The sequence below is a fragment of the Caenorhabditis elegans genome, chromosome V, assembly GCF_000002985.6.
Source record: "Caenorhabditis elegans chromosome V".
Taxonomy (NCBI): Eukaryota; Metazoa; Nematoda; class Chromadorea; order Rhabditida; family Rhabditidae; genus Caenorhabditis; species Caenorhabditis elegans.
The window spans coordinates 13,542,570-13,644,395 of NC_003283.11; the positions used below are offsets into that span (position 1 = coordinate 13,542,570).

A 101,826-nucleotide genomic window follows, 5' to 3' on the forward strand; every position below is an offset into this window, starting at 1 on the left:
ACTTGGAATTGAAGTTTTAGATGAGTCAGGCAGAAAACGTTGGCGAGTTGATCAAAGAGTATTTTGAGGTTTAGGGTTTTGATCTTTTTCTCCAAATGAACAAATCAATACGAAGGCAACATTAATTCTTTTAGGTGAACTGAAAAAAGGTAAACTCAAGTACAATTGTCTCAAAACTTGGTTATTAAAAAATAGAGGTTTATATAGGGGTGACAACTGGTCGAAGTGTGTTGCCAATTAAATTTGAATTTCAGATTTGACTTTGGAAGATTTTCGTTAAATTCATTAAATGAAGATTTTAATTAATTCTGACTGAGAATGTTCTCAGAATAAGGTTATTTACTTACATTTTATTATGATTATTCGGAACTTTTTTCATCTTCTTGCCGTTAATTTGCACTGTAACATAACTTTAAATTGACTACCGAAAATGGGAAACATGAAAAATTTATAACATAGATGGAAAATATTTTGAAACAACAGATGGGGGAAGTTGAGGTCAGAAGATTTTTTGTTAATGCGAAATCTAATACAGAATTCAATTAAAAAATACTTTTTTTCCAGCAACAAAAGTATGAGCATGGAAGAGTTTTTTTGAAATCCATCTGAGTATTTTTTTAAAAGTTTAGATATTGTTCTCATAGTTAGTTTCAAATTTAAAAGTTACTTCTAGAACTTCTAATTGGAAAAATTGGAAAAAAGAACAAAACAAAAATAAGTTGTGTCCATTTCTGGTTTGGTTCCAGTGGTCCGCACAAGGACATCACTAATTTATTTCATGATAATTAACAATTCACAAACTGCAAAAAAAATTATGAAGATGATGCTAGAAAAAAAATAATCCTAGTTTTCACAAATCAATCATCATCAAGTGAATATGTTGCACGTTTTACTGACATATTCGGATGGAAAGTTCATAAGTTCTAGGGCTAATTTCGGGGAGGAACATTTGAATACTTAAAGTAAACAAAAATAACCAGTAGCTAGAAATTTGTATCCTGTTCTCTCTTGAGCTCTAGCAAAAATACGAGATGCGTGGATCTTCGATCTATCCCTAATCTTACTATTTTCATTCAGTTGGCACCTCCTTTTTCGTGAATAATAGCTTTAGGCGAAATATAAAATAAGAAAGAGTATAGTGAAAGGGTGAACCTAAGTTCGAGTATAAACTTCTGAAAACCTTTGGGAAGTTTTTTGATATTCTGAATATTGAACTTTTGTTTGATAGTTTTGCAAACAAGGTTTAAAATAGTATTTATGAGAAGGATAGTTCCTCTAAATTCAGTGTTTTCAATAAGAAGCTGGGAGACGCCACGTCTTAAAAGTGGCTGAACATAGAATTAATCAAGAGCGGAAATAATAAATACAAGATTGGAGATTTTGATATGATGACTCAGGTTGACCTCGTAATACGAGAAAAGAAGCTTGTGATGATTTCAAGTGGAAGTTATATGAAGCAGAAGAATCGGGTGATTAATTGTTCAATTTTGCGTACTGAAAGGATTTTATGAGGAATAAAAAATGAAACATAAATTTTTCTAGAAAATTAATTATTTGATAGATAGTTAACGAACCGGTTTCAAACTTGCTTTTTAATAGTATTTTTAGTTATGAAGTTTTATAATGAAAACGCGGCAAGTTTTTCAAAACGAATAAATACTGATCAAGTGTTTTTAGTTGACCATGGGAGCCTTTGAAAGAGCTTCTTGGAATTTATTCTTTGCAAAAGTTTTTTTGGAGTTTATTTATACATGTCGTTAATAAACTTTGTCATCTTCATTTTTTCAATGCTTTTTTTAAAAGAATGTTCAAAAATTAGCGTTTAGAGATAATTTTTAAAAATTGGAAAGTACAGAAATACATACAACAAACTTGAAAATTGAACGAAAAACAAGAAAGAGGAATTTTCTTGAATTTTGACACCACTGGCTAATCTCATTGAACAAAAATAAGCATTCTTGACTGAAAGCACAACAAAACTGATTCATTGAATTATTCAACTGCCGGATCTTGTTTAAGACTGGTTTCCAATCAATTCGAAATTCCAGCCATAAAACGAGTAAATCTTGAAATTTTCACGTCACAAGCCAAGATGGAAAATATCTATAAAAGTAACAAGATTATCTGATCAACTAGTATATTCATTCCAGAAACCAATAATAATAAAAGACATTTGATATCCAATTTCCTGCCTATTCATGTTTGTAACCTTAAACTTTAAAAAAACTATGATATTGAGATCGGATTTCTTGGAGGATTTCTGGTTTTCCTTTCGTTCTTGTGAATTACCATTCTTAAGTAAATGTCGTATCTTATTTGGAAAACGTGATTCGGGTTGGAATGAGGAAAATGTATGGAACAAATAAGGTGGTTAGAAGGTGTGTTGAGCTGAATAGAAAAAGATTGAAGCAATAGATTGGCGGAAAATAAAGAAAATTTTTGAAAGAGAGCAAGTGAGGTCAAACATCTGGCGAAACTATAAACTGGATACATGACATGTTCAAAATAGTTTTAGGTTTTATATAAAAGATTTTTTGATGAAGAAAAACATTTTTAGACTGGATATTTTGGAGTGCGCGACTCAAGGAGGGCCTGTAAGAAGGCAAGATGAGCCCCCCTGACGCCTCGGAAAAAGTTTTAAAAATCATTTTGGCAGTTTTATTGAAAGAAAATTGAGGATGTTTTATTCAAATATCAACTTTTTTTTGAAAAAAAGGAAATTGAAACAAAAATATTTAAAATAGCTTTCACTGTAAAACTTCAGAAACTCATAATTTCAAAAAAAACTATTGAAGATGCTATAAAACTTTATAAAGCATCTAAGAGTTTGAAAGTTGCAAAAGTAAAATGGGCGATACATTTGTTACCAATTGTTTGGCTAGGAAATCTTGAAAATGTTCTTTGCCATATGGTCTGAACTTTGTGGTTGCTTTTTATTATATTTGAATTCTCGATTATGATTCATAAAAGTAAAAGTTCGTGGGTCTTTGCATTTTGAAGATTTCTTCAAAATGTTCAGAATTATTTCAACATTTGAAAACATATTTTCACATTTTCACATTTCATCGAAGACTTTTTATTTCCTGAGTTTAGTCAATTATCTTTTGCTATTGAATAGATCCGACAATTTTGTTTTTGAGCATCTAGACGTAAGCTTTTCTTTCTTTAAGTGTTTTCTAAAAAAACTGGAACATTTTACGATAAGCTGGAAATTGGTATTTTCTAAGAAAAGAAGTACGATTTAGTTTTCTTTCTTAATATCCTGTCAACAAAAATTTATTCGGTTGAGATTGTTAACTTCAGAGTAAAAATTTGAACTAGAATGAAGTTGATCTGAAAAAGTTTCAGGCAATTTCACCAAAATCGATATTTATACAGTTTCCCTAGAGATAATTTCTTCCGCATCTAATTTCGATGTTGTGATACCTTGTTGAATTTGAAGAGCTTTCAAGATTTATTTTGATCGAGTGAAAAAGATTCATATTGGTGTCAAAAAAGATTCCCAAAAAGTTTCTAGCTTATTTTTCTACCCTTCTCGGCATCACTGCCAACGTTGTGTTCAAGTTTGGTTCAAAAATATTAACTTGGTTCTGAAGTTGGCTAACCTTCAGTAACAGTTAAAAAGACTTGGTTTAGCCCAGGCCTATGTTTAGCCCAAGTTTGATCCAACTCATGCTTTGACTGTTTTCCTTGTGTCATTTTAATTTTGGGACAAATGATATTGGCAAGTGTTCGGCCAGACTTGGGTACTTGAGCGCGTTCTAAACCAAGTCAGAACAAGTTTTTGTCAAGTTTAAACTGCTCTAGAGCTCTCCTGCAGCTAATGAAAACAGAGAATAATTTGTTAACGAAAAAATTCAAAAACAACTATTTTCAAAAAACTTCAAAAAGTTAAATGAATACTGAAAACAAAGTTCTTTGAAAACAACGTTTGAATACAACGTCATGAACAATTCAAAATTCATGGTAATGCGGTCGGATCATAGTCAGGTTAAAGATTCACCAAGTGCAAAACTACAAAATCGTAAACAACTTATTCTTTGAAAGAACTCGAGAGCTAGCATAAAAGATTCTAAAAATAAAACGTAAATATGTATTACCCAAGATATTCTTACGTCTTCATTTTCCTAAACGAAAAACAAACATAAGTAAGTGGTGATGGAAGTTGGTGAAAGCCGAGGAAAAAGAGAGTTCAATTTATCTTATTTTCGATGCCTTCTTCTCATTTTGCCTTTTCTCTTTTTTCCACTTAATCTATCCACCAATTCAAATTGGTATTCATTTTAAGTTAGTTTTTGGGATAGCGTCCATGATCGCAGTCGAGCGGGTCTCTATGATTACGGTAAATAAAATAGAATGCGTCAGAAGTTAGGACAAAGCTCAGAATTAAATTTGAAGCCAAACTTGACGTCATCAAAGAGAATTGCAAAGCAACGGAAATTCTGGAAAAGATAAAAAACTGGAAAGTCTATCAAAAATAGTGGAGCAAAGTGATAATACACATTGAGTGTTCAACTTTTTCTTGCTGTGTAGTAGAGAGAGTGATATTAAAAATTACGCTTTACGAAGAGTGCACTTCATTTTTTAACTTTTTTTTGAAAAAAGCTCCAACTCATAATACGAAGTAATGAAGAAGTCGGCAAATTTGAAGAAACGAAAAATGTGGGGGAGGGTTGTGGATTAATTAGGCGAAGATTCTTTGAAAGAGATTCATTTGGAGATCGAAATGTTACATTTATGAAATAGTTGGAACTCAAGTTTTAAATATGGAAAAAATACAATATGAAAATGAAAGTAGTTCTTAACAAGAGTTTAGTAAGGCATAAACCAATAAATGTTGGAAATGTGAACTGATATGAAAAGTTGTGATTCATTTTCAGCTGATTTTAAGTTATGTATGTATAATCGAAAATTTTAGAATTTAAATTTAGAAATTAACTTTAACTCAAGTTATGGATAATTTCTAACCTGGTATTTTTTTAATCCAAGAATTTGTATTTTAAATTTCAGATTCTGGTAAAGCTTTGTTGAGTACACTCAAGACCTGAAAAAATACACAACCTCAAAATACGTTTTTTCAAATTTTGAACCAAATGAAATGCGGCGTTTGTTTCCCTAGTTCTAGATATCTGAATGTATTCTGCGGGTTCGCAATATTAAAATAATAATTTCATTTATCTAATATTCAATTTTATTTGATCTAACACCGTTTTTAAATAGCTGGAATAACAGAAGAAAGACCAGAGTCTGTCTGGATTCTTTTTTCCCATTTTTTGAGAAAAGTCATTTCACAACTTTTTATGTTAATCCATTTTGCCTTCTCTTAGAAACCAACACAAACCACTTTCGTAAATGTTCTATTTCAAATAAAAAGCTCATTTTTGAAACTATTATGAAACATAAAGAAAAGGCGGAATTGACAAACTATTTTTTGAAAGTAAATTTCTGAATTCCCCTTTTTAATCCTATCCTTTTTTCTGAAAATTTATGATGATCCGAACGAAAGGCTCTTTCATTTTTTACGCCTGACGTACCACAAAGATGACAGACATATTGCGACAATTTGCGATTAAAGTGAAAGAAAAAGGAATGAGGGGGTTTCTTGTGAATTGAAAAATATATGTGAAAAAAGGTACTTTCTAGTATTCACCAACATTTATTATTTCTCAGAAGGAAAAGGAAACGACGGCTAGATGGGACTTATTTATGTTTTGATTGACATGGTAACAACATCATACGTTCCATATTGCGTGAGCACTTATCAAGTAAATTGAGAAATGAAAGTTTATATTGAAGTCCTTGTAGATCAATTTATACGAAGATACTTGTGTTTTGGACTTCTAGAATTCTAAAAAAGGGGAAAATTCACAAAAGTGGGTCTCATTAGGAAAATTCAAATTTTTTGAATCACGCTGTAGCATGGAATTACCGCAGTAATTAAGTCACTAAAAATAATGCAACTTTTTCAATTTTTGAGATGTAGTGAGCATCTTGGAGCTCACAGAAACATGGCTCGTCAGGTACATCATATAAATCTATAAATCATATAAATTTCCATTATATACACTTGTCGTATAATTTTTTGAAAGGTTTACTTGTTACATGGAGCTCCGTCTGTAAAAGTGAACATATAGTTTCTAATTTAAGAATTTTTTTTTTAAAATTAGAAATACTTCCAAAATAAGTGAAAATGTGTGAAGAAATGAGCATATGAGTGAGTAAAACTTTAAACAACTGAAAATGATAGTGAAAAATGTTCAACTTACAGTATATTTTTCATAACTTTCTAAATGTTTACATTCGTTTCAATTTTCCTCTTGAAGATATCGCTAGTAGGAAAATTGTTTCAAATCGCTCCTATAGTGCTAATAATGCCCAAATATCATAGTAAAACTTTATCAAACTTTTTTGTAATTTTTTATGTGCATTCAAAATTTTCTGCAAATTTTATATTTCAGTTTCGTTGCAGTTGTTCGTATTTTAACATTCTAAAAATTCGAAGCAATACTCGAGATTACTCGAAAAAAATCGCATTTTTGAAAAACTTGGCAATTTATCAAAACTTTAGCTAACAATTTTTTAAATCTAACAGTCAGAGTCTATTACATATATTGCTCAGTCATGTAGGATTTGTGTTTATAATTATAATACCCCACTTTAATCATGGTTCAAGGTACATATAAAATACGGTAACTGAATTTTGAGCCAAATTAAGTTTCAAAACAAGAAAATAAAGTCAAAAAGTCTAGTGTACTAAGATAGTAGGAAAAATGAACAAGAAATTAACAGCGTCATCTCAATTTCATGGGAGAGAAACTAATCCGTCTCCTGATGATGTTAGTCGTGTATTTCTAAAAGAGAAAAAAAAGTGTGTACGGACTGGAACAAAGTGAAGTATGTATGAAGTAAGTGTCGAAGAAGAAAAGCAGAGCCATAACAGGAGAAAATGAAGGAGAGACCGAACACGCGATCATATGTTAATCGGTCCATTGGGAACCGACCGGCGTGGGGACTTCGAGTCGATAAGTGGGGCGAGAAGAAGCATGAAACATGGTTCAAGAGTAAGAGAATAGACCGCCCAACTTTTTTTGTGCGGGGAGAGCTGGAAGCAAAAAACACTTGAGCGAACGGAATGAGACTGGGGGAATGGAAAAAAGAAGAAGCCACGTCATTATGCGGGGACGAATGGGATGTGAAACGAATTGAGCAGTGGATCATCGATGAGGGGAACGGCAGAGCAGAGATCCGAACGCTATTATCCAGACGCGAAATTTTGTGATTTTTTTGTGACTCAAATACAGTACAAAATTTTTTGTTGAATGCGAAAAGATGTGCACCTTTAAAAATAAAGTACTTTCAAATTCTCGTTTCTGCGGAATTTTCATTCATTTTTCCCTCGATTTATTTTGAAAACTTAGTCTTTATTGAGTTTCTGAATAAATATATAATTGTTTATCGGAAAACAATGAGTAGTCGCACAGGCTGTCACATAACGGTTTGATCTACAAAAAATGCGGGAATTTTTTTTCCCAGATTTCGTCAGCACGCTCGAAACCATGCGAAATCAGTTGAGATGTCTGCGTCTCACCTCCCGCATTTTTTGAAGATCAAACCGACATGGGGCATTCTGACACCATGGTGTACACCACGTGTAAATAGTCGCGAATAGTCGATAAAAGTTCTGCAGCCACGAGTTTGTAATTACAGTACTCTTTCAAGGCGCATACCTTCTTGTATTTAACAAAAAAATTGTCGTGTCGAGACCGGGAACTGTGTTTTAGCGCAAACGTCGTAAAAGTAATAAAATGGTTTTTTTCTCAAAAATTGTTTGAATTGTAGTTTCAGAACATTCATTTTGCTAGATAATGTCGCGATTACGCTTGTCTAGTTCAGGCATAGTTTTGACGTAAATCATCACCGACCATGCATGGCTTGTCAAACACACGAATTGACTCAAGATTTATTAGCTAATAGAGTTTCTAATTTTTAGATCAATATTTAACAGAATTGTCAGATAGGGAAAAGTCGTACACGCATCAATGAAAACTGGTAATGGAGAATCATGGGGATTTTAAAAGGTAGGCAGGTTGGAAAATGGATGTTTTGATTTAAAATATACAGAAATGTGTAAATGGATATGATAATCAGAAATGTACAATTTCAAACGACTGAACATGCATGTGGCATATTGGACATAGTAGAGGTATCTGCTTCTGGAAGGTATCATTGCAAGGTTCACAAAAGCAGAGATGATTGCATGGGCGGAGCAGAACACGTTTCTCAGTCAATTTACACAGGAAACATTGAAGTCGAGCTTCGTTGATAGAATCTTCAACCGATCTGAAAGTGACATATTGAAGAGGTGGGTTGAATTTTTTTTGATAATGAACTTTTTGATATTACATGGTAATATAAAATGTTAAATTACAAAAAAAAACTGATAACATTTTTTGAATAAGAACACATTAATTTTCACAGGTACATTTTTTAAATAATTTTTACTATTCGAACAACTTGATCATGTTCAAAAATTCAAAAAAAAACCTACTTTACACCTGCTTTTGGTGGCTTTGGTCCGTGGATTGCTTCTACTGTGCGACGAATTGGAGCAGCTCTGGAAATATTAAAATTAATAAATTCAGTAGCAAACATTGTTTCGGAACTTACCGATTATCGACTTTTTCGATGAATCCCAGAATAAATTTGATTGGATGCAGGAGAACATCGATAATTCGTGTGACAATTCGGACCTGAAAATGTGTTTTCTTTAGTTAAAATTTTTAAATAAAAAAAAGAAAATATATATTATTAACTCACTTGAGGGAAAATGAAACCAACAACTGTGTAGACGATGGACACTCCGTACGGAACCACAGTGTATAGAATATAACTGATAAAGCTTTCACGTGGTGTTGATGACAATCGCCTATAGACGTACAAAGTGATCAATACAGTAGCAATAAACAGGAATAGTGATAGGGATGAAAATACAGGAAAATTTGTGAAGAACCAGTTAGTAATTCGAACAGGAATCGTCACAAAATAGTAAACTGGATAGAACAGCTTGAAAATGTAGTCAAATGCTGTTCTGGATGCTTGAAGAGCATCATCCGGTTCTTCTTGTTCTAATTCGGACATTTTTATGGATTTTTACAGATGATTCACAAGTGAATTGACTGAGTTTACTCGAAAATGTCACGAGAAAATTGCGAAATTAGCCAAAAAGTGCCTAGAAAAACACAAATGGCTGGGAAACCCAAAACTCGTGTACTCCTCTCGGACAACTTTTATTTTTGTCTTTTTTCGCGAACTTATTCTTGTGATTGAAGTTCCAACGTTTTATTTTAGATAATTTTTGAATAAATATTGTTTAAAATATTAAACCATTTTTAAAAAGTAGAATGGCATCAACTCGACCAGATAACGTCCTAGTTTGGATGGCCAGCCGTGGAAGTTACGTTGAAAGTATGCCAGGAACCATCCTCCGAATAAAAAATGCCTCTAAATTTGGCGAAAATCTTTATGGTAAGTTTTTTGTGTTTTTAGGAAAGTATTTTTTATAATATAATTTTATAGGATTCAAAGATCAGCCTGGAGAATTGGTAGAAGTGACATGGGATGCAATGTTCAAATTACGACCAACACTTGTTGAAGTAGACTTTGGTAGAAATCCTTGTGACGAATTGGTTAAAGTGATTGAAAAAAATTATAATAATGAACAGGTATCATTATTTTAAACTATGTAAATTTACCAAAACTGGTTTCAGATCAGCCATTTCTTCGAGAAAGTAAAAGCCCTATCGCTTCATATGACAGATATCACATCGGAAAGTTTACTGAAACTTATGGATAAATTCACTTTACTGGCTGCATTCTCTTTTTCTGAAACAAAATTTTCCACACCGGAGTGGGCAACAATTTTGAAACGATTGTCAGAACTTAATCTGCGCGGAATTGATCTTTCCGATAATATTTTGAGTGAAGTTCAACAACACATCGATGTATCATTAATGAAATTGTCTGGAAATCCTGGAGTTGATGTTAATGAGTTCAAAAAAGGAATCGAATTTGTGACAGTGAAAGTTCTAGCGGTTCAAGAGCTGAAATTCCTGGGAGAAACGGACGCTGAGCAACTTCTCGAAGTTCTGCCCCAATCGTAAGTCTACAAAGCTTTTAGAATTGTAATATTTTGTGATCTTCCAGATTTCCACGTCTTGAAACACTCATCTGGGATTGGAATGTCGTTGATCCAGAGTTGAACTTCGATGAACGGACCAAGAAAGTTCTTGATCAGCTTCTCTTTGTCAATAAGCAATTGAATCTAGGATCTCTTGCCGTCGTTGCATATACACCAAATCCAGAAACTAAAACCGCAATCGAATCAGTTGCGAGGACACTGAAAGGAAGTATTAAAGATGTTCAACTGCACCAGTTTGCTACAAAAGGATTATCTGATGGAATGGCCAATTTCTCACTTATTGTTGCTGGAAATAATGAAAAAGCGATGAAAGAACTCATGGATATGTATATGGTAGATCGATCTACTATGCCTCCAATGGGGTAATAAAGCTCTGGAGTTTAGAAATTCAATTTTAATTTTTCAGAAAATTGCTCCGACTTTGCGAGGAAGATATTGTTCCCATCTATCCAGCAATTACGATGGATTTTGGAGGATTCAATAAAAACCGTATTCGTCAGCTGTACACAGAAAGCCCCACTGACTGAACATATTTCCTCTTTTTTGAATTGTTCAACTTGTTTTTGTTACCGTTTCCCTGTTGTTTCTAATAAATTGAGTTGTTTTAAAAGAAAAATTCTTATTTACACACAGGCAAGAAAAATAGCGACATATCTACAAGGCAAGCACGGGGATAAAAATACTTTTGTTTAAAAAAGTTTTAAAATTATATTAGGCACGGGATACTTCACTTATAACGCAATTCTTAAACGGTTTCCAGCCCCAAGGTTTTTCAAGTCGTCCTCGAAGCCCTCGATGGAGTCGATCACTCATTACAGCCAAAAACTCTGGATAGGAAAGTGTTCCATCATTGTTCTCGTCAAAGATTCGAAATATCATTGAAACAACGACCGGATCCAATTCTTTTCCAATAGTACATCCAACAGCTCGAGCAAATTCCGGTTCCGAGACTGGTACATTACTGTTCACATACAAACGAACAGCACTTTGAAATTCAGCCAAATTATTCAGGAAACGACTGAAAGTTGCCCATTGACTAAGACTGATGCCTGGCTCATCGTCATCTGATTTCTCTTGCACTCGTTGAAGATATTTGTGATAGTCATCAAAATTTACGATACTGTAACGGAGAATGAGACGGGCGAAATCGACAGGTGAAATTGCGGTCTTGCCACGAGCGAATTCGTAGAACTCAATTTCCATTAGCTCTTCTTGTAGGTTTTCATAAAATCTGAAAAGAAAATCAAATTTCCTCTACGAAAGCTGGATTTTATGCTTTTAATTACCCTGACGCGAAATTTCGCGTTTAGAATATAGTACCCGGTCTCGACACGACAATTTTTGTTAAATTCTAACTGTGTGCTTTAAGGACTACTGTAATTTCAAACTTCCATTGCTGTGGAATTTTCATCGATTTTTCATAGTTTTTTCTCAGACTATAATCTTCCTTTCAGTTTTTTTTTATTTAAAAGTATGTTTTGATGGAAAACTATGAAAAATCAATGAAAACTTCACAGCAACGAAAGTTTGCAATTACAGTACTCCTTAAAGGCGCACACCAGTTTGTTTTTAACCAAAAATTGCCGTCTCGAGATCGGAAACCGTATTTTTGGCGCAAAATTTCGCTTCTGGGTAACATCAGAAAAGTGTACTCACTGCTGGAATTCGTCGAAGCTCAGCGTAGCATTTCCTCTCAAACCGAATAAATGTAAGAGCAACGTGGTATCTTGCTTTCGAACTTCTTCTTCACTTTTCTGAAAAGGTAATGGTTAGTAAAAGACACGTATCAAAGCTGGGGAGTTTGCATGAACATGAACGAGTCGGGTGCCTGAAAGTGTCGCAGCTTTTGAAGCAAACATTCGGGCAATCTGGAAAAATTGGAAAAGATTTGAGATATGGTGAAGAAGTTGGGATGATGTTTTAGTAGGAGAAGTGGGAGAGAAGAGAAGAAAAGAAGCGCGATATTCAACAACAAACAGGCGGGAAATTGGAGGATGGTAGGCACTGAAGTAATTTTTTTTAATTTTGAAGAAGAATCTTCAGTGCTTATCATACTTTCAAACTCTATGCATTTACACGACTCGGAACATGCAAACTTCCTGAATTAAATTCAATCTTACAGTGAACATAACAGCATACGAATCAGCTCCAGTGAAGAGACGATCAGCTCCAATGCGACTGACAGCGAAATGATAGTCGGCGGCGTCGAGTTGGCAAGACTAAACAACAGAGAAAAAAGAGAGATGAAGGAAAGTTAAAGCATCAAGTTTTTTGTAAGCATTTGTAGTGGAGATGAGTGTGTGTGTGTGTGAGTGTAAGTGTAAACGCTTACTTCTCGTCTATCCTCTTCATCTGAAGCTGTTGATGGTTGCACACGTGTCGTTGAACGCAGTGATGACGTTAGACTACGAATCTAAATTTATCAACATTCTAAATTCTAGGTTCTACATAAATATGATTTTTCTATTAAGATTTGAGTAGGGGATAGGGAAATTAGGAAAGAAAACTTTTCTGTTCTTCAAATGAGTACTAAAAAAATATTGAAAATCTAAAATTTAACATTTTTAACTGAAAAAAAGCAAAAAGAAAATGTTGAATACAAAATCCAAGAAACTAATATTACAACTATTCAGAAGCGGGTTGCATAAAAGGAGAGATACCATCGGCGCATGCTTTTTCTTCTTTTTTTTAATGTTTTTAACTGAAAAAATGTTTTCATCGCACTGAAACTCACTCTATTAGAAACTTCATCGTCAATCGGGTTTTAAATCAAATCATATTAATGGGGTTAATATAATAAAACTTATTTGGGATGCAACTCACGCATTCGATTAATTAAAGTATTTTTTCATACAACAGCAAGCAAATATCGCACTTCTCTTTGCTTTTTCTCTTCAAATTTTGCAAACTAAAATATTAATTCAAAAAAACTCACAAGCATAAATTCATCTCTATCGATGTTTCCATTGTCATCTTCATCGAACATCAAAAATGCTATTCTGAATGCAGCTTTTGACTCTGAAATTGAAATTTGATTGAAATTAGACTAAAATTAAAAACTAAAAACCGTACTTGTCAAAAGTGTAAGAAGGAATATGTATTCCGAGTATGAAATTATTCCGCTTTGATCCATTGTTCGGAAAAAATGTTTTCCACCACTTCGGAATGGGGGTGTCTTTTTGAGAATTCGTTGAATATCCTTTTCCTTCAAAACCCTTCTATAAACTCGTTCTCTTGGAGCGTCCAGTGTTAGAGAATCGATGAAATCCATTGGGCTCATGTAGATAACATCATCATATTCAACTGAAGCAAATTGAAGAAATCTGAGTTCACGTTTTGTGAGTTTATGGTCGGTTGTGACATTGTGGCGTGAAGCGTCGTCACTTCCATCTGTAACTTTATGAAAATGTTGAAGCAACGCTGTAATGAAGAAACAAACCGAGAATTCCCGCTCTCGCCGTGTCAATTAATTGATAAGCACCAATTGATGTTCCGATTCCTGCGGCAGTTAATACGGCGACATTTCTAGCAGATGTTCGTTCAACAATTCTTTGATTCAGAATATGCTGACGATGCTTCGTGGAAAATCCCCAAAATCGAGACAACACTCGCTTCATCGATTGTCTGAAATATTTTTGATTGCAATTTCCGTTCTCTCGAAACGCCAACTGTTTTCAAGTGTTTGGTGTAATAAAAACAATTTCCTCTCACTGTCTCCCCTGTTACACGAAATTTGTTCTTTCCGCTCTTTTAATGCTTAAAGTTTTACAACAAGAGTTTCGCTTAATGCTACGATTAAGTACTTTTCAATTTATCAATGAGACAGGTGTGATCAAAAAATGATAAGAAAATAGTAAAATGGTTGAGAGAATAAATATTGGTAATAAAGTTTCTAGTGGTTTGGTGAAAAATTCAAGCTAAAATCTTTTGAATATAGAATGCAAAACATTTAGTTTGAAAAATAATTCAAAAGCAAGCAAAGAAAATGAAAAAAACTGAAATTGGAAAGCGGAAATCAACATTATCGGAAAAAAATATATTGTCTCATTTGTCTCTCTTCTCCGAGAGGAGTTCACAGGCGGAGTTTTCTAGGCCACCACTCAAGAAAAACGCGGCTGTTCAAATTTATTTTCCTTCATTAATGAGACGCCCGGCGCCAGCAGTCTTGTTTACCGCCCAAACACTACTATGGCATTGTTTCCGCTCTCTCAGTGTGCAAATTTCAATGACGATGGTTGTTGGAATGCAAACGATAAGACGATGTGCGGTGTTATCTGAAACTGGGTAAGCAAGATTGGCACGTCCTAGGCCAAACACACACACACACACACACCCATTTTACTCATTTCTGTCACCTGCTAAACAGGCAAAACTTTATTTTTTAACTGAAAAATGACTCGTCAGAATACTTCCGAAAGTGACAACACACAACGACCACCAATACCTCAATATGATACTGTTGACGTGAGGAATAGGTCAAATTAGACTCTAAAAATCAGTTTTTGTTCTAGGATATTGATGAGCTAACCGATGCTATGGATAAGGAAGATCATCACCATCATCACCACCATCATGAGCATCATCATCAGCATCAAGGCATTGCTCAATATGATACTGTAGAGGTAGGAGTACTGTAGTTTGTTTTGTAAATTGGTTTTTAGGAAGTTGAAACTTTGGAAACTGTACATCATCGAACCTCGTTGAATCAAGAAGTACCAACTCCTCAGAGACGTAGCCATCCACAATATGATAATCTAGATGTGAGAATAAATTATTCATCCTCTTCATATAATAAAAGTATTTTTAGGATATTGATGATCAAGAGTATATTACTGAAGTTGAAGTGAAATCCAATAGAGGATCAACATTAACCACTCGTCCGCATGTTACTATCAAACAGGTCGAGAAATTGAGAAAAATTTCCAGAGTTTGTGATTTAAAAGTTATAGGATGAGATTGAGGATATTGGAGAAAGACAAGTTACTGTTATTGAAATCGCATCACAAAAAGGCTCAACAAAGAGGGTAGCACCAAGAAAAGTAAGTTTTTTTTCTATTTCACTCCTATCTATCTCTCTCACTGAAAAACTTCTATTATAATATTTTTGTCTTTCTTCCATTCTTCAAAATTTATCTTTTGCATTCCAGTCTAGAAATGAAAACGATAATTTTTCTCATGTTTAATTGTAAAAAAACGCCTAGAGTTGCCACATTTTCCAAAATTGGAAGTTTTGAAAAGTGTACAACATTTATGTAGGTTAACCCTGTAGGCAATCTACAAATACAAATAGTTAAAATGTAATTAAAATATTAAAGTCTTAGAGTTAAAAGAACGTCTTTTTGGTCAACTTCCAAAAATATGATAGGTGAAAACTGAGTAATTATCACTTTTGCTAATAAAAAGTTCAATTTTTTTGAGAATATTCACAAATTTGTTGTTATTTCAATTACATAAGAGTAGGAAAAATGTTTTTTAGAAAACTTTCACAGTGGTTTGGGAATAAAGTATTAATTTTCTGCAAACATGATTTATAATAATCTATTTTTAGCTCACAGTGAAACATTCTTTCCCTCGAAAACAAAGAAAAACACTTAGTGTTATCAAATTCTTCTTGGCTTTATCTTTCATAGCTTTTCTGGTTTTTCTCAACAAAAAAAGGATTTTTAATATTCCTACAAAATCTGAAATTCTTGTTTTTTCCAGGACTACGCACCGTCAATTCCACTCCCAGAACATCCTGCTCAACAATCTGCACCACCCACGCAACAATCTCGGTTTGATTTTCAGACTATTTTCTTCTTTTTCTTACTTTTGATGCCCGATATTTTTGTTATGCTCTAATATGTAGAAAAATTTAAATATAACATAGATGAAATACATTATTTTGCAACTGAAAAAAAAAACCAAATTTTGAGTTTTTGCAATAGTATTGAGATATGTACATTTTCTTAAATTAAGAATTCTTCCAGCCCACAAACTACCTCACATAAGCCACCAAATCCTGAAATGGAATTTGACATTGGAGTTAAAAATATTGCTCCTGTACTTATTCATAAGATGAACATGGATGATCGAGACCCAAAAGATTCTGCACAGTATTTGAATGTAAGTTTTAAAACTGCAAAAAATGTAGGCCAAGTGTCTACGTCTGAGTGGAGACTACACTTACTACACACAAAATATGCCTACTAGTGCCTACTACCAAAAAAAGTGTGCAATTTTTTTTTCCAATTTCCAGTTGAATTGTTGAAAAAAATTGTGTTAAGAATAGCATTTTTCGGTAAGACGTAGGCATGCAGGCAGGCAGGGTAAGCATGCAGAAAAGAAGACGTACCTATTTACATACTTGCCTTGGGTATAAGTTTGAATAAAAAACATGTAAGCCATAATGCGACCTAAGGCAGAGCTCTGCCTACCTCCACAAGTTGAAAAATCAGGCAAGAAGACGTACCTACCTACCATGGCAGATTTGAGTTTTTTGAAATTTTGGGAAAAATAACCAAAATCTCGTTAGAATTTAATTTTCAAAATTCTTTGTTAAGTTTTCAATATTCAGACATCGTTCTTCGAAGTTTTCAACGAGCCAAGTGAGCAGTATCATAGTATTGCATGTGTCTGGACATTGTCTTTCAAAGTAGGTCTACTTGAAAGTTAAACTCTAATTGTTAATTTTTAGATTTTTGAAATAGTTCGAATCTACAGTTACAAGATTCTTACTCTTATTTTCGGACTCATCATTGCATTTTTGGGCGGAATCTTATTCGCTTTATTTGCATTTTTGAACATTTGGATCTTCCGGGTAACCTTTTAAAAATCGATTTGATTTCATTATTAATTTCCTCAATTTTCAGCCAATCCTCATTCTGACCCGAATGGCTTTTGCACAGATTGTCTTGATTTGGCCAATGTTCTTAATTTACATAGTTCGTCCATTCTTCTACTCAGTTGGAGCAATCTTTTCGACTGCACGACTACATACATCTCGTGGAGAACAAGTTGTGGAAGTATGGGAAAAACACATTCATCATGTTTAATTTTATTTTTACCCCATGATCATTATTGGTTGTAACCGTTAACTGTATACATACAGTTTAACTCTGATACAAAACTGCGCCTTCCGTTTAATATTTTTAAATAAATTAATTCGATAGCATCAAACGCTGTACAGTCTTATATATATATAATAGAAAAACTATTAATTGGAACATTATCCCGGTGGGTCTCACCACGAGACAAAGTTTATGGTAGCCACCGGCTTTCACCTTTGCCTTCACTATTATATATATATATATTTTTTTAATTTGTTGAAATAAAATATTCTATGTCTATTCTTTTAAATACGAATTTAAATACCTAACTTTTTTGTTGAAAGCAGAGAAAGAAAATTTTCTTTTTAAAAAGTATTTTAAAAAGTATTGCCAGATTTGCTGGTTACGGTAAAAAAGTACGCAAACACCAAACGTGAAGTGCAGACATTGCGTTTTACCGTACTTCCGTGTTCTTTTTTTTTAATTAATTTATTTTTCTCTTTTTTACGTCACTTGTTGAATTTTTGCGATTTTTATTTATTTCTACATTTTCAATTGCAATCTCTTTGGATCAGATTGCGAAATTCTCTGCTACTAATGTAAATTTTATTTATTTTCTGCAAAATTATTATTGTTCGTTTCAGAAGCCGCTACGATTACCTATCCGATTGCCGAAACAACGTTCTATTTGAAAATTAATGGTATTTTTCGTTTCCATGGTTAACCTTTCGTCTATTGTTATATTTTTCAGTCAGCCAATTCTACATTGAGTCATGTCGGGATTGATTCTGATAATGAATCTGTTTACGATCTGATGTCTTCGTTGGAGCATCGGAAGAAAGTCGATGATGAATTTCAATTAGTATTTCAAAAAGCGCAGGAAGCTATTAATAAAGGAATTCAACCAAGTTTGATCCCCGAAGGCAGTTCTGGATCTTATTTTGTCTATGGATTGGAAGGAGAAATTGTTGGAGTTTTCAAACCAAAAGACGAAGAGCCATTCGCTTCTCTCAACCCAAAATGGCCAAAGTTTTTTCAAAGGTTAATATTTTTAAATTTTATAAACTTATAGCATTTTTTAAACCTTCAGAATGCTCTGCTTTTGCTGCTTCGGACGTGCATGCCTTATCCCTAACACCGGATACCTTTCTGAAGCCGCCGCTAGTATTGTGAGCGAGATGCTTCAGCTGGATGTTGTTCCAACAACTCGAATTGTGAAGCTCGCGTCTCCATCATTTTTCTATTCTCGTTTCTTTGGTCATTATGATGTTCGTCCGAAAGAGGGAAGTTTCCAACTTTATGTCAATGGCTATGAGAGTGGAAATACTGTTTTTGCTCGTTGGAATTATGACAAAAACTTGTTGAGTGATGAGGAAGGAGCTAAGTAAGCAAATTTGTGTTATTTATTTCTAAATCTTTTAAAAGTATTTCAGGTTCCAACTTCTCTTCCAGAAAATGTGCATCGTCGACTACGTCATCAGAAACACCGATCGCCACATGGATAATCTCCTAGTCAGACACGTTCCAGGAGAGGAGATCAATTTGGCTGCTATCGACAATGGATTGGCATTTCCAGTTAGACATCCGGAATGCACTTCAAGATTCCGCTCATTCCCGTTTCGTTGGTCCAATCTTCCATGGGCTCAAGGCGAGTTCGATCCGGTTCTCCGTCGTCACGTGCTTTCACTGCTCACTCCGCAGTTTGTTCATAGACTGTGCGTTGATTTGAAGGTAATCGAAAGTGATATTTCAAGAATAATTTTAAGGAAAAAATTAAATTTTTCAGAAACTTTTCCGTCACGGAATCGCTAGCTCCAACTACATGCTTGTGAACAGCCAACTTCGTGTCGTTCGTGGACAAATTTGGAATCTCCGTCAGGCTATTCTCGCAAACGAATCGCCTGGTGAGATGGCTTGTCGTGATCCGATTATTGTCAGCCGAAGGTAAGATTTTCACTTTTCTCTAGAAAACTGCAATGCTACATTCTCATTTTCAGTTCAGACATCGTAATGAGCAACCCACCACCGCCTCGTGGGATGATTGGTTTATTGTCAAGTCACCTAGCTACTCCAAACAACAACTCTTCTGATGTTACCATGAAAACCGCCATTGAACACGAAAAAGAAAATAGCACGGTTCCAGAAAATCTTATAACATTGTAGTGAAGATGTGTTCAATAAAAACATTATTTTTATTATTTACTAGTCTTGATTGGCACATAGTCGGAAAGTTTGTCGGTTTTTGGGGAAATGACAGATTGAAGCGGGGAAAATGATTGTAAACAATAAATTAACTATTTTTTGAGATTTTACAATGGACGCTTGTAAACAAAACATATGACACCATCCTTTTGAGCTTCGCAGTGCTCCGTCGTACTGACAAGATATGTGAAGCCTGTTGTTGAGCAGATGACGTCAACACTGCTATCTGGGAATTGTTGAAGAGCATTATCATGGATTGCTTTCTTCGAAGCCAAGGCATCATTTGCGGCAATATTCTGAAAGGATTTTTAATCTTACAAACTGTCATTCAAACACATACCGTAAGAACAAGCTTCTGTAGTATCTTGCTATTGCACTTTTCGTCGGTAACAGCAGTTTTTGCAGCTCGAGCCTTGAAATCTCCAGAACTGGCAGATTCATCGTCTCCATCATCTTCTGTTGCTGCTTGCTGTTGTGCTGCGATGTCTTCTCCTAGTTGAGCATCCAATGGATTGGCTGTAGCTTCGACAGGTGGTGGTGGATTCTCAACTTGTTCCAATTCTTCTTCTACCAATTCTGTTGCACCTCCTCCTGGTACTTTTCTGCTTCGGAGCATGATATATTTAACTTGTTGTGTACATGGTTCCTTTGGTGAGTGGAAAACCTGATCGACCGGTGGCTCGCCTGCTGATGTCTCGGATGCTTCGTCAACTTGTGCAGCTGTGGCACCGGCTGCAGCGGCTCCACCCGCATATCCTCCACCACCACTACTTCCACCACTGGAATATCCTCCTCCACTGCTACCTCCACTTGAGTATCCCCCACTTGGAGCATGTGAGAATGATGGAGCTGGTGGTGGTGGTCCACCGTATGATGGCGCCGGGAGAGATACTGGAGCTGATGCGAATCCTCCACTTCCTCCTGAAGCGTATCCACCGCCTCCTCCGCCGCCACCGCCTCCACATCCGCCACCTGAAACTCGAAGCTTATTGAATTTTCACCAAAGATCTGACGAAGCCTTACCTCCACCTCCTCCGCATCCACCGCCTCCTCCACCTCCACAACCTCCACCTCCTCCACATCCTCCGCCACCGCCTCCGCAGCCACCTCCTCCTGAAAATAGCAAATTTTTGGTTTAAGCTCTAGATACCTGACGTCAAAATTTACTTTGACGTCACATTTTTGGAGAGGAAGGTTGCCATGTTTTTCAGAGGTCAACTCGAGATCAGAACACTTTGAGTACCCGATACCAAAAATTATTGAGTTGCTAATTTCTCTAGGATTCGAAGTTGAAAAGCTTCTTACCACAACCACCTCCTCCGCTTTGAACGTAGACTGGTTGAACTTGTGGACAATATGCTGCTGGTGGAGCTGGACATGGTTGTGGTGGGGGACACACTGGACATGATGGTGCTTGTGGACACTGTAAATATATTTAATAACTGTGGGATGTCAAACTGCAATTTAGATTTAACTTTGGAAACTTGTTCGCCATTTCTCAAAAAATCCTAAACTTTGAGATCCTCAATTTCTATGTACATAGTTAAAATTACCAAAATATTAGAAAACGTCAAAATTTTAAGTTAAACAATTTGAGATTAAAACAATTTTTAACTTATAGATATCTCGAGTTGAACATACCGCAGTCTTCTTTATTCTAGGTAAAGACCACGGTAGGTCGCGACAAGAAGACTAATTCATGGTTAGACGCTATTTAAATGAACACTAAAAATTAATAAACTAATATATTCGAAAATTCTTACCGCTGGAGCACATCCACAACTTGCTGGCTGTGGAGTTCCACATCCACAGCAGCATCCGCCGCCGCCACCACCACCACCTCCACCCATTCCGAAGAATATCGCGTGACACAGTGTCAAAGTAGACACCGACAGTAATAAGAGTCGGAGCATCATCTTGATGAGGATGCCTTGTTGGTTACAAAATGGATAAATATCTCTCGCGCTACGCCTGCTTCTCGCATATTTATACAGGAGATCCCGAGAATGCCTCCTCAAGTGACCCAGATAGCGGTTCAGCCACTCGGATGTCTAGTTTCGATCAAACTGGTAATGTAATGGATGATGATGATCGCAACGGGATCAGATCTCTCTTGTGATGGAAATGTTCTTTCCTTGATGCTGCTTCCTCATTATTTACTCGCTTATCACTTTCGCTGCTTTGCGAAACAGAAGCATGCAAGGGAACAGCCAAGTGATTTATGGGATTAGTTGGAACAAATGGACAGATACTTTCTGAAATACATTACCAGTTATTGTAGTTTTTTGTTGTTCGGGTAATAAATGATGAGTTGATGAGAATAGCATCTGTCTAATATCTCTTTTGTTCAAAATACCGGGATTTAGTCTTTCTTTTTTCAGTTTTTTTTTCAGATTTCCGAATCAATTGGTTCCTGTTGTCTGTCTGATTGGCGTCATTCAATTTGTTGGTGGAAGGAACGCGACTAGAGACTGAAAAACAATAACATGTGTCAGTTTGTACTATGCTCGATTATTCGTTGTGTTCCACATTCTTCAGTCTCTAATTTTTTCAATTCTAGGGCAGTATAAATTTAAAGCAAAATATCTCATTTCTAGCCTGATTTTCGAAAATAAAACGATTTCGAATTTGATTTATCACTGAGATTTTATCGTTATCATGGTATGTTTTATGGTAGATTATGGTAGGATTGCAGACAGATATGAAGTACAAATATGGAAAGCGTTCTGTAAGTTTGTGAGTTATGGTGCATCGTGACCGTCAGCAAAATTGAATTTGAAATCTTTCATTCATTTACAACTAAATATTGATTGTTTTAATTACTGTAATCCCGCTCTTTTCTGAAAATCATAATTTAAGGCATGATTTTCAGTGTATGTTTTAAGTGTTAAGTGTATGTTTTAAGTGTTATTTCTTAAGTATTAAATAGAAAAAACAAAAGAAAACTGCTAAATACCATAAACTTTCCTCTCGCTGCGAGATCTATTCCAGTACATTTGTGAGCCTTTAAGTTTTTGTAGTGACATATTTTTATTTTTCTCGAAATTGAAGCTTTAAGATGTTATTCCTGTTTTATTTAAAGTCATTCCAATCTTTCTGCTAACTTTTTCGTGATTTAAGAAATGTTTTAACCGAGTATCATTTGACGTATTCATGCCTTTCTCTTACTCGCTGATTGTTTCAAGATGAAGCTTTTGCTCCTCGATCCCCCTTCATATTCACTTTTTTACAATGATCATTTCGACGTCACAAATCATGTGATTGAACCCTGTCTAGAGACAGAGAAAACTTTAAAAGATACAATGTCTCTGACCACTTTTGATAAAACCTTATCGTTCACCTTGTGTTCAGCCACGGGAAAATCAATCGTTCTTTTCTCACTCAAGTACACCCACTCTGAAACGAGAGAGACTGTGGGAAAGTGAGAAACGCAGAGAAAAAGAGTGATGCAACTGCGCTCCAAAGTACATTTCGTACTGCTGCCATTCATTGTTGGATTCGAGACAAAATCATATGATCTCGTTGCGTTCTCACTCTTTTTCCCGTTTTTTGAGATTTTTAATGTTTAAAAACCTTTCCTCGCTAGAAATTAGATTTTTGTTTAAAATGTCTGAAAACTCGATAAACTTTCAAATAAAATTGGAAATTGGAAATCACGTGACGCAATAATTTTGGGAAAAAACTCAAATTCTTAAATTTATTTTTGCTTTCTATTTATATTTTGTGCAAGGAAATATTAATAGTAAATATTCAAATCTAATTTACATTTAATTCTTCTATATTTTCGCGAATTCAGGGAAACACTTTTCCTTTTGATTAAATTTCTTCAAAAATTATACTTATCCACGTAAATGTATATTTTCAGAGATGAGATCATTAGCTAGAGGAGTCACCACGAATATTAGCAAACTAATCGAAGCTAGACCGAAGAATACCGGTCAAACTGTCTACTTGACGCACGTCAAATGGGTTACTGGAAAATCTCAATTAGAACACTATTTCAAGCGATACGGGTCAATTCAAAGTGTTAACATGTTCTACGTGAGTTTTTTATTTACGCCGAGAAAAAATCGCAATTCTTAATTTTACAGGATCCCGATACGGGCCTTCATCGTGGATTTGCATCGATAACCTTCGATTCAAAAGATGGTGCGAATAAGGCGATTGAACAACGACCGCACGTTATCGATGGAGATCGGGTATGGCTTCTAAACTTGCTATAACTTCAAATAAGCATCGAAAAAGTTGATTTTACTTTTTGTTAGTCGCTTTCTGTGTTTGCTAGCGGCAAGTGAAAGTAAATTAGTGACTCCTATCAACCGGTTACTTTCGCCGTTTTTTGAAACGAAAAACACATAAACGGTTTATTATGTTTGAGTTCCCGCGCAAAATTATGATTAAAGTTAAATTATCGATTTTTTTTGTCAATTTTGAAATTTTAGCGAATTTTTATCGGGTTATCAATACGGAAAAATGTCTAAAAATTTAACAAAAAAAATAAAAAAAATATATTTTACGAGTGAAATAAAATATTAATTTTAAAATCTGATTCATTTAACAAATGTTTCAAATTTTCAGGTAGACGTCGAGCCCTATATCCCGCTCATTTCAAAAAACAAGAAGAAGGATTTGATGCTATAAGCACCTAATCATCGTGATCTCTCCTCTACAGTCTCTCTCGAATTTAGTCAATTCATTTTGCATACTCTTTTTATTGATTGATTTTCCTATTTGTCACCTCTAATATCTTATTTCATTCTCTGTTATAGGTTTTCTGTCCTTAGCGTCGAACGCCTTCGGATTGTTCGAACAAACCTACCGGTTCGTCATTTTCGTCTCCTGTCTCCCCCTCGGTCCAATTTTTCTTTAGTTTCATCAGTTCTTTGATGAATTGTAAATACTAGCCTGTTGTTTTTCAAACAAGAAGAACGTTATATATATTTTCTTATTTTGAACAAAGGTCTAATATCGAAAAAAGAACAATCTATCAACACTTTAAAGAACGCAATACTAAAAACCGTGTGTGTTGAAAACCGGCAGCGTGTAAGTTTCATAGGCGAAGTCCTCCACATGTGTAGTATCATTATAAACTCCAATATAATCAATCTCGAGTCGGAAATCACCATCTATACGATCCATGAGTACAATTCCGATGGAGCTTGTATCTTCTAGATTCACTCTGTACTGTCTGTCTTGAATTCTTCCAGCGACAGTATGGAAAAACTTGGAAAATGGAATCTTCTCATATTGCCAATAAGGACCGCCGTGAGTGTGAAGAGGATGAGAAAATGAGTCGCCCCACGTGAAATCCATTGAAAGTGGTGAATGAAGCATGATTTTGTAACTTCGACCGTCTCCTCGAACCTGAAACAAAAATTATTAGGGGGTTTACAATTATTAAATTTTATTGACTCCAATCGATTTTTAATTTTTAGATTTTTAAAACTTTGCAAAAATTGAAGAAATAGGAAAAAAAATTGAATTTCAGCGCAAATAAATAATTTAGTTTCAACATTTTTGCATTTTCTGTCTATTTATATTAATTGTTTTCCGAATCATTTTCATAATTTTTTGCCGAAAAATGTCTGAAAAATTGAGACATTTTTCAAATGAAATATTGAAGAAAAAATTAAGAAAATCCAATTACTACAGCTAATATCAAACAAAACTAATAGGTTTTTCATTTGCGCGCGAATTAACAAAAATTGCCTTTTTTTTAAATTTTCATAAATCAGTTCGGAAGTTCAGCTTTAGCTTTTGAATAACAATTCTCTTAATTTTTGGGAAGTTCTCCTAAAATAAATAGTTTTATTACCAACCTTCAACAATAAATGAGAGAAATTTCTCCACTTTGACAAAAACTTTTTCCGATTAAACGCCTTCCGATCTTCTAATTTCATTGAAGCCCATCCAGCTCGTTCAACTCTTCCATCTTTAAGAACTTTTGTTGAAATATTTCCGCTGAAAACTGCAGTTCCTCGATCCGAATTTACAAGAGAACACGTCGAGAAGCCTTCTTTCCAATCACTATCGCAACCGATTTTCCAAAGATCTAATTTCTGAATTATTTTTAATTATTATTTTTCTTTGAATTGAAATCAAACCTCTTGAGTATCAAAACGATAATCAACACGAGCCTCGTTATGTCTCACAAATCCTATATCTTCCAGGAGTTCCGTTTTTTCGATCGAAACGCTGTTGAAAGCATTTTTTATCTCTTCAGAGAGCTTTGCTCCTTGTGTTTTACGCGTATTCGGAAGTTCAGCTACCAACTCTTTGATGGAAAAATCCGGATCGTAATCAACTACTCCCTGTGAAACAAAAAAATATTAAAACAAAAAATTAAAATTATTACCTTTGGATTTGGAAAGTTAGTATTGATCGGCACGGTACTTGTTCCAAAAATGCCGACTTTCTTCTTTTCCAGTAAATTTGATTTTCCAGCAAACTTCTGAACACAAATAGTTATTAAATAAGAAAAAAAAATGAAAGAAATGTAAAAACCTGAAGTTCTGATTCTTTCTTTTCTGCCACTGTCCCAGCTGCCGATGTTGATTCCTTTGAGAAAAATGCGCAAGATGTAATTGTTACCCGTGGTAAGAAATTTCTCACTGGAAAACTAGTGATCATTCTGAAAATGTGTCAATTTAAGTTCAAAATGAAGAGAAAAAATGAAAAAATGCATTGCGGAATTTTTGTTCGAGAGGACTTCACGAAGTGCAATGGAGCGCGATTGCTCAAACTTTTTTGCGGGACTTTTCAGTTTTCGAATGCGTTTGTTTACTGCAAATTAATTTGCGAAACTGATTTTTTTTAAATTTCTGCCATCAAAGTTTAAAATAATTATCTTTCAGAATGCCATATACATTCGAGAACTCAGAAGCTCTGCTCAAAAACTTGAAAGACGCGGCTCCGTACATATCAGCTGCCGAACGCTTTGCATCTTTCAAAGGATTCGTTTATGATAAGAGAATTAACATCGCCTGTACTTCCGAAAAGGTAACCGTATTGCGATTTCACGAATATAATTTGTTCTTGAGCTTGCACGTGCAGGATTCTATTCGACAGCCTCACCAGAATTCCCCGCTTCAGCCAAATGCCCGTTTTGTATGCTGGAAATCAATTTCGAACAGTGCGACGATCCATGGGAGAAACACAAATCAGGAAGCCCACACTGTGAATTTGTCATGATTGGAGAAATCGAAGAAAGTGAACTTTCTTTCCGAATCATATCCAATCTTGCGATACGACACGCAACAGTGAGACTTTACGAAGAGCTACTTGGAATCGTAGCGACATTGGAAAATGGAGACATTGCTAATGGTAAGTAGCATACATTTTTATATATTTTACTCTTAAAGAAAACTTTTCAGAAAACCCGATTACCCGCGCTGACGCCACCAGGAAATTGATTTCATTCCGATCTTCTAGCAAGCTTCTCACTTTTGATCATCGACTTGCCACATTCCAAAATTTCATTTTCGACAAAAAAAGGAATGTAAAATGCACTTCAAAGAAGGTGAAGATAATGGAAGATTCAATTTTTGTAACGATCAAATTTTCAGCTCGCCAAAGCTGGATGGTTTTCTATTGCCAACAAAAAAGATAAAACTTCTGCAAAATGTCCATTCTGCCTTGTTGAGCTGGACTTTGACGAATCAGATGATCCGTGGGAAGAGCATCAGAAGTTCAGTGCATCCTGCGATTTTATCAAACTAGGCAAGCTTGATGAGAAAAAATGGACTGAAAATGAAGCATTAATGCTGGGAGCAAGAATCACGATTATGCAAAAATACGAAAAAGGAAGTTGGTTGATTGACGAACTCGAGAAAGAAAATAGAATTGATGAAATAATCAAGATTCGAAAAATTATGATCAAACCAAATCATGTTCTCAAACGACGTCGATGCAGTATTTAATTTATATTTCGACTTTTTATCTGTAAACTTTTGCCTCCCTCCCCGACCTGTTTAACATCCGTAATTCATTCCAAAAATGTTCTAATTCGAATGAATATGTTTTCCTAAACATTGAAATCTGTGTTTTCTTCAAATTTTACAGGTTACCATTTGAGACAGAATTTTGGATGCCGAGCTGGTTCGAATCCTAGTCTATTAATTTGTTTTGAACTTATGATATTAGTTTAAATGTGAATGTGTTACTTTCCTTCTCGAAAAACGAAAAATAATAATAACAATCAAATTTTTCTTTGTTTTGGCATATATAAAAATGACATGAACCGCCCATTTTTAAGGGAATTTTATTGTTTCCATTAGGGAACAAGATAAATTCCTGAAAGAATGTGGTGGCAGTGAATTGTTGCGGACACTCTTAGTCGTGATTCTGTAAATGCTATAAAACATTAAAACTTTCTTTCCATAAAAACGTTCAAAAAGATAACAATCACAAGAATATTCCTGAAAACTACAAATTTTGTTACCTCATTTGTTGCACTCTCGACATTAGCCCGACAGCCTCGAAATACAAGTCCTCTCAAACTAGAAGTATAAGTGTCTAGAAAACTTGTAAAAATGAATACGACTTTTCGATAAAATCAGACTTTTCTTTTTGAAACTTACATAGTGTACGACTAACATTCGAGGCGTTCCAATTTTGAGAAAATATTTTACTTCCAATTAAAAAAAAAATTTAAAAACAACATCATTTGAAAATAGCTATTGTAAAATACGTATCTTATAGTTAAACCCTATAAATAAAAAAAAAATCTGTGAAAATTAGTAAATGTGATTTCGAAATAAATGAACTATTTCTAGTAAATGACTGGAAGTAAAAAAGTAAATACGATCTTGAACTGAGTGAATCATTTTTAGTAACCAAAAAAATCAATATAAGTAGTAAATTAGACGTCGAAGTACATGAAACATCCACTATAAATGAGTTATTTGGTAAATTAGACTATTGATGAATGAATTTTGTCAAATTTTAAATGTGTGTTTTTCTCAAATTTTACAGGCCAATTGTTTCATTCGACATTTTTTTGTGAGACATACGTACGTATCTTACAATTGGAAGCAAGTAAATTTCAAAGCAACAAAGGTTGGATTTCAGCAAGTCTCGCCGCGATCTTACTGTAGACTACCAGGATGTTTGAGACAGTTTGCCGAAATCAGCTTTTCCAGAAACAAATCTACGGAAAACAGGGTGGATTAAAATTTTTAATCACTTGCCACTGAAAGTTACTACAAATTTTAATTTCAAAAACTGTCTAATTCGAAATTCTTTCATTAATGATTTTCCCAAAAATGTTAAAGTTTGTCATTTTAGACAGCATTTAATTTTTAAAGTATAAAACTCAAGGTTTTAGATTTAAGATTTAGAGATACGCGGACATTTAGAAAATATTATGGAAATATCAATCAAGAACCTGATATCTCGCCACGATCCTACTGTAGGTTACAGTACCTCCAAGACAGATCTACTCTTGAACTCCACGAGGAGTAACTTGAACTTATATTTTTTAAAGATCTTACAATTTGTATTTAGCATTCAAAGTGGACAATCCATATTTAATTTGCAGTTTGTTATCTACATGAAACACTTTAAATAAAATGTGGATTGACCATTCTAAATATTGACTACAAAAATTCAAAAACTAACAGCAACTGTAAAAGCTCACCACTTCTTCTCGAGCTTGAGGAAAGAGCTCAGCATTATTAATCGCGCGACACCTTTTTTTTAAAAAATATATTGTAAATACGAAAATCGAGAAATTATTATGTAGTTTCGTTCTTTAAAGTTTGGTTTTAGTGTGTTAATCCATTTTCAACGCAATACTTGATGACTGTTTTTTGAAGCTAAACTAATCTGAAACCTTTTTTAAAATGTTGAGACAACAATAATCGTATGATCTCATTCTCAAACAACAAAAATCCCCGAACACTGACTAATCTGACCAATGCCATCTCAACCTTTTTACCCTTTTTCCTCAACCACACCTCATGAAAACATGCGTCATGCGCGGAGGCAGAAGAGAGCAAACAATGCGTCATGCAGCGGACTCCCTAGCGCCCGGTTATCGATTCTCGTAAGCAGTTTGTGTCTGTTTCCATCTCACCTTCCTCCATTTCACTATCAATTGCAATAGTTGATAGTACGAAGCTTTTTTCCATCTATTGTCATGTGGCAGAATCAACCACAACAATTCAATCAGTATGGTAATAATAACAACAATTACTATAATATAATCGCTGAAACAACTACATTCAATCCAAATCCAAACGCTTCAATTGATTTTGTCGTGACTCAAGTGGATCGATTGTCCAATCAGATTAACAGTTTAGTTGCTGATGTGAGTTTATTTTTTACGATTTTGACAATTTTATCTAAACAATTTTTTTGCATATATTAATTCAGATTTTTGTAACCAATACCATAGTTTCAATATTTTTATATATGTTAAAAATCTAAAGATCTGACTCATTTCATAAACTAACAAAAACAACTCGCGTGACTATGTTGTGAAAAGGTCATTACAGAAATTATAATCTGAAATAGAAAAAGTTGGGTTTCCCAATTGAACTTATTGCCTCATCAATTGTAAGCTTGCTTTTGTCCCTACAAGGTAGGCGTTACTTGCCTGCAACGAGACTTGGTTCGACTCTTAACGGATGCGACATTACTCTTAACGGATGCGTAGGTGTAGGTCGTCTCAGCTTTCGAGGCGAGAAGGCACGTCAGGCAATTTATTTGCCTGCATAAAAAACTTCTCGTAGTTAGTTGCGAGACATATCAGTTAAAAATTCATGTTTATTCAACAATTCGATTGTTGTTTTTATGAGTTTTGGCAAATCGATGATAATTTTGATAAATCTTATTAGATTTTTGAAATTAAAAAAAAAAGACTATAGATTTTTTTCGACCAAGTTAAACAACTTATATTATAATCAATCTCTGTCTTCCTGTCTTGATTCTAATTCCAAATATTTCAGGGAGAAACAGCAGGTCTACAAATTGCTGATCGTGGGGTCGAAACTTTTAATCGAATGTCAAATGCTTTCAATAATGGAACAATACAAAATATCAATCGAATCGGGGTACGTAGAAATATTTTAAAGATTCCTTTACTTAAATTACCAATTTTGCAGGACATTGCAAGTGAAAAGTTTCACAACTGGCCAGTAACAGAACTCATTATTATGGTAACTATTGGTGCAGTTTTGGTTGTGATAACTGTAAGTTTTAATATTCTAAAATTGATTGAAACCTCAGAATTTTCTAGTTAATATTCCTCTTTGTCTTATGTGGAGAACGCGTCACTTTGTATCGGAATCGAAAGAAGTTGACAACTGAAATGGATATTGAGACTATCTGAAGACTTCATTCAATTTCCATATTATTATTGCTCGATCTCATTTTCATTTGTGTACTAAAAACTCCATGATTGAATAAAATAAAAGAAAAAGTGTATTTTGATTTGCATAATTCATAATTTCGTATAGGTATGTCCACTTGAAAAGGTGGCGTCGGGTTACCACACACACTTTCGTAACGGTCAAAAATATATTGTAACTACCAACTTTCTTCTTCCATGACTTCATTGCTACTACCACTTATTACAAGCAGGTTGGTCTAATTTTTCTGATGTTTTGACTAGATTTCGAATTATCTAACTAGGGAATGGTCAGCTTAGGGGTGAGGTACCTAGAGACGCCACATATGCCAAACGGAAGCTGAGATCATTGGCTACAAGAATATGCTTTCAAATTCTGCAACGGACCTCTGGGAGTCTGAAAATTCTTGTCTGAAATTATGCTTTTGAATGCTCGAAAGTGGTAAGAATTTAGAATTTATTACAGAAAAACGTGAAGTTGAATACCTTGAAAAGATGAAAATGTGTTTTGATACAGTGCATACAGTACTTATTTCAAGTATAAAACTAATTTTATTAATTAAACGTTTTTCTGTAATAAATTCTAAATTCTTACCACTTTCGAGCATTCAAAAGCATAATTTCAGACAAAAATTTCCAGACTCCCAGAGGTCCGTTGCAGAATTTGAAAGCATATTCTTGTAGCCAATGATCTCAGCTTCCGTTTGGCATATGTGGCGTCTCTAGGTACCTCACCCCTAAGCTGACCATTCCCTAGTAAATAACCTTAACCTGTTAACTAAGTTTTTATCGAATCATGTCATCTTCTTGAGGTTGGAATGTATTGTTATATAAATCTATGCGTGAAGGTGTGAGAAGAGCGTCTATCGGTTACATTGATGACTCAAACGTTGTATTAAAATGTTTGCTCCTTTTGATAATGGTCTACAATATGGATGTTTATTGGTTCAAGCTTGGTACATTTATAGGTGATATTCACTATTTTTTATGTACTTTTAATTTCAATTTCCCTAACTTTTTTACCAAAGTTCAAAACAAATTCGTTATACACTTTCCGGTCATGTTTTACCGAATTTATCTTATTTCCTTTGAAAATCTAAATATCCAAATTTTGACCATCAGACTTTTCTGTTAGACTGGCACGTTTCCAGGCCTACGTGCCTGCTTTATGCACGTATACCACTATCTCGAAATTTTTGATTGACCCCTAGTGGTGCAAGACTGTTAGAGGCTGCAATACTAATTTTCGAAGGTCCAAAAGCTTTGTAAAATTTACCATTTCTCGTCAAAGACTTGATTTGAAACAGTCTAAATCATACAAAATACATACGTTCCCTTAAAAAAAAGTTTTTGAAGTTTCCACAAAATATTGCTGGTCTGTCAGAAAGAGGGGTGCAAGAATATTAGAGACTGCAATACTAATAGAGGCTGCAAGACTAATTTTCAATTAGTCCGTAGAGGTGCAAGACTAATAGAGGAAATACGGTATATTTCTGAAAATGAAGAGATATCTAAACTGATTTTTCAAAACGAAAATATTTCATTGAAAAAGTCCCAAATCAACGTGGGCTCTTCCGCGGGATTTGAAAAAAGCAATTCCAATTTCAAAACTAAACAAGTGTGTTTTTTTTTTCGAAAATCTCAACATGCTCAGCTTCTTCTACCAAAACTCAATGCTCCTCATGTCTAAGATCAATTGCCTCCTATTGTGCTTCTTGTTTCTTCACCTATTTTCTCTTATTCTCGTGCTCCCGCGCAGCTCCCGCTCCTTCGTCTCACCGCTCGGCAAATAGGAGAGCTCAAATCGCAGCTCCTCTCTCTCATGGTATTCTCTTTTTGTCCGCATCTCTCATTGATTGGTGTGTGTGTGTGTGTGTGTGTTTCGGAAGGTGGAAACAGAAACAGATCCAGACACACACTGATCAAAAAGTGGCTCTAACCTTGCCAATATTCCACTTACCTGCGCACCTATTTGTTTTTTGTCAATGATTCCAAGTGATTCTGGTTTGCCGTGGGAATTATTGATATGGAGATTATAGTTCTCAAGGCAGGCTCAGATTGCTCGGATCAAATGGGCACTTGCGTCTAGGACTTTCTTCTCTTATTTTTTTTTGAATTTCTTTCATTTGTATTTTAATTTTAGTTTAGATTTGCCATGTAAGTTTTTCCAAAAGCACTCTTTAACTAAGCCACTACAAAACATTTTGCTGCAGAAGAGCACTTTGAACTAGAAAAAGTTTGTCTTGCAAACTTTGGATGTTTTTGAAGGTTTTTAGAGATAAGCATTCTGGAAGATTTTGGAAAATGCCACATTTAAAAAATCTGAAAAGTTTCTTGATCGAGGATGAAGAAAGTTTCAGATGTTTTCTAAATAAAAAACAACTAGATTAGCCAAAAAGCTTTCAAGATGTCTACTCAATACCCTTAAAATCATCAACAGTGATCCCACACTAAATTTTTAATGAAAATATTGGAAATTCTTTCCCTTGACTGAGTTCCGATTTTCAATCATAGTGGAAATGATGTAAAAACCTAATTTCGTTTTATTCTGAACACCTTTGTTTCATAAATATGCATCTCCACTTTCATAATTGTATTTCTAAAATTCGAAACTAAATGACATCCGATCGGTTTTCATCTCGTCCCGAAAAGGTAAACAAACAAGTCTCTCTTTGCCTGTTTCTCGAATGTCCACGTGGATTTCCTCCGACTTCCAAGCATCGGCTACTATGAAGGAGAGAGAGTGACATACTGACTATGGTCGATCGCCACTTGAACAAATATTAACCCCCGGGCGGTACGCGGCGCCCTCCCACCCTGTCCGCAACTCACCGCGCGCGCGCAGAAGCTGCAGGAGATAGACGCAGACGCAGTGCGGAAAGCTCCTTTTCAATTCAACCTTTGCATGTTGTTCCACACATCTAGCTCACTTAATTTTGCACTTTTGTAACCTATTTTTATTGTTTTTGAGAGTAATGGGTTTGCGTTCAGACTTCCAAGGTCCAGTCCATAACTAAAAAACTAAAACATTGTTATCTTGAACCTATACTATCTATTTATTGAAATTGGAAAGTAAAAGTACAACTGAAATGGGAAACATTATCTCTAAAAATATTTAATCAGCTCTGTTTTTACACTTTTTTTCGGAAACAATTTGGTTCAAAATTATTCCGATGCTCTCAAATTCAGACAAAGCAGTCTGCCATTTTAGATTTGCCCAAAGTCATTCAGATGCTCAAATACCTAATTAGTTTTTGGGCTTTTAATAAGTATATGCATTTATGCCCATCTGCCATCACGGCTTATGCCTATCTGTATGCCTATCTGCCTTCACGGTCACCTACTTCATAGCATGATTTCATGAAAGACATGAAACATGCGGTAGGCAAGAAGGGAGGTACATAGGTAGGCATAATTTAGCTCTTAGGTGTTTAGAATTTTTCATAAATACTTCCAAAACTTTTCCATCATGAGTAACATCAAATCTCCAAATGTTTTTCAAGTTGAAATTACGAATTCCATACTTATCCAGTGGATAAGTATGGAATTCGTAATTTCAACTTGTATAATATCCACTTGCTGACCCACTATGCATCCCACTATGCATCTGCTTCCATTTTCTTCCAACATTCCATTTCCGTTATCACTATGTCTTGTTGACTCTTTCAAGCAAATTTCGTTTCAATTCAGACAACAATTGATAAGGTTCAATTGGTGTTGTTTGCTTACATGCGTGATTTTCAATTCATGTACAGTCATACCTCTCACTAGCTGCATAGTCTGTATATTCATTGAACAATAGCTAGCAAAAAAAGAGACGAGACATTATTTGCTTTACTGATGTTGCGGTCTTGGGGCTGAAATGGAGCTGAAATTCAGAAATTTCGGAAATAAATTTTTTAAATAGAAATTTGAGAATTGATAGTATGTAGTTGAACGAACATATCAGTTCGTTTATGCGTATTTTCAATTTGTTTTACAAAAAGTTCAGCTAGATGTTAAACCCCTCCAAAGGCGTTCCGATTTCTCAGTTTGTCAAACAATTTTGTACATATTCCTTATTTCCTCATGACTCAGATTTCTTTGGCTAACTTTAACTATGCTAACCCAATGATCCTTAAAAAGTTTGAAATCTTCAACCCCGCCTTCTCTCCAATCAATGACTCACAATTTTTCCCATAAACTTATCCAAACTTTTGACTCATCCCCCTTCCCTGCTCTAACTCTTCCCGCCATTCAGTTTTTTTTTCGTTTCCGTTTCATAATCACTGAAGTAAGCATACAATATCAAGAATGACGCGGCGAAAAACGAAGTTTAGACAGTATCAGTAGCTTGAGAATTGAAATATGAATCGCAAATATTAAAGAAAAAGTAAGAGGAAGAGAGAAAGAGATTGATGCGCGAGAAGAGCTGATGAGTATACAGTTTCTGCCAATCAAGTATACTTTCCATTTTGGACGTAGTACGGAATAGATACCCCGTCTGTTTTCATTTTCTTTCTGAAGCTTCTGGTTCTCTCAAATAATTTTTTTGTAAAAATTAAAAGAATTTCATCTTTAATATTTGCTATTTCCTTTTTTTGGTTGTGGCACCTCCATTTTGAGTCATCAAAAGGAAAGAGTCAATCGAAAAGAATTCAGTTCAATCAAGGCTTTATAAATGAAAATTTCCAAGAATTTGCCAAAAATAAGTTTTTTTTGTTTAAGCACTGTTTGGTTACTTTGTAACAATGCTTTTGATTTCCATTGAAAGAGTTTACACATTTTTACCTTGTTTAGGCTTGTGCCTAATTTTTTCTTAAATTTAAGCGTCAATTTTTCATATGATTTTGCAATTTATATATGTTATTCAATTTTTAAGTAAATGATTTTTTTTCTAAAAGTATAAACACGAATTTCTGATTTTATATATTTAAGTAAACAAATTTCAAAAGCAGGAGACAAATGCAGAAAATTGTCCATTCCGGTATGATAACCCCAATTTTGCAGATCTGTCGAACTCTCTTACCCCTAATATTCAAGATTCTGACCGACTTTAATGTTTGTGATTCCGTTCCTGAAACTCTTTTATTTCGTAAATCTACCCTAAATGACATCACTTTATCATAATTTTCTGAACAGTCTGAATTCTGTGCTTGTCTTGTCCACCTAGATAGAACCTCCGCCTCTTCGTTTTCCGGTGAATCTTCCGGCGTGTGCACAATGAGTCACACGGTGTCTTTACCTGTCTATGGGTTTCTCAGAACACTTCCCCCGTAGATCTCATTTCCATATTGTTTTTTTTTGAATATGATATTGCAAAGGCTTTCGATTGTTTCGTTTCTCTGTCAGAGCTATCATTATATTGACGATCGATGTGTCAATATTTTGAATACAAAACGCTTCTTCACTCCTCCCTTCTCTCCATTCTCTTGTATCGTACTCGTCTCCTTCTTCTCCTTTTTACTGCCTTATCGATAAAACATGCGGGAGAATGGAAATGGATGCTTTTCCATCTTCTACAACAACTCTTTTCAACGTGTTACCATTCTTTCCATACTATTTCCCACACACACACACTGCCCAGTCTCTTTTTATCAGCATACTCTCGAGTTCATATTATTTATTTATTTATTGTTTTTCAGTATGTCAGTGGATCAAACGATAACAGAGCTCAGTGGCACATTGTCTCAATTGAGCACATTAGTAGCACATATCAATGGACAGATTTCGGGTATCACGGGACGAGTCAATCAGACTTTGGACAATTTCGATCAGGCTGTTGCGAACTTAGCGAAAGACGCGGGTTCCCTGACATATCAAGTTGGAAATACGGTACAACAAGTGAGTTTTTTTTTAAATTAATGTTCAAGTTTTTTATTAAATTTTGTCGTTGAGGGCCTGTCTATTTGAGCAGAAAAGTTTTTTTTCGATAACAATTAATTTGTTTTTTAGTTTAAAAAATGTTTGCCTGAATTTTAAAAAATGTCTGAAGAAGCACTAATATAAAATTTTGTAAAGTTATTTTCAGGTACCCAATGCTTGGATATTCTACTTCATCTTCATTACACTGATAGTCGTTTTTATTTTATTATCAATTCTAATTCTTCTCAGCGTTGTTACAAAAGCCCAAGTGATCTATTCATTTATGAAAGGAGGTTCGGACGACAGTGAGTTCTATTTAAAATTTCCAAACATTTTTGACATGTAAATGTTGTGAAGTCCTTTTTGTCTCCCACTAAAGCCTTAAAGTTTTATTTTCTTTCAAAGCCTCATTTCTTTTTTTTGTGTGCCATGATTCAGTCTGCCTTCCATTTCAGGTTCCAAACGAATGCTCGTCGAAAAAACACGACGAAGTACTGCGGATTTTGGACCACAACGAATGAGAACGTCAATGAGGCATGTGCAGATTCCTATGGAGACTGAGCCAAGGAGACCCGGATTTCGAAGAGGTGTGAACTTCTAATAAAAGTTGTGATGTGATCGTTTTTGTAATAACCGATTATATTTGGTTTTAGTCAAAGTTTAAAAATGTCTTTAGATAATCTTGAGAACTACTAAAAATATTTGAGAGGACCGTAAAAATCTGACCGTTTTATATTATTAAAAGTGTTTAGATGGACTAACTGACTAATTCTTTGACTAATTTTCTGTTGTTGAACTGGTTCACAAAAATTTTCAAAACTTTTTGTCAATTTAACATCTAACCGTTAACTTCAATCAACCTTTACTTCTATGCATGATTTTTCAAAATTTTATAATTTTTTTTTTGCTTATTTTCCTACTTTATGGAAAACACTTTAGTTATTTTGTACTACTTCTAAAGCTTCAAAAATATTTTACCTATGATTATTTTCAGTTACAACTGTATTTTCTGAAACTCACGATATTTGGAAATATTGGCTTTAGAGCTTTGTAATATAACTCAAAAAGTTTTTCAAATGTTTTAGTTACCCGTTAAATACATGCTATAACACAAGTTAAACTTTTATTTTTAGAATTAAATTAATTTTTATTTAATTTTTATTTAGTTTCACACAAAAATAGCAATTTCAAAATTTTTCAGAGACCAACTCAACAGTCTCGGTAACCGGGGAAAACAACAACGTCCGACCGTACCAACGACGACCTGATGAATCTGGAAAATATGCAATGGAGCAGCAGACATCATCATCATCTTCAAGGCCCTACTCAACACGTTTAGAAGTCTAATTTACCAACAATTTATGCTTTTTTGTGCCTTTTCTTATACTACCCATTTGCCACTTTCGCTCATTTTTCGCTTACCGGTGCCTTCTTCAAAAAACCCCTTCTAGTTTTCAATGATAAGCTGTGATAAGCTTAATCTGCCAATTTCATGACCTAGTCCAGCCAATTTCAAAACTTCGTCTTGATGTTTGTATTCTTGATGTATTCATTGCGATCTCGCTCAATGTGCTCTTTCCCACAAAACAATAAAAATGTTGATAAATAATATCAAACGCATTTTATGAAATTGGTCTAAACAAGAGAATACGTGGGGGGGGTGAAAAGCAGGGAAAAGGAATAAATGAATCAGAGCGCAAACATTTGGAGAGAGTCATCTACCAAGATGGAATGGTATTCAATTCTGCGTCTCCACACTCTCTCAAATGAAGTGATAAGAAATCGAAATATTCAAGTCTTTCTACCCTCTAGATTCGTCAGTATATTTTTGAAATTTTACGAAAATCGAGAGAAATGGGTGCAGATGAGGAGATTCAGAATATCTACTACAGTATCTACAATATTAATTTGACTTTGGTTAATGTAAGTTGTTTGATGTTTTCACCAGAAAAATTTGGAACAGTATGTTTCAAATTTTTGGCGCTCAAATTGAAGGGCAAATATTTTAAAATTTCTTAATGAAAAAAAAACAGTAACTACAATAAATATATGGAAAACCATTTTCTGATCAACCATTTTCTGGAACCAGTGCTCTTCGGGTAGGCAGACTTTTCAAGCCTACCTGCCTACAACTTATTTTGGAATTTACCACGTTAGGGCTTTTGGCAAAATATAGGATGCTTAACTGAAACGAAAATTTTCTGAAATTAAATTTAAATGTCCATTTTAAAAAGTCAAGACAAAAGTGCAATAATCTTTGGTTTTTCAAAAACAAACTTATGAAAAAGCGCTGTCAAGTATCCGGCCGAGCTCAAAAGATGCTCTCGCCGATTTTTGACAGCTCTGATCATAAGTACACTAACTTTTTTTTTGCAATTTCTGTCTATCCACACATTTTCTCACACTGAATTGATTTCCTGTATTGGCGGGACTATTCTTTGGAAACTTAAGGAAAAAATAATCTTAGTCAACTTTTGAACCAGAATCTAGAAATTAATGAAAGATCGGGTGCTCTTTATGAAAATTTGCAGATGATATTCAAGAACGCCTTATTTTTTGTATATATTTTCCCACGTTCAGCCTTAAAAATCTTTTTTGACTATTTAAATATTTTTGTCAAGTGGGACAAGGTCGTTTTAGACTCCAGAACAATCTGTTTTCTCACTAATCCTTCCATCGAACCGAGTTAATTTTTCATGCAATCTATTCGTTTTTCCTGAGAGTGCGAATTCCGTCGAAATTCAGCGTCTAAATTAGATTTCTTGCCTCCCTTCAAGCTTCCACCCCACAAACCGCAGTAGTATCATTTGCATTTTCCATATGTCTCACTGGTAGACATTTAGGTTTTATTCAGGGTCCCTTAGACAGAAAGAGATTTGTTTTCCATAATAATAAAAGGTCGTCATGCCAAATTGCTGCTGCTCAATTCTCCCAACCGCTCTTCCATTTCCCATTTTTGCTCTCTTTTTCCATTCATTCCTTTTTTCTTTTACTTCTTCGTCATCACGTTTTCATTTTTGTTTTTTCTAGTCTACCAAACCGTGAGAACTCATTAGTGACACCGTGCATTTCAATACGAGACTTTTCTTTTATGACGCTTCATATTCATTTCGTTCCACATTTTCCAATTTGTCTCCTCGTAAATGTGGTCATAAATCGTACTGAATATTCAATAGTTTTTTGTCATATATTACATAGAAAAAGAGAACAATTCATAAATGTTCATGACATTCCTGATTGAAAATTGTTATATTTTCTTTTGTCTTGCTCATTTTCTATGTTCCTAAATGGTGGTTGTGTCCGTTAAATTTAATTATTCTAAAATAAAATTCGAACTGAGATTTGTATTGTATTGTATTTATTACGATTGAAATCGTGATCAAAAATAAATAGTGAATAGACATGAATAAGTTAAAGCCCAAACATCATAGCGAGATTGATAATAATCACAAAAATTGATAATAAACATACAGAAAATGAATTATCATCTGAAAAGTTGATTAGTTGGTACATGAATGTGCGGGTGTCAGGCTCTGGTGGACGCTTTTGAGTGCAAAATAAAAATTACATTCAAAAAGTCTGATTACTTTTCTATTTTCATAGCTTGTTGATATCTACTATATGTTTTTTCTACAAAAATTAAAATAAACATACTTTTTCAAAACTATATTTATCAGTAAATCAAAATAGACCCTGCCAAAATTAAATAGCATAAATTTATTTAATTTGAAAATTTTGAAAAATCTTGAAAACCAAATAAAGTTGTCTTTCAAGTCTTTCATATTTTTTTGAAAGTTCAATTCGAAAAAATGAAAAATATATTTCCCAAGTTTTCGAAGTTTTGGATTCAAGAACATTTTCCAATTTGCAATTGATGTGTCTAGACCGAACTTCAGTTTTCATAAACATCCAGAAAAGATAGAGAATATATTTGGAAGTAGAATGGCCTGTTTTTTGAAAGATCCATAAAATATCCTAATCTCCGCGTGCTAGAAAATTCAAAAAATAAAAGTTCTAGGCACATCCAGCCAAAAAATTTCTAAAACTCGGTCGTGAATCTATTTCCTATAGGAATAGCTTTAAGTGACACTTAATTGAATCAAATCTATTCTTATTCAGAATTTCCAAATGCTTTGCGTAATCTATGTCGCGAACTATTTTTTATTTCAGCTCGACCAAGGACTCGGTCAACTCGTTGACGGCATGAATTTTGGTCTCGGGGTTTTCGACCAACATGTATGTTTTTGTAGTTGACTTTTTGAACATACAAACAATAGCGGTTTACAGGTCAATATGGTTGTGAGGCAGGTGAATGATGTACAGAACAATGTCAACTCAAAACTTACATTGGTTTGTTACTTTTTACCAAGCTTCCTCTTTCTTTTTCAATGAATGGATTTTCAGTTTCCAAGTGAATGGCTTTACCTCCTCGTGCTCATGCTTATTGTTCTAATACTTCTTGGTCTTGTTGGTTATCTTCTTTATTATATTGTCAACTACATTCTTAATCGACATGATAGATATGAAGAATATCGAATGTGGTATTTAAAAAATGTAATGAAACAAGATGATGTCGATTGGGAAGAAGATGATGAGTTTGCTGAAGGATTTTATTCATTAAGTGATGACACTCCGCCACCGACTTATAGTGAATATGTACAGACTGCTGATTTATATGCAAATTATCATGGTGAGTTCTTGAGAGAGAAAGATATTGGAAATATTAAATCTTACTGAAAAGTAGAATTTTAATTTAAAAATTTCTCACTTTCAATCTACAAAGTTTTTAATGCTTTTTTTTCTGAACTTTGGGTAATTGGGTAACTTTTCAGACAATTTTAAACGAAAATTTGAACTTTTAGGTATAATTTAGAGATTCAGCGTATGTGGAGTTTTTCCAGTTGGTTTTTTAGCCTAAATGGCAGAAAACAGTCTCAATATACCGAAGTTATTTGTAAAAAATTAAAAAATTATTCGATTTTTTTCAATTTTGCAAAAAAAAGGCGGAATTACGTTTCCGGCTCTACTGATTTCTTTTTTAAATTTGGCTTACTATTAGTTTTATGATTTGAAACATCGCTTGTCAACTTTTCAGACAATTTTAAACGAAAATTTGTGCTTTTACGTCTAATTTAGAGATTCAGCGTATCTCTTTTGGGAGACCAAGTTCATTTCGGTATCGAAATTAGGGAGACAAGGGATCTCCGTCATAACAGCCTTAAACTACTCCAATAATATGTACGACGAATTTGAGTAATTTTAATTTTTTAAACATTTTTTTCAAATGTTTCCCTTTCCTTAAAAAAATAATTTATTTCAGATGAAGTAGAAGCTCAAAGGAAGTCAAATCAGTTTAGCTCGCGTGTTGGGCGACCTCGTGGAACGGGAGACGAGTATTCGACATTAATCTAACCAAAAATGTTGATTATTTTATTACGGGTTAAACAATTTTGAAGTTATTGAATAAATGAAACATGTGACATTTAACATTCTGGTTTAGATTTCAGTTTCTATTTTTATAGAGATTAGCAGCCTCTATACGGCAGAACAAATGTTAGGTTGGCATGCGGATTGCCTCTCACTCACTCATTTTTTGTGAGGTTTGATCCGGTCGTAGGTCGATTTGCATACTATTCTCGATTTCCCTTTTTTGCTGTCAGTTGACAGACATCAGTTAATTCATATTTGTTAACTGCAACCTACACTGAAAAATGCTACATTACCAGCACCTTCTCCTAATTTTGTCGACAATACTTTCATTGGCTTCTGGTCAATATGGAGTCTATCCAGGAATGTATGGTGGAGGGTATGGTGGATATGGTTACGGTGGTTATGGTGGATACGGTACCGGTCTCGGAATGTACAATGGTCTTGGGTATGGACTTGGTGGAGTTGGAGGTCTTGGAGGACTTGGTGGTGGCTATGGGATGTATAGTCCTTATACAAATTATTGGTGCAAGTAAGTTAACAATTATATAAATTTCACAAAATCTGTGTATTGTTTGCAATATTAAAAAAAAAAATTTTTTTGGCATTTTTAGGAATATTCTGCGTTTGACACATTCTTTCTTAACAATGTTCCGGGCAAATACAATTTTTTGTAAATATATTTATATAAACGTCAAAATTATATATTTTCAGCAACTACGGTCTCTATGGAAAGAAGAAAAAGCGGTGAACTTCAAATCCCTATTACAAAATAAATTGACATAGCTTTTCATTAATTCGAATCTCCACATCTATTTTTCTTTCATGTTCTTTTTCTAATGAACCTTGGTGCTTTTTTTGAAATCAGATTTCAGCAGTTTCTAATTAAATTTCTACATGTACGTATGTCCTCATAGATCACAATCAACAGATGTTTTATTTCCAGGGCAGTTCTGCGTGGGGGCTCTTACTATTTTCAGAATTCTAACATCATTTCCGACTTCTTCATTTTCAAAAAAAACTAAATTTGATCTTTCTGGGAAGGTGTGTACATTTGTGATGAGGTAACATGTTTCATAGCTCATCTTGTGAGTCACAAGATATTTTCGATAAACTTTCTTGTTTAATAAGCGGACGTTTTTGCGGTTTTTGAGTTTTAGACATTGAATTCTATACTTATAGATATTTTTGTGTTTTGCTGATATTTTGAAAATTACATATTTCGTGGAAAACTGTAATTAGTGCTCTCTGTAATTTACAGCTTCCGGTTGTTTATTTGGGTTTTCTAAATAAAAAAAAATCTGATGTAATTCTAAATGAGCAGTTTTCAGTAAAACTATTCATTTTGAAATTCTCATTTGCAGAAATTCTCCAACAAAAAAACAGTATTGCATGTGAAAATGCGTCATGAAATGAGTTTTCGCAAGAATTTTAAATTTGTTGTTTTTACATAATTTGCCCATGCTCGCAAAAATATTTGTTTCCAGTGATATTACGTTGCAAAAACTTTGACTGAAATTTCGAATATTTTCAAAATTTTTCGAAGTGTGAATTCTTATGAATTTCCTGATGGTGAGACAAACCCCCCGCAACTTCTTGTTTGAATACTTGAAGACTTTTAAAATTTACTTTTTAATTAATCATTCTAAGGAAACTAGACATAAACCACCCACAATAAGTTAACTATTCTATACAAATAAATGAACAATAAAGACATCATAGAAAGCGATTTGTTGAAAATTAGTATTCAAGATGTAACATTTTCCAGACTTCATGAGCTCCGAATTCAAATTTTATTTTTCCACCTGTCATGCCTGAAACTTTTCATACTAATAACATTCTTTTGATCATACAGCCTGGCGGTGTCTGACATCTCTTTTTCGTTCCTCATCCTAATGTTTTCTCTTAAAATTATAGTTTGAAACTTGATGGATGATCTCATTCTCTGAGCTCATTTTTGAGTCTGGCCGTTCGAAATGTAGTGAAAATATCCAGTATTATTTTTTTCCCACTCATCTTCATTTTCGGTCCTTTAATGGATTCCCTAATGAGTCGTTAAAACTGGTAAACAGGAGTCGTTTCGACATTGAAACAAACGGATTAGTCGTCCTTTTGAGCAATAGGAGATGATAGTCTTTTAGTCGGACATGCTTCCGAGTACCGTGTTTTTTCGGCACGTCTTTATTTACTTATAGTCAAAAACTGGTAATTACTATATTTTCACAAATCAAAGTTTTGAAAGTCGACCAAAAAATCAATTTTTTCTACGACTTTCATAGTATGACGGGTTTCATGATTTTCCACTAGAAGTCGCGTATCTTGGTTACATATTTTTTCACTTCTGACAGAATTATGGAACATAAACTAGAATTTTAAATTTGTTCCCGTATTTTTCAAAAAAAATCATTTCTAATTCGAGTCGCGTTTGACCTTTTACTCCCCTTCCTCAGATTTTGGAAATGTTCTGAATCTTTTTGGCAATAAAACTAGCTTGTTCAGAAAATAAACAGTTTACTTGCCTATTTCTTTGCAAAAACTAAATAATACCAAAATATCATGATGCTGCTGATACAAATCATTTTTTTCCTATTCAAAGTTTTAATTCCTTCGCATTCACCTATCATGATTTTCTTCAGATTTTCCATCATCTTGTGTTCCATCAAATAATAAGTAAGAAAGCTCATGCCATTTTATGTGCACTTGACTTCCCAAAAAATGTCTACGTGCAGTGGACTGACATCACAAAAGCCCACCTAGCCATTCATTTTATGACGATGATGTAGTTCCAATCTTTTGCTTTTAATAGTTAGTGCAGATTCTTTGTCATACTTATTCTGCAATCAACTGGGCATACATAATTTCATTTTTTGGAAGTTTTTGAGGAGAAAATGTCTGAAGCATTTAATAGTTGTCATTTTCACAACTTACCATTTAGTGGCAACTTTCTGGAAACATCTGGCTATTTATTAAATCTTATGTTATGTACACTACGTTATAGTCTTTGGAAAGTTTCCAGATATTTCGAGATATTTTCTGTTGGTTAATTTCCCAGTCTGCAACTGTTTGAAAAACAAAGATTTCTTAAAAAACATTGAACTTTTCTCTGATACCACAGTAGCAACTTTTTTTCAGACAGTGGCAACTTTTATTCTTTACTAATTGCAAGTACCAAAATGTTTTCAGGAAGTTTAGTTCATTCGATCTTTTTCTTCAAAAATAACTCGCCTTATTTATTTGAAACTTTTCCTAGAGTTGGTTGAGTTGGTAAACATCAAGCTGGTAATAAAGTTTCGAATTTTTCCTTCATTTCGAAACTCATTTTCAACATTTTCTCTTCTGTTTTCCGCTTATTAAAAAACTTTCTACGCGTTTCCTACAAGTAACCAAACATTATTTTTTCAATGGTAGTGGTTTTGTAGAAAAATAAAACTGTGGTAAAATCACAATAATTGAGATTTTAATTTTAATTTTAAAATATATCACAACAAAATTTCCACAATTCTAAACTTTGTAAAAACCATCAGACTTGCTTCTTTATTTACTCTTGCTATAAATATTTTTTCAACCTTCAATTTTACTCTAATTTAAGATGCGATTCTTCGGCTTCTTCGTTCTCCTCGTTGCCGTTTTTGCTCCAAGCCTGGCCATTTTTCGTTCTCCATCTCGGGTGAGTGTCATCACCAAAAAGCTAATTGCAAACGGATTACAAAACCGATTTCAGGGAATGACGTCAATTGACGAAAACAGCGGTGACGTCATCTGGGTTCCTATTCCACAGGATGGCCTGCTGGGGAACGGTGGACGACGTAAATGTCTGTTTTGTAGAGGAGTGAGGAAATGAGGAACATAATGAACAAACTTGTTGAATAAATTATTTGAACATGAGAAGAGTAATGTTTTTTTATGAAAAGAGGCTAGAAAATAAAAAGAATGAGAAAGCCTGAGTCACCGGTTCCAGAGAAAAAATTTAAAAAATATAAAAAGCAATTAAAGTTATTTTCGGAATCCTAACATTCCAACACTTCCCATGAAAACTCCTTCTGTGGCTCCGCGGAGAAACTTTTTCGCGTTGCTTTCACGAGGTGGCATCATCTGAAAATTACTGGGAAACTTGAAGAGAAAACTGTTAAAATGTAGATTTATATTTAATTGTGAAAAAAGAATCTTGCCTGCTTCATGCCCGCCTACCTATGTGCCTGACAGCCGCCTATATTCTGAATTTTCGCGTGAACTTCCTCTAATAGGACGGTGCAGGTATATCCATTTCTAGTTGTCTCGTAGGCAATAGCCAGGCATATGTTGCTTTGAAAGCAGTTTGAAAGTAGAAAGCAGTTGAAAACACACAAGTTTCAAATACGTAAAATTTTTCAAACTCGCTTTGGAAAATTTTCCATGTTGAAAAATCGTAATTTTTTTAGAAAAAAAGTTGTTCAAGTTTAATTTTTCGATATAACCCAGACGCCAACTGTTTCAAATTAGGTGCGAAAAATACGGTAACCGGTCCCGACACTACACATTTTTGTTAGATACAAAAAGAGTGTGTAATTTCATAGACTCGAAAACGCGAGCTAGAATATACATTTTACACTAATATGTTTAAGAAATGTACAAACTCTAACTTTTCATACTTTTCATTTCGAAAAAAATCTCAATTTCCAAATTCTTGAACTCACTCCCATTCCTGTTCCTCCACAACATGCTCCTCCAGCTCCGCCCATCATGGGGTATCCTGCAGCATATCCATAGCCCATTCCCATTCCATAAGATGGATAACTCTGTCCATAAGATTGCCCATAACTCGGATAACCACCATATGCTCCACCATAGCCACCTTGTGTGTAGACGGGAACCAACACAGTCTGTTGCCGGGGAACACCGGCATTCATATAGCTTTGGTATAGGGATGGGTTATAATATTGAGATATGGAAATAACGGGGAATAGGAGAATAAGGAGGTGACAAATCATGACCGGTAAAAAGAGGGAAGAATGATGAAAAATGAGAAGACAGTCGTAAAGAGGTGACCTTCTTTTTCCCTTTTTCAGGCGTCCACTTGTATATTTCAAGTGGTTCAAAAATGAAGTTGGTTTTTGAAATTTCAATGTTTTATAAGTGCTTTGTTCTGCTCTTTTCATATTTCTAAATTTATATATTTTCCCTAATTGTCAACCGGAAATGAATCACCTTTTGAGGCACCATGGATTCAAGATTTGGTGGGATTCCTGATCTACGTTTTCCGGATCTACCATTTCCGGATCTGACACCATGCCAACGCACAAAATGCAATCTTTCTCGAATTCGAATTCTTAAGAAAAAAGTGGCAACGATGCTCCAATTAGTAAACCGTATTTTCTAGAAGAAATTTTCAAAAAGAAAACAGCGTCTTTCTTCAAGGAAAATTTCTTTTTTTTTCTAATATCAAGTTCACGTTTATTGTTGGCATAAAAATCACAATTTTACCTGGTCGAATTGAACAACTCAAATTTTTAATCATTTCTGAATTTACAACTGAGTTCAAATCAATCTCGTCTTCGACATGAGCAGCGTCGAGAAACTTCTTAGGTATGCTATCGGATTGATTATTATTGCCATAGTAGATTTGAAGACAAGGACATGTAAATCAAGATGATTTGCTAACTGAGAGAGCAGACAATCTTCTCAATGAAAATATCAATCCGGAACATACAACAATTGGAGATACCAAAGGGAAGAAGGAAGAAAAGAAAACTCCAAATACAATTAGAGTTAGAAGAACAATGGTGATTACGGATCATGGGTAAGTTAGGAAAGTTTAATTAAAATTGAAGACTTATCATTAAATTCATATTGAATTGGAACGAAACCTTCAAGGTACATGATGTAATAAACACTACCGTAACCCTGAAAGGTACATACTCTTTTTCGCAGTTTACAAAGTGAAAATTTGCGACCGTTTCGAGACCGAGTTCCGAATTTTTTAATGAATAGTGCCACATTGAATATTTAATTTGGAAGTCGTATTTTGCAGATTAACTGTAAAATTTCAGAGCTGTTCTTCACGTGTTCTTCCCAATCATTGCATTCGGTGCTTCTCTTCTTCTGTTCATCCAAGTCCTCATTGCTATTGCAGCCGTCTACTATGGCTCTTAATGAACTTATGACATATTTAAATGTATCAATAAATCAATTTAGTTTTGTTCTTATCAGCAAATTGTGTTCTCTGCGAGTAGACATATCCATGTACTGTAGGGCTGTGCGGCTGATGACTCGGCTGATGGAGATAATCAAGTTTTTCAACGTGTTAGCACTGATCAATTAAAGAATATTTGTATTTGCAGTATTGGCTGAGTCATGAGCTTCTTATTCTAGAAAAAAGTTTTTTTAAAGTGCACACACCTTGACAAAACAGTCGGCTTTTTGAATCAGCCGAGTAACTCGGCTGTCGGCTGTCGGCTGATTGGAAAAACGAGTTTTTCTGGAAGGGGTGTTCACTTTTTTAAAAACTTTTTTCTAGAATTAGAAGCTCAAGACTCAGCCGATATGGCAAATACAAGTATTCCCTAATTGATCATTGCTAATACGTTGAAAAACGTTGATTTGCTCGTTCAGCCGAGTCATCAGCCGCACAGCCCTAATGTACTGTTCGAATATAATCCGATTGATCACACTTCACGTTTTGTTCCTTTAGTTTAACATGTTTTTGCAAATCTAGTTTTGATCGAAAAGTTGTGGCTTCATTAAAAATAGGTATTCAAAGTATTCCCAAAAAGTTATCCACTCTCTCATGCATTCAAGTATTTTTCACATTTTGTAAGGAACACTTCAAATATTGCTGATTATTGAGTCAGTGTTATAAAGTTGCAAAAATTGATACGAATCTTGATTGTTTCACTTTATATTTTTCTCCCTGATATTTTTTTGAGAAATGTGACATCCTCTCACAAGAATTGTATCACAATTAGACTCTCTGGATTTTTACTGATTTCCAGAAAATTGATGAAGTATCATGAAATTGTTTTACTGAATTCTCACATATGCTTCGTATTTCTAGACCTGCATTTTTTTCAAATAAAATGAAAGGGTGGTAAGCGCGCTCCGTTGCACAGCCTGTGTACTCCTCTCGGCCAAGTCAGATGCATTTATTTTTTATTAATTCTTGTCTAATTTCTTAGTTTCCTAAAGACTTCAATGATATTTTTACTGTTATTTTTATAGTAAAACCTTTCAGATTTCTCGATAAAAAATTCGATTGCAATAAGTAGTCTTCAGCTGCCGTTTCGCTAGCTCATCCAATTTAATTCCGAATTTCGCAATGAATTGACTGAATTTACATGCTCTCTTACAATTTGAAACCATTGGAAGCAGGTGTTGCCTATTTATCGTTTTAATTGCACCGCCCGTCTTTCTTGCTCTTCCGGAACACATTTACAATGCATGACCGCTCATTCTTCTTGAAGCTATTCTTAAGCTCTCTCAGAACATTCTCCTTGGAAACGACCCTTTTTTCACAAATTTTCTTCTTGCAGAACTGAAAAATGACAGAAGTTTACGACCTTGAAATCACTACAAATGCAACAGATTTTCCGATGGAAAAGAAATATCCGGCTGGCATGTCGTTGAATGATTTGAAAGTAAGTATATTGTAAAAATAATGTTTTCTTTAAAAATACTATTTAATCGAAAACTTTTCAGAAGAAACTCGAACTTGTAGTTGGAACTACGGTCGATTCAATGCGCATTCAATTGTTTGATGGAGATGATCAACTGAAAGGAGAGCTGACAGACGGGGCTAAAAGTTTGAAAGATTTGGGTGTTCGCGACGGTTACCGAATTCACGCCGTTGATGTGACTGGTGGAAACGAAGATTTCAAGGACGAAAGTATGGTTGAAAAATATGAAATGAGTGATGACACATATGGAAAGAGAACAGACAGCGTTCGTGCATGGAAGAAAAAGATGCAAGAAGAACAAGGTAGTGCTGCTCCAATGGAAAATGAAAGCGATAAATTGAATGAAGAAGCCGCGAAAAATATAATGGTAAGAGCGCTGTTCCAAAAAGGAAAAATGAATTTAATTTAAAGGTTGGAAACCGATGCGAAGTTACTGTTGGAGCACAAATGGCCCGGAGAGGAGAAGTCGCATACGTAGGAGCTACAAAGTTTAAGGAAGGTGTTTGGGTTGGAGTTAAATACGATGAGCCAGTTGGAAAGAATGATGGATCCGTTGCTGGTGTCAGGTAACTCAGCCATAATTTTGAATAATTTTTATCCGAACACTTTCATTTCAGATATTTCGATTGTGATCCCAAATACGGAGGATTTGTTCGACCAGTCGATGTGAAAGTTGGTGATTTCCCAGAGCTCTCAATTGATGAAATCTAAGTAACATTGCCAAATATTTATTGCTCCCTGCTTCTGCCTTCTCTCATTCATTATATAACTATGAATACATACTTTCATAACAATTTTTCATGATTATACCCGCTTTCACTTTGCATTTTCCCATTTTCTTCCGAGATATTGTTTCTATCGGCGATCTCTTTGCGCTTCTATCTATTTTGTATGTGATAAGTAAACGATATGTGACACCCGACTAGTAATCGACAACATGATTCGTTCGCATCCGCTCTTACTCTCTCTCTCAACAAGTCAGGGGAACACAGTCGAGTGATGTGACCAGAGGGGTGGAGGACATGAAGCTTAGAAGTTGTTGAGGGAACGAAGAAACTGGTATACAAAACGGGCGGTCCTCTTAGGGTCTCGAGAGGAAACAAGGATCACTTTCCGTTTTTGGGGGAAAGCGCACAATAAGCTAACAACAGAAATTATCATGCTGATTTTATTTTTTTTTATTTTTCTCAATGTGTTAGCCGCAGAAGGTAAGCTATCGTTTTTGAAATTTTGGAAGCTCAACCGGCGAGGGAATCTTTTTTGTAAATCTTTTTATTAAAAAATGCATTAAGAGTCAATTCGCACTGTAAAAATCACAATTGTTAAAACAAACAATTACGGGACCCGGTCTCGACACGACCCAAGCTTTTTAAATGAAAAACTACAGTAATCCGTGAAATACAGTACTCCTAGCTTTTCGCAAATTTCGTCGATTTTTTAAGGTTTTTTTTTCGGAAAACTGTCATTTATGTCATTTATGAAAAAAACTAATTAACGCATCTAAAAAAAAAGAAAATCATACAGAAAAATGGCGAAAATTGTTAACAGGTGTGGAGTGGGAACTACTGTACCTTTAAAGGCGCATACACATTTTCACAAGCTCTACTTGCGAGATTTTGGTCGCCGCGAGACCGGATACTATATTTTTGCTTATATGAATCCCAACATTTCTACCAAATTTAACGAAATTGTTCGCTGAATGTGAAAATAGTTTTTGATTAAATATGAAATTCTAAAGTGAACAAATTAGGGCGAATTTCAGCAAAATTATCATTTTCAGACCTTATCCCAACTTCACAATGCCCTGACAATCCAACATTCTGTATGTTGGATCTTCTTAAAACTTGGGAAGAACTGAGATTACCCGAGACAAATGCCACAAACATCTTGTTACCAGTATGTTTTGTTAATCTCTTTTCTCGACTTTATCACTCTTATCATTCTTATCAATTCTTGCGAATATCCAGAAAATACTGGTTTCCAAACAAGCTTTCGAGTGTTGCAAGGAAATAGTTTAACATAGGGATTCCATGGTAGGCAGGCGAGGTTTCAGGGCCCGACGCCTGCCTGAAACCTTCCTGCCTGAATTCTGCCGTTAATTCACAAAAGTTCTAACTTTCTAATTTCACTCATTTTGATTTAATTGCTATACAGAAAAAGTTCGCATGTTTTAGCTGAATGCACGAGAGGTCATTGACGTAAGGCAGGCAGGCGTTTTGGCGCCTACATGGAAGTCCTAGTTGGACATATATGTTGTTTTCACAATAATGTACAATTCCGAGTTAATTCAAATTTGAAAGTAAAAATAAAATCGATTCCAGGTTTTATACTATTCCAAAAGTTCATTAATCACACTGTGTGAGAGCTATTCAAATGTTGAAGAGAAATGTGGTCTCGGAAGATGCCACGTGGATAATCCAGTCGCCAATTTTGTCACCCGTCATTTCTCGTTTGTATGTCAAAAGGATGCAGCTACAAAGTACTTTGAAAATCAACAATGCATATCACTGACCCTTGTTGTATCCAAATGTACTACATCTATCAAAGAAGAACCCAAAATGGGAGGCGAACGTGAGACACTTTTTTTTTGGAAATTTGTTTTGATGGATAGGTGGTTTTTGAAAATACTACAGGAAGTAATGATAGTGTAATAGTAATAATTCAAAAAAACAAAAAAATACTATTTATTAATTTGGGCTTGATGATCACGATCACTGAATTTTCAAACTATCGTATAGTTTTTTCTTTTAAAACTTCACGTAATAGAATATGGAAAAGCATTATCTGAAAATAACTTTACTTTTAATTAAAACAATTAGAAAATCCATAAAAATTGTCTGAAAGTTGAAAATTGCCTCGAAAAAATCCGACGAATTATCGGAATTTTTCAGCAACTTTTTCAGAAACAACTTTCAGTCAATTTTTGACCACTTTCAAAATTGTTAAAGATATTTCCAGATAAAGCAAATATTTTCGCAGGACACCATAAAGCGTGTGTGACCGATTTCTCAGGAATCGGCCCACATTTTTTCGAGTCTGGCTCGAAATTTTCACAAGTGTACCTCGCACTTGTTTGAATTCCATCATTCTCATTTCACAAACATTTTCCGGGAATACAGCTGAAAAATATTGTTAACTTTGCTCCAGTCACGAGACCAAAAAATGCGTTATTTTTTTCTCGTAATATCTGCATATATATTCGACTGTTTTCAATTGAAAATTCACATTAAAAACCGTTACAAAAATATGTTAAATCCTTGTCGAACTGAGGAAAATTTCAACCAAAAATTTTCGATTACCCTCACATTTTATGGAGAAAAATTTTTCAGTTTTCTGTCCAAACGTTGATAAATTTGTGACATGCATCGAGGAACCTCTACGAACATCCTGTGGAAATGAAGCTTATGCATTGGTAATGAAGGCTATTGAGAGATATGGATGCCCTTCAAAAATTGGTAAGTTTCAGACATTTGCTGAAAGGTTTTCTAGTATTCCAAAGAAATGACTTTTTTGCAGAAGTAGCAAGAGTCAACGAGTTTCTTAGTGTTGGAGTTGACGCGTCAACTTTGTTGATTTCTGAAAATTTGGAAAACACGACTGCAAAAGTGACTACAGATGGGTCAAAACCAGAAGTTAATATGCTTGTCAAAACTTCACTTAATGTTGATGACAAAAATACAACATTAGGGGTGTCAAAAGAAGAAGAAGTTATTGCAACAACTGAATCAACTAAGGAAAAGAAATTAAAATCTGGAGAAGTGACGTCACATGTGCTTGAATCCACTACTACAGTTGAATTTTTGGAAAATAAAATCAGTGAAAAAAGTAATGAAATAGTGGAGGGTTCTGGAGAAAATTTGACTCCAGAGACCACAACTGTTACTCTGGAGACAGTTCAAACAAGAAGACCAAAGAGGAAACAATTCAATGCAGAAAACATGACAGACTGCTACACAAGTATAATTGGGTTAGTTTGAAAGATACAGGGAGCCTGTTGAGCCATACTGTGCTGTTCGTCTTTGAGAGATTGTACAGTGCATCGAATTCTAAAGGATCACTTTAATTTTGCAATTGGACACTTTTTAGATATCTTATTGAGAAACTGTTCATGCCATTCGATTTGAAGATTCAAAAAATCTTGGAAAAATGTATTTATTTTATTTTAATTCGAATTAGTAATCGTGTAAAAAAACCAACACAAAAAAGAATAGTCATAGAAATCAAATACAAATAAGAAATATACACATAACACATAATCAGTGGGTGCATATTAATAATAATAATAATGCTTTGTATACCTGAAATGAAATAATTTTTGACTGACAGGCAAAAAAAACTATAGCATTTCCGCAATCTTCACATCCTTCAGAGTAATAATAATAACATTTCCAGAGACTTTGGTCGCTTCCTTCATTCATCTCCATACTCTTCATTCGTTCGATTCCCGTTGTTTGGCATCAAACCAATGGAGCTGGAAGTGCTGTGTGCAAAGTTTGCAGTCGCAACAGAATGTGTGAATAGCTTCTGTGTTGGGAACTGTCGACTACCAGCCATCAAAAGTTTTGTTGATTCTCAGCTGAAGGAAGCATGCGCAATGAAGGATCTGCCAGATTTTGCATTGGAATTTACTTGTATGCAGAGTGTCTTCAAGGATAATACTGTGAGATGATTCACATTTTCTTCGAATCTTATTTGCTATTGTTTTCAGGAATGTATCAGTTTCCTAAACTCAACAAATCCAAATCGATGTGATGGTCATCCACAATTCAGAAATTGTATTATCGAACGACTATTAGGAGATTGTTCCGATGAAACAGTTAGACTGATGGATAGATTAGAAAATGGTTTCGGATGCAAGTTACTTGTAGAACAAGAGATTGATGAGGGCTCAGATGGGAGCGGGGAAAGTCTAGAAGGATCTGGAAGTGGTGATGTTCCAGAAGGTTCGAGGGACAAGAAGAAATGGGAAAACACACCTGGGAATTTGACCGATGAAACTGTAAGAGAAATTTAGTTTTTTTAATGGAATTTTAAAATCGAAGTGACTCTCGTCATATTCCCTAAACTTTGAATATCGGAAAAATAATCAATCATAAAGCAATCACCAATTTTAATAGCTCAATACGACATTCCAATAACCTCTGTTTTATTTTAAAAAAAAGAAAGTCCTTGTCCGTTATTAAAAAAAAACGATAATTGCAGTTACTCACCGAAGACCTTGAAGTTAAACCGAAAATTTGTGAAGGGATTGTCAAGACTACAGCTCTCTCGTGCCTTGCCCCGCTTCTTCGATTATGGACTGGAATTAAAGAAAACCGAAAAGACACTGAAGTGGTTAACATTTTAATCAATTCATCTCTATGAAATATATATTCAGGTTGTTTTCCCAATCTTCGAATTCTCAAAAATTGAACTCTTGGAACTATGTGATGCATTTGCAAATTATAGAAGTTGTATTAAGTACACAGTCACGACAGTTTGTAGAAGTGAACCTGTTGTGAGTTTTTGAGTTTCTTGGATTAATACATATTATTTCCACAAATCAGATAAATTTTGCCGAGGAACATTTTGGACAAGTTTGTACATCTCAGCAAATTGAAGCGTCAATGAGAACTCATGAGTGTATCAATGCAATCGATTCAAGGAGTATGGGAATATGTCAGAAGTTTAGCAGAGGAGAGACCTTGCCAGGAAAAGTGAGTGAACAACTATAGAATCGGGGAACTTTTTTAATAGGGTGATGTCACCTGATTTTTTTACATACCATTTTTTTAAAAATAAATTCTTTTTTTTTCGAAGAAGAAAAATTGGAATTCCAAACTTAAAAATGTTTTCAGCTTAGTACATAGCATCAAATTAAATCTGAACTTCATAAAAAATTTCAGCGAAAGTGTCCAAAAGTTCGTCGCTACACATCATGCCTTCGAAAGCTGGTTTCTTCGTCTTGTGGGCATTTGATGTTGGCACAATTTGATATGATTGTTAATCGTTTCGGATGTTAATTATTGATTAAAATTTAAAAATTATTTATTAATAACTTTTTTTGAAATTACGGCTAATAAAAATAATTTGTGAACACGTTTATTTGAAGTCAGTGCATGCCAACAATTGAAAGATTTTACGGTGAAATCAAAGGAAAAAGAAAAGAAAAAAAAGAGAAGGTGAGCAATTTATACAATCACGATAGTATTCAACAAGGATAAAGAATTAGAAATTGATGACGAAACCACGTGCACTCACCGTTTGATCTACAGGTATTGCGGTAATCTGAATTCATGCTCTGGATAATTATGACGTCACATTTGGAGCGTGACACGCAATTTCTGTAGATCAGACGAAGAGGAGACAGTGTGACTGAGTACCTACTTGTTCATCGATTTCCTGGGAATTTGGAATTCATTCAAAATGAAGATCGGATGGTACGATTGCCTCGAAATACGACTGGAGGTGCGGGCTCACTGAAAATTTTTTTTTTTAATCGTTTCTAAGAATTTTTCTTTGAAAAAAGTTTTTAAAAAATATTCAAAAAAAATTGCAAAGCTCTCAAAATATCCACCACCAAAAAGGAAACAGAAAACATTCTTTTTTTACAATTACAAAACTAATAAAAATTCAAACAACAATACCAGATTTTAGTGGCCTGTGCGAGTTGTCTAATAGTGAGTGGTAGTGGTGGTAACTGCATATGAATCCGACACTTCTCTGAAATGCCACGTTTTTTCTTTAATCGAACAATCAACTTTTAACAGCATTAGCAAAGCAAGCAAAACTGAAATATGTTAGAGAGAAATTGAATCTTACTTTTCACGAGATATGAAGATTAGAGACATGTCCACTACGTAGAGAAGTGCTCCAAGGAAGTAGAACGCCTGAAATAATTCAATTATTGAGATCCAAATTTTGGCAGAATACCGCCGCAACTGCCCATCCTTTGACAACAAATTGAATTTGACATCCAGGAATTCCAGCACAACCTGAGAAAACTCCATTTCCAACTGCCTGAAATTAACGAAAAATGTGAGAAACTATCAGTAGATTTTTGAATTGTGTAAATTTTTTATGGAACATTTTTTTAAAACCGTTTTAGACAAATTCAATAAATTTTTAAACTAGAATAGGCAAATTCTGCTTAAAATTTCTAAAATTAGGCAATTTTCAGACAATTTCCTTGTTTCCGAGTTTAAAAAAAAGTTACTTGAAATCTAGAACTATTTTTGTATCGAACTATTCTTTGGAATTTAAAAATTTTTTGATGAAAATAAAACTCCGCTTTTAGTATTTCATGTACGCGCGCGTATTATACCCTCGCCATTTTAGAAATTATTAAAACTTTCATTAACTTATACGTTTAAATTAACCGTGATACCCATTTTCCTGGGGTATAATACACAAGTACCCAGTTTTCTTAATAAAAAATCTTGCCTGAATGAAAAATTCCATATGATCATATCCAGTTGCATACCATGTCTCTACTCCTCCAGTTACAATGAATGCAACCATCGAGAGACCGGAAATCAGAATTTGCTGAATTTCAAAAAAACATAGATTTAGAAAAAAAAATTCTCCTCCTACCGGATAAGTGAGGATGCTTCCAGTGGCCAATGTGACACAGCTAACTCCAACTGTTATAAGTCCAAATGCAAGAGTTATACAGATTAGAGCAACTTGACCGTATACGCTGAAAGCTTATACTGAAATTGTTTTTTTGAGTTGTGTACTCACTTTTGACCCCTTCCTTGAAAATGGAGGGCATTACTCCATCGGTCAGCATTCATTGGGAAAATACTATTTTGTCCGGGACAAATCTGGAAAATTTGAAATATAATAATTTTAAGAATAATTTTATTAGAAAACCTCTCTACTAATAGACTGCCCATTGAGATATCTTGAAAAGCATGCTCCAGGCGCTGTGAGAACAAGAATCATGGAGACTATGGCAAGGATCTGGAATGGGATATGTTTTTGAATAGTCACTGAAACATTGTGTATCTCTTGTCAGCTAATTACCATTTCAACGAAAAAAAATTTATGAAATAATTCTGATTTTTACATATTTTCGAGGGTTTCTTATATATTTTTACTAAATACATACGACTGAATAGGGATTTTTTCAGAAAATTCACAATTTATAAGAATTTTGAATAAAGTCCAGAGTAGAAATGTAGCACATTTCATTTTGAAAATTGAATTTTTAGTACTGTTTTCTAACAAAAATTTTCATTCAGTGTTCTCAAATTCATGTTTTAAAAAAAATACATTCCGGAACCCATTTTCTTTCGGAATCATAAACGGTTTTTACTTTTTTCATTTTATCTGGTTTATGGTTCACATTTTTGTAGATTCCCTACAGATTTTTTAATGAAAATCATTTTTGGCATGAACAAAAAAATTTAATTTTTTTTGTGAAATGATCCACACAGTTTTAAATGAAAACGGAATAGTTTGTCCCAAAAAACTCACTAAAATAAAGATTCGAATACAAAAAACGATTCCATTAAATGCTCTTTGCGAGAACATTTTTCTCCTTCTTGTCGTATTTCTTTGATAAATCTGTTGTTGAGATTGATTAATCGTAGGTGGATGATGAGATGAAGAAGCAGAAGAATACTGATTTACAGGAAAATGATGTAATGGTGTTGGTGACTGTGGTGGTGAATTGACGACAATGTGCCGCCTTTGTTCAACGTACACGACTCGATTCGCTTGATCTGACATTGTATGACTGTCTGTGTTATTGTGGAAACACCAGAGGATATAACCGTCGAGATTTGGAAGAAGTAGAAGAAGGAAAGCGATTAAAAACCGGATGACACGGATGGCTCGATTGGGAGTGAAAGTCAGTCGGTTACGCAATTGGCAATGAGCAGGTGACAAATATAGAAATAGAAGGAGAACAGGTTGGATGTCAAGTGGAAACTGAACAGTACATAAATAGAAAATGATGGATGAAAATGGAATTTGTTGGTTACTCTTTTATGCAGTTTCAAGTGGTTTCAACTACAAATGTTGTAGCATTTAGAGGTGGCTTGAGTATGGCTATGAATTGATTTTGTGTTTGGTTGGAAGTTTATATTCAACTATTCTAAAGGAATCTATATTTTCTATTGCATGTAATCAGTCTTTGAGTTTGAATATTTTTCAAGAATTGAAATTCACCCTTTTTTGTGCTATTCCATCTATTCCACAAAACTCTTCCAAAGTTGAATGTCGTAAATAATTTTGTAAGAGTGCAAGTCTTATGGGGACGAAATTCTGACAAGACATGATAGACAGGCACCTACCTGAAGAATGCCTATAACCTACTTTTCTAAGAAAAAAATGGAGCAAAAACTAACACTCCGTAGCGTCCGTCGTTTTGTGGGCTCCGGGACTGACTATAATTTTTTGGAACACATTAGAATCCGTGGAGGCACGAAAAATGTAGGCCTTAGCCGACTGGAATTCGGCAAAATTTTTCGAAATTCTCAATTTCCATTTAACAAAATTATCAGTCGGCTGTCGGCAGACGCTTTCAGCCGACAACCCTGAAATTGAGGCTGACGGCAGGTTGTGCCTAGATGAATACCTAACTCACATCTAACAAATTCGACACATAGAAAATTGTTTTTTGAACTGCGAAACTCTATTAAAACACTAATGTAACAGTCAAGGTTAATCATAAACTCTGAAAAAAAACCTATAAATGGTCACAAAAAAGCATATCTAGCTGTATAATGTGCAACGGGGACGACTTTCGCTTTTTCCAGTTGACACTAAGAGGATCTATTGCACAAAAACTGGCCGTTGTCCGATGTCTGTGCCTCTCTATTTCTCTTTCAATTTTCCCTGATCTCACCACCTCTTTATATATTATTACCAAATTTAATACAACAAGTTTCGAGAGATTCCCCCTCTCTCACATGCGTACACAACAATCATCATCATCACCAACTTTTGTATGACGCGTTTATACACAAAAGGTGAGTATTATACTTGTGAACGGAGTGATGATGGTTGAGTATTCAACACATATTGTTGTTAAGTGGATTATGAGGAAGTTTGACGAAATAAGATGACAGTTTAGGCAAATACTCAATGAGGTATTGTATAAAGGATCACAAGTTATTATTTCAATGTGCAAACCAAAAAGTTACTGTGGAATGAGTCAGCCGAGGATAATCAAACACATTTTTAGGTTAGAAAGATTCCCACACCTAGAAAGAAATATTCAAGGCAAGAAATTAAGGTTATCTTTGAAGATATTCTGAATTCGAAAACCGTGAACAATACAGACCGCTTTTAAATATATATTCAATAAAGGGAAAACTCAACCTGGAAACTGAAAATAATGAAGTTCATTGAAAACTGTAAAACCATTTTCAGACAATTTAGAATGTTTTGGACACTTCTTGAGAGTAAACTATACTGCTCAATATTAGAGTTCTTGAATATTCTGAAAAATAAAAATTTTTAAACCAGCACTTGTACTCGAAAATTTAATTTCAATTTTTTGTTTCTACACAAAACTATGAAGGTTCGTTCTGATAGTGAAGTTTCACATCATTTGTAGACTTGTGGCAAATTTAAAATCGAAAAATAATTCCACCGGAAAAAAATGTAAATTAGTTCCAAAATTCTGGAATTACCAAAAAGTAGCAAAACATTTTTGGTAATCACTCTTATAGTTTTAAAATTTAATTTAAAAACTGAAAAATGTCCCAATCAGAAAATCATAACTTCAGTTCAAAAACAACTGAGTAAACCTAGATACAAGTGATCAAAAACATTTCAAAACTGGGTTTCTGTCGAGTAGATAAAACTATGAGTAATGTACAAAATCATGGCTCATAAAACTAAATTGAAAAGAAGAAAACCGGTTTGAGATGCAATTTTCTGAAAATAAAATGTCATGAGAAAGAAATTGAATTCTGCAAATGTTTAAGAAAAATTATTGTATAATTATGAGACTAAAAAGTCCAAATCTCATAAATCAACTTTTGAAACATATTTGGAACATTGAAACTTTAAACATCAGTTAAAAATTTTATTTTTTATAATCTTCAATTGCCCGCGTAAAAACCAGTTTCTGCCAATTTATTTTTGAATGACAATGAGAACATCAAACACTTTTGAAAACTGTTTTTTTACATATGAATGCAAAACTCATCTTTCAAAATAAACGTTTATCAAATCTAAATCGGCATCTACAAGAATTCAAAAAGTAATCACACACTCAATCACACATAAACAAATTAACAATATAAAAGCTCATTCCTGAAACACAAAAAACCAGGTTTTAAGTTTAATTGAAAGTGAAAACAATTAAATTGAATCTAGAAGATTGTGGTCATGTCATATTGTAGGTCAAACCACATTAGTGTTGCACCGTAAAGAGTAAAGAAAAGGAAGAATGAGAAGAAATAAACAGCTGGAGGAAGTGTTGATGTTGTGGAGCAGTATAGAAGAAGACCGGAGCAGAATAGAATTGAAATGTTTGTGGCAATCACTTTTTGAGTCGCATATCGGAAGTATTCGTCCTGAAATGAAATATTTCTTTTGGGGTTTGCAACAGAAAAATTCTGAAAATTGTAATTTCAGGGGTTTAAATTTGAAAAAATTTGAATTCAAACTCCTTCACACTTAAAAGTTCAAAACGATTTTTGAGCTCACTTTTGGACATTAAAAAACACATTTCCATAAAAAATTAGCGGCTTATTGAAAAAACTGAAATTTTGGTTTAGAAACATTTCTCTCTTCTTATTCTCAGAATATTTCGTAAACCTCAAAACAACATAAGACACTTCTCAAATTTTTTTTTCCAACAAAAAATTCTGTCATTTTTATATCGAGTTGGGCAAAAAATATTCAGATTTTTTTAAGATAAAAACAAAAGACTCAAAAACAAACTGCTCCAATAGATGCTCTTTCCAAAATTTAAAAATTATCAAAAGTCTATAGAACGCCAGTTTTGGAGCAGTTCTGCGGACCTAAAATAAGTGAACAAAAAAGTTTTTGTGGCAACCTAACAATCTTTTCAAATGAAATATGGTATAGGATAAGCTCGAACACGTTTCTTGTCAACATAATTCTACGTTTTAAATTTTTGAGCTTAATTTGAGACTAACCGTAGACCCTCTCTTCTTATGCTTCCTAATCCTGCATTGTCTGTTTTTCAGTGGCTTCTTGACTCTTTCAGAAACTGTCCAAATAGCTTGCTCTGCACCTTCCCATGCATGTGGTCCAACCAATCTATAGGCATATGGTACATTTGCCCCCATGAAAAGTTTCATCCAGAATCTAGGATAAAAGAACAGATAATGCTTCATTGGCGGTAAACATCCAATAATCTCCGCAATTTCGTCCATATAACTCATATAATCCACTTGAATCGTGTGCTTGATACTATCAAAATATCGTTTCTTCATTGCTGCCTTCTTTTTCTGAATATCATCGATTTGTTCTTGACTTGATGGAAGTTGGCATCTTCCTGCAAATACTCTGGCAGCCCATCTACTTTGGATTTCAGAAATTGGAGCAATTGATCCAATTGGTTGAATGAGCCCGATGACTGCAACACTGTCACTGTTTGGTGGAAATACATATTTGTACAGAGGAACTTGTTGGTTCTGAAAAATGAAAAAGTTAAAATAGTTTGTTTGATAATTTGATCCTAAACAAATACAGAAAAAATTAGCTTTTCTCAATATAACTTGTGGGAATTCAGCCCTATATTATTTTAAATTACCCCATGTTCTAGAAAGTGAAGAAAACGAAAAAAAATATCGGGTAAGCTCGAGCAAATTTGTGTCAAAATATTTTTTTTCCATTTTCAAAAAGTAAATTTCTAGAAAAATAAGATTAAGTCAAGCTTTTTCATTCAAATTTTGGTCATTGAAATAGTAAGAAAACAACCCAGCCAAAGAATAGGAATCATTCGCTTTCGTGAGTCCCGTTTATTTGTTGAGCTTAACCAAAATTTGGAGTTTTTTTGTGTCTTAATTTAAAGTCCTTAACACCCTTTTAGTGAAAAACAACTTTGTGAAAATTTAATTGGGTGTTTGATTAGAATGGTTTTTTTTCTCAAAACAAAGATCCGTTTGACATTGATCAAACTATATAGATGAAGTAATTTATCATTTTATATGTTGTTTACTCATCTCGCCCTTACCTTGATTTCTACAATATCCGAATCAACAAATGGAAAACCAAATGTGTATCCAGTGCATGTCAAAAATATGTCACACTTGAATTCTCTGCCTCCCTTCACAATAACACTGTTCTCAGTGAATGTATCAATATCTTCTGTGATTGTGATATATCCAGCACACAAAAGATTTGCGAGTGCATCATTTACAGTAGGATGTTGTTGGAAAAATCTGTGATCTGGACGCAGACCATAGACATCGTGATCCATTCTTTGTTGGAGACGATACTCCATGAAGTCATTGGCAACTGCATGAGGGATTGTTTTCAGAAGTGTGTCATAATATCTGGAGAAGAGCTGAACATCATATGGCATGCCCCCTTGACTGACACGGTTGAAAATCCATGTTCCTCTTCGGGTAGAAATTGTGACCTGAAATTGATTCAACGTTCTACCGTCTGATGGCAATTGTTTTCGGTTAATATCCTATAGAATTTTAAATTTGCACAATTTGTTAGGATTCGTGTCATAATTTTTTTTAATTGTGAACTAATCTACTCACTGATTTCGCAATTTTGGCAATATCAACTGCAATATCAAGAGCAGAATTTCCGATGCCGAGAAGAAAAACGTCTTTTCCTTCATATCCTGAAGTGTTTGTGTAGTCATAAGCATGTACGACTTTGCCTTTAAAATTATCCAAATCTGAAATTACACCAATGTTTTTCAAAATCTTCTGGTTTTTCAGAGAATCACGTACTTTTCAATTCTGGATAAGATGGTTCTGCATGATGACCTGTGCACAAAATCAACTTTTCAAACTCTTCAATTTCTCCATTTTGCAAGCTGACAATATACTTGTTCTGTTCATTTCTTGAAATCTGAAATTTAAATTATTTATGAATTTTCAAAATCTCTGTCCCTGACTCTTTTCACTGGGGTATTGAACCGGATTTTGTCCATGAGTCCGAAATGCTCTGCGTAACTTTTGATGTATTCGATGACTTTCGTGTGATGCATGAAATTAGCGAATTCTGCTGGAGGAGGGAAATCCGAGTAGGCCATCATTTCCTTTGAGGTATTTACTACTGTGCTCTCCATTACGGTTCCTCCGATCTGAAAACTCTTGATAATGTCTATCGTGGTCAATATGAAGGACCTACGTCTTTCTGTCCAGGTCTGTAATTCCATAGTCCTCCAATATCAGCAGTTTTCTCAAAACACACAACATCAAGCCCTTCTTCAATACAGGCCTTGATGGCTGGCAGGCCAGAAGCCCCGGCGCCAACCACACAGACACGCATTTGAAAACTGTAAAATGGGAAATGATTTGAAAAAGTGCAAAAGTCAAGTCAGAAACGTATTGTTCAAATAATGTTTTATGAAAGAAAATCAAAAAAGATTCGAAAAGTGAATTGAAAAGGGGGCAGGGATTTAATTGAAGAAGTAAAGAAACCTTCTCAAAGTGAGGGAGGATAGGAATAAAAAGGAAATAATGAAGAAAAAAGAAGTCGGAAGAATACAAAGAAAATATATTGGTGTGGGTGGGAAGAACTCGCTTGACCACCTGCTGATTGTGAAAGAACTATTACGTGATTGTGGTGTTGAAGCATGCGAAAATCGCGGAAGGAACGAGAAGGAGGAGGAGGAGGAAAAGGCGATGAAAGAATACAATAGAGAAGAAAAAAAGATGAAATACAAGAACAAGTTTTAGCTTCTCGCCTCCTCTTCCTGCCAGTGATAACCGTTAACAGGATGGCAGGATTTCACCGTTCGGGAAACTGATAAATGCAACATTTTAGACACACTTCACGTGTAGAATGGGTGCGGTTTGAGTTGATTTATCGGTAGTTTTGTAATATATAGGAAATCATTGTTCAATGAAATATATGATATTAAGCTAGGAGGTGATAATATAATAATATTTATTTGATATGGGGAAGTGCAAACTCTATATTTTGTCAGCGTTATTGTCTTTGGCAAGGAAACAAAACAAATCCATCTCGAGACTTCAAAACGAGAAATGCTTCATTTGAAAACTGATGCTTCAAATGGATTATCACTAAAATGTAAAATTAACCTGTATGAACCTGTATCCCTGTATGAACCTGAATGAATATTTTTAGTTCACTTTTCTCTAATTTTAAGGCACGCCTAATATCCTAAAAATTGTTTACAATGATTTTAAGGCTTCTAGGAAAGCATGCTGAATGTTTTTATCAGAAAGTTTTCTTACTAACTCGGTCTAAAATTTTCAAAAATTATTAAACAAAAGATACAATGTTTATAATTTTGGCTGAACCCTAAAAACCTCAAAATTATTAAAAAATCAACAGAAATACGTCTTTTGGGGCAGTTTAAAAAGACTTGACTTCGCGAATGGACACAAAAAAGTTAACTTTAGCAAGTGAAAAACATGAATTTAATTGAACTTACTTCCTGAATCCTAAAACTGACTTAACATAGATCATTGTACATATTACTTACAATTAGTGTAGTTAATTATTGTAAACATTTTTATATCTTCCTAGTCTTTATCGTGTCTCAAAATTTAAAGAAAAACTGGTTTTTGTGTGGATTACCTGTTTTTCTTACAATGTTTGACAAATTATCGGTATCTTTCAATTATTTTTTGTTCTAATCACATGCAAATTTGTAGTCTATGCAATATTCTTTGTAAGAACAAATATTCTAAAAATCTAAAAAGTAAATTTTTAGACATCTAAATTCCTTTAGCTGATAGTATTTTAAAACAACTCTCAAAAAAAAATTAAAACCTTTTTCTTGAAGAAATACGGTAAGTGCTTTCAACATACACTATTCAATTTTCGCTACACAGGAGCTTAAAATGTTATTGCATAAAGACTTTTGTGTCTAACAAACGAGTTTTATCTTCAACGCAACATTATTCCCTATTCATCTTATTATGACTCAATGGAAAACTTTGTTTTACATTTATACTATAAAACTACGTCATTGTCTAGAAACCGGGATCCTAAAACCTTCTAATCCGATTATTTCTTTTTTTTTTATTTCAAAAGAGGTGACGGATGTTACAACCTAACCAGTTCTTCGTCTTCTGATCCGTGAATGCATCCACCTGTGGAGATCAAGTTTATATTGTTGAAAAGGAAGTGAATGACGGATTAAAGAGCGGTTTAGAATATATATTTAGGCGGAGAAGTAACAGTTTTGTAGGTTATTTTTTCAGTAGGGAATATAAAAATGGACAATCGGTCACGAGATGACCATAATATCACGATGATTCTCGGCAAATTGCGTGGTCTTTCAAATAGTTTAGTCAACAACTAAGATAGAAAACTTCTGTACTGCTGCAATTAATTGATAATGAAAGTGAATTGGTATGATATCATCTGGGGGAGTGGTGTCAGGGAACATTCTGAGATTCAAAAAACAGCTGGTACAAGCTGACTGACAAACAGATGTGACGGTACTTCAGAGAACGCAGAAAATTGATCAAAAAACAATAGCCAACAGGTTTATTCGTACTGAACGGTTAGGTGTGAAGTATGTCAGATTAGAGTAGAGCTATGGAGGAAAAGTGTCTGAGACAGTCTAGAATAGATCAAGTGCCACTATGGATAGCTTTTTGGGAACATACTCAAAGAAAAGGTTTACTGAAAGATTGCCCGAGAGAACCTAAGACAGATGTAGTGACACTACTGTGTAACTTTTAGAAACAAACTAAAAATAATTGGCCTGGTGAAGGGGCTTTGCTCTGAAAAGTATAAGTTTTTGGAGATGACTTTAAGCCTTTGGTACACAGGGAAAACTTTGAGAAAAACTATTTACACGACTTTACAGATACTACAAGCAACTAGACTGAGGAAAGTATCCCAGTCTAGAATGTCACGTACATGTCAGGAATGTCACGAATTGTGAGGAATTGTGTGAATGATGTTATTGCATTGGGAAGAAGATACAAAAAATGAAGGAAAAGGTGTTTTTGATGGAGAGATTGATAAGAAAATAAGGATTTGAAATGAAAAAGTTTCCTAATAGAAATGTTGGGCAAGTTGATCAGTAAAATGTTCCAATAGATAATGCATTATTTAAAAATTCAGAGAAAATAGAAAAATAAACAAGAAGAATGGCAAAAACAGCTATTTAAAAAACCGAGAAATTTCAAAAAAATGAGCTATGAATCGAAAATTCTTTAAAAAATCAACATTAGGACTACAAATGCTATATAAAGTTTTTTTTGTTAACTGCATCAATAAAAATACAACAATCTCAATTTCGATGATCAGTGGGGATGCTTTTTATAGACGTCTTTTTGCAGAAAAAGTGTGTCAGATATGGTAAAAGTGCAATAATTGCAGAAGTTCAAGATCGCCTAGATTTCATTGAACCAGCAAAACCTTTTTCTTTGCAAAGAAATATCAAAAGTGGAGAATAGAAACGAGAGTCGTGTTCAAACCAACCATGGTTCAAAAGAATATCATTCGAGGAGGCGGTCGAGATTCAAAAAGTGCATACTAACAAAGAATTTCGAAATCAACAGAAGGACTACGTGCAGCAGCTGAGAAGGCATCCGATGGATTGAAGCGGCAAAAACGAGAGAAATATAATTGCTAGAAGAGAGACGCAGAGTGCGGAGACATTGTGACCTGGATCGTATCCAGCAAGAGAATGAGGAAGCCTACAATGAGGAATTAGAGACGGAGACTAGAGATGGCTAACGCTAAAAAGTTGAATGCGTCCGCGCGGGAATATCTCCAGCAGTCGTCGCCTCTTGTTCCCAGAGGACGGTTAGTGCGTGAATTGTGGGAATGGAGTGATGGTCGAAATAAATCGGGATTATAAACCAAGAAATTCAATGAAGTCTGAAAGCTTTTTTGTTGATTTTCAGAGACTACCCACGCAACGAAGGGGAGGAGCGAGAGCATTGTGAAATCAAAGTTTACCAGCTCAAAGAATTTGATGGAAAATTATTTGTTGGTTTTTGATGCTAAAATTTAATGGGGTTTTAATAGTTTTACAACTTTTGAACAAACATTGAATTCAGATAAATTTAACTGCAAACATCTTTACAGATAAAGTTCAATAAATTCTTACGATTGAAGATGAAAAATGTTTTGAATTTTTCTAGATTTCTTATGATGTTTCGTTTCAAAAAAATAAAAAGAGCTGAATTATTTTTGAATTATTTTCAATATTTTTGCGTTTTACGGCATTTCTGGTTGGTTTTTCTTAATTTTTCAAAGAATAAATAAAGGAAAGCGTATCAGTGTTGCTGGAAAACGCTTAAAATGTTAAAAACTACATCTCTTTGTGCGGAAATTTGAAAATAATGCAGCTCTTTTTTTTGGAAATTGAAAAGATCATTAAAAATCTAGAAAAATTCGACGAATTTTTTACAGTTATATTTGGTATATTGGGACCAAGGGTGTCAATGTCCCGTAAAAATTACAAAAACGGGACAACGGATGTCCCGTTCCCGCGAAAACACCCAAAAAACGGGACAACGGGACAAACGGGACACGGGACTTGACACCCTTGATTGGGACTGTTTTCTCTCATTTATAGCAAAAAAACCACAGAATTTGACCGACAAACTTAAGATTAGCAGGTATAAAACACACTGTCGATATATTCAAAAACTAAAAACTTGAAAAATTCTTTCCTTTTCTGTAGTCTTAATGAAAAAGTTTCATGTTAAAAACTTAAATCCAGAACACTGAAATCTTTCTTGCAAAGCAGGGAAAGTGAAAGTCCATTATTTCACTTGCTCGTTCAAAACTAAAGCTTTGTTATCTCATCTTTGATTTTCAGATTTTTGAAGCTTTGAGGATTGATTCTGGAAGATTTAGCTTTCAAAGATCAATCATATTTTGTGGTCTGGCTTCTGGCTGCCAACTGAACAGGACAACATTAGTTTCAGCCTTGGAAAATTTGGAAGTTCAAAATTTAGTTCACACAACTGAAGAATAACACTTTACTCAAAAATAAAAATTACGAACAATCATAGATTGTAATACAGACGATACTTGAGTTTTAGAAAATTATTCGGAATCAGATTCAACTTGAATGGAAATCTCGTCTGGTTGACCGAATTCAGCTGCCTTGCTTTCAACGAAGGCCTTGTAGGCTTGCTGAAATTAATGGGTACTTATACTCCTGGGAGACAAACATTTGAACTAAATACTAACCTGATCATTAGCTGGTGCTTGTTTGATAGCTGCATCAGTCTCAGAAATGATTTCTTGGAAAATAGTTTTTCCTGATTTCTCAGAAATTTCTCCATCGTTGTTGTGGCTGGCTGTGATGTCTACAAGCTTGTTAGCGGTTTCCTGGGAAATTCCAGCATCGAGCAACTCTTGCAGATAATTGTTTTCTAAAGAACTATCAATTAAAATCGAAAATTAAATTAGTAACTTTACCATTCTCGTTGAGGGCAATAACGGAAACAGCGAGAATTGCTACAAAAAGAGATGTCCAGATAGAGTTCATGTTGAAATGATTTAAATCGTCAAATGAGGAATCTACCTGTTATTTTATACTAACGGATTAACTGGTACATGGAAACTGCCGGATTATCGTATGAAAAATGATCATTGTTCGATCGATATGGTTATGTAGGCGGATTTACAGAGAGATGAACTTTGGTGTTAATTGGGAGAGACTAACCAGGGGAACAAAAGTAATAGGTTTTGATTTGTTGGACATTCCTAGAGGGCATTTGATTTATAAAAAATTTAGTGAAATGTTCGAATAATAGAAGACATATGAGAACTTTTGTATATTTCAGACATCAATCCTTCATTGAATAACAGTATCTTCAAGTAATTTTTTAAGATAACCTTTTGGGAATAAATACACAAAAAAAACTGCACATTGAATGTGTAAGTACCAATAATGTTTTTTCTTGCGATTTTTCTCAATTGACTTTTTTCTGTTTTTTTTTAAATTAATGAATTATATTTTATTAAATTTAGCAAGCACGGTTTGCGATAGTATGTTACTTTTGGCATTTCTGGCGATCACAAAAGTTGCCATAAAAACGTTCAAAAAACTTTATTAAAAATCAGAAAAACTGTAAATAAAGCGACGTGAGTCCTCCATAAATGCTGGAATAATGTCCGAAAACTGGAATTTGATTGAGAAATTCTCCGAGTTTCAAATAAAATTGTTCGCGATTCTTTGATTGCGTCATAATCCGTGGCACAGTTCCATCAACCATATGTTGAACTCCTTTTGAAACTTTATCTGCTTTACATCTGTCATTTTTATCCAAAAACCAGAAATTATATTTTTCAAGCACTTTCTCCTTATTTCCACCAGTTTCTCCGTCCATTTGAATCATGATCGGTGGGTTTTTCTGGTCTCCGTAAATCCATTCCCATCCCGTTACCAGACTGAAAATAACAGTTTTGATGAGCTTAGAAGATCGATTTAAAATTTAAGATGCCTTGGATAAATTTTAAGTTAAATTGAATTTAAAAATATGAAACCTTGAATCATCAACTTTTTTGGTAGCCATACCTGTATGGAACATAATCACATGAATAATCTCCACGGAGACAAAACATTTTAACAAGATCTGGGTCAGTAATATACACACTTTTCTGCCAAAATAACCATGATTCTACTAAAGACTGACTGGAAGATTTTGAGGGAATATAGAAGTTTGCACCGTTCATTGTTCTTTTTCTGAAATTATCCAATCAATCGTTTCAATCATATTTAACAACTGTATTTTATTACCGAATATCAGCGGTTCCTTCGAATCCTTGTTGATCAAGAAGAATATCACTATTCTCATATTTACTCACATCGACCAAGTTAAGAAAATTATCACGCCAAACTGTATCAGCCTGAAGCATCCAAAACGGTTTTCCAAGTTTTTGAAGTGCATGAATCATATTGGTTCTCATTAGGAAAAAGCTCATGTATGTTATGTCATATGGGCGGAATGTTTTCTGAAAATAATCACGTGATGAAAATTAATGTTTTTTGTTTGAAAAAATATTTCAGATGGAAGCTAAGGATTTTAAGTTTTAAGTATCAACATTATACAATACTTTTTTAAAAACCTACAAAAAAAGGAAATTAGTTGCGCTAGAGAACCCTAGACAATTTCAGAATAAAAATTTCAGAATATTTAATTGTATTATTTTCAAAATGTTCTCTTGTTTTAATCAAACTCCACAAACAAACAACTCCGCCTTTAAATTCAAAACTCACTTGAAGTACTGGTGCCAACCAGATGACAATATTCAATCTTGGATACACTTTTCGAAGACTTTCTTCCGAAAACTTATCCATAACTAAGAATAGCATTTTCTGGTGAACACCCACAAAACTTTTTGTATTGCACAACCAATTCAAAGTCATTTTTACAGCGTGTCGATTCAAAAGCATAACTCCGTATCCATCAGGAAGTTTCCTTACAGCTGTCTTCAACTCTTCATACTTCACAATATGACTCCAATGAAATTCAGCTTCATTTTTGCGAAGAACTTTTAGATTTTTATAATTTTGATAGATATTATTAAATATTAAAGACAATGGAATAGCTGAAAAAAGAATGAATGCAATAAAGAATGGGCGCATCTTTTTTATGTTGATTGAATCTGGGAGGCTTAGGAACGGTTTTTATGTTGTCCTACTTTTAATTATCTATTTGTAACATCGAGAGTAGGTGGTCAGGTTTTGAACACCTCTTGAGGTTACAGAGAAGGGCGCAAACTTAATGTTTCCGTGGATCTACTGTTTTTTTTTTGTTTTATTGCAATGCTAACACGGCAACGAACTATCTTTACTTTATTGATTTTTAAAAAAGTTTTTTATTGGTTTAACAAAAAATTTAACAATCAAAAAATCACATGTTTGACCATTCCAGAGTAATCACATCAGAAGAAGTCAAATCTATAAAATTCTTTGTTGAAATGTTTAGAATCTTGGTGATTCCAGAGTATGTTGAAGTCTGCACATTGACATTAATAGATTGCCCATTCAAACGGAACGATCGGAAGTTCGGAGGTGTTGTGTAGTTAAAGATTTCCAAAATATCCAATGTAGGTAAAACAGTTGTTCCCTGTAAATTTGCATGTATAGAAAAAGTCAATTTTTAATTCACAAACCTTTCTAGTTCTTGTAATGGCCAACGAAGCACCGTTAATCGTAGAGTTGAACTTAAAATCGAACTGATGATAGTCATGGGTATCAAATGAGTCCACAATCCTCTGACCATCATCCCAGTACAGAACTCCCGCAGCTCTACCAAGTTGGCAAGGTGCAATCAGGAGCTCGAAGGGGTTCAATCGGCTCATTGTTGTTGTTGTAGTCGGAGTTTGGCGTGGAATGACATAGCCTCCTGAACAAAGTTTCAAACTAGATTAAATACAATCATGTTTTCATTGAAAGGAGAAATAGAGATTTAATTTCATGTAATCTTAAATGAGTAACCGTAATCAAAAAACCTTCTACAGTAATCCGACACCAAAATCTTACCTCTAACAAAAACTGGAATTCTAGAAGTGGTTGGAGATGGAACAGTTATGAATCCTGGGTCGATTCTACTTCCATACATATAATTGAAAAGTGAGTACCATACATCATTTGGTAAATAAAGGCTTGTGGAAACTGCTCCTTGATAAACTACAGGAGCCACAAGAATACCGGAGCCCCACATAAACTGATAGCCCAAATCAAGTGTCGCAGAATCCGTTGGAAACTCAAAAAAGACTGGTCGAACAACTGTTAGACCATCTTTTGATGCTTGGAAATGAAGACTGAATAGATGTGGAAGGTATTGGTAACGGAAGAGATTTGCGATCTTTGTGGCGGCCGCTACTGATGGCCAGACTGCAGGATCTTGTGCAGGTTCTCCAAGAGTATTGTGGTTACGGAAGAAACTATGAAAAGCTCCCATTTGCTGCCATCTGAGGCATAGTTCTTCGTTTGAAGTTCCCAAAAAACCACAAACATCTGAACCAACGTATCTGAAAATAAGTAGGTTTCAATTTAAATTTCTTCTACACGTATCACTTACGGAATTCCAAATAAATTAAATTCTTGAGCTCCAATTACAGATGTTCTTAAATCTTCCCATCTTGCTGTATTATCTCCCAACCAATGACCCGCATATCTTCCAGCTGACGGGAATGTGGATCTTGACACTACTGCTCCACGTTTTCCAGTCACATCGAGAAGTGCCTGTTGAGTTTGAATTGCTTCAGTCAGTCCGAACAAGTTCTTGACATCATAGAATCGATAGGTTCCGTTGTTTTGAACTCCACCCATGCAAATTGTTTTAGAGGAGAGATATGCGTTCTGAAGCACATTTATTTTTTTTTGCCTTCCAAATGAAACCTATGCCATTTGAAATAGAAAGAGAAATTTGAAAAACATATGCCTGAAATTCAGCAAATTATCAGTTCTTTCTGAAACAAGAAACAAAACAGGAGCTTGCTTACAATTTTTTAACTTCAAAAGCCAGTTTTCTGATTGAAAAATCAACTATTTCTCACATAATTCCTAGTAGATTTGTTGCAAGTTTTTAGTTATGTATTCGAGATTAATAACACCACTTTCAAATGATGAGCGTTCCACTTGGAAGACCGAAAGTGAACTCAAGCAGTTTTCTTGTAAGATATTTTTACTTATAAAATAAATTAAAATCACATACATTTTCATTTCCTCCATAATAATAAACTGCATGCGTCTGATATGGTGGAAGATCCCATTGATTTGATCCATTTGTCTGACAGTACAATGGAGCATCGTTCGGATGATCGGCATCGTCAAAATACCACGGATGGGCTTCATTGGTCCCAAAGTTCGCTGGTTCGTTCATATCAATCCAAATTCCATCATAAGATATCTTACTATGATACAACTCCAATTCGTTTCTCCACCACATTTGAGTATTTCCAGTTGAATCCAGGAAATCTGGGAAGGTCCGTCAGGCCAGACGACTCCAAGCATTATTTTTGAGTTTTTTACCATCGGATACAAATTTTGAATGTTTTGTTGAACTTGAGAATAATTTTCCCATTCAATAAATTTTGCGTTCATTTGCATTGCACGTTGAAATGGAAGATAATCAACTTCAACTGCTGGATCGAAAATTGGAATTAATTTCATATTCCATCCATGCATCACTTTAACGTAATCCTCAAAACCACTCCACTTCTAAAGACTATGAAATGTTAAGATTATAATTTTTATTTAAACTTACATCATTTGTACTAAAATCTTTATATCTATTCATATAATCAATATCTGCTACCGCAATATCCAATGGAATTCCAGCATCTCTGACTGCTCCGATCCTTTGTTGCATCTCAGCTAAACCACTGTATCCATATCTTGATAACTGATATCCCAATGCCCAATATGCTGGTAAAAATGGTTTTCCGATAAACTCAAGATATTGTTGAGTAACTAATGCCGGAGTTGGTCCCGGAAAGAAGTATATGTCAAGGTTGCCGCCAATAGTACGGTAGATCAAGGATGGTCCTGGAGCTGTGGTGACTTCTTGTGAATTCGAATTGAAAATAAATACTCCATGAGCATTTCCATCTGGCTCCAGGCACATGTAGAATGGGTGAACTCCATAGAGATTCATTGTGTCGAGGTTTAAAGAATTTGGAGGTTGATCACGTGCCAGCATACCCCATGTCAGGTAGCGAGAAAAGTTGTGCTGGAAGAAAAAATTAAATCATACTTTGGCAGTAGGCATGTAGGCACGTAGGCACAAAGTAGGTTTTCCATAATTACACTAACCTTTAGTGATTGATGTGTATTTTCTCCCCATCCATACATATTCTCACTTGGAAGATACGTCGCCAATTGCAAAAACTGATCCGAAAATACCAATCCACCAATTGAAGTATCAAAGATTTTCCGGTTTGTACTATTTCGAATTACAGAAAAACAGAAGAGATCATCTGATGATTCAGTAATAAATGAAAGAGTCTCTGAAGAGGGAAGTGTTGCTCTGGAAAAATCAATGGGCGGTTCATATCTTCCATCTATTCCAATTTTCACATTTAAAACACTTCCAACCATATTTGTTTTCAGTTGAATGTTTTGAAAATCGTCGCCCCATGGATTTTTGGGACCATTGTTCTTTTGAAGATTATATGTAGAACCGTTTTGAGAATCAATGTTATATCCGACACCATCTTTGAAAAAGCATGATGGTGATCCATCGATATTATCAATTGGATTCCAGATACACCCACGTGCTTCACAGAGAACTTGACTTGCAGATGGTTCAGGATAACAATTGATTCGTGGTCCGGCAATAGAGAATTGAAACAAGAATGGGAGAAATATGAATACTAAACTCTTAGTTTTCATTTTAAAATAAAATGACAGAAAAGTGACTGCAAAGTGGAGAATATTATTGGGATTATATAAGTTGATAAGGGGTGGTTAGTAGGTACAAAAAACGTGCTGATAAAATAAAAGATCGATTAGTTCAATTTCAATGTTTAGATTTGATTTCATTTGAAGGAGCGACACTTGATGTTGCATTGGTTCTAGTCGCATTCAACACTGTAAGCCACTCATCTGGAATTGGATTTCCAATCATTTTGTACCACCTGAAAATAGGAATTATTTTTTAATAATTGTTTCAAGCTCACCATGATAGAACTCGTTTCTGGTAAATTTGAATAAATATCAGGCAAGAGAGTGGAGAAAGAACAGGCATAAAAAGGAATCCTGTGAGCGTGAGATATTCAAATACGGGGTGATTGAAAAAGAATTGCCCAATGACGTAAGATACAATGCTCATTCCGTAAAAGCCAGGGATCATGGCTTGCCATGTGAGAGCCTGAAAGGTTTTGGCGTTTGAAGTAATTCGTAAGCATTTCGTCACGTTTTTAATGCAGAAATCAATTGTTTGAAAAATTTCAATCGTCTCGGAGGCAACTTGATAAGTGCAACAAAAATAAGTTGCCACCGAAATCCTACATGATATCTGGTAATTTTTTGAACTAAAAGTAAGGTTTTTTAATAATTAGCTCACTGACGAAGGCGGACTACGGGCGATCCTAGGAACCTAGAACATAGGTTCAAACTTTTTTGCCAAGTTTATTACTTCTACTCACCATACTTCTACTCAAATTTTGTCCAAATCTAACCAGCTGCTAAGCAAAGTTCTTTTAGTCTAACTTGGATGCGAATGTTGTCATGTTTTATGATACATTGCTCATTCCACCCCAACCATAAAAGAAAGCATCATGCATCAACCGTAATCGTTTTGTTATTACCCGAACGCCCATACCTTCAATAGCTGCTTATGCATTTCTTTAGTTTTTGATGACATATCCTTTGAATTAGAAGTAAGGTTCTCAATAATCTTTTTTCTTAATATCCAAATAGTTATGTAGACTGGTGTTATTGGGCACGTCATATGTAGAATTGTGAACATTGCAGAAAACTCAATAATATTAATTGTTCCGCAAATAGTTTCGTTTTGAAGTTGATATTCCGGAAATCGTTCGACGACAATTCGCTTCATTTCATCTGCGTCATCGTCTGCCCACAGAAATGTTATCTTAAAAGTATCAGCTTGAAATCTAAATTGTTTCACATTATTACCATTTGGATAATTGACGGAATTGATATAAACATAAGAATTACTATCAAAGCTTTTCTCGTTGGTGCCGGATGAAACAGGATATAATATCGATATGAGAACCCCATTAGCAATGACCATAGACCATGAGCTACTAATGAAATGTTTATGCTGTATCTGAAATTAAGAAAATGAAGCGTGTCGGGGAATATGTATTATGGTGTACATAAAATAGCAGACATGGGGTCCAAAATAAGTGCACAGTCCACGTGACAAATAAGCCATTGTAAATCCAGCCGGAATATGCCGCATTTGAATGAAAAGATCTGTGAAACAGGCGAGGAAATCGGTCAATGCAAAGTTTATGAGAATTGTGGTGTAAGCGGCGATTGTCTGGAAATGGAAACTGATGTTTGAAGGTTGAAATTGCTTGTCTATGTGATGAGGAATTTCTGCAGAACATTTCCAGCTATCCCACACCTAGTTATAATGGCAGAGTTCTGTAGAAAGCTGAGCCTATATTACGAGATTTGCACAGTTTTTACCAAACTGGGAACTAAAGCTCTCAAATTTTGATTTTAATCTATATTTTATGATTAGTTCAAAGATTTTTCACGAAAAACTAACCTTCGGAGTCCGAAAAAGTGCCAAAAAGAGCACAATTGAATTGAGAATGCAGCCAGAAACTCCGGCAAACGTATGGAAAGAAAGGAAGAATAATGTGATAGAGTCCAGCATTTTTCAAGTTTTTCTGAAAGTGAAAAAAAAAATGGTAAAAGCTCTCTCTTAAATATAAATTTTTCAATAGAAAGAAAATCTTTATTTTAAGGCTTCACTGGAACGATGACTGTGAAGATTATGGTTACAGAATGATTATATTGTTCTAAGGAATGCTAAGAATTTTGCAAAATAAATAATTTTTTGGGAACTAGATTTTCCGTAATCCGTAAAAAAGTAAACAATTATCATATCTATTCACTCGACTTTTCGAAAAAGGAAGGAAAACACATCATGTGCACGTAAGATATCTCTATTTATGCTTCCTCGTGATGGCTCTCAGAGCTGTTAATTGCTTCATTCAGTAGAAAGCGTCTGGCGTACCTGAGAATATATGTACTGTTTGAATTACTCATAGTCTGGGATATATCTGTGTCGTTTCGTATTATATCAATAGTCTAGAACATTAAGTTAACTTGATGTTCTAGACAATTGTCAAAAAAAATTTACAGATCATCAAAATAGCGACGCCTTAATCATATTAAATCTATTACATAGATGTCTGAAGATGATAATTTTTGCCATATCTTACGCGCTTGGGTCTCGCCACGCTGACTACTGACTACTGTAACTCGTGCTGATTTATGACTGATCATGTTTTTATTTAAAAATTTTAGAAGCAATGTTTCATTTGAAACGAAAATTATAATGCATTATTACAGTAACTCGTTGTCAGCGTGGCGAGACCGTGCGCATAAGTATTTAAGATGTGGCGAAAATTCTTATCTTTAGATGTCTAGAATGCGTATTGCGCAAAATATTTCGCGCTACAGTAGTAATTTAAATATTTTCTGTAGTTTTCGCTACGAGATATATTGCGCGTCAGATATGTTGCACAACACGCATTCTCAGAAAGTAGTGATCTCGTAATAATACATTTGGTTAAGGCGATGTCCACGAATTACAAAATTTTATGAGAAAAATATAGGCAAGTTTTAAGAATTCATTCTTGTTCTCTTTCAGAGGTAAATAACGATTGGCTTTTACGCTGAGAAATTGGAAGTGAAACGGTAGAAGTTAAATCCAACCTACAACCTAATGCATCGTTATTCAAAAATTATGTTGTTATTTGGAAAACCTGATAAATCTGAACTATTTATATTTTTAAAGTTAATTTTCAATTAACTTTATTACATACAAAAATGCATTGCGAATCCAGTTCGCCCATATTTTTCAATCTGTCGAGATCACTGAGATATCACCAAAAAATCGTGTTTTCTTGAAGTTTTTCACCTAATCGTCTTTTCCATATTTCTCTTTCCCATTGTATGATTATCAATAATGTTTTCTCTTCATCTCTCTATTCTTTGCTTCACTCTCCTGATTGGTTATTCTATTGAAATGCCACCTGGTCGAATGTGCCTTCCGGAAAGAGTCAATTTTCGTAAAGTCTGGCCATGTGAACATGATAAAACTGCTGCCGAGATTTGTAGGTTTCACGGAGAAGTTGTAGAATTTAATATTACTTTTTGAAGTAGAAGAACGGGAAGATCGTGAAGCAAATCTTCGTGGAGCTCCGTCTGCATTTGCTCGGACAGGATTCTATGATCGTCTATTTCTTCAACAAAATCTTCCAACTGTCTATGATGATAATATTCCATATTATCCTAATTATGGCTACAATCCCAACAAGCCAGTCTGGGGATTGTATCGTTATTCTAACTATTTCATCAATCCATAATTAAATAATTTTAATGAATGAATAAATTTAAAATGATAACAAACAACGACTAAAAACTAAAAGAAAAAAACGAAAAGGGCCTATGGGGGAAAACTCAAAACCAATGATAATGGCGGAAAAATACTCGTATTTGACAAAAATTCGGAGAATGATGAGGAATTGCACATCGATAGATCTAGTTTTTGACGATTGCCGGATGTAGAATCTCGTCACGAAGTGATTTTCCGCCAAGAACCTAAATATATTTCATTAACTGCAACTAATTAGATTTAATTTTACCTGTGCTCTGTCTGGAATATAACTTTTGTAGTTGATCGCCACATATGTAGGATATGTGAGTGCACATACAGTATAATAAGCTCGTAGCAAGGTCATTCGAGCAGGCCGTTCCAGGTGATACCAGGGTAAACTCATCTGGAATAAAAGTCATGAAGTCAAGAAAAATTAGTTCTTTTATGGGTAGAATGAAAGATTCAACTCAATTTTTCAAAATTTAGAAAATCACCGAAAATCACAAAAATTGGTAAAATTGATAATTTTTCAACAAAAAAGTGAATTTCTATGTAGTTTTATTCATGTTTCGTTGACGTTTTTTTAAGTTCGAAATTAATGAGATTTTTTAATTTCTTCTCGAAACTTTGAAAGCATAATTATGAATGGATAAAAACCAAAGAAATAAAAACGAAAAACAACTTGAATTCAACGATGAATATTTATTCAAATAAATTCCAAGAAATAACAAAATTGTTGAAGAAGTAAAAGAAGATCAACGAAGAATGGTAAAAATGAAGGGAAATGATTTGGGTAACAACGGAAACAATGAAACAAAGAAAAAACAAAAAACAACAATTAACTTTGAAAATGATGGAATATTTCATAATTTTCCGACAAGAGATATATTAAGCGGTTTTCTTGACTTTCTTGGTAACAATTGTGTTGATTGGACCATCAGCGGCTCTCTTCAACTTCTTTTCCAAACGCTTCTTGATCTGCTTCTTAACGATATCCTTGCCCTTGCGTCTTCTCTCTCGCTTTTTCAAGACCTTTGCTGGATCGATCTTTGGCTTCAGGCGATCACGATCCGAATGCTCATCATGCACAGTTGGGAACAGTACAGACTGATCGGTATCTTCCTTGAGAACACGGATGCGAGCGTTCTTACGAACAGCAATTTTGAGTCCATCTGGGAGTGTGGAGCACTTGTCTGAAGTTTCCTTGAGTGGATTGTTATCACGTACAGATCCAGTTGGAAGAGTAATTTCCGTTGCCGAACCATTGTCAACATAAATTGGAAGTGATGGTTTACCATCGCTTGCACCCAAGTAAATGCTGCGAATATTGGCAAAGCCTCCTGGACATTTAGAAGCAATCTTCTCGAGAACTGTATCGATATTTTCTTTAAGATCAGCAGAACTTTGACCCAAGTGACCAACATTGACACATCTGAAAAAAGAAACGATACGGTATTTTCTCTCTATTCCATTCAACTTAGATTGGGCACTAACAACAGAATTTATGAATGCGGAAATCTCAAAATAATTTTGGAAAAATTATTGGTCCAAATTACAAAAAAAATCCAAAATTTCAGAAAATCTGAAGTTTCACCAGCAGCAGGAATACAGCTGTTTTTTTAAATGAAATCATTGCTATGTAATGCATATTTTGGCTGATTTAGGCACTTTTTCGGCAGATATGCATCCAATTTTGGTTATTTTTAAAAGCCTGTCGAACTAAAATGTGAAAAAAAATCAGTAACAAACGACTAGAATATATGATTTACCGATAAAACTGTATTCTAACTGCTGCGAAAAGAAAAAGTTGGAGGAAAATTTCCGATTTTCTGAAAATTCGAGTTTTTTGTATTTTTGACAAACCGTTAAAAAAACCCGAATTTTTAAAAAATAAATCTTATTCTGAAATTCGGTGGTTGAATTTTTCTTGTTTTGTTAGTATAAATTAAAAATTGACAGAACTTACGATCTGACCATGTATCTTCTCAATGGATAGACAACAGTTCTAAGAGCATTTTCAATTGCAGTACTGATTGGCTTTTGATAGACGAATGGAAGTGGACACTTGTGCGCTCTGTAGAATTCTTTTCCCAGGAATGATTTCACTGAATTGTAGACGCGGCCGTCGGAAAGGAACACATCATACGTCGAAGCCAACGAGCGCTTGTCCTTGTAAGTGTGTGCAATTCTTTCAACTTCCCGCTTTGTCAAAATCTTGGCGATGTGAGCAGATGTAAGTCCGTGGTCAACTTCGATCTTTTCAGCCCACTCACGCGATTGTTTCTCAACATCGAAATCACGTTTAGCAGCATCGGATTGGTCAAGATCTGGCATGATAACACACACTGATGTATTGTTGATGTTACGAGTGCTGTGTGGAAGCTTACTGAAATTAATGAAATTATAAATTGCCATTTGGAATACGTGAAAACTTACATCTTGATTTTTCCTTGATCGGTGGTGATAGCTGATTTTTTATAGGTGACCGAAAGATTGAGAGCATAATCAATATCAGGGAACAATGATTTCTCATTTTTCTCAGCGAAAAATTTCTTGAGAGCACTAATAGCTTGTGGTGCCTGATCCTTTGCGTCCTGGATCGATCCTTCGTCATCCGCATTGACTTTCGCAACCTTTTTCGGTGAAGTACTCTTTTCTTCTTCGATTTCCTCATCATCACTCGACTCTTCAACTGTATCGTTCTCTTCTTCCTTCTTCGCAACTTCAACTGAAGGAGCAACTGACTTCACAACCTGCAGCTCATCATCTTCCTCCTCCTCATCGCTACTAGGAACGGTTTGAACGCCTGGCGCCTTCTTGGCTGGCGTTTTTGCAGCTGGAGTCTTGACGACTGGAGTTTTTGCAGCACGAGTTGGTGTCTTTGGTGCTGGTGTATCCACAGTCGATTTGGTAGTTCGCGATGGAGTTTTTGGAGCCGGTGTTTTTGGAGCTGGAGTAGCACCTCCTGCTGCTAGTGATTTCTGAGCTCTAGTCTTTGGGGACCTGGCTGGTGTCTTCGGTGGAACAACGACTTCTTCGTCCTTCTCTGGCACATCGGCGACGACATTCTTCGCAGGAGTGTTCTTGGTGCTCTTTCTACCCATCTTAAAATAACAATTAAAAATTTTAAAACAAAAAGAAATTTGATAAGTATAAAGAAACGGAATGCAAACCGCAGATCATGAAAAAGAAAATCATCAGATAAATACATTGAATACACTTTACTCTAAATCGCAAAATTAAAAACGAAAATTAGGATTTTTAAAAACCAAGGATCTGATAAAGATGGAATCTACAAATAAATTCAAGCATGTCCAAGCGTTTATTTAAGAGCAGCTTGCAAACCGAATCCAGGTCCAGGCGGGGTTTCTTTGAGAGAAGTAAGCTCTCCGAATGGCTCAGCGGCTAGGCGCCCGGATCTTGGTCCAGCAGCTGGTTTACGTCCTGCTTTAAGATCGTCAAGAATCTCGTTCACATCCTGAAAACTAACATAATTTTGTTAACGCATTGATATTTTTATACCTTTGGTGTCAGGTCCTCGAAATAATCGTCGTTAATTTGAATCATTGGAGCATTGACACATGCTCCAAGGCACTCTACTTCCGCCAATGTGAAGAGTCCATCTTTTGTTGTTTCTCCGGCATGAATGCCAAGTTTCTTCTCAATAGTTTCCGTGATGGTTTCAGCTCCTCGAAGCATGCATGGGGTAGTTGCGCAGACCTGGAGGAAATACTTTCCTACTGGTTGCCTGTTGAACATGGTGTAGAAAGTGGCAACTTCATAAGCACGCATTCTTGGTACTTCTAAAATTTTAGCAACCTCATGCATGGCTGAAATTGGAAGCCAGCCATGTTGCCGCTGAGCCAAATCGAGAAGTGGAATAAGAGCACCAGCCTGAATAAAACTGATTGAAAAAACCAGCATTAAAGTATAATCTCACTTTATGTCCTTCTGGATAAATATCCATGATAGCCTTAATTCTCTCTTGATTTTCCGAAGTGAATTTGAATTTGACATTCAAATTATTTTCTTTAGTGTCTCGGTGAACCATCAATCCAGTAGCTCCGCCTCGCTTGATCACCATTTCACCAAGGCGTGACGCCTGGAGCAGCACGTTCGATGCCAACGACATCTTTTGCAGGCCGATCACCTGAAAATTGATTTCTTCATAAAAAAACGATAATTTATGATTTTTCACAAGAAAAAGCAACATCTTCTTAGGGTAGAACTACTGGTTATATGTAAATGAATACGCTGAATTAGAAAATAATATTATTTTCAACGGAAATTCATCAGGATAACTGGGAAAAGCTGAAAATAGGGCCTGAAAATGGGCGGACATTCAGAAGGGACTAGTTCCTTTCTTTTCGAAATCGCCGGCCATGGTGTATGTTTACGATAAACTAAGCGTGAGATGGCATATCGGAGTGTCGTTTTATTATTATTTTTTCGTTTTTTGTTTTTTTTTGTTTTCTTTGAAGAAATTTAAAGAAGAATTCTTCTTTAACTTTCACGCATATTTAAATTAGAAACCTATAGAATTTTCGAATCTTTTTAACTGCTTCTGATCACTATTAGTAGTAGAGCGCATATTAATTGTTTAATTTCATCAAAATTAAAGTTTTATAGATGTCAGAAAACTTCGGCGAAGCAACGTATGTTAGCGGACGCCATCGGAAAAACCCTGTACTCATTTACACAAGTCGAACAGACCGTAACAAAGTTTATGAATTTATGATCGCAACGAAATATAAGGTGAATTTTTCTTTAAATCAAGTATTTCTATATTTAATTAGTTTTCAGATACCTGGACTAGTTTCTTGGAAATGTGTATCATGCTCAAAAGTGAAGAATGGTTATCGAAATTTAGGTGCTGAACTGAAGCGGAAAGTTCCGTTGATCCTAGTAGACAACGATATCATCAAGGAAGATCCAGAGAGACCCCTCAATGCTGAGCATTTTTGTAACGGAAAAGGTCATCTCGAAGCAGTAGTTGATAGAGCTAGAATTGATTTTGTACATGTAAGTTCTTTATAAACCTGTTTCAAGTTGCATGGTGTTATATTCAGATGCATGGACACGAAGAACCGAATAGTGCACAAATTCGTGAAACCATTCAACATTTTGCAAAAGAAGCTGCATCCACAGCACCGATCCCATTGAACGGGAAAGAAAAACGAGAGGTACAACGGACACTCGGTGCGAAATGTCTACCGCTTTTACATGGTGTTAATAAGCGAAGAATGTGTAAAAAGAGAAAAGAAGCTACGCAAGCTCAATTTCGAGACAACGAAGAAGGAATATTGGAACATGGAGAAGGTTCTTCTTCTTCAGTTCAACATCAGCAGGTCAAAGATGACAGGTCATCGAACAAAATAAATGAAAAAACTGGGGAAGTTCAGGAAGATTTTCAAGAAACACCCAGAAAACGTCGGAAAGCAGCGAGCAAGTTTCCACCATTTTCATCTCCAACGCAACAGCCTCTTTTGGTACGACCATTGCCGCCCATGTATTGTAAGTTTTTACGATTCGATTCTTACATCAAGGACAACGTCTAGCTTTTCAGAATTTCATTCCTTTTCAAAAGTCTTCTGAAACGTTTATTTTTTCAGACGTCCGCACGGGCATGGCTTCGCAAGTTCTTCCACACCAGCATCATCATCATGATTCTCATCATCATTCAATAGATTATTATGAGGATGTAGAGATTGAAGAAGAAGCTAGAGAACACGTATTCGACGATGAAGAGCTCATTTCGGGTGACCAGCAACAAGTGGCGTATAGCATTGAACTTTAAAGTACATTTCTAGCCTTCATATTTTGTAACATTTGTTGGAATTTCACAGTTTTATGCAATTACATGTAATTAGATTCCCAATTTGTGCAAAGGCCGTCAACACGTGACATGAAGTCTGTTTCGCTTCTCTGCACCCTCCCGTTTCACCCATTCACATTATTTTTCACCATTCATCAGCTGGTTTTTTTGTTGCTTTTCTTTTCCGCCTCCCTGTCAATTGTTGTTTTGACGCAGTTTCCTTATTTTCTCCTTTTTAGTTTTTTTTCTCAAAAAAAAAAAATTTCAAAAAGTTTCACAATTAACGTATTTTCAACTTACGGTTCAGTCAGGTCCGAATATACTTTTCTTGAATTTTCAGCTTCACAACAAAATCTCAAAAACCTTGAAAATCGCTTCAGGGTTTTTTTTCGAATTTTCCTTCATTCGATGTGTGAAGAGTTCGATATGAGTGCGACAAAACACAACGAGAGAGTTGGACGACGAAATGATCGGAAACGCGACGCAAGTCAGGCTTGTCTTCCAGGTTTGTTTTTATTTTTTAACTTTCACTAATCATATTTTTCTTAAAATTAAAGACGTCTATTTAGTATTAAATTTTACAGAACGTTCTCCATCGCTACGCTCGGAACCTCGCCAACAGCGTAGTCACCCATACCTTCAAACTCGTACAAACACACATCGTCAGCGTCCGATGATCCGTCCTTCATCTGTTGTTTCAATGTCTGGAAGATCCATAGCACCATCAGATAGCAGTGAAAATGATGATCGTCATTTTGATGTCGATGAAGAAATGGAAAGCATGTCGTTGGATTCACCACTTCCTATTGAAGTTCCAGCTCGTCCATTTCCAGACAAGCCATACTACTGGATGAATGATTATAAGACATTGGAGTTCATCCGAACTAATTTCCCATCGGATTCTTTTTATGTCATGCATAATGGAAAAATTATTGAAAATTTCAATGCTTTTATCGATGAGAACATGGGACAAAGCCTTGTCAAGTATTCATTCCATCTCAGAGTTCGTGGTGGAAAAGGTGGATTTGGTTCTCTTCTTCGTTCATTTCGTGTTAATAAAAGTACAAATAAACTGATGATGAGAGATTTAAATGGACGAAGAATGGCATCTGTTGATGAAGAGGCAAAATTGAAGCGTTATTTGGAGAAACAAGCGAGAAAAGAGCAGGAATTAAAGGTAATGCTTAACTTCAAAAATTTTGAACACGTTTCGAGTATTACAGGAGAAACGCAAAGCAAAACTTGAAAAATTAACCGCTGGACCAGCAAAACATATGTTTGAAGATCAAGATTATCTGTCACGTCGTGAAGAAATAATCAATAAAACTGAAGATGCTTGTGAAGCTGGTTTCGCATTGATGCTAGAAATGAAAAGAAATTCGAGGAAATCAAAAGAGCAAGAAAATAAGAATGACGAAGACGAAGATGATGACGTGAACGCTGAAGACGTGACTGATCTGTTCAATGATAGAGGTGGAAGAAAGCGAAAAATTGCAGCTCCAAGTATTGGTGAAGACGGAGGAAATAAACGAATCAATGATGAAAGCGATGATAGTGAAGATGATTCAGAAAATGAAGTGGATCCAGAAGAACTTGAAGCTATTCGTCAATATTTCGAAGCTAAAAAGCAAGATGAGAAGGATAATGGTGAAGGAACATCCGAAGCAGTTCCAGAAGTTTTAGTTGACGAGCAAGAAATAGAACCAGCAAAGCGTCCAAGACTTGATGTAAGTGCATATATATTTATTCATTTAAGAAATCATCTAGGAAAACAGTTTTTTGCCGGATTTTTTCTAAACTCGAGAGATATGTGTAGATTTTTTTTAAATTATGAAACTAAATTTTTTTTCAAAGATTCACAATATCCAGCTGAAAAAATATATAGCTCTTGGAAATATTTTAACATTTCATTTTTTAAAAAATAAATTGTAATGTAGTAACTCGCCAATTAACTAGGCATATTCCAAAAAACGATTCCAAGAAACTTTAACCAATTTTTTTAAACAATATGTATTATACTTGTATGTATACTTGAATTATTCTTAAATACATTATTATTATTTTTCTATTTTTTTTTTAAATTAACCAAAAATATTTTAACTGCAATGTTCCATAATTCTCATTCAATAAAATTATAGAGCGCTTCTAACATTGACGATCTTCCAAAAATCGACGTTAAAACTCCTTGTGAATATGGTCCAATCTCGCTCGACGATTTCACCAGTGCAGAGGATCTTGAACTTCTGGGCCTGGAACATCTTAAAAGTGCTTTAAACGATCGGGGACTAAAGTGTGGCGGATCTCTTGTTGAACGCGCGGCTCGTTTGTGGTGTGTCAAAGGAAAACAGCCACGAGAATATCCGAAGAACATTTTAACACCGGAATTGAAGAAGAAGATCGCGGAAGAAGAAGAAGCCGAAAGAAAAGCAGCAAAGAAAGCTAAAAAATCGAAAAAGAATCAATAACACATTTGAATTGTAATAGTTTATTTCCATTTTTGTTTTGAAAATTAAAATTAAAAACAAAACATTTCTTGTTTTTCTCTTTCCTTTGAACTTTTGATCTGTGAAATGTAAATTTGAATAAAAAAGAAGTTAATATCACGGTCATAAGTTTTTGAAAAAACCGGGGAACTTGGAGAGATTTGAGTTATGCACAGTTACGAGATCTTCAATCAGTCCTGCCATCTTCTCTACGGATTCCTCGTTGATCTGAAAACTTGGAATCAATTGGAAACATATTTTTCAACAGTTTTGTGTACAGCTCACATTTTCACCGAGTTTCACAGAAAATGACAATATAAACGGAAGCATTAGAATGACAGATGCCGGGAAGCAAAGTTCATATGAATCTTCGAGTTGCTCACGAGTATATGGAATTGAGTTTGGAGTCTTCAGGCTTTTGACAAATGATTTGTAATATCTATCGAGAATTTCAGATTGAACAGTTCGACGGTCCTGAAATTTTATAATTCATTGAAAATTTTGTAGTTTTTGCGCTTGCATACGACAATGGAAAAGTGTATTTATTCTTCAGAGAACTGTAAGGATTTTGGTTAATTTTTGGATTTTGGATTATAAAAGTGAATTTTTTTGTATTTAGCAATATAATTGCGATTAAATCGTTAATTTGTCTCTTCTCCATACTAACCCCACATCCCTTCAATAGACAATAAACTAATTTTTCTCCAAACTACAGTAATCTTACCGTACTCCTACAGAACTACTACAGTACCCTGACACCTTTCAGAATACAATAGCTTATGTTTTTTTCTAAAACCACCAGGACCCTACAGTACTCATACCCTTCTCGTCTCACTACAGTATATCAACAATTTGCCTACAGTAACCCAACCGATTTTTCTTTGAAGAACCAAAACGGATTATCACAAAACCTCCTGAGTATGGCCAACCGCCCCGACCAAATACTTTTTGAAAATTCCCACAACTATTTTTTCCGTAACTTTGAAATATGGAGGAGTTTTTAAATCCGTTGATTGCAATTAAAATTATATAAAGGAAATCTTTGAAGATGGAACAGTAACAAAAAAAACTACAATTTTCAAAATTGGTAATTTATCAGAACTTTAACTGGAAATTTTAAAGAAAAAACGAAAAGGTTTTAGGTGTTTGATTAAGGACTATATATATACTTATAAGTCATGTTTTGAAAATACCTAATTGAAGCAATTTTCCCGTTTATAAAATTGTCATTTACACATTTTGCTCTCCTATCTTGTTTCTCCCGTACTGTTTCAATAGTCTTCCGTATCTTTCCTATATAAACATTATCTCTTCCTCTTCCAAACTAGACTCCTCTTCTTTGGACGAGGGTCGTCATCATCTTTGATCATTTGAACTGTCCTATTGTGTTTATGTTTCCAAATGATAACAAACAACACAATTCTGCAAGCAATTACCTTTTTCGACAGACATGTGACCGTTAGGCATCCAACGTCCAGGCCCGGACTGCTCAGTGATGCTGTTTGAAAGTCAATGAGTGCTTTGAATTCCAGCTTATTCTCTGAAGACAGAGAGAAGAGCAGGTTGGAAGGCCAAATGTCAGAATGCATTAGGACTGGACTATGGCCTGAAAGTTTTAGTTATCATTTATTTAGTTTTTGAAAGGATATTTTTCAATCCAAATTGTATTCCTTATTATAGCAACGTGTTTGGAACCAAAGGACTTTGCTAAACTAATCAAAAAACATTCCAAAACTATGCGCCTTCAAACCAGGCATTTGTCGGTAAAAAGCATTTCCCAAGACTGACGATTGCTAGAATGATCAAATTGAGATCAAATTTAGATGATACCAAAGTAACCTGGCAATTTTTGAATGCTCTTTTTTTTTGGTACTTCGGAATGTGTAGAATTAACTTCCCCAACATCTCTCTAAAAGAATCTCCTCATCTAACCTCTGAGAATGTATTCTAGGCGAGGTACGAGATTGCAATCTTATTCGGGATGTTATACGTCTTTCAATGTAATTAACCCACAACTTTACCTAAAAATGCTGAAACTCTTGAATAATTCTTCTGAATTTCTGAACTTCCACAATACAAATCAAAAATATCCATTGCTTCTTCCACTTTCTCTTCATAAGCCACACCAAGAATCATAATCAAATTTTTCCTCATGTTATCCGGGCTCTGAACCATTTTTGTATGATTTTAACAAAACTTGAATATTTTACCTGATCATCGAAAAAGTATTTAACAGCTTCTTCAATATAAATTTCTCCGATCGTTGATTTCTTCTTCTCATCTTCACTCATACTTTCACCCATTGCTGAAAATGCAGCAATTCCGTCTACCACTGCCCATATCTCTTCAATCGATATACAATCATTCATTCCTACGTGATGAAGATTCGGGATATATTCAGAAATGATATAAGCTTTTAATGGTGAAAGTTCCGTAAATGCTTCAAGAGAAAGAACATTAACTGTTGGACATGCAGGTTTTTCTCTCATTATTATACGATACATATCAACTTCTCGATTGTGAAGTTCTTTTACTAGTGAAGTCATTGATTTCATTTTTTCAATATCCCATGTCTCCGAGCTAACCAATGTTGAGAAATTGTATAAAGAGAGTTCAGATGACATTTTGACAGCTATCCGATCGGGAAGGTTTTGGGCATTTTCAGTGTCAAAACGTGGGATCCAGTCAGCTTGGATCATTGCTATTTTGGACATGAACCCCTGAAAATATTAATTTGTGTTGAGGATTCATATTTTTACAGAGTGTAATTTTATTACAATTTTTCTGTATATACCTTCCAATAAAAATTCCTGTCTACTTTCAAGGCTTCCTGAGTATGCTGACAGCGCCCCCCCCCCCCCTCCTTACATTAGGTAGGCAGGCAGGTACATATGTATGTCTGAAGGCTTGTTCGCCTACCGTTACAATTCTAGTCTAAAGATTATAAACTTTCATTTCATTAGTGTTTGTCAATTGATTCTTAATGTATTTTTTGCATTTCCAGTTTCATATGTAAGAATACTTTTATTGAGGAGTAGAACAAGATCAGTTCCAACTGTCCCTGTATTTAGTGTAGTACATCAAATCATGTGATTCTAATATCATTTTCAAAGAACATTTATTCTGCAATAACTCCACTATGTGACTTTTTTTCATTCAAAATTGTAAAAGACCAAGAGTTCTTGCATTGAAAAAGTTCCCACAGCCCATAGAATGAGAAGTTTCAAAAAATGTTTCAAACATTCACATGCTCCCGATCTTTTGCTTGAAACATCAATCTGTTGGACTTTTACAGAGTGCTCTCACGGCTAATCTATGTTTCTTGTTTCATGTGAAAATGATTTTAAAGAGAGAAAACTATTGGTTATTAAGAAGTAGCACGTGGCACTCTTGCTTACAAACGCCATATAAAGAAACTAAAATAGTGATATCCAAACTAGAACTACAAAAAAACAACTACTGATGGTGAGATTCTGAAAAAATTTGTACAGTATTCAAAACTTTAAAAAACTGTAGATTGCGATTTCTCATTGATATGGGTTTTTTAATAGTTCATGTTCAAAAAAAAAAGAGCACTCTTGTTTTACTTTAATATAACAATTAAATTAATTCGATAAGAAATATTTTCAGATTTTTTCCTGAAAAATGAAATTTCTTCAAAACAAGTAAAGTGGTTTCCAAACGTAGAAAAATCTTAAGGTTTTGATGATTTTCTTACGGTTGAATGTGGAAAAAACTTCTCAAAGCCAAATTTTCTATTTTTTAGCTGAGAAAAATGCCCGTGTGTTTCTGAAGTATTATAGGTAATACGGTAAGTGACTAGTTTAGTTATCTATTTTTTGTTTAAAAATCACACAAGAGTTGTTTTCATAATATATATGGAGAAGTTTCCGAAAAAGTTGTACTTTGGAAAATTATTATTGCTGCTGTTTCTGCAAGTGTTGCATCCTCTGCTTTTGTTGCGAAAATAATTTCAAATTATTTGAACATTTGAAATAATTTTTCCCATCATTTGATGATTTCTTAATTTGCAACAACCCTCAATTTACATTATTATCATCATAGAGTATATTTAAGTAAACACTAGTAGCCTCAAACACATAATGAATGATAGATAATTAGTAATGATATTGCTAATAGGATTGCATGCTAAACTAATAAAGTATATACGGTATCTTAGAAGGTTATACAAGACCTACTCAACATTTGGTCTCATAATAAGCCAGTCCGTTTTTTGTTTTAGTCTAGTTTTCACCCTGCAAAATTTGACCACTTGAACTCCGACTAGACAGTCCCCGAGAAGAGATGAAAGGCATAACATCGTAGGTCAAATAGCAAAAGACAACTTGTTTCTAATATGTTACCTTCATGTCTCCAATATCACAAATTTGTCTGTTTTCACCAAATTTTGCCGTGGTCCCGAGAACTCTTTGCATTTGAAGTTCTACATCATGCCACGTAACATGAGTCCCTAATAGACCATCAGCTGGTTCATAAAGTGACATTTGATGAGGTTTTGAGAGTGTGTCAATCTGAATAATTTGTAGTTTGTAACATACAAATGGCATCAATGATCGCTTATTATGAATAAGAAACGGGTGATGAGTAGTGATTAGGTAAAACGGGGAAAAGAATTCGGACGGAACGGAAGAAAGAAAAATGGAATGTCAGGAAGAAAAATAGTCATGGATGGGGATGTTATTGTGATTAAATAGTCTGGCACCAGAGGAGGCGGGGCTCAATTGTTTTGAACTCTCACGCTACAATTTTCAGCTGATTTTTTGAACTGCTTTGCTTGCTTTCAGACTTTCCTATAGAAGTTTGTGTCCAAAAACTCATTGAGACACGCTTTTTTGTTGTAAAGTACACCTGCTAGCTATCAATTCAAATTTGTGTTGATCATGATCTATGTTGCCGATGTGGAGAAGCTACAGTAAAACTTTTTGGCTCCGCCCATTTTGATTTAAACATGATTTGGAAGCTGATGAATGGGTCAACCACCGTAATCTTCGATGGCGAAAATTAATAAGAATAGTGATTTAAAATAATAGCTCGAAGGAATACGTAATGATCGATAGTTAAAATTTTAAAAACTCCTGATAATAAATTGATATACATATTATTGAAAAACAAATTGAATTCTTATTCAATTTAAATTTTATTGACAGCAATTATTAAAGGTGCTTTCTCGGAACATGGACTTGAGGCCAGTGTTTGAGCATATTTTTTTTCAAATAGAAAATTTCAACTGAAAATAATTTTCATTTTGCTTTAACAACTGTTTCCAAAATATCTGCATAAGACTTTACGTTTTACTAAAACCATTTTTCTTCAACTGAATAGTCACTATGCTTTCAAATTTAAATGAGAAGTAACTTTGAAAACTGAAAAGCTTTCAGAATTTTATAAACAATAAAGGTCTCTCAAAAAAGCTGAACTTTTTTCAAACTTGGTCTCCATTTATTTTGTTGTAAAATCTTCAAACTACCACAACTTGAACAGCTCTTCCAAAATCATTCCCAAAAATGTATGTTATTGATAATTTATGAACTACTGAACAAATATCAGTGTAAATAATATGATGTTTCATAATTTTTCTGGAGTCTACACGTATCAGCTGATGGGTCAAACATTGTAAACATTGAAATTTTGAGATCAAAAGTTATTTCCTTTTGTTTTTTAAAGACCAAATCGTCACATTAGTAACAAAAACATCATTGGTTCAAATTGGTAAAAAAAGTAAAAGTACAGAGTTATAATGATCTTAAAATTCGAAAACGTATTTTTTGTAGATTTTCCATTTATATCTGTTCTCTGTATGTGGAGATGCCAACAAACAAAGTCAGAGAAAGTTAACGTCAAATTTGGAATTTATTCCTCATTGCAAAATCATTTAGTTTCTGTGTCTATTGAAGGTTTATACGAAACTTTGTATCACAATCTAGATGTTAACTATGGTACTATACCGTATCTTGGAAAATTGTTAAAAGTGTACCTGTTTAGTAGCTAAACCCTAAAAGATATTTATTTTGAAAAATTGATAAAATGAATGTTTTTTAGTGATATTCTCAAAACCTAGATATCAAAATGATAAAAGTAAACTCTAGTGTTGTGTTCAGGTATGCGTGACTGTGTTATGCCTGCCTACCTAACACCTATTCTCTGCTTGTTGGCGTCAGCTGGAACTATTTCTGATTTTCCAATTTTGATTGGTTTTTTATAGTTCAGTTAGAAAATGCAAAATTATGTTAACGCGTACTTTGACAGTAGGCACGAAGCAGAGTCTACAGTTCGCCTTGAAAGCAGGCAGACACATTGCATAGTTTACATGTGAAACTATGAAAGCTTCAAGCGCTTTTCAAAAATTTTAAGTATGTTTTGCAATCTGAAAAATATATAAACGAGATACAGAAGTGTGCTCCGATTAGAGTTTCAAGCAGCGCCAATGCGCTTAAATTCCGGAAATCTTTTAAATAGAAAAGGCAGTAGAAATAGGAGTACGGTATTGACCGTAGCCTATGTTGTCGTATATTTTCGGAGGGTAAATTTTTGACCGTCATCTTGCATCTCATTATATACAATTTCTTCCGTATTTGACGTCACATTGCTCCTCCCATTTCTCGAAAACCCTCCCGACGATAGACATAAGAATCCGTTCTCGAACTTTGATTGTTTCGTTTTCACTCGTTCATTATTCTATTCGTCAACTCTTTGAACACTTGGCCTTTACTATTTTTGCAATTGCTGCTAAAACTGTAGTTTTTGTGATTTCTGTCCGGGAAGTCTTATGTCAGTCCTAAAATTTGTGACCCATTCTGAAAAACACCGGGGTTTCGGGACTTGTGTGGTGGAAACAAAAGATGGTCAGATGATAAGTGGAGGGAGAAACTGTGTGTGACGTAGCGGATCCTTGAGAGGATAAGATGTTAGATATGGAAAATTTAGGTGCAAAGAGGAAAAAGTATACGTATACAGGCAAATAAAGAAAGTGAAAAAGGGGAAACTATTTGTGACTGCCCGTCTAAAAGTGGCGTAACGGTTACGGTATTCTAGAAGGAGACACACCTTTGGTGAATAAACAATTGGCGATCACTATGTTCACTGAACTTTTTGTAGTTTTTATCAGCAGACATGTCACGTAAAGATACATATATACTACCCGAGAAACAGAAAGAAAATGTTGCACCAATATTCCTTATGAAAATGGAACGCTCTCCGATGTTTTAAATAACGCAATTTTGAAGCAATTAACGTTTTGTCAATAAAGTACATTTTACAAAATGAGTTTTTTCTTTTGAATTTTTGTTTTGGTGATATTTTTTGGTCTTATGAAAAGTTTAATACAGTTTCAGAATATTTTAAGTTTAATGCACCTCTAATGTAGTATTTAATTTTTCGAGTTATATTTGGCTCCTGCGAGAAAAAATTAATTATAGTGGGTCTCGCAACGAGATTGAAAAATAGAATTGTCCAACTAGATAGTCCTCCTAAACTTTTATTTAAAAAAAACCGACTGAAAATCAAACAGTAGAATTTTGGAAATTGGTATTGGCAAAATTCAAAAATACTTTGTGTCAAATCGTGTATCACCCGGAAACGCCTTCGAAGAAAAAGTTGAAAACTGAAAATAAAATGAGAAAAAACACAGAAAACATAATATTAAATAACATTTAACACATTTACTACATATTCCAAGAAAAACTATCGGTAAGGAACGAGAAGGACTGGTGAAGAGGCAGACGGGAGGCGCCCCGTTTCGCCTCAACCAGGCGTAAAATTGGAACCTTCACAATGATCAACATGATCAATATGATCAACAACGAGAATATGCGAAAAACAAGCAATTGTTCTTCATTCCATTTTCAGGATATTTTCTCGGCAAATCTTCTTAAAAAATCTACCAATTGTTCGGAAAACCCGACCAATTTGATATATCTAACAATCTTTTGACTGTTCTCGAAATGTTACGGGAAAAATAACCTACCGTATTCTATATATTAGACTTGCACCTCAACTATCTAACTGCCAGAATATAGAGAAATCTTTTGCACATATTTCGTAAATTGAAATTTTTATTGATAAAACCAAAAAGAATATTCAAGAGAACAGAGATATAAGTGGTCAAAGTAGAGAAACGGAGGTGCAAGTCTCAAAGAGTAAACATTGTAATTGTGATAAAATTTTTGGAAAAATGAAGAGCCTGTTCAAAAAATCAATTTTCAAAAGCGGAGTTTGTGCCAACAAATAGTATTCATGAGACCTGAAACACGTCAATGCCGTGCACAGACAATCATGAACATTTCGAAATTATTGCGGATGGAATCAATGTTTGAACTATTGGCTTTATACCAGAGAAAAGTTTTATTTTCCAGTCATTCTATCAGTACACAGAGCGTCAAAATCATTACTTCCTCAAAATCCTGGAGTCAAATTGTTTTCCAACCATTTAATTGCCACCGTGACAAATGTCTTATCACATCTAGTTCCTGGAGCATGCAACAATGTATCGTTATCATTGAAAACTTATCAACACATAACAATTCAAAAATTGCTAGTTTGCGACTGAACTTTTGGCTTAACTTCAAGAACCGATTACTATCTTTCACTCTCGAACTACGGCGTCCAACACCAACGTCTGTGACGTCAAAAACACTTGACCATGGAAAGTTTTATTCCTGTCTGCAAACGAACTGCCCCCTGTCGAGACGAAATTGTTTGTGACTATTCCGGAAGCTTACGAAATGTCCAACAGTTCAAGAGAAATGACTGGAAAAGTTTTTTCTCAGACATTCAAAATTAATGAGATCAATCGACAATTACGGTACCACTACAGTAACCCAGACATTATCCAGTGATTCATTTTACATCTTGTTCAAACCACTCAAGTCAGAACAACTTCACGCTACTACAGTAATCCCACAATACGAAGTCCCAGCCTATATTGACAGACATACTTTAATTAAAGCTGGAGTTTCATCATTGGGAAAACTGTTTAAAATCGGTCTTACATTGCTTAAATGACAAAATATCAGACAATTTTTTTTTGAAATTTCTTATTTACATCTATTCATATTTTAGACTCTACGATAATTTAATTGCGTTTCAATTTGGTCGGTTTTACCGGATTCGGAATGCCTGCCCGCCTATTTTCCTTTTTCATTCCTTCCTACTTGCCTTGCCTGTGCCTACCTCATGCCTGCGTACACGCCCACACACCTACTTACGTGCCTGCACGCCTACCTCATCCATACCTTGACGCACACCTAATATGTGCCTTCATATATGTTAATGTCCACCTGTTTGTTGTCCAAGTGGATTGCAACAGCGAGAAGAGCTGAAAACGATTTATATGTGGAATCGTAAACTAACCGGCTGGCCAATTTGTCAAGTCTCGCTCAGAGAACGACACAGTTGACTTCGCTTGTCGCATAGAGAAGAATCGCGGTGAGTGTCCAAATAAAATGACTCATCGGTTTCAGCTTTTTGATCGATCTCGTAATATCCCACTTCATCAACCGGATAACGAATTTTCCCATCTTCATCAATGAATCATGTAGTTTCTTTGTCTTCGAGTTCCTCTTCAACTCCATCTTCCTTTTGTCGCTCTTTTTCTATATTTTCCGTTTCGAAATCATTGGCATGGGTGCTTGAACTTGACGAACCATTGTTTCCCGGCTGGTAAAAACCATGATTACCGTCCGTCGGGGCTGAAAGTAGGTATTTAGTCCCAATAAAAACGTTTTAAAAAAGAGCCAATGGGGAAATTGCTAAAAACCACTCCTTTGGTCTTAAAATGACCGAATATCATAATAAAACTTTTCAAAATTTTTTTGAACATTTTTTTTACTGTCAAAAAGTGGCAATTACTCAGTTTTTGACACCTATACTTTCGGAAGTCGACCAAAAAAAAGGTTTTCTACATTTTATACTGTAATCATGTTTTAATTATTTGTATAAAAACATTGTAGGGGTTGGAACATGCGAAATTGCTTTCGATTTCCTCCAAAGCTCATATTTTTCGAATTTTTGGCAATTTGCCAAAACATTGCCCGGAAATTATGAAAAATCTAAATTTTTTGGAGTGTTTTATTATGATATTCGGTCGTTTTGGATCATAATAAGTGTATTTACACAAAATCCCCACTGGCGCTACTCCACCTTTACAACTTTACCTAGCGCAACTATTGCCACGCTTTTAATAAGAAGACTCCGGAGTGCTGTATTTAAAATTCTTCGAACTGTTGTTCTTGGAGTTCTGACCATAATCCTCCTTTTCTAGCCTGGAATGATATAAATATTTTAAAAAACACACTGTAATAATCTATGGTTTTACTAGCTTTTGCTAATTATCAGTGACTTTCTGTCGCTCTGCCGTGAGTCTGAGTCTAAAAATTGAAATTTTCCCAGACATAAAAAAAACGTTAAGCTATTGTAACATTTAAAAAGTTGTTATTTTTCTCTTAAAACTTCCTAACTTTTTTTTAGGTGGTTTCCGATAGGAAAAATTTCGTGGCGAAAAAATTTTGCTGCTGAAAAATTTCGCCGCGGAAAAATTTTGCTGTTGAAAAATTTTGCTGCTGAAAAATTTCGTGGCGGAAAAATTTTCCTGGTGAAAAATTTCGCCGCGGAAAAATTTTGCTGCTAAAAAATTTTGCTGCGGAAAAATTTTGCTGCTGAAAAATTTCGTCGCGGAAAAATTTCGCCGCGGAAAAATTTTGCTGTTGAAAAATTTTGCTGCTGAAAAATTTCATGGCGGAAAAATTTTGCTGTTGAAAAATTTTGCTGCTGAAAAATTTCGTGGCGGAAAAATTTTCCTGGTGAAAAATTTCGCCGCGGAAAAATTTTGCTGCTAAAAAATTTCACGCGGAAAAATTTTGCTGCTGAAAAATTTCGTCGCGGAAAAATTTCGCCGCGGAAAAATTTTGCTGTTGAAAAATTTTGCTGCTGAAAAATTTCATGGCGGAAAAATTTTCCTGGTGAAAAATTTCGCCGCGGAAAAATTTTGCTGCTAAAAAATTTCACGCGGAAAAATTTTGCTGTTGAAAAATTTTGCTGCTGAAAAATTTCGCCGGGGAAAAACTTTGCTGCTGAAAAATTTTGCTGCGGAAAAATTTTGCTGCGGAAAAATTTTGCCGCGGAAAAATTTCGCTGTTGAAAAATTTTGCTGCTGAAAAATTTCGTCGCGAAAAAATTTGCTGCGGAAAAATTTCGCGGCGGAAAAATTTCGCTGCTGAAAAATTTTGCTGCTGAAAAATTTCGTCGCGGAAAAATTTTGCTGCGGAAAAATTTTGCCGCGGAAAAATTTTGCTGCTGAAAAATTTCGTGGCGGAAAAATTTTCCTGGTGAAAAATTTCGTGGCGAAAAAATTTTGCTGCTGAAAAATTTCGCCGCGGAAAAATTTTGCTGTTGAAAAATTTTGCTGCTGAAAAATTTCGTGGCGGAAAAATTTTCCTGGTGAAAAATTTCGCCGCGGGAAAATTTTGCTGCTAAAAAATTTCACGCGGAAAAATTTTGCTGTTGAAAAATTTTGCTGCTGAAAAATTTCGTGGCGGAAAAATTTTCCTGGTGAAAAATTTCGCCGCGGGAAAATTTTGCTGCTAAAAAATTTCACGCGGAAAAATTTTGCTGTTGAAAAATTTTGCTGCGGAAAAATTTTGCCGCGGAAAAATTTTGCTGTTGAAAAAATTTGCTGCGGAAAAATTTTGCGGCGGAAAAATTTTGCTGCTGAAAAATTTTGCTGCTGAAAAATTTCGTGGCGGAAAAATTTTCCTGGTGAAAAATTTCGTGGCGGAAAAATTTCGCCGCGGAAAAATTTTGCTGTTGAAAAATTTTGCTGCTGAAAAATTTCGTGGCGGAAAAATTTTGCTGTTGAAAAATTTTGCTGCTGAAAAATTTCGTGGCGGAAAAATTTTCCCGGTGAAAAATTTCGCCGCGGAAAAATTTTGCTGCTGAAAAATTTCGTCGCGGAAAATTTTGCTGCGGAAAAATTTTGCCGCGGAAAAATTTTGCTGCTGAAAAATTTCGTGGCGGAAAAATTTTCCTGGTGAAAAATTTCGCCGCGGAAAAATTTTGCTGCTAAAAAATTTCACGCGGAAAAAATTTGCTGTTGAAAAATTTTGCTGCTGAAAAATTTCGCAGGGGAAAAATTTTGCTGCTGAAAAATTTCGTGGCGAAAAAATTTTGCTGCTGAAAAATTTCACGCGGAAAATTTTTGCTGTTGAAAAAAAAAATTTTGCTGCTGAAAAATTTCGTCGCGGAAAAATTTCACCGCGGAAAAATTTTGCTGCTGAAAAATTTCGCCGGGGAAAAATTTTGCTGCTGAACAATTTCGTCGCGGAAAAATTTCGCCGCGGAAAAATTTTGCTGTTGAAAAATTTTGCTGCTGAAAAATTTCGTCGCGAAAAAATTTGCTGCGGAAAAATTTTGCGGCGGAAAAATTTTGCTGCTGAAAAATTTTGCTGCTGAAAAATTTCGTGGCGGAAAAATTTTCCTGGTGAAAAATTTCGTGGCGGAAAAATTTCGCCGCGGAAAAATTTTGCTGTTGAAAAATTTTGCTGCTGAAAAATTTCGTGGCGGAAAAATTTTGCTGTTGAAAAATTTTGCTGCTGAAAAATTTCGTGGCGGAAAAATTTTCCTGGTGAAAAATTTCGCCGCGGAAAAATTTTGCTGCTGAAAAATTTCGTCGCGGAAAAATTTTGCTGCGGAAAAATTTTGCCGCGGAAAAATTTTGCTGCTGAAAAATTTCGTGGCGGAAAAATTTTCCTGGTGAAAAATTTCGCCGCGGAAAAATTTTGCTGCTAAAAAATTTCACGCGGAAAAAATTTGCTGTTGAAAAATTTTGCTGCTGAAAAATTTCGCAGGGGAAAAATTTTGCTGCTGAAAAATTTCGTGGCGGAAAAATTTTCCTGGTGAAAAATTTCGCCGCGGGAAAATTTTGCTGTTGAAAAATTTTGCTGCGGAAAAATTTTGCCGCGGAAAAATTTTGCTGCTGAAAAATTTCGTCGCGGAAAAATTTCGCCGCGGAAAAATTTTGCTGTTGAAAAATTTTGCTGCTGAAAAATTTCGTGGCGGAAAAATTTTGCGGCGGAAAAATTTTGCTGCTGAAAAATTTTGCTGCTGAAAAATTTCGTGGCGGAAAAATTTCCCTGCTGAAAAATTTCGTGGCGGAAAAATTTTCCTGGTGAAAAATTTCGCCGCGGAAAAATTTTGCTGCTGAAAAATTTCGTCGCGGAAAAATTTTGCTGCGGAAAAATTTTGCTGCTGAAAAATTTCGTGGCGGAAAAATTTTCCTGGTGAAAAATTTCGCCGCGGAAAAATTTTGCTGCTAAAAAATTTCACGCGGAAAAAATTTGCTGTTGAAAAATTTTGCTGCTGAAAAATTTCGCAGGGGAAAAATTTTGCTGCTGAAAAATTTCGTGGCGAAAAAATTTTGCTGCTGAAAAATTTCACGCGGAAAATTTTTGCTGTTGAAAAAAAAAATTTTGCTGCTGAAAAATTTCGTCGCGGAAAAATTTCGCCGCGGAAAAATTTTGCTGTTGAAAAATTTTGCTGAAAAATTTCGTCGCGAAAAATTTTGCTGCTGAAAAATTTCGCCGCGGAAAAATTTTGCTGTTGAAAAATTTTGCTGCTGAAAAATTTCGTCGCGAAAAAATTTGCTGCGGAAAAATTTTGCGGCGGAAAAATTTTGCTGCTGAAAAATTTTGCTGCTAAAAAATTTCACGCGGAAAAAATTTGCTGTTGAAAAATTTTGCTGCTGAAAAATTTCGCAGGGGAAAAATTTTGCTGCTGAAAAATTTCGTCGCGGAAAAATTTCGCCGCGGAAAAATTTTGCTGTTGAAAAATTTTGCTGCTGAAAAATTTCGTCGCGAAAAAATTTGCTGCGGAAAAATTTTGCGGCGGAAAAATTTTGCTGCTGAAAAATTTTGCTGCTGAAAAATTTCGTCGCGGAAAAATTTTGCTGCGGAAAAATTTTGCCGCGGAAAAATTTTGCTGCTGAAAAATTTCGCCGGGGAAAAATTTTGCTGCTGAAAAATTTCACGCGGAAAAATTTTGCTGTTGAAAAATTTTGCTGCTGAAAAATTTCGCCGCGGGAAAATTTTGCTGTTGAAAAATTTTGCTGCTGAAAAATTTCGTCGCGGAAAAATTTCGCCGCGGAAAAATTTTGCTGTTGAAAAATTTTGCTGCTGAAAAATTTCGTGGCGGAAAAATTTTGCGGCGGAAAAATTTTGCTGCGGAAAAATTTTGCTGCTGAAAAATTTCGTGGCGGAAAAATTTTCCTGGTGAAAAATTTCGTGGCGGAAAAATTTCGCCGCGGAAAAATTTTGCTGTTGAAAAATTTTGCTGCTGAAAAATTTCGTGGCGGAAAAATTTTGCTGTTGAAAAATTTTGCTGCTGAAAAATTTCGTGGCGGAAAAATTTTCCTGGTGAAAAATTTCGCCGCGGAAAAATTTTGCTGCTGAAAAATTTCGTCGCGGAAAAATTTTGCTGCGGAAAAATTTTGCTGCTGAAAAATTTCGTGGCGGAAAAATTTTCCTGGTGAAAAATTTCGCCGCGGAAAAATTTTGCTGCTAAAAAATTTCACGCGGAAAAAATTTGCTGTTGAAAAATTTTGCTGCTGAAAAATTTCGCAGGGGAAAAATTTTGCTGCTGAAAAATTTCGTGGCGGAAAAATTTTCCTGGT

At 34.7% G+C, this 101,826-nt stretch overlaps 30 protein-coding genes, 12 non-coding genes and 1 pseudogene across 60 annotated transcripts; 24 read left to right on the forward strand and 19 right to left on the reverse strand.

Moving 5' to 3' along the window:
- Window positions 1-7,946: 7,946 nt before the first annotated feature.
- On the reverse strand, window positions 7,947-9,185 carry C56A3.4 (RING-type domain-containing protein; the record flags this gene model as incomplete). Of its 2 annotated transcripts, NM_073953.7 has the most annotated exons (4): window positions 7,951-8,340; window positions 8,549-8,614; window positions 8,668-8,750; window positions 8,818-9,185. In NM_073953.7, the coding sequence occupies 4 exons, from the start codon at window positions 9,136-9,138 to the stop codon at window positions 8,145-8,147; spliced, it is 666 nt and encodes a 221-aa protein (NP_506354.2). In that variant the 3' UTR covers window positions 7,951-8,144. The 2 variants fall into 2 exon arrangements, with proteins under 2 accessions (NP_001129886.1, NP_506354.2); NM_001136414.2 differs by lacking the exons at window positions 8,668-8,750; window positions 8,818-9,185 and having other exon boundaries at window positions 7,947-8,340; window positions 8,549-8,652.
- A 212-nt stretch (window positions 9,186-9,397) lies between these two features.
- Window positions 9,398-10,804, forward strand: C56A3.5 (Leucine-rich repeat-containing protein). Its single transcript, NM_073954.9, has 5 exons — window positions 9,398-9,525; window positions 9,577-9,722; window positions 9,768-10,156; window positions 10,204-10,560; window positions 10,605-10,804. Exons 1-5 carry the CDS (start codon window positions 9,402-9,404, stop codon window positions 10,723-10,725), a joined length of 1,137 nt encoding a protein of 378 aa, NP_506355.1. The 5' UTR covers window positions 9,398-9,401; the 3' UTR covers window positions 10,726-10,804.
- Window positions 10,805-10,809: 5 nt separating this feature from the next.
- On the reverse strand, window positions 10,810-13,828 carry micu-3 (EF-hand domain-containing protein; the record flags this gene model as incomplete). Of its 6 annotated transcripts, NM_001269593.3 has the most annotated exons (8): window positions 10,811-11,429; window positions 11,855-11,952; window positions 12,010-12,066; window positions 12,319-12,417; window positions 12,531-12,611; window positions 13,134-13,216; window positions 13,271-13,588; window positions 13,638-13,822. In NM_001269593.3, the coding sequence occupies 8 exons, from the start codon at window positions 13,813-13,815 to the stop codon at window positions 10,910-10,912; spliced, it is 1,434 nt and encodes a 477-aa protein (NP_001256522.1). The 6 variants fall into 6 exon arrangements, with proteins under 6 accessions (NP_001256521.1, NP_001256520.1, NP_001256522.1 ...); NM_001269592.3 differs by lacking the exon at window positions 12,010-12,066 and having other exon boundaries at window positions 10,810-11,429; window positions 13,638-13,828; NM_001373147.2 differs by lacking the exon at window positions 12,010-12,066 and having other exon boundaries at window positions 13,271-13,594; window positions 13,638-13,828.
- A 706-nt stretch (window positions 13,829-14,534) lies between these two features.
- cav-2 (Caveolin-2) lies at window positions 14,535-17,353 on the forward strand (the record flags this gene model as incomplete). Of its 4 annotated transcripts, NM_001269594.3 has the most annotated exons (10): window positions 14,535-14,662; window positions 14,710-14,820; window positions 14,860-14,958; window positions 15,006-15,098; window positions 15,148-15,237; window positions 15,902-15,972; window positions 16,168-16,303; window positions 16,755-16,832; window positions 16,875-16,997; window positions 17,050-17,353. In NM_001269594.3, the coding sequence occupies 10 exons, from the start codon at window positions 14,591-14,593 to the stop codon at window positions 17,230-17,232; spliced, it is 1,056 nt and encodes a 351-aa protein (NP_001256523.1). The 4 variants fall into 4 exon arrangements, with proteins under 4 accessions (NP_001256523.1, NP_001256524.1, NP_001256525.1 ...); NM_001269596.3 differs by lacking the exon at window positions 14,535-14,662 and having other exon boundaries at window positions 14,734-14,820; window positions 17,050-17,232; NM_001269595.3 differs by lacking the exons at window positions 14,710-14,820; window positions 14,860-14,958 and having other exon boundaries at window positions 14,591-14,662; window positions 17,050-17,232.
- Window positions 17,354-17,708: 355 nt separating this feature from the next.
- On the forward strand, window positions 17,709-19,424 carry C56A3.8 (Phosphatidylinositol 4-kinase type 2). 3 transcript variants are annotated; one of them, NM_073957.7, is made up of 7 exons: window positions 17,709-17,825; window positions 17,871-17,927; window positions 17,978-18,267; window positions 18,317-18,610; window positions 18,660-18,957; window positions 19,013-19,170; window positions 19,224-19,423. In NM_073957.7, the coding sequence occupies exons 2-7, from the start codon at window positions 17,925-17,927 to the stop codon at window positions 19,387-19,389; spliced, it is 1,209 nt and encodes a 402-aa protein (NP_506358.3). In that variant the 5' UTR covers window positions 17,709-17,825; window positions 17,871-17,924; the 3' UTR covers window positions 19,390-19,423. The 3 variants fall into 3 exon arrangements, 2 of the variants coding, with proteins under 2 accessions (NP_506358.3, NP_001256527.1); NM_001269598.3 differs by having other exon boundaries at window positions 17,749-17,825; window positions 19,229-19,424; NR_023972.1 differs by lacking the exon at window positions 17,709-17,825 and having other exon boundaries at window positions 17,925-17,927; window positions 18,652-18,957; window positions 19,224-19,389.
- On the reverse strand, window positions 19,404-21,372 carry grl-17 (Ground-like domain-containing protein). The gene is made up of 5 exons (NM_073958.3): window positions 21,192-21,372; window positions 20,734-20,851; window positions 20,452-20,541; window positions 19,769-20,400; window positions 19,404-19,724 (listed from the first exon to the last, which is right to left on the reverse strand). Exons 1-5 carry the CDS (start codon window positions 21,342-21,344, stop codon window positions 19,536-19,538), a joined length of 1,182 nt encoding a protein of 393 aa, NP_506359.1. The 5' UTR covers window positions 21,345-21,372; the 3' UTR covers window positions 19,404-19,535.
- Window positions 20,211-20,404, forward strand: C56A3.14. The gene has a single exon (NR_069891.1). It is a non-coding gene; the product is annotated as an Unclassified non-coding RNA C56A3.14 (non-coding RNA).
- C56A3.12 lies at window positions 20,705-20,879 on the forward strand. Its single transcript, NR_069892.1, has one exon. It is a non-coding gene; the product is annotated as an Unclassified non-coding RNA C56A3.12 (non-coding RNA).
- On the forward strand, window positions 21,059-21,148 carry C56A3.13. Its single transcript, NR_069893.1, has one exon. It is a non-coding gene; the product is annotated as an Unclassified non-coding RNA C56A3.13 (non-coding RNA).
- Window positions 21,373-23,293: 1,921 nt separating the features above from the next.
- slrp-1 (RRM domain-containing protein) lies at window positions 23,294-24,364 on the forward strand. The gene is made up of 3 exons (NM_073959.11): window positions 23,294-23,469; window positions 23,520-23,627; window positions 24,007-24,364. Exons 1-3 carry the CDS (start codon window positions 23,296-23,298, stop codon window positions 24,067-24,069), a joined length of 345 nt encoding a protein of 114 aa, NP_506360.1. The 5' UTR covers window positions 23,294-23,295; the 3' UTR covers window positions 24,070-24,364.
- nuaf-1 (putative complex I intermediate-associated protein 30, mitochondrial) lies at window positions 24,362-26,061 on the reverse strand. The gene is made up of 5 exons (NM_073960.5): window positions 25,933-26,061; window positions 25,784-25,879; window positions 25,533-25,739; window positions 25,248-25,487; window positions 24,362-24,792 (listed from the first exon to the last, which is right to left on the reverse strand). The coding sequence occupies exons 1-5, from the start codon at window positions 26,056-26,058 to the stop codon at window positions 24,439-24,441; spliced, it is 1,023 nt and encodes a 340-aa protein (NP_506361.1). The 5' UTR covers window positions 26,059-26,061; the 3' UTR covers window positions 24,362-24,438.
- A 219-nt stretch (window positions 26,062-26,280) lies between these two features.
- bir-2 (Baculoviral IAP repeat-containing protein bir-2) lies at window positions 26,281-27,461 on the forward strand. Its single transcript, NM_073961.6, has 4 exons — window positions 26,281-26,427; window positions 26,469-26,751; window positions 26,802-26,947; window positions 26,994-27,461. Exons 1-4 carry the CDS (start codon window positions 26,284-26,286, stop codon window positions 27,345-27,347), a joined length of 927 nt encoding a protein of 308 aa, NP_506362.1. The 5' UTR covers window positions 26,281-26,283; the 3' UTR covers window positions 27,348-27,461.
- Window positions 27,462-29,442: 1,981 nt separating this feature from the next.
- Window positions 29,443-30,854, forward strand: C50B8.4 (t-SNARE coiled-coil homology domain-containing protein). The gene is made up of 4 exons (NM_073962.5): window positions 29,443-29,737; window positions 30,378-30,482; window positions 30,534-30,620; window positions 30,668-30,854. Exons 1-4 carry the CDS (start codon window positions 29,567-29,569, stop codon window positions 30,758-30,760), a joined length of 456 nt encoding a protein of 151 aa, NP_506363.1. The 5' UTR covers window positions 29,443-29,566; the 3' UTR covers window positions 30,761-30,854.
- A 1,656-nt stretch (window positions 30,855-32,510) lies between these two features.
- Window positions 32,511-32,646, reverse strand: C50B8.8. The gene has a single exon (NR_069894.1). It is a non-coding gene; the product is annotated as an Unclassified non-coding RNA C50B8.8 (non-coding RNA).
- A 764-nt stretch (window positions 32,647-33,410) lies between these two features.
- Window positions 33,411-33,608, reverse strand: C50B8.7. Its single transcript, NR_069895.1, has one exon. It is a non-coding gene; the product is annotated as an Unclassified non-coding RNA C50B8.7 (non-coding RNA).
- Window positions 33,609-36,402: 2,794 nt separating this feature from the next.
- On the forward strand, window positions 36,403-38,232 carry C50B8.6 (uncharacterized protein). The gene is made up of 4 exons (NM_001028549.4): window positions 36,403-36,601; window positions 36,789-36,927; window positions 37,078-37,209; window positions 37,824-38,232. Exons 1-4 carry the CDS (start codon window positions 36,404-36,406, stop codon window positions 37,967-37,969), a joined length of 615 nt encoding a protein of 204 aa, NP_001023720.1. The 5' UTR covers window position 36,403; the 3' UTR covers window positions 37,970-38,232.
- Window positions 38,233-38,398: 166 nt separating this feature from the next.
- C50B8.5 (Protein anoxia up-regulated-like) lies at window positions 38,399-42,109 on the forward strand. Its single transcript, NM_073963.5, has 5 exons — window positions 38,399-38,545; window positions 40,793-40,858; window positions 40,910-40,972; window positions 41,027-41,312; window positions 41,943-42,109. The coding sequence occupies exons 1-5, from the start codon at window positions 38,477-38,479 to the stop codon at window positions 42,032-42,034; spliced, it is 576 nt and encodes a 191-aa protein (NP_506364.2). The 5' UTR covers window positions 38,399-38,476; the 3' UTR covers window positions 42,035-42,109.
- Window positions 42,110-42,214: 105 nt separating this feature from the next.
- Window positions 42,215-42,908, forward strand: F53F4.1 (FIP (Fungus-Induced Protein) Related). Its single transcript, NM_073964.2, has 2 exons — window positions 42,215-42,581; window positions 42,764-42,908. The coding sequence occupies exons 1-2, from the start codon at window positions 42,334-42,336 to the stop codon at window positions 42,798-42,800; spliced, it is 285 nt and encodes a 94-aa protein (NP_506365.1). The 5' UTR covers window positions 42,215-42,333; the 3' UTR covers window positions 42,801-42,908.
- Window positions 42,909-45,577: 2,669 nt separating this feature from the next.
- On the reverse strand, window positions 45,578-47,025 carry F53F4.2 (uncharacterized protein). The gene is made up of 2 exons (NM_073965.4): window positions 46,723-47,025; window positions 45,578-46,141 (listed from the first exon to the last, which is right to left on the reverse strand). The coding sequence occupies exons 1-2, from the start codon at window positions 47,014-47,016 to the stop codon at window positions 46,043-46,045; spliced, it is 393 nt and encodes a 130-aa protein (NP_506366.2). The 5' UTR covers window positions 47,017-47,025; the 3' UTR covers window positions 45,578-46,042.
- On the forward strand, window positions 45,633-45,937 carry nssp-68 (Neuropeptide-Like Protein). Its single transcript, NM_001083277.2, has 2 exons — window positions 45,633-45,716; window positions 45,771-45,937. The coding sequence occupies exons 1-2, from the start codon at window positions 45,639-45,641 to the stop codon at window positions 45,888-45,890; spliced, it is 198 nt and encodes a 65-aa protein (NP_001076746.1). The 5' UTR covers window positions 45,633-45,638; the 3' UTR covers window positions 45,891-45,937.
- Window positions 46,194-46,418, forward strand: F53F4.23. The gene has a single exon (NR_069896.1). It is a non-coding gene; the product is annotated as an Unclassified non-coding RNA F53F4.23 (non-coding RNA).
- Window positions 47,026-47,541: 516 nt separating the features above from the next.
- On the forward strand, window positions 47,542-48,224 carry F53F4.18 (DUF4342 domain-containing protein). The gene is made up of 3 exons (NM_001129477.4): window positions 47,542-47,611; window positions 47,655-47,825; window positions 48,076-48,224. The coding sequence occupies exons 1-3, from the start codon at window positions 47,586-47,588 to the stop codon at window positions 48,176-48,178; spliced, it is 300 nt and encodes a 99-aa protein (NP_001122949.1). The 5' UTR covers window positions 47,542-47,585; the 3' UTR covers window positions 48,179-48,224.
- A 1,330-nt stretch (window positions 48,225-49,554) lies between these two features.
- Window positions 49,555-50,614, forward strand: tbcb-1 (Tubulin-specific chaperone B). The gene is made up of 4 exons (NM_073966.4): window positions 49,555-49,659; window positions 49,721-50,065; window positions 50,110-50,264; window positions 50,316-50,614. Exons 1-4 carry the CDS (start codon window positions 49,564-49,566, stop codon window positions 50,407-50,409), a joined length of 690 nt encoding a protein of 229 aa, NP_506367.1. The 5' UTR covers window positions 49,555-49,563; the 3' UTR covers window positions 50,410-50,614.
- A 199-nt stretch (window positions 50,615-50,813) lies between these two features.
- Window positions 50,814-55,778, forward strand: F53F4.4 (the record flags this gene model as incomplete). 4 transcript variants are annotated; one of them, NM_001269600.3, is made up of 11 exons in its annotated part: window positions 50,814-50,906; window positions 51,479-51,594; window positions 52,020-52,269; window positions 53,028-53,153; window positions 53,215-53,665; window positions 54,091-54,358; window positions 54,407-54,697; window positions 54,901-55,029; window positions 55,076-55,195; window positions 55,245-55,394; window positions 55,584-55,778. In NM_001269600.3, 11 exons carry the CDS (start codon window positions 50,858-50,860, stop codon window positions 55,698-55,700), a joined length of 2,067 nt encoding a protein of 688 aa, NP_001256529.1. The 4 variants fall into 4 exon arrangements, with proteins under 4 accessions (NP_001256529.1, NP_001256528.1, NP_001256530.1 ...); NM_001269599.3 differs by having other exon boundaries at window positions 50,858-50,906; window positions 54,901-55,032; window positions 55,584-55,700; NM_001269602.3 differs by lacking the exon at window positions 50,814-50,906 and having other exon boundaries at window positions 51,523-51,594; window positions 55,584-55,700.
- rdy-2 (MARVEL domain-containing protein) lies at window positions 55,762-58,413 on the reverse strand (the record flags this gene model as incomplete). 2 transcript variants are annotated; one of them, NM_001129479.2, is made up of 9 exons in its annotated part: window positions 55,762-56,156; window positions 56,325-56,400; window positions 56,500-56,567; window positions 56,611-56,697; window positions 57,121-57,222; window positions 57,271-57,376; window positions 57,421-57,503; window positions 57,553-57,642; window positions 58,159-58,413. In NM_001129479.2, 8 exons carry the CDS (start codon window positions 58,411-58,413, stop codon window positions 56,352-56,354), a joined length of 840 nt encoding a protein of 279 aa, NP_001122951.1. In that variant the 3' UTR covers window positions 55,762-56,156; window positions 56,325-56,351. The 2 variants fall into 2 exon arrangements, with proteins under 2 accessions (NP_001122951.1, NP_001122950.1); NM_001129478.2 differs by lacking the exon at window positions 56,325-56,400.
- F53F4.21 lies at window positions 57,951-58,175 on the forward strand. Its single transcript, NR_069897.1, has one exon. It is a non-coding gene; the product is annotated as an Unclassified non-coding RNA F53F4.21 (non-coding RNA).
- A 1,790-nt stretch (window positions 58,414-60,203) lies between the features above and the next one.
- On the reverse strand, window positions 60,204-60,224 carry 21ur-15270. Its single transcript, NR_069898.1, has one exon.
- A 482-nt stretch (window positions 60,225-60,706) lies between these two features.
- On the reverse strand, window positions 60,707-64,132 carry fmo-4 (Flavin-containing monooxygenase). 2 transcript variants are annotated; one of them, NM_001269603.2, is made up of 7 exons: window positions 63,985-64,132; window positions 63,749-63,937; window positions 63,582-63,702; window positions 63,384-63,526; window positions 62,846-63,253; window positions 61,803-62,303; window positions 60,707-61,214 (listed from the first exon to the last, which is right to left on the reverse strand). In NM_001269603.2, the coding sequence occupies exons 1-7, from the start codon at window positions 64,123-64,125 to the stop codon at window positions 61,011-61,013; spliced, it is 1,707 nt and encodes a 568-aa protein (NP_001256532.1). In that variant the 5' UTR covers window positions 64,126-64,132; the 3' UTR covers window positions 60,707-61,010. The 2 variants fall into 2 exon arrangements, 1 of the variants encoding a protein (NP_001256532.1); NR_069899.1 differs by having other exon boundaries at window positions 61,011-61,214; window positions 63,981-64,125.
- A 3,174-nt stretch (window positions 64,133-67,306) lies between these two features.
- Window positions 67,307-67,521, forward strand: F53F4.22. Its single transcript, NR_069900.1, has one exon. It is a non-coding gene; the product is annotated as an Unclassified non-coding RNA F53F4.22 (non-coding RNA).
- Window positions 67,330-67,545, reverse strand: F53F4.24. Its single transcript, NR_069901.1, has one exon. It is a non-coding gene; the product is annotated as an Unclassified non-coding RNA F53F4.24 (non-coding RNA).
- A 1,222-nt stretch (window positions 67,546-68,767) lies between these two features.
- On the reverse strand, window positions 68,768-69,316 carry spig-9 (Minor capsid protein). Its single transcript, NM_073970.8, has 3 exons — window positions 69,226-69,316; window positions 68,995-69,179; window positions 68,768-68,937 (listed from the first exon to the last, which is right to left on the reverse strand). Exons 1-3 carry the CDS (start codon window positions 69,293-69,295, stop codon window positions 68,848-68,850), a joined length of 345 nt encoding a protein of 114 aa, NP_506371.1. The 5' UTR covers window positions 69,296-69,316; the 3' UTR covers window positions 68,768-68,847.
- A 528-nt stretch (window positions 69,317-69,844) lies between these two features.
- F53F4.7 (Nucleotide-diphospho-sugar transferase domain-containing protein) lies at window positions 69,845-71,401 on the reverse strand. Its single transcript, NM_073971.3, has 4 exons — window positions 71,030-71,401; window positions 70,550-70,764; window positions 70,328-70,495; window positions 69,845-70,200 (listed from the first exon to the last, which is right to left on the reverse strand). Exons 1-4 carry the CDS (start codon window positions 71,396-71,398, stop codon window positions 69,870-69,872), a joined length of 1,083 nt encoding a protein of 360 aa, NP_506372.1. The 5' UTR covers window positions 71,399-71,401; the 3' UTR covers window positions 69,845-69,869.
- Window positions 71,402-71,666: 265 nt separating this feature from the next.
- F53F4.8 lies at window positions 71,667-75,154 on the reverse strand (annotated as a pseudogene). Its single transcript has 7 exons — window positions 74,576-75,154; window positions 74,028-74,492; window positions 73,476-73,981; window positions 72,840-73,120; window positions 72,299-72,789; window positions 71,929-72,161; window positions 71,667-71,882 (listed from the first exon to the last, which is right to left on the reverse strand). Coding segments are annotated over exons 1-7 (2,771 nt in total).
- On the forward strand, window positions 73,521-73,541 carry 21ur-12236. The gene has a single exon (NR_069902.1).
- Window positions 75,148-77,283, reverse strand: srd-11 (the record flags this gene model as incomplete). Of its 2 annotated transcripts, NM_073973.2 has the most annotated exons (6): window positions 75,148-75,399; window positions 75,442-75,632; window positions 76,086-76,358; window positions 76,403-76,556; window positions 76,606-76,772; window positions 77,007-77,283. In NM_073973.2, 6 exons carry the CDS (start codon window positions 77,115-77,117, stop codon window positions 75,282-75,284), a joined length of 1,014 nt encoding a protein of 337 aa, NP_506374.1. The 2 variants fall into 2 exon arrangements, with proteins under 2 accessions (NP_506374.1, NP_001263883.1); NM_001276954.1 differs by lacking the exons at window positions 76,086-76,358; window positions 76,403-76,556; window positions 76,606-76,772; window positions 77,007-77,283 and adding an exon at window positions 75,910-75,912 and having other exon boundaries at window positions 75,282-75,399.
- Window positions 77,284-78,406: 1,123 nt separating this feature from the next.
- On the forward strand, window positions 78,407-78,907 carry F53F4.15 (Neuropeptide-Like Protein). Its single transcript, NM_001028791.4, has 2 exons — window positions 78,407-78,585; window positions 78,632-78,907. The coding sequence occupies exons 1-2, from the start codon at window positions 78,438-78,440 to the stop codon at window positions 78,835-78,837; spliced, it is 354 nt and encodes a 117-aa protein (NP_001023962.2). The 5' UTR covers window positions 78,407-78,437; the 3' UTR covers window positions 78,838-78,907.
- Window positions 78,833-79,251, reverse strand: F53F4.16 (uncharacterized protein; the record flags this gene model as incomplete). The annotated part of the gene is made up of 2 exons (NM_001028792.5): window positions 78,833-79,072; window positions 79,117-79,251. 2 exons carry the CDS (start codon window positions 79,249-79,251, stop codon window positions 79,013-79,015), a joined length of 195 nt encoding a protein of 64 aa, NP_001023963.1. The 3' UTR covers window positions 78,833-79,012.
- Window positions 79,252-79,537: 286 nt separating this feature from the next.
- On the reverse strand, window positions 79,538-81,955 carry F53F4.11 (Ribosomal L1 domain-containing protein). The gene is made up of 3 exons (NM_073974.6): window positions 81,285-81,955; window positions 80,815-81,234; window positions 79,538-80,280 (listed from the first exon to the last, which is right to left on the reverse strand). The coding sequence occupies exons 1-3, from the start codon at window positions 81,950-81,952 to the stop codon at window positions 79,737-79,739; spliced, it is 1,632 nt and encodes a 543-aa protein (NP_506375.1). The 5' UTR covers window positions 81,953-81,955; the 3' UTR covers window positions 79,538-79,736.
- A 100-nt stretch (window positions 81,956-82,055) lies between these two features.
- On the reverse strand, window positions 82,056-82,998 carry nduv-2 (putative NADH dehydrogenase [ubiquinone] flavoprotein 2, mitochondrial). The gene is made up of 3 exons (NM_073975.7): window positions 82,789-82,998; window positions 82,371-82,742; window positions 82,056-82,326 (listed from the first exon to the last, which is right to left on the reverse strand). The coding sequence occupies exons 1-3, from the start codon at window positions 82,978-82,980 to the stop codon at window positions 82,171-82,173; spliced, it is 720 nt and encodes a 239-aa protein (NP_506376.1). The 5' UTR covers window positions 82,981-82,998; the 3' UTR covers window positions 82,056-82,170.
- Window positions 82,159-82,343, forward strand: F53F4.25. The gene is made up of 2 exons (NR_102089.1): window positions 82,159-82,208; window positions 82,278-82,343.
- A 479-nt stretch (window positions 82,999-83,477) lies between the features above and the next one.
- F53F4.12 (Thioredoxin domain-containing protein) lies at window positions 83,478-84,918 on the forward strand (the record flags this gene model as incomplete). The annotated part of the gene is made up of 4 exons (NM_073976.6): window positions 83,478-83,603; window positions 83,652-83,870; window positions 83,918-84,362; window positions 84,461-84,918. The coding sequence occupies 4 exons, from the start codon at window positions 83,478-83,480 to the stop codon at window positions 84,643-84,645; spliced, it is 975 nt and encodes a 324-aa protein (NP_506377.2). The 3' UTR covers window positions 84,646-84,918.
- A 125-nt stretch (window positions 84,919-85,043) lies between these two features.
- On the forward strand, window positions 85,044-87,262 carry sde-2 (Replication stress response regulator SDE2). The gene is made up of 4 exons (NM_073977.7): window positions 85,044-85,168; window positions 85,248-85,840; window positions 85,887-86,390; window positions 86,802-87,262. The coding sequence occupies exons 1-4, from the start codon at window positions 85,090-85,092 to the stop codon at window positions 87,126-87,128; spliced, it is 1,503 nt and encodes a 500-aa protein (NP_506378.1). The 5' UTR covers window positions 85,044-85,089; the 3' UTR covers window positions 87,129-87,262.
- On the reverse strand, window positions 87,132-91,680 carry H37A05.2 (CHK kinase-like domain-containing protein). The gene is made up of 6 exons (NM_073978.3): window positions 91,511-91,680; window positions 89,357-89,866; window positions 89,168-89,312; window positions 88,583-88,752; window positions 87,432-87,620; window positions 87,132-87,374 (listed from the first exon to the last, which is right to left on the reverse strand). The coding sequence occupies exons 1-6, from the start codon at window positions 91,649-91,651 to the stop codon at window positions 87,270-87,272; spliced, it is 1,260 nt and encodes a 419-aa protein (NP_506379.1). The 5' UTR covers window positions 91,652-91,680; the 3' UTR covers window positions 87,132-87,269.
- Window positions 91,681-101,826: the final 10,146 nt, after the last annotated feature.

Coding starts and splice junctions, on each gene's coding strand:
- C50B8.4 (NM_073962.5), top strand. CDS start 29,567: ATGTGGCAGAATCAACCACAACAATTCAATCAGTATGGTAATAATAAC. Junction 29,738..30,377: donor TTAACAGTTTAGTTGCTGAT/GTGAGTTTATTT, acceptor CAAATATTTCAG/GGAGAAACAGCAGGTCTACA. Junction 30,621..30,667: donor CAGTTTTGGTTGTGATAACT/GTAAGTTTTAAT, acceptor AGAATTTTCTAG/TTAATATTCCTCTTTGTCTT.
- C56A3.5 (NM_073954.9), top strand. CDS start 9,402: ATGGCATCAACTCGACCAGATAACGTCCTAGTTTGGATGGCCAGCCGT. Junction 9,723..9,767: donor AAAATTATAATAATGAACAG/GTATCATTATTT, acceptor AACTGGTTTCAG/ATCAGCCATTTCTTCGAGAA. Junction 10,157..10,203: donor CTCGAAGTTCTGCCCCAATC/GTAAGTCTACAA, acceptor GTGATCTTCCAG/ATTTCCACGTCTTGAAACAC.
- slrp-1 (NM_073959.11), top strand. CDS start 23,296: ATGAGATCATTAGCTAGAGGAGTCACCACGAATATTAGCAAACTAATC. Junction 23,470..23,519: donor AAAGTGTTAACATGTTCTAC/GTGAGTTTTTTA, acceptor TTAATTTTACAG/GATCCCGATACGGGCCTTCA. Junction 23,628..24,006: donor ACGTTATCGATGGAGATCGG/GTATGGCTTCTA, acceptor TCAAATTTTCAG/GTAGACGTCGAGCCCTATAT.
- F53F4.7 (NM_073971.3), bottom strand. CDS start 71,398: ATGCGCCCATTCTTTATTGCATTCATTCTTTTTTCAGCTATTCCATTG. Junction 70,765..71,029: donor GGTTGGCACCAGTACTTCAA/GTGAGTTTTGAA, acceptor GATTATTTTCAG/AAAACATTCCGCCCATATGA. Junction 70,201..70,327: donor TGTGATTATGTTCCATACAG/GTATGGCTACCA, acceptor TGTTATTTTCAG/TCTGGTAACGGGATGGGAAT.
- bir-2 (NM_073961.6), top strand. CDS start 26,284: ATGCCATATACATTCGAGAACTCAGAAGCTCTGCTCAAAAACTTGAAA. Junction 26,428..26,468: donor TCGCCTGTACTTCCGAAAAG/GTAACCGTATTG, acceptor TTTGTTCTTGAG/CTTGCACGTGCAGGATTCTA. Junction 26,752..26,801: donor AAATGGAGACATTGCTAATG/GTAAGTAGCATA, acceptor AAAACTTTTCAG/AAAACCCGATTACCCGCGCT.
- C50B8.6 (NM_001028549.4), top strand. CDS start 36,404: ATGTCAGTGGATCAAACGATAACAGAGCTCAGTGGCACATTGTCTCAA. Junction 36,928..37,077: donor GAAAGGAGGTTCGGACGACA/GTGAGTTCTATT, acceptor CTTCCATTTCAG/GTTCCAAACGAATGCTCGTC. Junction 37,210..37,823: donor GAGACCCGGATTTCGAAGAG/GTGTGAACTTCT, acceptor AAAATTTTTCAG/AGACCAACTCAACAGTCTCG.
- tbcb-1 (NM_073966.4), top strand. CDS start 49,564: ATGACAGAAGTTTACGACCTTGAAATCACTACAAATGCAACAGATTTT. Junction 49,660..49,720: donor TGTCGTTGAATGATTTGAAA/GTAAGTATATTG, acceptor AAAACTTTTCAG/AAGAAACTCGAACTTGTAGT. Junction 50,066..50,109: donor AAGCCGCGAAAAATATAATG/GTAAGAGCGCTG, acceptor TTTAATTTAAAG/GTTGGAAACCGATGCGAAGT.
- grl-17 (NM_073958.3), bottom strand. CDS start 21,344: ATGATGCTCCGACTCTTATTACTGTCGGTGTCTACTTTGACACTGTGT. Junction 20,401..20,451: donor TGGATGCGGAGGAGGTGGAG/GTAAGGCTTCGT, acceptor TTCGAGTTTCAG/GTGGCGGATGTGGAGGCGGT. Junction 19,725..19,768: donor TACAGAAGCTTGTTCTTACG/GTATGTGTTTGA, acceptor AAATCCTTTCAG/AATATTGCCGCAAATGATGC.
- spig-9 (NM_073970.8), bottom strand. CDS start 69,295: ATGAACTCTATCTGGACATCTCTTTTTGTAGCAATTCTCGCTGTTTCC. Junction 69,180..69,225: donor TATTGCCCTCAACGAGAATG/GTAAAGTTACTA, acceptor ATAGTTCTTTAG/AAAACAATTATCTGCAAGAG. Junction 68,938..68,994: donor AAGCACCAGCTAATGATCAG/GTTAGTATTTAG, acceptor CATTAATTTCAG/CAAGCCTACAAGGCCTTCGT.
- F53F4.1 (NM_073964.2), top strand. CDS start 42,334: ATGCTACATTACCAGCACCTTCTCCTAATTTTGTCGACAATACTTTCA. Junction 42,582..42,763: donor TATACAAATTATTGGTGCAA/GTAAGTTAACAA, acceptor ATATATTTTCAG/CAACTACGGTCTCTATGGAA.
- F53F4.15 (NM_001028791.4), top strand. CDS start 78,438: ATGTTTTCTCTTCATCTCTCTATTCTTTGCTTCACTCTCCTGATTGGT. Junction 78,586..78,631: donor TAAAACTGCTGCCGAGATTT/GTAGGTTTCACG, acceptor TACTTTTTGAAG/TAGAAGAACGGGAAGATCGT.
- F53F4.2 (NM_073965.4), bottom strand. CDS start 47,016: ATGATTTGTCACCTCCTTATTCTCCTATTCCCCGTTATTTCCATATCT. Junction 46,142..46,722: donor GTGGAGGAACAGGAATGGGA/GTGAGTTCAAGA, acceptor AGTAATTTTCAG/ATGATGCCACCTCGTGAAAG.
- F53F4.18 (NM_001129477.4), top strand. CDS start 47,586: ATGAGCAGCGTCGAGAAACTTCTTAG. Junction 47,612..47,654: donor AGCGTCGAGAAACTTCTTAG/GTATGCTATCGG, acceptor GTAGATTTGAAG/ACAAGGACATGTAAATCAAG. Junction 47,826..48,075: donor ATGGTGATTACGGATCATGG/GTAAGTTAGGAA, acceptor GTAAAATTTCAG/AGCTGTTCTTCACGTGTTCT.
- C50B8.5 (NM_073963.5), top strand. CDS start 38,477: ATGGGTGCAGATGAGGAGATTCAGAATATCTACTACAGTATCTACAAT. Junction 40,973..41,026: donor TCAACTCAAAACTTACATTG/GTTTGTTACTTT, acceptor ATGGATTTTCAG/TTTCCAAGTGAATGGCTTTA. Junction 41,313..41,942: donor TTTATATGCAAATTATCATG/GTGAGTTCTTGA, acceptor AATTTATTTCAG/ATGAAGTAGAAGCTCAAAGG.
- nduv-2 (NM_073975.7), bottom strand. CDS start 82,980: ATGTCGTTGGCATCGAACGTGCTGCTCCAGGCGTCACGCCTTGGTGAA. Junction 82,743..82,788: donor TTTATCCAGAAGGACATAAA/GTGAGATTATAC, acceptor AGTTTTATTCAG/GCTGGTGCTCTTATTCCACT. Junction 82,327..82,370: donor TCGAGGACCTGACACCAAAG/GTATAAAAATAT, acceptor GTTAGTTTTCAG/GATGTGAACGAGATTCTTGA.
- C56A3.8 (NM_073957.7), top strand. Junction 18,268..18,316: donor TGGCCAAAGTTTTTTCAAAG/GTTAATATTTTT, acceptor TTAAACCTTCAG/AATGCTCTGCTTTTGCTGCT. Junction 19,171..19,223: donor CCGATTATTGTCAGCCGAAG/GTAAGATTTTCA, acceptor TCTCATTTTCAG/TTCAGACATCGTAATGAGCA.
- H37A05.2 (NM_073978.3), bottom strand. CDS start 91,651: ATGTCACTTTATGAACCAGCTGATGGTCTATTAGGGACTCATGTTACG. Junction 89,867..91,510: donor GTGATATTGGAGACATGAAG/GTAACATATTAG, acceptor TAATATTTTCAG/GGGTTCATGTCCAAAATAGC. Junction 89,313..89,356: donor AATACTTTTTCGATGATCAG/GTAAAATATTCA, acceptor AAAATGGTTCAG/AGCCCGGATAACATGAGGAA.
- nssp-68 (NM_001083277.2), top strand. CDS start 45,639: ATGCGATTCTTCGGCTTCTTCGTTCTCCTCGTTGCCGTTTTTGCTCCA. Junction 45,717..45,770: donor TTTTTCGTTCTCCATCTCGG/GTGAGTGTCATC, acceptor AACCGATTTCAG/GGAATGACGTCAATTGACGA.
- F53F4.11 (NM_073974.6), bottom strand. CDS start 81,952: ATGGGTAGAAAGAGCACCAAGAACACTCCTGCGAAGAATGTCGTCGCC. Junction 81,235..81,284: donor GATCAAGGAAAAATCAAGAT/GTAAGTTTTCAC, acceptor CATTAATTTCAG/TAAGCTTCCACACAGCACTC. Junction 80,281..80,814: donor AGAAGATACATGGTCAGATC/GTAAGTTCTGTC, acceptor TTCTTTTTTCAG/ATGTGTCAATGTTGGTCACT.
- nuaf-1 (NM_073960.5), bottom strand. CDS start 26,058: ATGATCACTAGTTTTCCAGTGAGAAATTTCTTACCACGGGTAACAATT. Junction 25,488..25,532: donor ATCGTTTTGATACTCAAGAG/GTTTGATTTCAA, acceptor AAAATAATTCAG/AAATTAGATCTTTGGAAAAT. Junction 24,793..25,247: donor TCTCTCATTTATTGTTGAAG/GTTGGTAATAAA, acceptor TTTTTGTTTCAG/GTTCGAGGAGACGGTCGAAG.
- fmo-4 (NM_001269603.2), bottom strand. CDS start 64,125: ATGCGTGTCTGTGTGGTTGGCGCCGGGGCTTCTGGCCTGCCAGCCATC. Junction 63,703..63,748: donor TCAATACCCCAGTGAAAAGA/GTCAGGGACAGA, acceptor TTTAAATTTCAG/ATTTCAAGAAATGAACAGAA. Junction 63,527..63,581: donor ATCTTATCCAGAATTGAAAA/GTACGTGATTCT, acceptor GTGTAATTTCAG/ATTTGGATAATTTTAAAGGC.
- sde-2 (NM_073977.7), top strand. CDS start 85,090: ATGAGTGCGACAAAACACAACGAGAGAGTTGGACGACGAAATGATCGG. Junction 85,841..85,886: donor GAAAAGAGCAGGAATTAAAG/GTAATGCTTAAC, acceptor CGAGTATTACAG/GAGAAACGCAAAGCAAAACT. Junction 86,391..86,801: donor CAAAGCGTCCAAGACTTGAT/GTAAGTGCATAT, acceptor ATAAAATTATAG/AGCGCTTCTAACATTGACGA.